The sequence below is a fragment of the Mobula hypostoma genome, chromosome X1 (genome assembly GCF_963921235.1).
Source record: "Mobula hypostoma chromosome X1, sMobHyp1.1, whole genome shotgun sequence".
Classification (NCBI taxonomy): domain Eukaryota; kingdom Metazoa; phylum Chordata; class Chondrichthyes; order Myliobatiformes; family Myliobatidae; genus Mobula; species Mobula hypostoma.
In genome coordinates this window covers 37,339,601-37,474,373 of record NC_086128.1, presented here as the reverse complement: position 1 = coordinate 37,474,373, position 134,773 = coordinate 37,339,601, and the positions used below count along the sequence as shown (strand labels likewise).

The following is a 134,773-nucleotide window of genomic DNA, read 5'->3' as shown; positions in this document are numbered from 1 at the left end:
GTGCTGGTCCGGAGAATGAGAACATAGATAGAAAGTGAAAATTAAAGCGAGGGCAATAATTCATCATTTTCAGTCACAGTGAGAATAGAACGACGTAACATAGGTGATCACCGTTCTGTTAAACTGGAGCTGGCGCATGCTTTTCAGTAAAGGGAAAATAGAGTATCAATTTCAGCTTAATAAAAAATCTCCATTATTTATTTACATTTTATGCTATCTGCATATGGAGAATTGTACCTCGGTGTTTCGCAGAGGAAGAAGAAACTTTGGGTAGTTATACGAACACTATGTCTGCAGATCCTGGAATCCGGAGCGAAAATAACAACTACCAGAGGAACTCGAATAGCATGTGTAGGGGAAAAGAAATTATCAAGTGTTTCAAGCAGAGACCTACATCAGGACTCTTAAGACAGTCTGAGAGCAGTCAATGCGCATCTTACATTTCCTTTTTGGGTAATTATATTTCTTACTTGAATTTTTTTTGAGCGAGACCAGTCGCATACTCGGACAGAATATTCACAGAATACCTCCGCAATGGCCATCCCGAGCTCCCAATTGCAGATCAATGCAGAGAGACAAGAAATTCTGTAAATGCTGGAACTCTTGAGCAACACACATAAAATGCCGGAGGATCTGCTCTGCGGCATCTATGGAGGGAAATGAGCACTCGACGCTTTGGCCAAGACTCCTAAATCAGCTGCTGTTCATTTCCCTCCATCGATGCTGCCCGACCTGTTGAGCTCAGCCAGCATTTTGTGTCTGTTACAGAGCTCTCGCCAATTCCCACAGTGACCTATCTAAATCCCTTTCCCATTCCCACAGTGACCTGTCCAATTCCCTTTCCCATTCCCACAGTGACCTGTCCAATTCCCTTTCCCATTCCCATAGTGACCTGTCCAATTCCCCTTCTCCATTCCCACAGTGACCTGTCCAATTCCCCTTCCAGCTCCGATAGTGACCTGTCCAATTCCCTTGTCCATTCCCACGGTGACCTGTCCAATTCCCCTTCTCCATTCCCACAGTGACCTGTCCAATTCCCCTTCCAGCTCCCATAGTGACCTGTCCAATTCCCTTGTCCATTCCCACAGTGACCTGTCCACCCTTGGTCTTTTCTACTGCAAATACAATCTGGAGGAACAACAATTACAGTATATTCCACTGTGTAATCTACAACCAAATGGCATGAGAATTGAATTTTAGGAGACACCCCTCCCCCTCTCTTTTTTCCCATTTTCCCCCTCTGCACATCCCCCCTTCCCACCATTTATCCTTCTGATTCTTCCATCCTTCCATGGTTGTCCCCCTTCCCACCTCCCCAGCCCTCCTCTTCAATTGTCTTTGTTCCCTTCCCCCTTTTCCATCCACCCACTTTACACATCTTCCCCTCCCCAATCTAGTTCCAACTATAGTTCACATCTCCTTTCTCCCCTAATGGTTCCCATTCCCACCTCGTTTAGTTATGAGAGTCCATCGGGAGTGTTCCTGCTGATCTCCCTCAGGCAGCTGTCTCTCACCTTCACACTTCCCTCCCCCCACCCACTTACTCCATCTGTTGTTTCTCTGTCTGCCTCAATCTATCATTCACCTCGCACTGTCTCCCCACTTACCTCCCCTACCTGTCTTTCATCTTACACCCTCCTCAGTCCACCAATCACTTCAGAGCTCTTTCTTGCCTCTCCCCTTTTCCTCTCCATGCTGGCCGTCTCACCTCTCCACTCTCAGTTCTGATGTAGGGTTTTGAGCCAAAACGTCAACAGTTCCTTTCCTTCCACCAGTGGTGCTCTCTCTACCCGCTGCATTCTTTTGGCAGACAGCAATGGCTCTTTTGATTTCCATTAGAGATGTACAGGAGCCAAGGGGAGAGAGCAACAACTTACAGGGCATTGTTTGGTTGGGCTGATTAGTCCTTTCAGGCCATTTACTCACCGTAATTTTTTTTTAATCCACAGCCAGCAAGACAATGAGCAATGACAGTAACACACACAAAATGATGGAGCAAACTCAGGTGGTCAGGCAGCATCTATGGAGAGGCATGAACAGTTGACATTTCAGGCTGAGACTTTTCATCAGGACTCATCAGCGATGACATTGTTCTAGATGAGAAGCAATGGGGTGGGGTGTATGGTGGAAAGAGGTATAACCTTGAAGAAGTCAGAGAGGGACAAAACTACTGTAGGACCTGTGACTAAAGGTAAGGAAGGTGCTGAGATGAAGGCAAGGAGGGTGACAGGCTGCCAAATGAGACGTTGGACTAAATGTGTCTCCAGATGATGGAGACCAGAATAAGGTGTTCATCAGCAGTGTTTGAGGAGGAGGCAAGTGATGGTACAGTGTTGGAAATAGTTGGTCTTCATGATTACAGTTGTGATGGATCATATGGTCAACCCAACTTCCAGCAGAACAACATGACTGGGACTCCATGAGGACCAGACTAAGCAGGGATCCAAAAGAGGATCAGTGTGGAGATCTTGGAATAACACAACTGAAGAGCAAGTTAAAACAGAAGAGATTCTGCAGATGCTAGAAATCCAGAGAAACACACACAAAATGCTGGAGGAACTCAGCCGTACAGGCAGTGTCTATGGAGGGGAATAAACAGCTGATGTTTCACACTGAGACCCTTCATCAGGAATGGAAAGAAAAGGGGAAGAACTCAGAATAAGAAGGCGGGGAGAAGGGAATGGGTACTTTATTTATTTTATTGAGAAGATACAGTGTGGAACAGGCCCTTCCAGCCCTCCATGCCATGCCACCTCGCAATCCCCCGATTTAACCATGGGACAATTTACAATGACCAATTAACCTACCAACCGTCGTGTCTCTGCACGGCGGCAGGAGACTGGAGCTCCTGGAGGAAACCCACACAGTCACAGGGAGAACATGCAAATCCTTTACAGGCAGAGAGGAGACAGAATGTGGAATGAAAAAGGGGAGAAGGAAGAGGGAGGCAAAATTACTGGAAGTTCAAGAAATCGATATTCATGCCATCAGGTTGGAGGTTACCCAGACGGAATATGAGATGTTACATAGAACATAGAATAGTACAGCACAGTACAGGCCCTTCGGCCCACATGTTGTGCCAACCCTCAAACCCTGCCTCCCATATAACCCCCCACCTTAAATTCCTCCATATACCTGTCTAGTAGTCTCTTAAACTTCACTAGTGTATCTGCCTCCACCACTGACTCAGGCAGTGCATTCCACGCACCAACCACTCTCTGAGTGAAAAACCTTCCTCTAATATCCCCCTTGAACTTCCCACCCCTTACCTTAAAGCCATGTCCTCTTGTATTGAGCAGTGGTGCCCTGGGGAAGAGGCACTGGCTATCCACTCTATCTATTCCTTTTAATATCTTGTATAGCTCTATCATGTCTCCTCTCATCCTCCTTCTCTCCAAAGAATAAAGCCCTAGCTCCCTTAATCTCTGATCATAATGCATACGCTCTAAACCAAGCAGCATCCTGGTAAATCTCCTCTGTACCCTTTCCAATGCTTCCACATCCTTCCTATAGTGAGTTGACCAGAACTGGACACAGTACTCCAAGTGTGGCCTAACCAGAGTTTTATAGAGCTGCATCATTCCATCGCCACTCTTAAACTCTATCCCTCGACTTATGAAAGCTAACACCCCATAAGCTTTCTTAACTACCCTATCTACCTGTGAGGCAACTTTCAGGGATCTGTGGACATGTACCCCGAGATCCTTCTGCTTCTCCACACTACCAAGTATCCTGCCATTTACTTTGTACTCTGCCTTGGAGTTTGTCCTTCCAAAGTGTACCACCTCACACTTCTCTGGGTTGAACTCCATCTGCCCCTTCTCAGCCCACTTCTGCATCCTATCAATGTCTCTCTGCAATCTTTGACAATCCTCTACACTATCTAAAACACCACCAACCTTTGTGTCGTCTGCAAACTTGCCAGCCCACCCTTCCATCCCCACATCCAGGTCGTTAATAAAAATCACGAAAAGTAGAGGTCCCAGAACAGATCCTTGTGGGACACCACTAGTCACAATCCTCCAATCTGAATGTACTCCCTCCACCATGACCCTCTGCCTTCTGCAGGCAAGCCAGTTCTGAATCCACCTGGCCAAACTTCCCTGGATCCCATGCCTTCTGACTTTCTGAATAAGCCTACTATGTGGAACCAACTCTTCCAACCTGAGAACCATAACAGTAGACAAGGCCATGGACCAGCCTGTTGGAATGGAAATGAGAAATAGAATTAAAAAGAGAAATGAAGAGAAAGATGAATGCAATGACATAAAGGGGAATGTAAGTAATTAAGAGTTCAAGAGGATTGTACAATAAGATTTAAGATTCAAGATTTAAAATTCAAAATTTAGGATTCAAATTTATTTGTCATATGTATATCGAAACACACAATGAAGTGTGTTGTTTGTGTTAACAACCAACACATCCTGGTACAGAGGTGTCAGAGGTAGAAAACAGAAAACAGGACTTCTGTCATGTAGGCATGGTTAATCAGTAACTGTTAAAAAGAATGAGAGAATAGCTTCTTCTCTTTTCTGTTACACCAGGAATGATTCAGATATACAGTACACAATGACAGAAAAAAAACACATTGCTGACAACAAGAAATGAAACTGACAATTGTAATTAGACATGCCAAAAAATATGAAAGCCTATAAGAGATGTTCCTGCAATGAAGATAATTACAAATGCGAAGTTGTAAATTAAATCAGTCAGCTTAATCTAGAAGGGAAAAAAAATAAAATGAGAACATTTGTTACTTCTGTAGAGTCTAGTAACAATATATTTCAGATTGACAGGAATTCAGATCTGATTAACTGGTTAGTCTGCAATAACCAGAACCTAAACATTGAAAATATCCAGCAGGTCAGGCAGCAGTTTCGAAGATATGAAGCAGAGTTAACATGTCAGTTTGAATACCTTTCATCTTGACCCCTACATTTGAGAAGTACATTTGTTTGCTTGGAATATTAGGAGTTAGATGATGTTATTTCAGTTAGAATATATAGCAGACAGAATGCAATTTACTACTTAAAACCATGTTCTTTAAAGACACTTCAAAAGCTGGTGGCAGAGCAATTGAACACAGAATGTTTTATTTGTTAATCACTTGCCATGAGTGAAAAGCTAGAAAGGGAGGCGTTGTATTTTTATTGTACCCTAAGGAATCCTCAAAGTACTTTGCAGCCAATTAAATAACTTTGAAACACAGTCAATTTAGGGCAATTTTCTGAAAATGGTCATTGAAACGAGCAATTAGGTAATAAGTTCACTTCTTGGGCTTCTTCCACCCAGTCAGCAAACAGAGGCACTGCACTCTGATTTTCTGACTTCCTAGATGCCACTTGATATGCTGAATGTTTCCAGCATTCTCTATTTTTATTTCAGATTTCTAGTGCTGCATTTCAGATCTCCAGATTGGGAGCAGCTGAATTCCCTGCCCGAGCCCCTGATCACTTTGCTGCCTGCCCTGTGGTAAGATTCTGAAGACAAGAATTTGGGTGCAGCTGTAGCGCTCTCAAGCAACCACCAACATCGCTGACCTGCCTGATCAGGGCCTCTAGGCAGCTAATTGCAGATCAGTTGCCATGGTCTGGGGTCCATGTTCAATGCCAGCTTTCTGTGAGAAGACATATAACACAGAATACAGAAAGGTTGAGCACAGGAACAGGTCCTTCAGTCTGCAGTACCTGCACCGACTATGATACCAATCCAAACTAATCCACTCTGCCTGTTCATGGTTAATATACCTCCATTTTCTGCTTATTTGTGTGCTTCTCTGACTGCCTCTTAAATGTTACTATCATATCAACATCCACCACCTCCCCTGACGCCTCTGTAACACAAAATGTTGCCTTACATATCTCCTTTAAGCTTCACCTATGCTCTTTAGTATTTTTGACATTTTCAACTCTGGGAAAAAGACTCTGACTATCTACCTTAGCTATGCCTCTCATAACTTTATATACTACTGTCACTTTGATAAACTGATGTTTATCAGCTGTCCCATCAGCCTGACACTCCAGAGAAAATAATCCAAGCTTTTGACCGGGTTAGGGAACTGGAGATGCAGCTCGATGACCTTCGTCTGGTCAGGGAGAGTGAGGAGGTGATAGAGAGGAGCTATAGGCAGGTAGTCACCCTGGGACTACAGGAGACAGAGAAGTGGGTAACAGTCAGGAGAGGGAAGGGCAAGAAGCAGGTACTAGAGAGCACCCCAATGGTTGTCCCCCTTAACAATAAGTATTCTTGCTGGAGTACTGTGGGAGGAGACGGCCTACCTGGGGGAAGCAACAGTGGTCGCGCCTCTGGCATGAAGTCTGACCCTGTGGCTCAGAAGGGTAGGGAAAGGAAGAGGAGGGCAGTAGTGATAGGGGACTCAATAGTAAGGGGGTCAGACAGGCGATTCTGTGGACGCAAGAAAGAAATGGATGGTAGTTTGCCTCCCAGGTGCCAGGGTCCGGGATGTTTCTGATCGCGTCCACGATATCTTGAAGTGGGAAGGAGAACGGCCAGAGGTCGTGGTACATATTGGAACCACAACATAGGTAGGAAAAGGGAAGAGGTCCCGAAGACAGACTACAGGGAGTTAGAAAGGAAACTGAGAATCAGAATCAGAATCAGGTTTATTATCACTGGCATGTGACATGAAATTTGTTAACTTAGTAGCAGCAGTTCAATGCAATACATAAGGTCAATGCAATACATAATCTAGCAGAGAGAGAAAATAATAATTTTAAATAAAATAAAACATAATAATAAATAAACAAGTAAACCAATTATGTATATTGAATGGATTATTTAAAAATGTGCAAAAACAGAAATACTGTATATTTTTAAAAAAGTGAGGTCGTGTCCAAAGCTTCGATGTCCATTTAGGAATCGGATGGCAGAGGGGAAGAAGCTGTTCCTGAATCACTGAGTGTGTGCCTTCAGGCTTCTGTATCTCCTACCTGATGGTAACAGTGAGAAAAGGGCATGCCCTGGGTGCTGGAGGTCCTTAATAATGGACACTGCCTTTCTGAGACACCACTCCTTGAAGATGTCCTGGGTACTTTGTAGGCTAGTACACAAGATGGAGCTGACTAGATTTACAACCTTCTGCAGCTTCTTCCAGTCCTGTGCAGTAGCCCCTCCATACCAGACAGTGATTCAGCCTGTCAGAATACTCTCCACAGTACAACTATAGATGTTTTTGAGTGTATTTGTTGACATGCCAAACCTCTGCAAACTCCTAATAAAGTATAGCCGCTGTCTTGCCTTCTTTATAACTACATCGATATGTTGGGACCAGGTTAGATCCTCAGAGATCTTGACACCCAGGAACTTGAAGCTTTCACTCTCTCCACTTCTGATCCCTCTATGAGGATTGGCATGTGTTCCTTCGTCTTACCCTTCCTGAAGTCCACAATCAGCTCTTTTGTCTTACTGACGTTGAGTGCCAGGGTGTTGCTGCGACACCACTCCACTAGTTGGCATATCTCACTCCTGTACGCCCTCTCGTCACCACCTGAGATTCTATCAACAATGGTTGTATCGTCAGCAAATTTATAGATGGTATTTGAGCTATGCCTAGCCACACAGTCATGGGTATAGAGAGAGTAGAGCAGTGGGCTAAGCACACACCCCTGAGGTGCACCAGTGTTGATTGTCAGCGAAAAGGATATGTTATTACCAATCCGCACAGATTGTGGTCTTCCGGTTAGGAAGTCAAGGATCCAATTACAGGGGGAGGTACAGAAGCCCAGGTTCTGCAACTTCTCAGTCAGGATAGTGGGAATGATGGTATTAAATGCTGAGCTATAGTCGATGAACAGCATCCTGACATGGATGTTTGTGTTGTCCAGATGGTCTAAAGCCGTGTGGAGAGCCATTGAGATTGCGTCTGCCGTTGACCTATTGTGGTGATAGGCAAATTGTAATGGGTCCAGGTCCTTGCTGAGGCAGGAGTTCAGTCTAGTCATGACCAACCTCTCAAAGCATTTCATCACTGTAGATGTGAGTGCTACCGGGCAATAGTCATTAAGGCAGCTCACATTATTCTTCTTAGGCACTGGTATAATTGTTGCCTTTTTGAAGCAAGTGGGAACTTCTGCCCGTAGCAGTGAGACGTTGAAAATGTCCTTTAAAAATGTTCCACTAGTTGGCTGGCACAGGTTTTCAGAGCCTTACCAGGTACTCCATCGGGACCTTCCGCCTTGCGAGGGTTCACTCTCTTTAAGGACAGCCTAACATCGACCTCTGAGACAGAGATCACAGGGTCATCAGGTACAGCAGGGATCTTCACAGCTGTAGTTGTGTTCTCCCTTTCAAAGCGGGTGTAGAAGGCATTGAGTTCATGGTAGTGAAGCATCGCTGCCATTCATGCTATTGGGTTTCGCTTTGTAGGAAGTAATGTCTTGCAGTCCCTGCCAGAGTTGCCGTGCATCTGATATCACCTCCAACCTCATTGAAAATTGTCTCTTCACCCTTGAAATAGCCCTCCGCAAATCGTACCTGGTTTTCTGGTACAGACCTGGTTTGCCAGATTTAAATGCCACAGATCCAGCCTTCAGCAGACAATGTACCTCCTGATTCATCCACGGCTTTTGGTTTGGGAATGTACATTAAGTCTTTGTGGGCACACACTCATCCACACAGGTTTTAATGAAGTTGGTAACAACTGCAGCATACTCATCCAGATTCAAAGATGAATCCCTGAATACATCCAGTCCACCGATTCAAAGCAGTCCTGTAGGCGCTCCTGTGTTTCCCTTGTCCATACTTTCTTGGTCCTCACTTACTGGTGCTGCAGTCTTCAGTCTCTGCCTATACTCAGGGAGCAGAAGTACAGCCAGGTGATCAGACTTCCCAAAGTGTGGGCATGGAATAGCACGGTAGGCATTCTTGATGGTGGTGTAACAATGGTTCAGTGTGTTGTTTCCTCTGGTATTGCAAGTGATCTGTTGATGGTAATTGCTTAGTGATCTTTTCAGACTGGCCTGGTTAAAATCCCCCAAAACAATGGTGGAGGCGTTAGGGTGCGCTGTTTTGTGCATGTTGATCCCATTGCTCAGATCATCTAAAGCCTGCTTGACATTAGCCTGAGGTGGACTGTAAACTGCTATCAGAATGACCTCAAAGGTAGTAATCTCGGGATTACTGCCTGTGCCATGCGACAGTGAGTATAGGAATAGAATGAGGTGGAGGATAAATGCGTGGCTGAGGGATTGGAGCAGGGGGCAGGGATTCAGATTTCTGGATCATTGGGACCTCTCCTGGGGCAGGTGTGACCTGTATAAAAAGGACGAGTTGCACTTGAATCCCAGGGGCACCAATATCCTGGTGGGGAGGTTTGCTAAGGCTATTGGGGAGAGTTTAAACTAGTATTGCTAGGGGAGTCGGAACTGAACTGAAGAGATGGAGGAAGAGGCGGTTGGCTCACAAATAGAGAAAGCCTGGAGGCAGTGTGAGAGGGAGGATAGGCAGGTGACAGAGAAAGGACGCGCTCAGACTGGTGGTTTGAGATGTGTCTCTTTTAATGCAAGAGGCATCATGAACAAAGCGGATGAGTTTAGAGCGTGGATCAGCACTTGGAGCTATGATGTTGTGGCCATTACAGAGACTTGGATGGCTCAGGGGCAGGAATGGTTACTTCAAGTGCCAGGGTTTGAATGTTTCAGAAAGGATAGGGAGGGAGGCAAAAGAGGAGTTGGCGTGGCACTGTTGATCAGGGGTAGTGTCACGGCTGCAGAAAAGGAGGAAGTCACAGAGGGGTTGTCTACGGAGTCTCTGTGGGTGGAAGTTAGGAATAGGAAGGGGTCAATAACTCTACTGGGTGTTTTTTATAGACCACCCAATAGTAACAGGGACATTGAGGAGCAGATAGGGAGACAGATTCTGGAAAGGTGTAATAATAACAGGGTTGTTGTGGTGGGAGATTTCCCAAATATTGATTGGCATCTCCCTTGAGTGCGAGGTTTAGATGGGGTGGAGTTTGTTAGGTGTGTTCAGGAAGGTTTTTTTTGACAGGAATAAAACTTATTTGATCAATCTTGTTTTTTTTACACTTGCTTTAGATTAACACTGGTTGCATGACACTCACTTCTTTTTTTTTGTTTTCAGATGTTTTTATTGTGAAGCAACATCAGTTTAACCATAACCTACAATGTCCTAAAGTATAATGCTTCTTTTTTCTTTTCTTTCTTATAACAACATAATGAAAGTCAAATGAATGTATGTATAGTAAAAAAGCAAAAAACAAAGGAAACCTACCACCCCGTCTCCTTTCCCCTCCCCAGCCCTCCCCTCCCCTCACCGCTCCCGTACGTGCTGTTTAGGTCCTACCGCCCCCACACTTAGTTCAGCTGTCGGCTTCTTCTAAATACAACAGTAATGGTTGCCAGATTTTTTCAAGTTCCTTGAGACTGTCCTTGATAATGTATCATCCTCTCTAGATGCAGAGTATCCATTAATGCAGCCGGCCATTGTTTGAGTGATGGAGTTTCCTCCTTTTTCCAGAATATCAGTATGAGTTTCTTTCCATTAAGTATGCTATAGGTCAGGAGTTGTTGCTGGGTAGCCTGGAATTTATTTGACCACCCAGAAGTTCCAAAAATTATTAAAATGGGGTCTGGTATTATCTGAACCTTTAGTACCTTCGATAGGACCTCAAATATTTGCCTCCAATACTCTTGTATCCTGGGGCAAAAAGCATAACTATGTAACAAATTTGCCTCCAAGGACTTGCATTTCTCACACATTGGGGACACCTCTGGGAGTATTTTATGAATCCTCACTTTTGAGTAATGTAGTCTATGTAGGATTTTAAACTGTATTAAACAATGTCTGGCATTGATGGAACAGGATTTAACATACTCCAAAGCCTCATTCCATATAATCTCCTCTATCTCTGTACCCAACACCTCTTCCCACTCTTTTTTAATATTATCCATTGTTGTATGACGCTTGTTTTGTATGTCATCATACAGATAGGCGATGATATGTTCTGTCCTTAAACATGATCTTAAATGATTATCTAATTTATCAGCTTCTGCCCTCTAAAACCAGAAAGATGTGATCTTATATAGTGTCTTAGCTGGAGATACCTGAAAAAATGACTCTTTTGCAATCCGAATTTGTACTGGAGCTGCCAAAGTGATGCAAAAATTCCTTGTATGTATAAGTCTCCAACGCTGCGTATCCCTAATTATCGCCATGCATCAAAGGCCCCATCTGTACATGAGGGGATAAAAGAAGGTTTCGCTGATATAGGTACAAGAAAAGATAATGTTCTGAGTTTCAAAAGCTTCCCCATTTGTCTCCATATCTGTATGGTGCTATGGATAATGGGATTGCCTCTATAACAGGCTTTATTTAACCGAATAGGGGAGATAATGATTGCCCTTATGGAATATGGTAGGCAATCCTCACGCTCCATCTCCAACCATCCGGGAAGTACAACTGTATCATCTATCCAGTATGCTATATAGCTAACGTTAGCAGCCCAGTAATAAAAAATAAAGTTGGGTAGTGCCAGCTCCCCCACTAGTCATATTCTTGCAGAGATGCTCTTTCGTAATTTGATGGGGTTTACAATTCCATTTAAAAGGTGGAATTATCAAATCTAATCCTTTAAAAAAGGTTTTGGTAAGATAGAGGGGCAGGTTCTGAAATAGATAGAGCAGTTGGGGAAGAAAGATCATCTTGACTGCATTTACTCTACCTACTAAAGAAATTGGCAGTGTCTTCCAAAATTCTATTTTCTTTTTAACCTTTTCAATTAGAGGGATAAAATTTGCTTCAAATAGAGAACTATACTTCTTGGTTATTACAATTCCAAAGTAATTAAACTTCTCAAGGGTTATTTTGAATGGAAATTGTTTAAGCCTCTCCTGTTCTTCTACTCAGACCGGGAAAAATTCACTTTTCCCCCAATTAATTTTATACCCCGAGAAAATGCCAAATAAATTGACTATTTCCAGCGAAACTGGAATAGTAATATATGGTTTTGTTACAAACAACAAAACATCATCCACATAAAGGGAAATTTTGTTGATAGTATATTCTGTATTGTACCCATAAATTTCAGGGCCAGTGGTTCCAGGGCCAACATAAACAATAAGGGACTTAATGCACAGCCCTGTCTTGTGCCCCTGTGCAAACTGAATGGTTCTGAGAGGGTCTGATTAGTTAGTATTTTAGCACTAGGGTTACTGTGTTAGCTTAATCCAAGTTATAAATTTGTCTCCCACTCCAAATTTTTTCAAAACCTCATAGAAGTATTGCCATTCCACTTGGTCGAATGCTTTCTCAGCATCTAAACTTAATATTATAAGGTCTTCCTTAGGATGTCTTGGGGAATGCATTATATTAAGAAAGTGCCTGATGTTCTGGAAAGAATTCCATTTAGGGATAAACCCTGTTTGATCTGAGTGTACCAATTTATTTATCTGCTGACTGAGTCTCCTTGCCAGCATTTTAGCCAAAATTTTATGACCCGAATTTAGCAGTGAAATCAGCCTATAAGATCCTACCTCCTCTGGGTGTTTATCCTTCTTCGGAATAAGCGTGATAATGGCCTCGTTCAGGGTTTGGCGTAACCTGCCAGTTTCAAACAACTTTCTATGCATCCTTACCATATAAGGTGTTAATAAGTCACTAAACTTCTTATAAAACTCATTACCTATTCCATCCAAACCTGGACTCTTGCCATTTTTCAGGGGTCTTATTGTTCTTACTATTTCGTCATTTGTAATCTCTGCTTCCAAAGCCCGACACTCCGTCAGATTGAGTGAAGGTAGCCTACAGGTGTCCAGAAATGTAGGCACGCTCCCCGTCGGTACGTCAGATTGAGATGCATATAATTTTTCATAATACTGACGGAATCTTTGATTAATGTCTTTGTGTGACATCAACAGAGCGCCTGAGTCTGATTTAATTTTATGAAATGGCCCGATCACTTTCCAATTTGCGTAGTTGTCTTGCCAGCAATTTGTGCGGTCTCTCACCAAATTCAAAGAAATTCTGTTTTGTAAACGTAAAGGCTCTGCACATCCTTTCTGAGACAATGATAGAGATCTAGAAGATTATAAGGCGAGCAGGAAGGAGTTTAAGAATGAAATTAGGAGAGCCAGAAGGGGCCATGAGAAGGCCTTGGCAGACAGGATTAAGGAAAACCCCAAGGCATTCTACAAGTATGTGAACAACAAGAGGATAAGACACGAGAGAATAGGACCAATCAAGTGTGACAGTGGAAAAGTGTGTATGGAAGCGGAGGAGGTAGCAGAGGTACTTAATGAATACTTTGCTTCAGTATTCACTACGGAAAAGAATCTTGGTGATTGTAGGGATGACTTACAGTGGACTGAAAAGCTTGAGCATGTAGATATTAAGGAAGAGGATGTGCTGGAGCTTTTGGAAAGCATCAAGTTGGATAAGTCACTGGGACAGGACGAGATGTAACCCAGGTTACTGTGGGAAGCAAGGGAGGAAATTGCTGAGCCTCTGGCAATGATCTTTGCATCATCAATGAGGACGGGAGAGGTTCCAGAGGATTGGAGAGTTGTGGATGTTGTTCCCTTATTCAAGAAAGGGAGTAGAGATAGCCCAGGAAATTATAGACCAGTGAGTCTTACTTCAGTGGTTGGTAAGTTGATGGAGAAGATCCTGAGAGGCAGGATTTATGAACATTTGGAGAGGCATAATATGATTAGGAATAATATGCATGGCTTTGTCAAAGGCAGGTTGTGCCATACGAACCTGATTGAATTTTTTGAGGATGTGGCTAAACACATTGATGAAGGTAGAGCCGTAGATGTAGTGTATATGGATTATAGCAAAGCATTTGATAAGGTACCCCATGCAAGGCTTATTGAGAAAGTGAGGAGGCATGGGATCCAAGGGGACATTACTTTGTGGATCCAGAACTGGCTTGCCCACAGAAGGCAAAGAGTGGTTGTAGACGGGTCATATTCTGCATGGAGGTCGGTGACCAGTGGTGTGCCTCGGGGATCTGTTCTGGGACCCATACTCTTTGTGATTTTTATAAATGACCTGGATGAGGAAGTGGAGGGATGGGTTAGTAAATTTGCTGATGACACAAAGGTTGGAGGTGTTGTGGATAATGTGGAGGGCTGTCAGGGGTTACAGCAGGACATCGATAGGATACAAAACTGGGCTGAGAAGTGGCAGGTGGAGATCAATCCAGATAAGTGTGAGGTAGTTCCTTTTGATAGGTCAAATATGATGGCAGAATATAGTATTAATGGCAAGACTCTTGGCAGTGTGGAGGATCAGAGGAAGCTTGGGGTCCAAGTCCATAGGACACTCAAAACTGCTACGCAGGTTGACTCTGTGGTGAAGAAGGCATATGGTGCATTGGCCTTCATCAATTGTGGGATTGAGTTTAAGAGCCCAGAGGTAATGTTGCAGCTATATAGGACCCTGGTCAGACCCCACTTGGAATACTGTGCTCAGTTCTGGTTGCCTCACTACAGAAAGGACGTGGAAACCATAGAAAGGGTGCAGAGGAGATTTACAAAGATGTTGCCTGGATTGGGGAGCATGCCTTATGAGAAAAGGTTGAGTGAACTCGGCCTTTTCTCCTTGGAGCGATGGAGGATGAGAGGTGACCTGATAGAGGTGTACAAGATAATGAGAGGCATTAATCATGTGGATAGTCAGAGTTTTTCCCAGGGCTGAAATGGCTAGCATGAGAGGGCATAGTTTTAAGGTGCTTGGCAGTAGTTACAGAGTAGATGTCAGGGGTAAGTTTATATCGCAGAGTGGAGAGTGTGTGGAATGGGCTGCCGGCGGAGGTGGTGGAGGCGGAAATGATAGGGTCTTTTAAGAGACTCCTGGATAGGTACATGGAGCCTAGAAAAATAGAGGGCTATGGGTAAGCCTAGGTAGTTCTAAAGTAAGGACATGTTTGGCACAGCTTTGTGGGCCAAAGGGCCTGTATTGTGCTGTAGGTTTTCTATGTTTCTATGTTTCTTTGTTTAAACTCTCCTTATAGCTAATACACTCCAATCCAGTTAACATCCTGGTGAACTTTATCTGCACCCCTCCAAAGCCTCCACACCCTTGCTCTAGTATGGCAATCAGAACTTTTCACAATACTCCAAAGTTTTGTACAGCTTCAACATGACTTCCCAACTTTTATTCTGAGCATCCTGACCAATGAAGGCAACCACATTATGTGCCTTTTTTGCCACACTAAGGTTCAAGTAAACTTCTTATCAAATACATGCATGTCACTATGCACTACCCTGAGATTCATTTTCTTACAGGCATTCACAGTGGAACAAAGAAATACAATGGAATCAATGAACAACTACACACAAACAAACACTGGCAAGCAACCAACAAATAACATGAATAAACAAACAAACAGACAGATACTGAGAACACAAGTTGTCGAGTTCTTGGAAGTGAGTCCATAGGTTGTGTTCAACGATCAGTTCAGTGTTGAGGTGAGTGAAGTTTTCCCGCATTGTCACTTTCATGGAACTATGAATTTACACCCCAAGGTCCCTCTGTACTGTACATCAATGGTCCCAAGGGTCCCTCGATTTACTATATACCTTCCTCTTGCATTTGACCTCTTAAAATGCATCACCTCCCACTTGTCCAGATTTAACTCCATCTGTCATTTCTCCACCCAAATATCCAAGTGACTAATATCCTGCTGAATCCTCGACAACCTTCTTGGCTATCAACAACTCCACCATTGTTTGTGCCATCTCTAATTTTACTAACCCGCCTAGGTCTATGTGCTCATGCCCTCTTGCAAAATTTGTTTTGGATGGGGCATAGAACTTCCTTTACTTTAAAAAAAATTATGTATTCCTTTAGTTAAATATAAGGGTCTCAATTGAACAGTAGCACTTTAAATTCTCCCGCACTCCCTCAGTGCTTTACTAATATATTTGCACTCATGTCCTGTTCCAGAAACGTGACCCTCATAAATATTGCATCATGAGGTACAATTCCCTTGGAGAATGACTTAGTTCAGGAATACTGTGGTAGACATTCCACTACTCGCTTCATAAAATTGGTACAATGTGTTTCAATTTAGCAATAAGGTCATCTGTGTACCTCCAAGAGGACCACAACCTTGTCATTGAGTTTGGAGGTTTATGAGCCTCAATGACCCAGAGAAATTAATTTAATTGACTTTATTATTTACATCCTTCATATACATGAGGAGTAAAAATCTTTACGTTACGTCTTATGTTGGCTGGAATCAGGGCCTTGTGCTTTGGCTCTGGGTGGGGTCACCCATGCTAAACAGGTCAAAGGGTAGAGGCCAGAGTAAGAGTGGTCCACCGGTCCTCCAGGTTCAGGGGTTCAGCTCAGGGCTAACAACTCTGACTGGTAAAACAAAATTGTTACGGAAATAGCAATGAAGAATCTGTGTTCAGTTCTGGTCACCTCACTACAGGAAGGATGTGGATACTATAGAGAGAGTGCAGAGGAGATTTACAAGGATGTTGCCTGAATTGGAGAGCATACCTTATATGAATAGGTCGAGTGAACTTGGCCTTTTCTCCTTGGTGCGACGGAGGATGAGAGGTGACCTGATAGAGGTGTGTATAAGATGATGAGAAGCATTGATTGTGTGGATAGCCAGAGGTTTTTTCCCAGGGCTGAAATGGCTAACATGAGGGGGCATAGTTTTAAGGTGCTTGGAAATAGGTTCCAAAGGGATGTCAGGGGTGAGTTTTTCACACAGAGATTAGCGGGTGCGTGGAATGCACTGCCGGCAGCGCTGGTGGAGGTGGATACAATAGGGTCTTTTAAGAGCCTCTTAGACAGGTACATGGAGCTTAGAAAAATAGAGGGCTATGTGGTTGGGAAATTGTAGGCAGTCTCTAGAGTAGGTTACATGGTCAGCACAACCTCGTGGGCCGAAGGGCCTATAATGTGCTGTAGATTTCTATATTCTGTGTTCTATGCTCTATGAATCCTTCTACGTCTGAGTGTGCCAGTATTTCTGAGTCTGCATTCACGACTTGAGTGACTGACAGTAGTGAAAACCGAGGGGAGGCTGCTGACATGATGAAAGAAGCCCTGAACACCACCAGAGATGGAGGACTTTCATCGCTGCCCTAGACGCCAGTGGCGTAATGGGCGGTAAGTAAGTCATCTGTTTAGCTTTCCGGAAGTGGCTTGTCGCTGTAAACATAATTTAAACGTTTGAGGAAAAGCCAATGTTAAATTATTTGTTTTGAGCACATAACATTTTAGTCCAAAAATTCCTTTTCATTTCTTGGCTTTAACTTCTGTGAGAATGTGGAATGGATTCCAGGAGGTAAAACACAGTACCCTGTCCTTCAACCAGAAAGTTATATTGTCACTATAATGCACTTCCTGTGATTAGTGAAATTCCTTGAAAATACTTCTCATTCAAAATGTGACGGAAGAATTCCTGGAATTTTATGAAGTACAATTTCTTACTGTTTTTACGTACAATGGAAAGTTCTTCCAGTGCAGCAATAGATAGAATGAAACAATTTCTGCACTCAATTATAGTTTCATGTTATCCTGGGTACTTGGCCTAATTTCAAAAGTGAGAAGTGAGTTTGTGTGTATAGTGCATGAAGAGAAAGCCATTTGTGTAATTTGATGTGTTACATGCTCTCAATTAAAAACCGGACCCTCAACAAAGCAGTCAATTAGCAAGAGATAATTGGATAGAATGTTTATAACAATGGCAAATATAAAAATGGTTTCAGTTTGTTAATCTTATTCACATTCTACATTTACTTATTTGTAGGTTGATCTAATTAGTTATTGGTCAAACAAAAGAAAACGAGAATTTTTCTATAAAGTTACAGGAAGTTGGCTATAATAGTTTGTGTAAGACGTTGGTGAGAGCTAATTTGGAGTATTGTGTGAATTTTTGGTCACCTACCTACAGGAAACATGTGAGCAAGGTTGAAAGAATGCAGAGAAAATTTACAAGGATGTTGCCAGGTCTGGAGCACCTGAGTTATAATGAAATATTGAATAGGTTAGGACTTTATTCTTTGGAACGTAGAAGATTGAGGGAAAATCTAATGGAGGTATCCAAAATTATGAGGGATAATGCAAGTGAGTTTTTTTCTCTGAGGTTGGGTGGGACTACAAACAGAGGTCATGGGTGCAAGGGTGAAAGATGAAAAGTTTAAGGGGAACATGAGGGGATAATTCTTCACTCAGAGCGTTGTGAGAGTGTGGAATGAGCTGTCTGCACAAGTGGTGCATGTGAGCTTGATTTCAACATTTAAGAGAAGTTTGGATGGGTACATGGATAGTAGGGATATGGTGGGCTAGGGTCCTGGTGCAGGTTGATGGGACTAGATAGTTTAAATGGTTTGGCATGGACTAGATGGGCCAAAGAGCCTGTTTCTGTGCTGTACTTTTCTATGACTCTCTAATATGTGCCATTTTCTAAAATGCATAGTTCATCTCATTTAACTTACAAATTCCAATGAATATTTGTCAGCAGATATTGGTCAATAGATATCCCAAAGGTGATATTGGAAAGAACATGACGAACAGCTATCAATAATTTTGGTGCAGGAGATACAATAAGGGCTCTTAAGGCCATAAACACAAGAGATTCTGTAAATACTGGAAATCCAGTGCAATACACACAAAATGCTGGAAGAACTCAATAGGTTAGGAAGCATCTATGGAAATGAAGAAACAGTCCACATTTTTGGGCTGAGACCCTACGTCAGGAATGGAAAGAAAGGGTGAAGAATCCAGAATAAGAAGGTGGGGGAAGGGAAAGGAGTACAAGCTAGAAGGTGTTAGGTAAAGCCAGGTGGGTGGGAGAGGGGGTGATAAAGTAATAAGCTGGGAGGTGATTGGGGGAAAAGGTAAATGGCTGAAGAAGAATGAGTCTGATGGGAGTAGAGAGTGGACCATAAGAGAAAGGGAAGGAGGAGGGAGTTGATAAGCAGATGAGGTCAAGAGAAGAGTTAAGTAGGGGCTAGAATGGGGAAATGAAGAAGAGGAAATGAGAGGAGATAAAATGATCTGAAATTGGAAAAATCGAAGTTCATGCCTTCAGGTTGGAGGCTACCCAGATGGAATATGAAGTGTTGCTCCTCCAATCTGAGAATAGCCTCATCGTGGCAGCAGAGGAGGCCATGGACTGGCATGTTACAATGGGAATGAGGATTGGAATTAAAATGGTTGGCAACTGGGACCTTATCAACTCTCCCATCCACAGCCACCAAGCTCCCTTACAGAGTAGGTTCCCTTACTCTGCACTGCTTGTTTCTATCTCCTACCCAAGATCCACAAACCTGACTGTCCAGATAGGCCCATTGTTTCTGCCTGTTCCTGCCACACTGAACTTCTGTCTGCATACCTTGATTCCATTTTATCCCCCTTTGTTCAGTCCCTTCCCATCTACATCCACAACACCTCTTGATCTCCTCCACAATGCTCAATTCCCTGACCCTGATCACCTTATTTTAACCATGGCTTCACCTATCACCTTCCAGTTCGTGCTCCTTTCCCTCCCCCCACCTTCTTATTCTGGCTTCTTCCTCCTTCCTTTCCAATCCCAATGAAGGGTCTCAGCCCAAAACATCGACTATGAGTTAATTTCCATAGAGGCTGCCTGACCTGTTGAGTTCCTCCAACATTTTGTGTGTGTGGCTTTTAAAATCACACGTATTGTCAATAGATCCAATCAGATCCTTCAGATTAAAAGTATGAAATTGAAAAGATTAAATTAATGCATTCTAAGGGGGATATTCTAAAATAAATCACTGAATATATTCTATAAGATTCAAGAATTTTTTTTATATATTCAAACTAATAGGGGTATAGATGTTGGCTGACTAACAAATTCTGCTGTCAGATCAGTCCAAAGAGTATTTGGCAAAGAGTTTACAAAAATTATTATTTTGCTCTTTTTGTTCTTTTGTCAGGAATCAGGAGAAAATCATAGACCACAGAAAGGTCTTGGAGTGACTCTGCAGGCAATACTTGCACAGAGTCCCAACATCTGGTGTCATTGTTGAGCAGTTACTTTACATCTGTTTTCACTGCTGAATTTTTTGGAACTGATAGATATGATTGATGTCAAAATGAGAGCAAAATTAGCCCTTGCTGAGACTGTTTAAAATGAATTGAGTTTTTATGCCAGACATTGTATATTCTCAAGTTTTTAGATGTTTGTATTATGACGACATTTCTTGTTTCTACTAGCCTTAGATGGTCTTAAGTTTGGGCTGGAGGGACACTTCAGTTGCCCTGATTTCAGCTATGACTCAGTTGGCTACAGTCTTGTCTTAATTGACTAGATTAAGTATCTAAGAGACTTTAGGATAAAAATCCAGGTTATCATAATGACCTAGGTTGATTGTACTAATGTTCTGAAAGAGAGATTAAACCATTGACTTTGTCATTGAGTGCATGTGATTCCATGGTGCTGTCCCAAAATAGAGGTTAGTTATCCTGGTCTTCTCGTTAATGTTCATCCCACAGTCAAATTAATGAATTATTGGCTCATAAAAACATTGTAACCTGTTGGAACTTGTCCTATACAATGTGGTTGTTATGTTTGCCCAAACATCAACTATTTATCATTAAGTACTTCATTAGCTGTAAGGTACATTGAGATATACTGAAATGTTGAAAGACGCTAGAACAATGCAGACCTATAAGGACCTCTTAGCAAATACAGGCTCTGCCATCTTGATGGCTTTATGGCTTTACACAAGAAGAGGACTTTGAGCTGTGGAATGGTCCTCAAGAATGGAATTCTACCATCGTTAATCAGTCTGGCCTGTTGTGAGTCCATACCCACCACAAGGAATTGTGAATGCTGTACATTTCCCACGGCTTGTTGCTCCGTGTCAAAAGTCTGAAGAACACTGAACATGTTTACATTTGCCTGAGTCAATACACTGCAAGGTGACAGAGTATTGTAGAGGCTAGCATAACACTATTGCAATGGCAGCCACCTGGATCCAATTCTGCCGCTGTCTGTGCGTCCTCCCTGTGACCGTGTGGATTTCCTCCGGGTGCTCCGGTTTCCTCCCACAGTCCAAAGACTGATGGGCTAGTAGGTTAATTGGTCACATGGGTGTAATTGGGCAGTGTGGACTCATTGGGCCGGAAGGGCCTGTTACCGTGCTGTATCTCAAAATGAATAATTAAATTACTAGAATGGCATCACACGTCATTATCGCTTTGGGGATTTTTATTCTTGCTGGAATGACTCATACCATCCAAGGTAATACCTGCAGGATCAGGCTTCTGACATGTTCAGGCACGTTTCTAGGTGACTTAAGGAAGACTTCCTCGAATAGACCCTAGCCCAGCACTGGGAACCCAACTCAGGTAGCTTCCCTTCAAAATACTTAGTGGCTCCAATGTTTTGGTAGTAGACTCCCAGCCCCAGATATGAGATGCTGATCTTCTGTACCTCTTATCAATGATCCAACACTTATGCACCAATGAACCATCCCCATCTAACCTCTCGCCCAACACACACACATCTCCCACTATCGAACACAGGCCCCCATCACTATTGCTCACTGACAATTGAGCCTCTCTCCGCTTCTTATCCCTGACCCACACCCCACCAGGTTACACAATCTCACTTGGTATCCTTCACTTACATTGAAATGGGGCAGACTGTACGAGAAACGCTTTGCCTTTATGTGAAGTCAGTTTAGAGGCAAACTATCCCTTGCTGCTATTGAATTTCTATGGCCAAGACAGTCAGTATACCATGGAGCAACCACTTAACATCAAAGGCAAATAGAGATGGACTTGCCAGCAACAGCTGTATGAAGATAAAAGTAGAAGCTAGGTATGATTAATATATAAATGGCTGAAGTCACTTAGAATCTGCTTAATTGCCTCTTAACTGTCCAGTGTTTGTTCCTATATTCCGTATGCTTTCTACCCACCTTTCTTGTGGACCATACTTTCCCCGTGTTTTCTTTATCTCGGCTTTGCCTGAATGGAGTGTGAGTAAGTTTATATCGGCAAGAATAAACAAGATGATTCTATGGACACACAAATCCTTCATTGTCCTTCTTTGTCAGTTTTCATGTTTTGGAGTAATTAATGGCCCACATAGTAATCAGCATTAAACAACGGATAAACACAAGAGATTCTGCAGATGCTGGCAATCCAGAGTAACCCACACAAAATGCTGGAGGTACTCAGCAGATCAGAAAAGAAATGAAGAGTCGACGTTTCGGGCTGAGTCCTGATGAAGGGTCCTGGCCTGAAACATCAACTCTTTATTCGTTTCCTGACCTGCTGAGTTCTTCCAGAATTTTGCGTGCTACATTAAACAACTGTTATGTTATCATTTAGCTTTCAATTTTTCACATTATTCTTTATTCTTTTAGATTCTATGTCAGAAAATCCATTTAATGTTTCAGTGCTAAAGCCACATTATAATGACATTGGAGTAAATCTGCAATCATGGGGGTTATTTTTTCATCCTAAAGTTGTCCCCATAGTTTGATCAGCATAACTAAATACAGTCATAATCTTAATGATCTTATTATTAATCTTATATTTGTAAGGGTGCCAAAGGTTACTGGGGTAAGGCAGGAGAATGGGGTTGAGAGACATAAAAAAAATCAACCATGATTGAATAACAGAGCATGTTTGATGGGCTGAATGGCCTCATTCAGCTCCTATGTCTTATGGTCTGAATAATAGTACTTAAATTATTTCTAAACTGTGAAGTAGTAACTGTTTTAACCAAGCAGATCTGCCTTCAAGCTTGTCCTTATATCAGAGATAGTAATATGATACCACTGTTCATCATAATTTGTTCACAGGACATTAAAGATAGCACACAAGCTGATAAGAAAATCTCTGGATAGCAACATGCAGGTGGTATGCAGAACGTCAATTTCAGGCACAGCACTGCAGCCACCATCCATTAATTGATAGAGGAATTACCATTCTCTCTGTGACTTGCATCATCTCCACATGGAGCCAGGTTGAAGTTACCCCTTGTGGGTGAAATGTTACAGATTTTCCAATGTACCCTCTGGTGTAACAGAAGAAACAACATGGGAAAGATTTGGAAGATTTATTGTTTTTGAAAAGTGCAAACATGGTGTGATCCTTTAGAATTGTTTAAAATATTGAATGTTTATGACAGGTTAATTAGAAGCAATAACTGAAGATCAAAACAATTGGCATAGCTGGAAATGTTAATCCTGTTTCTCTTTCTATGGATAATGCCTAACCTACTGAGAGTTTCAAGTCTTTTCCCTATTTATTTTAAATAGAAACAAACTGTTTCCAACTGTTGAGATGTCTAGAATAAGGAGCTGTAAATACAACATCTTTGTTTCTAGATGGCACACCGCTATTTATAAGGTGGTGGGTGACAGGGGCTAAGTAGCTCCTGTGATGTTAGGATAAGCAATCCATAGTAACAAATTACATGATTTGCTTAATGGGAATTGGCCATTTTCTGTTCATCTCATATTGCAATTGTCCAATTGAGATCCATCTAGTTAGCATAAGCCCCATGTCAAATGCATGCACTACAATTTAAAATTTGAATATTCTCCCTGTGACCATATGTGTTTCCTTTGGGTGATCCGGTTTACTCCCACCAGTCAAAAATGTAGGGCTGGAAGGTTACTTAGTTATTGTAGATTGCTCCTTGTGTGTCATGAGTGAAATGGCTGCGGAGTATTAGAGTGAAAAATGGGGTAGACCAAATGAGCTTTCTTTCTGTGTGTTATCTATCCATATCTTTATGAAAATGTCACTGTTAGTGCACAAGGCGATCTCCATCTCATTTGGACCATATAGAGAGCTTAAAAAGTGGAAGTATCAGATGCTGACATTTGCGGAATCCTGGCAATTCCTTTTGACTGAAAACCAAGTGACCTGAACCAAGGTTACAATGAAATATGATAGGCTTGATTACTCTGCAACGGGACATCTTGTAGTCTACTGTAATAAGCCAGGGTTGTTTGTAATGTTTTGAAGCTTCGGAAAAAGACTGACCTAAAAATGTATTAATATGATCATAGGCGGCCTTAAGCATCTGGGGGCCCATTTCAAGAGTTAATGTGGGGCCCTACCCCCGCTTCCCAAAAAAATGAAAGAAAAAAAGCAAATATTCAAGTTGGTTTGCATCAATAATGGTATAATTTCGGATTTAAACGTTGATGCATTATATGCACTTTCAGCATAATGGACAGACAGCTCAACATAATCCAAACAATTCTCTTAATTAAAACCTGAAACAATGACATTTTTTGCTTTGGAGTGAGAAGCCTCACCCTTTTCAGCAGCTAGTCTGCATTGAATGGCACTATGTGTTAGGTGTCAGCTGCAATAAGAACAGATTAAACAATTTCCCTCTAATTAAATTAATAACAAAAGCAATGTCATATTTAATGAAAATTCACACTTTATTTATTCAATGAACAGTGTCTGAAAGTCAACTACTGGAAGTTTACAACAAACTGTGTCTCACACTCTTTCAGCACCACGGACAGCTCATGTAAGGCCTGGAGAGCAAACAGGAGGAGAGTGAGAGAGAGAGGGGACGCAAGCGGGAGAGAGAATTTACGATTTGTGGAAACGCCGCCTAATCGCCTATACACATTTTGAGTGAAATACGTGGTTTATTTTATTATTTTAATTATAAACTTTATTTCTGCTAAAAATGTGTTAAAAGACTTGCCACTAGAACCTCACCACCCTCCTGTGCTTTAATGAGCTTATCTTTGTCCAGCGATCTTGTTATTTCATGTTCAAGTGATATGTGAGCAAGAGCTGACAGACGCTCCTGGAGCATGGTTGTCCTCAGATGTGTTTTGATGAGTTTTAGCCTCGAAAAACTTCTCTCTCCACTCGCTACAGTCACAGGCACTGTCAGCAAGAGTCTTAGAGCAATGGTGAGGTTAGGATACAGTTCAACCAGATGATTGCTGTAAATGTAGCTCAGAATCTGCAGGCCAGTGGTTTCTTTTGCAGGCATGGCACTGACAGCAGCCGACACCCCGCGCAAAAAGTCCTCAGCATCCACATCACCAAGTGTCCTCTTCATGTTTACGCAGCTGTCTTTCAGTGTGCGACTTTGGGTGGCTTTTTTCATTTCCTCTGTTCCATAAATGAAGCCAAACAGACTGTAAGATGACTCCATCAGCTTGAAGCACTCACTAATGCCTGTGATGGCAGAGTCCACTAGTGGAAGGAAAACTTCTCTCTTGTACCATTCCTCGGGTACCACTGTCAAGGAAGGATCTGCACTTTGGGGCTCGTACTGGAACTGGCATTTTGGTTTTCTGATTTGAGCAGCAGGAAAGACCATTGGCATCCCTATCTCTTCAGCTATGTCTCTGGTATCTGTTTGGGTGGATGAAAAGCCATTTTCTCTGTATTCCTTGAGAAATTTCAGAACGTATTCCACCTCGCGCTGTAGCACATCGAATCCCATATGCGGGCTCTGGAACAGCTTGCTGACACGATTCACCTCATGTAAAACGTTGTACCAGATGATAACAGTCAGCAGGAATTTCCATGGCATGATCTCCTGTTCTAAGCCTCTGGCTGCAGATGTGGTTTCACTGTCACCTTTCTGTGTGGCATGTTCAGTCAGTGACAGGAGCGCATTGCCAACATCGGGAAGCTGGTAGCACAGGACTCTCACACTTTCCACGCGTCACTCCCATCGTGTGTTGGATATGGCCTCGAGGGTCATCTGTGGCACGTTCTCCTTGAAAAGCTCCCACCTCTGTGTCAATGAGCTGAATAGTGAATATAGATGTTGCAGCACCCCAAAGAAGCTCACAGACTCCACTGTTGATTTTGCACCATCGACAATGACTAGGTTTAGGCTGTGGCTGGCGCATGGCATGAACAGTGCTTTATTGTTAATATCTAGCACCCTCTTCTGCACCCCGCTATTTTTCTCCCCGCATATTGCTCCCGTTATCATATGCCTGCCCCCTGCATTTTGAGATATCTAATCCTAACTTCTCCATATGCATTAAGAAAACATCGGTTAGGCATGCACCTGTTGTGTCAAGCACTGGTAGGAAACCGACAAAATGCTCGCTAACAGTAGCTCCGGCATTTGCTTGGCATGTGACAATGCGCAGTGTCACAGAGAGCTGCTCTATGTGCGCAGCGTCAGTGGTGCAGTCCATTATCACCAAGTAGTAGCGTGATTGTTTTACTCTCTCTGTTATCGCTTCCAGTGTCTTGTCTCCAATAAGTGTGATTAACTCATTTTGTATGGTTTTCCCCATGTAGTGGTCAGCAATCTCTTTTTTCTCTGCTCATCTGACATGTTCGTTCATCGCTGGGTTGAGCTCGGCAAGCAGCTCCACCAGACCTAGAAAGTTCCCATTACTTGGGTCATTTAGGGTGGAATTATGGCCACGGAAAACAAGGTTTCGTTCTGCAAGGTGACAGACTATGGCAATGAACCTCTTCATGACATCATTCCAGTGTTTTTTTCAGCATTTGCATTTCTTGATACGTGCTGTCAATGGCACTGTGTGTTCTTAAGCGTGTTTCCAGCTCGCGCCAGCTATCCATGTCGGCACAGTGCGCATTTGACTTCTCATGATCCTGGAGTGTGAGAGTGAGTCGCTCCCACACTCTGAAACCTCCGCAAGCGAGACTGCGATTTCGTTTGCCAAATAGGGTACAGCAGAAACAGAAGATTGAATCAGATGATTCTGAGTACACTAAACATGACCTACGAATGGTTTCTCCATTTTTCATCTTCATAAGAAATCTGTCCTTGGTAAAACGACGGCGTGATTGGCTCTGTGGAAAGTTAATGTCCTCTAACTGAACGGGACCTCTCCTAACAATGTCGATCCGTTGGTCACCGGTAATATGCGTTGGCCAACGTGCCGGATCGGTCTCTGTGAATGTTAGTGGGGCTTTCTCTCTGTCTGGTGTGCTGGTGGCAGCATCTCCCTCACCTGTCTCAGTTGTAGGACAGTCATCATGCTGTGGTGCTTGTTCACCAAACAAAGTTTGGTCATCATTATCACCATCTGTTTGAGTAGAATTGTTCTTCTCATTTTCATTGCTGTGATTATCAACATCTCCTGTACCGCTTACCCTGTCACTTGGCACTGCAGCCCCATGCTGTGACAATCGTGCAGCAGCAACTGCAGTCGGCGGGCCTTTTACAGATGCTAGACCAAAGAAAGATGTAACTTTTGGGAGACTATTTAGACGTTTTGTTTTGTTGTCTAATATTTTCCGCTTTTCAGCACCACTAGGTTAGGAGCATTTCATTTTCCTCTCATTGAAAAGTAGCCTTCTTTGCTAGGAGCAATGCTTACAAGTGAAGTAAATATTTTAATGTATTTTCTCAGATGTCAGTCAGCAAGCGCCCACTGGTGGTTCGGCTGGCAATAGCAGGAGAATATTGTGGCGTCTTGGAGCTGTGTATTAAATTTTTGCATGTCAGTCGGGGGCCCCTGGGAGGGCGGGGCCCGTTTCAGTTGAAATGGGTGAAACATAGCTAAGGCTGCCAATAAATATGATATGAAAGTGGGACCGCAGTGAACAATGGAATAAGGGTAAGGTCTAGGAGGGAAGGACATGAGTGAAGAAGGTTGGGACACATGATAATAAGCTCAGCTTAAAAGGGAGAGGGAAACTGAGGTAGGTAGTTTGGGAATGAGAGTCAGAGGTGGGGGAGACTGCGAAAAAAGGAAAAGGCAAGGGAAGGTTTCAAGGAAAAGTGTGTAGGTTAGATTGCTTGTACTACGTACTTGAGTGTGTTTGGTCAGAGTGATCATTGTATATTAAAAATGCGTGAACATGTGTGAACCAAAGTTCGACCTCCATGTGACTTGGGCCCCCTTGTCTTTGGACCAAGATTTGGCTCTGTCAACAAGTGATTGGTTTGCAACAGCCGCCTTGTGAGAGATAGAAGAGCCTCAGGACTGACACCACCAGCTTCAAGGACAGTTACTACCCTTCAACCATCAGGCTCTTGAACAAAAGGGAATAACTACACTCATTTAAGGACTCTTTATCTTGTTATTTCACGCTCGTTGTTTATTGCTATTTATTATAAATGCATTTGCGCAGTTTTTGTCCATTGATCCTGTTTACAGTTAGTGTTCTATAGATTTGCTAAGTATGCCCACGCGAAAAGGAACCTTAGGGTTGTATGTGGTGACATGTATGTACTCTGATAATAAATTTTACTTCGAACTTTGAACTTTGTGTTCAAAGAATTCACGTGTGGGCATTTTCCACTCCTCAGAGCCTGGAAACGTCACTCTCGGTTCTGAGGTCCAAAGTTCAGAGTAAATTTATTATCAAAGTACATATATGTCACCATATACGACTCTGAGATTCATTTTCTTGCAGGCATACTCAAAAAATCCATAACGGAATAGCAACCACAACAGGATCAATGAAAGACCACACCAGAGTGCAAAAGGCAACAGAATGTGCAATTACAAAAAGAAAGATGTAATAATAATAAAAAAATAGGGGACTGCCAAAGAACAAGAACTGCAGTGGATTTATAGCAGAACCAGTAGCTTTTTTAGTTGGTGAATTGTGAAACTCTGGAGTCCAGTTAGACATTTAGACTGGCAGGTAAACAAGCAAAGCATAGAAGGATGCAGACTTAATGTGGGCAATGCAGATTACTGTTAATGGGCAAAAATGTCCTCATGAACACGCTGGACCAAAGGACCTGTTGCTGTACTGAACAGCTCCATGACTCTTATAAACCCAAGAATCTTGCCTAACCCTGCAGTGCAGTACTGAAGGAAAGTACCATGCTATTAAAGATACTGCAGGTGAATCAAGGGTCAGGGCTTTATTCAAAAGGATAAAACTGAGGTCATCGATCTAAATATCAAATATTGAAAGGCCTAGGTAGAGTGGATATGGAGAGGATGCTTCCCATAGTGGGGGAAGTCTAGGACTAGATGGCACAGCCTCAGAATACAAGGATGTCCCTTTAGAATAGAGATGTCAAGGAATTTCTTTAGCCAGAGGGTGGTGAACTGTGGAATTCATTGCCACAGCCAACTGTGGAGGCCAAGTCATTTGGTATATTTAAAGTGGAGGTTCATAGGTTATTGATTAGTCAGGGCATCAAAGGTCACGGGTAGAAGGCAGGATAACGGGGTTGAGAGGAATACTAAATCAACCATGATGGAGTGGTGGATCAGACTCAATGGGCCAAATGGTCTAATTCTGCTCCTATATCTTATGTAATTATGACATAAGATGGTCCAATTACCATCACCTCATTAAACAAGAGAGCAGGCTCAAGAGACAAAATGGGTATTCCTGCTCCTGTATGTGCTCATGTTAAACTGAAGCCTCATTACCCTTTCAAAATGAAAATAAAAGATCCTCCACATTATTTCAAAGAAGGGCAGGGGACATATCCCCAATAAACAACTCAATGTTATCCCTCAATATTAACAGTGAGCCTGATCATTTTTTGTGGGATCTTGCTGTGTGTGGATCGGCTGTTGTCTTTCTTGCATTTAAACTAGTGACTACTTTTCCAAATTACTCCATTGTTTCTAAGGTGTTTTGATATGTCATGAAAGGTGACTTAAAGATGCTTTCTTCATTTAAAGGAAGTACAACAGCGCCTCAACTTCCCTAGAAGTTTGCAAAGATTTGGCATGTCATCTAAAACTTTGACAAACTTCTAGAGATGTGTGGTGGAGAGTATCATGGCCTGGTATGGAAATACCAAAGCCCTTGAACGGAAAAGCCTGCAAAAAGTTCTGGATATGGACCAGTCCATCACAGGTAAAGTGCTCCCCACCATTAAGCACACTTACATGGAGCACCATCACAGGAAAACAGCATCCATCATCAAGGACACTGACCATCCAGGCCATGATCTCTTCTCACTGTTGCCATCAAGAAGGAGGTACTAGAGCCTCAGGACCCGCATTACCAGGCTCAGAAATTGTTATTACTCCTCAGCCATCAGGGGGGATAACTTCACTCAACTTCAATCACCCCGTCACTGAACTGTTCCCACTACCTACAGACTCGCTTTCAAGGACTCTTCATCTCATGTTCTCAATATTTATTCTTTCACCTCAAGCTGGGAAAAGCTGAGGTACAGGCAGAGACAACTTCTCAATTGCCAGGAACTTTCGGACTGTTCTAGTGGTATTTAGTATTGTGGCTTTCTGGAGACTCAGATAGATATTGCTGTGTAGGCCTAATTGTTCAATGCTATTGTGTAGTGACTTTACCAGTTGTAGATATCACTATTGGGACAATATGTGCCCTGATCATGTTCCTTAGTCTTTCAATTTCCTCTTTTAATTCAGTATATTCCTGCTGTTTTTCCCTTATTGATTTCTGTATGTTATGTGTGTTTGGAATGGCTTTATTACCTTAAACAGCTGTGATGTGGGAGAGAGGAGAAGATGGCGACGTGACGCAGCGCGCAGCGGCCACTCCGGTGATGAATATCTGTTATCTGTCCAATAGGGTGCCGTGCACAATCCTGATTTGATGGAGACAGACGTGAGAGCATGGAGGAACATCTGGTGAAACTTCTGAGATGCCTGTTTCGCTGCCGCTGCTACTGTGTGATCCAGAATCTCCGGAGGGGAAGGCCCCGAGTCCTCGGCTTTACTTGTTGCTCAGCAGCCGGGGTGGGGTCGAAGCGCTCGGCAGAGATGGCACTCGGTGCTCGGTGTCGGAGGCTCGAATTTTTTGGACGGACTCAGAGTTGGCTGCAGTCGGGTGCTTCCAATGCATCGGCAAGTTTGCAGCGCTTCCATCTGCGTGAGATGATGGGGCTATCGGGATTTGAGACTTTTTTTTTACCGTGCCCATGGTCTGCTCTTGATCAAATTACGATATTGCTTTGCACTGTTGGAACTATATGTTATAATTATGTAGTTTTGTCAGTTTTTAGTCTTGGCTTGTCCTGTGTTTCTGTGATATCTTTCTGGAGGAACATTGTATCATTTTTTAATGCATGCATTTCTAAATGACAACAAACGAAGACTGAGTGTCCTCATAATCTAATGTAATCTAATGTTTCTGCTGCTGGACCATCAAGTCATCAGCCGGGTCCATCCGTCTTCAGACGTTTCATCCCCTAATCTGGAACATCCTCGGGATAGTGGGACAGCAGAAGGTGATCAGTCTTCTACCCCCGACGGTCAGACATCCAGCTACTGTCGTCCCTTTGCAGCCAAAGCCAACTGGATGCTCTCTCTGCTGCTTGGGCCATGGTGTTAACGATTCTCTTCCTGGTTCTCCCGTGTATCCCTATAGCTGCCATCATCTTCCAGCATGACATGGTGGGAAATCCTCTTGCCCCACTTCGACAGGGAAGTTCTATGTCTGCCGGCCTTGCCGTCTGCAGCCCGCCACCAGGTCTTCGTACCTCGCAAGCTTCCCCTCGTGAGCCTCTCGGCATCAGGTCTCCCATGGTACTGTCAGCTCTATCACCATGAGCTTCTTTGCACTCGCTGACAATAGTAGAACGTCTGGTCGAAGTGTGGTCTCTACTATTGGTGGGAACACCAGCTTCTTTCCAAGATCCACCTTCATCTCCCATGCTCAGGATACCGTCTCTACACCTGTTTGTTGCTGCAGCATGTTCCCTGGTCCTGATGAAGTTTGGCTGGCTGGGCTGTCCTTTCTGTGGTCCTTTTCCCTCTCTGTCTCCAAAGTGTGGGCGAGTGCTCTCAAAACCTGGTCCTGTCTCCATCTGTACCGTCCCTGGGAAAGGGCAGCCTGGCATGAAGAAAGGATATGCTCTAGGTTTGGCTGGTTTCTGGTACAGATGGCACGTTGGGTCTTCTGTTATTCCCCAGTTCCACAGGTTTGTTGGAGTTGGTAATACATCATACACAGCCCTCAGTAAGAACTGGAGTTGGAAAGATGTGTATTTCCATATGTCATCCCACGTCAACACTCTCTGTTCTGTTACCCACTTTGTCCAGGTCCCTTGACTCCCCATCTCCACTGCTCGCACATACCTAGCCTCCTCCTCTTTCTTCCTTATCTCCCGCTGGACCAAGTGCTGTCTGTCCTTAGGGTTGGCCTCCCTCCACCTGGTTGTTGACTCACACCCTAGGCCTTGTCTGCCCTTACACACTATTCCGACAATGTCTCTGTGGTGAAATCGGGACTCTGCTTCCTCTACCGCCTCTGCCGCCTTCCATTTGGTCCCTGTCTGTATCTTGACTCCTGCTTCACGGACCTTGTCGTCCTTGGAGTCTTTGAGGGTCATGATGAGGCGTGCTTTCCCTGCCTTAAATTCCTCTACAACTGAGGAGAGGGGCAACCGGAGCTTGGCTGACTTGCTGTATAGCCCTGTTGAAGAGAAGCACTGCAGTACTCCAAACCACCTTCTCAGATACCAGTTTATCCTCCTCTCCATGCCCTCGATCGTTGACAGGGCGATGGTATACAGCATCATTGGCCACATTAGTCTGGGTAGGAGCCCATGTTGGAAGATCCATGCCTTAAACTTTCCTGGTAAACCCGATTTGTTGATCTTTACCAGCCTTTCTGTTGTTTGTTGCTCCAGGCGTCTGCTGTTGTTGACATCCTTCCGGCTGTCATCATACCATTTCCCTAGGCACTTGATGGGCTTTCTTATGACAGATGGGATTTCCTCATCCTGGATCTTCAAGGTGAACTTCTGGGTAAGTTGGCCTTTCTTCACCAAGCACCTTGATTTGGCAGGTTTAAATTTCATTCACGCCCATGTGGCTGTCTTGTCCATTGCCTGGAGTACCCATCTGGCCTGGATATGTGTTGTGGTTTTAATTGTAAGGTCATCCATAAATCCTCTGCTTGGCGGCTATCTGATATTAGAGCTTGTCTCTTTTCCCAGCCTCTATAAGTAGATTCATGGCCATGACGAAGAAGATATAGTGTAGCCAGTCACAATACCCTTCTCTACTCGCTGCCATGATGTTACATAGTCCTGCACGCTGAACCTTAGGTGAATCCCCTCGAAACAGCTTGCCAGGATCTTGGTGACCTTCTCCAGGATATGGTAGTAGTGTTTCAGTGCTGTCTCGATGAGCTTGTGCGGCACTGTACCATAGGCATTGGCTAAATTCAACCACACAACTGTCAGGTTCCCTTTGGTTGCCTTGGCCTCCTTTAACAGCTGGGATATAACACTTGTGTGTTCCAAACATCCCGGGAATCCAGGAATCCCTCCCTTTTGCACTGCCGTATCTATGTATTGGTTTTCTACCATGTATGATGTCATCCTTCTTGCTAGAACAGCGAAGAATATTTTTCCTTTGACGTTGAGGAGGGAAATGGTTCTGAACTGCTTGATCTCAGTTGAGTTTTCCTCTTTTGGCACAAAGCATCCTTCAGCCACTTGCCAGCAAGGTGGTATCTGGCCCTTCCTCCAGATGGCTCTCATCAGCCTCCACATCCTCTTGAGAAGCTTTCGGCACCTCTTGTAGACTTTATATGTGACCCCATTGGGCTCGGGTGCTGAACCTGCCCTCGCCTTCTTGACGGCTTCTCTTACTTCCTTCAGTCTTGGCTCCTTCTCGTCTAGAGGTTTCTGCGGCTGATGCATTGGCTCAGTCCTGCTGTTCTCCCCCAGTGGCAGGTCTCGTCTTTCATCTGAGTGTGTTTCCTGCAGGTATGCCTCCACTTCCTGTCTTGGTTTCCCCAGTTTGCCTGATCTTTCCCCTCCTAACACACTTGCAGAAAAACTATAAGGGTTCCTGATGAAAGCAGCCCTTTTCCTATTCTTCTCACGCTTGTTCTTCCTTATCCTTTCCGCATTCCGAAGTTCTTTAAGCCTCCTTCTCAGGTCTCGTCCCAACTGCCTCAGTCCTTCTCTCTCTTCTACAATGCTTCTTCTGTACCTGTTGGAGAGTGCTCTAATTTCCCGTCTTATGCTGGTTATCTCCCTCTCGTCTGCTAGGCTGGTAAACTCTCTTCTCCTTTAACTTCTCCACCACACCAAATCGGTCTTCTCTGATGGAGTACACCAATCTGCACATATTCTCAAGCTTCTTCTCCTATGAATATCATCTCAAGAAGCCTGTCCATGTCCTCATCGAATTTCTCCCACTCACCACAGTTCATTGGGGGGCCAGTTTATCCTCTCCTTCCTCTCCTCTGGAAGTCTCACAGGGGTTTCCCTCGACCCATAAGTTGATCCCCTCCTGTGTTCCTGGGTTGAAGAAACTCAGTACGATGGGGTTGTTCCCGACTGTGGTCCTCCACCGTCTCACCAGCCACTGCTGTGCGTTCCTCCTGCCTCTCAACAGTCCGACACTTGGATTTCGCTTGGTGGATCCTGAGTCCCCTGAGATTCTTACAGAGTTTGCCACAGTGGCATCTTGGCTGTGTAGACCTAATTGTTCAATGCTATCATGTAGTGACTTTGGGATGTTACCAGTTGTAGATATCACTATTGGGACAATATGTGCCCTGATCATGTTCCTTAGTCTTTCAATTTCCTCTTTTAATTCAGTATATTCCTGCTTTTTTTCACTTATTGATTTTCTGTATGTTATGTGTGTTTGGAGTGGCTGCATCTATTAAGTAAGTTGTTCTTGCTTGTTTATCCTGTAATATTATATCCAGACAGTCATTATGGATTGCTCTATCTGTAATAATGGATTGATCATAATATAATTTGTAGGACTCTGATTCTAAAACTTGATCAGGCTTGTATTTATAGTGAAGTATAGTGTATTTTATGAGTTTGCATCTTAAAGCAAGATTTTGATGAATGATTTTTGCCACTTGATTATGCCTGTGTAAGTGATCAGATTGAGTTAAACTGCTGCAGGATCCTGTGATGTGTTGAATTACTTCTGGTTTCTCTTAACATTTTCTACATTTATTGTCTTGAATTTGTTGGTATCTTATAATGTATTTTTGAAATTTTTGTGTTAAAAAACTGGTCCTGTATTGCCTCAAGTAACCCCTTATGTTTCTGGGAAGAGGTCTCCAATTTTGAGCTTCCTTGTTGACATCTAGTCTGCTCAGATTGCGGGGATATCTTCCATGGAGGGTCATGCTCTTCCACTGGTTAACCTTCTCTTCTGTAGTGATAAATGTCTTTTTTTTTTCTGGGTCATGCTTTCATTTAAGTTCACTAAGTGTGTACTTCCTATCAGAATTGCATATGCTCACATGTAGTGCTGAATCGTGTTTTTGTTGATGAAGAGATATCAATGAAAATTTTTTAACTGAATGTTGAGTAAATTTTTATGTCTGTTATTCCTTTACCTCCTTCTGTCCTAGCTAGTGTTAATTTATGTGCATTCAAGTGTACTAGTGTTTTCTAAAATTTGTCAATTCAATTCCTATCTTCAATTGAAATTGAAATTGAAAATTTCAATTTTCTTTGTAAATTTTCCAGATTGGTTTCAGACCAAGATATTATGCCAGAAGAATATGTTAATATAGGTACAGTGAAGGTGTTTAGTGCCTCTGTTATATGTTTACTATTGAGCCCTGTTTGGAAGGTTTTCTTAAGCCTTGAAGAAAATGATGTTGAACATTTTCCCTTTATCGCACTCTGATCTATTTTCTTTGCTTGTTGATATTTATATGTTTCATATTTGTCTATTGATCGCATTGTATCCTGCTGCTCTATTGCACCTTTCTTTATGTTTAATGTTCTGCACTTATCTGCACTTATTCATGTTTATATCTTTAGAAAATAGTTCTATTATTTGAATTAATTAATTTAGCTTTACCAGTGAAGGAACATATAATTTCAAATTGTCCATGTATAGAAGGTGCGTCAAGGTACAATTAATTTGGTTTTCTCTGATTTTGAGACCCTATTTTTGTCCAATTCAGTACATTTGAGAGCAGGTTTAAAGCTAGACAAAATCACAGTGGGCTTAGAGAATTACCGTGGAAAATGCCTCGGTTTATTTTGATACCGGTGGTTGTTTCTTCTGCTCTTCTGAAAATATATTGTGGTTATCAGACATCCCACCCTGCAAAAACTGATTTCAGGGAGGTAGCACCCCCCCCCACCAGGTCGACCTCCAAGGGTGTATGGTGTGTGTAATACCTTTGTAGCCCCCCAGCCAGCCTCAGGGTTGCTCAGCTCGCTGTCGTCTAGGGAAGCAGCCCTTGGCCCCGCCAAACTGGATAAAAGTTTGTGTGGATGCTGTGTGATGTACCCCCACCCCGCCCAAATAACAGACAATACACCAGATACGATTAAATGAAGCCATTTCAATTATTACATAACAAAGAAGCCATTTTAATTAGACTACACAGTAACATAAAAGTAGAAACCCCTTGCACCTTGTTTCGTGATTTTGTCTAATCTGTAAACCAAGTTGGTTATATGCAGAAAATGTGACATTAAAATATGTACTTATATTATATTATATTATCATGTTTTTTCTATTACAACTTTAAGCAAGTCTCCAGGGAGATTGGCCTCATCACATAGGACATCAATAGAGTAGCTCCTTAGCAGCTGGCCAGCTAGTTTAAATAACGTTAGCTATGCTAATGAACAAATGACACCTGTTAAACTCACCTCAACATGTCTTTTACAGTCTTAACCCACCATGGGCAATAGAAAAGTCACTGTTGCAAACAGTGCAGCGAGCAACACTGTCATTATTTTTGAGGTCGACTGTAAAGCCCGCCCACAGAGAAAACTCATAGGTCTACTTAGCAGGGGTCCCAACCTTTTTTGCACCGCGGACTAGTTTAATATTAACAATATTCTTGCGGACCGGCCAACCCAACGGGGGACGGGGTTATTAATCACGACTGGAATATAGGTGATAAGTCAACTATAAGTCACTTATAAGTGGTTAATACACTCAATTCTGTTTCTAAAAGGGTTTATCTAACGAATTTAATATTAAACACACAGCGCATATTTTCCTCGCATGAATATAGTGATAATTCAATTATAAGTCAATAGCATCATAACATTTTAAGTAATGTTTGGATATTAAACACACAGCGCACATTTTCCTCATATGAACATATAAAATCATTGCAACACACCAATATCGCTGAATCAGTGGGAGCCCTGGGCTTGTTTTCCTGCAACAACACGGTCCCATCGAGGGGTGAAGGGAGACAACGATACTCAAAGGGGGTTCCTTATGTCCAGTCTATTCCGCAATTTAGTTTTCATTATATTCATTGCAGAAAACCCCGCTTCGCAGAGATATGTTGGAAATGGAAGCCACGTTTTCGGTGCTTCCATGGCTATCTCGGGATATTCAGCCTTGACTTTGATCCAGAATGCCAGCAGAGATGTTATGTCAAACATACTTTTCAGCCTGCCGTCATTTGCAAGCTCAAGGAGTTGATCTCCTTCCCGCGCTGACATGGACAACGCGCGCATAGTGACCTCGCGTGCATTCAAGTTCAAAAGTGGGCGTGACAGGGAATGAGGAAAAGTGCAGCTAACTCATATCGTTTCATATCACCAAATCATATTGTTTCCTCGCGGCCCGGTGGTTGGGGACCACTCTTAGCACGAAGGGAGACCAATCAGGATGCTCACTCTCCCTCTCCCTCCCCCTCTCTTTCTCAAAAAAATCAATTCCGGGATATTGTATATAATTTCCGGGCATCAGGGAGCCACTATCAATATGAGGGAGACTCCCGGAGCTTCCGGGAGAGGTGGGATGTCTGTGCTATCGAAGTGAGTGGTGATTAGTTGCAAGATACGTGAGTTACAATTTTATATATAATTTGTAAACAAGCAATAGGATAGCATTTTGATGGATCTTTTGTGATTTCCCCTTTCGGCAACAGATATGTTTTACCTTCTGTCAAAAATTCAGCAACTTTTTCAGGATCTTTATGGAAATTGTTGATATGTATTAATAGGTACAGATGAAGGCAAGTTAATTCTTACCCCAATAATTATGAATATTATCAGTGCCAGTACTTTTCCAGTTATGGGTATTTTTTACAACTTCTTTTAGCATATCCATTGTAAATTCAGGTAATGCATTTTTTCAATCGTGTGTGTGTGTGTTCTTTTCCCTCCCTAATCCAGCTTGCTTCTTGATTGTGCATCACCCTATTTGACCAGATATTGGACCAAAAGTTCATTATCTCTATGTTTGTTGGGAATTCTGTGCTGGGGTTGGTGACATTTTGGTGTGTCGAATTTAGTTTCAATGTCCTGTATAAACCTCTTTCATTGTTTCAGAACAGAAAATTCTGGTTTTTTTTGTCTGGTGCATTTTCTGTCTCTATTTAGTCTGGCTTTGGATGCATCAAGCTTTTGTTTTAGTGTATCTATAAATTCTACAATACTTTGGTTTAGTCGATTGTATTTTGTATGGACCCTATGTTTCTTTAATATTTCCTTATCTTTTCTCTTAACTTTCTTGCTTGGGTTATCCATCTTATATATAGCTTGTAAACAAGTAACAGGAGATAGTTTAATATTTTAACTTTTTTGTATTTGGATATTTGCTTTCTTTTGCATGTTAGTTATTTATCTGTCTTGTCTTTCATTGATTCTTGTATTTACTATGAAATGCAAGAAAACAAATCTCAGGGTCATTTCTGGTGGCATATACAATATGTACTTTGATAATATATTGACTTTGAACTTTGGAAAATAATCTCTAATTATTACTATTGACTCCAATGCCAGTTTAAGTAATGTTAGTATTTTCTGACCGTTAGAAATTCTCAGGGCTCTTAGTTTAATGCCACTTGGCCAGAGGAACTGATATTGATAGAAAATAGCAACTTTGCACTTCTGCTGCAGAGGGTGCTGTAATAAACCAGGCACAGCGCCTGTAAGACTAATATTGCACTGCAGGGAGGACCAGTAAAAGGCAGAGTCTCACTGCTATAGTCCTTACGCTAGTGAATACAGGTCAGTCGACCGAACAAGTGCACAAGATTGAGGAATTTAAATGCAAGGCATGGCTAAAACTATCTATGTTTTGTGAATTTTTTTATACTGTTTAAGCCTACAGCATGTCTGTCCAGCCAAACTAACCATAGGGATGGGAAAGGGGCTTGTTTTGTTTTTGTTGTTATTGTGTTGCTTTGCTGAACGTTGTGGACATGCTGTTGGCGTCAGAATGCGTGGTGACATTTGTGGGCTGCCCCCCCCCCCAGCACATCCTTGGGTGATTTGGTTGTTTACAAAAACAACATATTTCACTGTATGTTTAGGTGTACATGTGATAAAGAAATCTGAATCTGAATATGTAAAGACTGAAATTGTGAGTTTGTGTCAGTTCAGAACAATTCATTGAAACACTGATTTCCTCTTTGCATGGACACAAGTAGACTGGTTTAAAATAAAACCATAAGATATAGAAGCAGAATTAGGCCATTTGGCCCATCAAGTCTGCTCCACCATTCCATCATGGCTGATTTATTATCCCGCTCAACCCCATTCTCCTGCCTTCTCCCTGTAACCTTTGATGCCCTGATTAATCAAGAACCTATCAACCTCTGCTTCAAATATACCCATTGACTTGGCCTCCACAGCAGTCTGTGGCAATGAATTCCACAGATTCACCACCCTCTGGCTAAAGAAATTCCTTCTCATCTCTGTTCAAAATGGACATCCTTCTACTCTGAGGTCATGCCCTCTGGTCCTAGACTCACCCACTATAGGAAACATCCTCTACGGAAAATGTTTTAAAATGAGGCAAAAATAATTAGATCACATTATTTTCTCATTACAGGTCGTCCCCAGGTTAACAATGTGTGACTTATGCACACATCTACATGTAGATGAGCTCCCATAACGTTAAGTTCAAAGGTCCAACATACATACATATATTCCTTCCCACAAATGGGAGCAGGGAGGTACTACTGCAGTTGTACAAGGCCTTGGTGAGACCACACCTGGAGTATTGTGTGCAGTTTTGGTCCCCTAATCTGAGGAAAGACATTCTTGCCATAGAGGGAGTACAAAGAAGGTTCACCAGATTGATTTCTGAGATGGCAGGACTTTCATATGATGAAAGACTGGATCGACTAGGCTTATACTCTCTGGAATTTAGAAGATTGAGGGGGGATCTTATTGAAATGTATAAAATCCTAAAGGGATTGGACAGGCTAGATGCAGGAAGATTGTTCCCGATGTTGGGGAAGTCCAGAACGAGGGGTCACAGTTTAAGGATAAAGGGGAAGCCTTTTAGGACCGAGATGAGGAAAAACTTCTTCACACAGAGAGTGGTGAATCTGTGGAATTCTCTGCCACAGGAAACAGTTGAGGCCAGTTCATTGGCTATATTTAAGAGGGAGTTAGATGTGGCCCTTGTAGCTAAAGGAATCAGGGGGTATGGAGGGAAGGCTGGTACAGGGTTCTGAGTTGGATGATCAGCCATGATCATACTGAATGGCGGTGCAGGCTCGAAGGGCTGAATGGCCTACTCCTGCACCTATTTTCTATGTCTGTATGTAATTAGTTTCTCCACTCTCTCCGATCTGGTTAAATCGGAACGTGTGTGTGTGCTATAAATCTGGAGTTCACTCTACATTGACAATAAAACAGGATATAAAATCATAGGAGTGTTTTTTTTTGACCAAATTTAATGGACAAAATGTTTACCTGCTTGGTTCTGAAGAGCAGTTATAAACTGGGGTTACAGCTGCCATAACGCTGCAATGACAGGAGATCAGAGCCATAAAGAACCTCTCCCCGTGACAAGCACAAAAGAGGTGCCAAGAAAGAAGCGAGGAAAACCAACGGGAAGGTGCTATACGTGACTTCAGTGTGTCTGGCCGAGCCTCTCCCCCGCCACATGATTGTGTACACTGAGTGCTGTGCCAAGCATGGCCCGTACCACCTGCGAAGCATGTGCCCGTCAGGCTGGCAGAGTCACAGCTCGAATCTGTGCAGTAAATAATGTGGAAACGGAGCTGTGACACACTCTGGGAATCCTTTATATCACATCTCCTTGCTGATCCATTGCACACTTACTCCATGGTTTGTTGTGTCTTATGAATGCAAGTTGTTAGGTTACATTTTATAATTCCTGTAGGTGTGTATGGGAAAGGGCAGGAATAAATGCACCAATGAAGCCATTAGACACGCTTCTAACACTACACACAGACCAGAGGTGCCTAGCCTAATGGCTCAGTGGACTCTAATTGACTCAGAAATGATTGCTAGCACAACTTAATATACACAGACAGCTTTAGTGTGTGATTTATGCATAAAGACTTGTGCTAATAAACCCAATTTCTATTTACTTATGTTAATTATTATGCAAATCTGTTTCTCAGCAGAAAGTGGAATTGGATCCAAGGCGGCAGCGATTCTGGATGCTTCTTGGGTGCAATTTCTTGATTTTGTCTGAAGCAGGCACTTTCCACCTATTTTCGTAACAGCTCTATAAAATGTAACTGTCCTATTCCCGACTAATAGCTTGCAATCTATTTATAACCATTCACTAATTTCCTTGCTTTTGCCTGATGATTTAAACGTTAATAGGCTTGAACTTTAAATGCGATAGTAAAAATAAATTAGTTAGGCAATCACATTTGCAGTAAATACAACTTCCCTCTCCGTTTATGTTCAGAGTTGAAATTCAAGTGCTGGAAATCTATGGGTGGAAAGCACATCACTAATGTAGCTGATGTTAGCCATTATATGCATTGGGAGCGTGCAGAGAAGAGCAGCGGGAGTGTATTGGCCCGTTTGCACAAAAGGCCAATTTAAAGAAGCCAACAGTTCATTTATTATTCCAAAAGACAATCAGATTCATATGTTAATCTGCTGGATCAAACATCCTTTTGAATTCTAAACAACCTGATCCTAACCACTGTGCTTCGTCTGAATGATTTAATTTGCTTCTGTGCAGTTGGTTGCTGCTTCTCAAATGGAAATCCTGGCCTATCACCGGTTTTGCTCACATTATGCAGCCGTCCCTCTGCAGGACCAATAAACTCAGTAGTTTAAGGGCAATTCTCAGCAGACATGAAAATTCATGTGCTGGATTATCTCACAGGCGTCGAGTTTGTTTGCTTTGCGCTGTCTGATGCCATCTGCACTGGGAGGTACCATATGGGTGATGATAACAGTAAAAATAAAGCAAACTGATGCCAAAATCATTAAAGCAACCTGGAGTTTGGGACTTCATTGCCTGTTTAAAAGGAGATGCAATTGCGCTGTCAAATCTCGTGCCCCTGGAGACATGATTGCCTCCTCCCTAACTCATTCATATGTCCCTGCAGCTGCTTCATAACCTGATCTTGCTTTAGTTTTCTTTTACTTTACTGAGTTCTGCAGAGAGCTACAAAGGAAGATGGCAAATGGCAAATGGCATTTTTAATCACAACAGAGGCAGGAAGCCCATAGACGAATACTTCTACAAAGTTACAATGACAAATGTAGATGCATCAACACACACACACACACACACACACACACACACACACACACACACACACACATAAATAGAGGACGAGTCCTGTTCTCTGGGTCCTGAGGTGAATAATGGGTCCCATCCTGTCCACCACTTAAAACTACTTATTTTCTCCCTTTCTCAATAGTGACAAAGGATCTTCGATCTGAAACATTTACTCTCTTTCTACAGATGTTACATGGTTAATTGGTAGTGAGTGATGGCCTATATAGTGTGACAACTGAGAAATAAAAATGATATAAATCATGTCGAAGATTCTATTTCCATGCTGATGAATGGATTCTATGGAGATGAAAGATATGATGGTTTACAATGGAATTGATGTATTTACAGTGGAAATGAACTAGAGTGCACTAGTACTGAACTGTTTAATAACACAAACATGTTGTGCAAAGTAAACTGCACTAACCTAGAATAAGGTAAAATAATCGTTTTTGATTTACCTTATTCTACCTCAATGTACTGTGTAATGATTTGGTTTGTATGAACAGTATGCAAGAAAATATATGAAGTCCTGATGAAGGGTCTCGGCCCGAAACGTTGACTGTACTTTTCTCCATTGATGCTGCCTGGCCTGCTGAGTTCCTCTAGCGTATTGTGTGTGTTGCTTGGATTTACAGCATCTGCAGATTTTCTCTTGTTTGGGAGCAAAGAATGTTGGGAATGGTGAGGGTGGAGTGCCATGGGAGGGGTGTGGGACAGGTGGCAGAGAAGGAGTGCCAGGGATCGGGGTGGGGGGGTGGGTGGGTGGTGGCCATGGATGCAGACACACCCAGCCCTGAGACATCAGGCAAGGTGATTTGATTCCAAACACTTCTTGTGCTGCCCACTCCTTCCCCTCTCCCTTCCTCTTTTACCAACCGTGATTCCGCTCTCCCTGCCCCCTTTCTACTGTCAGCCCACAATGGAGACCCATATCAGAATCAGGTTTATCATCACTCACATATGTCATGAAATTTGTTTTTTCTTTTGTGTGGCAGCGGTACAGTGCAGTACATAAAATTACTGCAGAAGTCTTATATATATAGCTATATATATGTGCCTAAGACTTTTGCACAGTACTGAGATACAAGGAAGGCCCAATTATGCTCTGCAAGTAATGCAAATCCATCATCAAAGACCATGTCCTGTTTCTACTACTAGCTGCTACACTACCAAATGGTCCTTGCTCTACTATTTTCCCTTAACAGGAATGTCCTTATGTATCTATTAAAACACATTCTAACCATCATCATTGAGAAGATACTTAACCAACTAGCCATTTAAATCAGGAGTTCCCAACCATGGACCCCTACCATTAAGCAAGGGGCTGTGGACCCCAGGTTGGTAACCCCTGGTTTAAACATACTACGCCTACAAGAGAAGATCAGGATCTGGTTAGGACTCACTTCTACCAGATTCGCAAATCCAGTGGAACGGTCTTCTCTTGTTTGACATACACTCAGTGGCCGCCTTATTCAGTGCCTCCTCTACCTAATAAAGTGGCCACTGAGTCTATGTTCATGGTCTTCTGCTGCTGTAGCCCATCCCCTTCAATGTTGGATGTTTTGTGCATTCAGAGATGCTCTTCTGCACACCATAGTGGTAACGTGTGGTTATTTGAGTTACTGTCGCCTTTCTGTCAGCTTGAACCAGTCTGGCCATTCTCCTTCCACCTCTCTCATTAACAAGGCATTTTCACCCACAGAACTGCCGTTCACTGGATGTTTTTTTTGTTTATTACAACATTCTCTGTAAACTCTAGAGGCTGCTGTGTGTGAAAATCCCAGGAGATCAGCAGTTTCTGAGATACTCAAACTACCCCGTCTGGCACCAACAATCATTCCACGGTCAAAGTCACTTGGATCGTATTTCTCCTCCATTCCAATATTTGGTCTGAACAACAACTGAACCTCTTGACCATGTCTGCATGCTTTTATGCATTGAGTTATGCAATGATTAGCTGATTAGATATTTGCATTAATGAGCATGCGTACCCAGTAAAGTGGCCATCAAATATAGTTCATCTTCAACAGTATTAGATAAACTTGACATCACTTAGAATGAAGCACTATGTTAGATTCACACTCAGTTCTCCAAGCTAAGCAATACCCTGTCCACCACCAGCATACTATATCTCCAGGGTTTCCTACCTACACAATGCACAATAGCCACTTGTTACAGCATTCTGAATAACATCTTCCAAATACACTTTTACTAACTGGAAGTCTAAAGACACAGAGGTATTGGAACACCTCCATCTTCAAATTTTCTTAGAATTTACATACTGTCTCGGTTCAGAAAAATGTCATTTTTTTCTTTATTGCCATTGGATTTAAATATTGGACTCCTTACCCAACAGTTTAAGCTGGCACTACTGAACATGGGTGACAGCTTACTGGTGGACCTCAAAGCCAAAAGTTTGACTAAATGCTCTATTGATAACACTTTTTACACGGAAAATTGTGGTGAATGATCACCGCAAACAATGAAGAGGTGAGCGAAGGCAAGGCTGATTCAAGGCTCGAGGTGTACAGGTACAAGACAGAACCAGAGTGAGATCAAGGCATGTTCCAGAAGATCAAGTCAGACTCAGAATCGAAGATGTAGTTGGAACGAGCAGAGTGGGGAAAAGCCGAAGTAGAGCTGTTTCAGAGCCCGTCCTCCTAAACCGGGAGCGAGGTTTGATCCATCTAAGCACTGCGTCGATTTGGAAAGGTCGAGTACCGGCTTCAGGTTTATGGACTCAATTCATCCTGAATGCTGATGCTTGCTTTACTGTTTGCACGATTTGACTTGATTTGTTTTTTTCTCTCTCTCTACACACATTAGGTGTGGCTCTTTTTTCAAAATAGGGCTATTTCGGGTTTCTTGTTTTGTGGCTGCCTGTGAGCAGAAGAATCTCAAGATATGCATAATTTATACATACTTTGATAATAAAATGTACTTTGAACTTTGAACTTTGAACTTTGAACTTTGAATATATTCCCCATGACCCAGCAGTTCAAGCAGGTACCTTATTTTGGGGGGAAATAGACTTGGACAAGAATTGTTGGCTTTAGAATGGCACCCACATTCCATAAATAAAGAACAGTTAGCCCACAGTTTATTCCCACAGCTAGTTTGTAATTTGTGAATACAACTATCCTTTAACTGTATATGAAAGTTCCATTTAACACAGTCATTGCAGTACACAGAGATTGCAGTATAGATTTTAAATGGTTTGCTTTAAAGATATATCAGATATTTCTTAGTCTTAAAACTTGCCATTTACGAGCACTTAATCAACCTTTCCCTTGACGTAGGCTGGTTGCCATAGCACCAGACAGCTCTACTTCCCTCTGGGATGCTTATCCAGGCAAACTCCAGTTACACGTTGCTATGTGTGATTATTGCTTTCTTTCTTCTCTCGTTTCTTCATCTTCTTAGTTTTCACTGTGCATCCTTTTCCTGCACTGTTGCATGTACACTCTTCCAATTTGAAACTGAGGCCAATGAACAAAATGTTACAGTGCACCTGCAGATCTCTGCATGTCATTTCAACCAACCATTTAACTGATAATGTTCAGGTGTGTGCTGTGAAATGCCTTCTGATCTTTTTATGACTTGGTTCTACAACCATTCTTCATACCATAATTCTACCACCATATATCAAAACATTCTAGCCATGCTGAAAGATTTCTGAATTAGGTCACTGCATCACTTAAACTATCCTAAAATATCAGCACAGTGAACTCAATTAAAGTACATGATCAATTATAATGGTCATTTATGATTTTGTTTAGAACAGCACTGAAGTGGACAGATTTGGAGCATGAGAAGGAAACTGCAGCAGGTTAGATCCAAGGCAGTGGGCAGAAGGAAGGATCACAGACTGGAGACCTAGTAGGCACCTGGAGGGAAGTCAGTGAGAGGGCCATTGAAGGGTGAATGACTTGAAAGAGAGGAGATGGAAAGTGGAGATTTGGACCTCCATGGGACAGAGTGTTGGGAAAATTGAGCCATTATGGTATTTGCTAGTGTGGAAAATTGGGACACTGAGTAATCAGGCAGTAGAATGGAAAGACTCTGAGGAAGATGGTAGGTTAAGATCAATGTTTTGGGAAGTTCAAATCATGAAGTGTAGAAGGTAGGTACCGGAATGATTTAAGTGGAGTCCCAATCTAGTGCTGTTCTAGGAAAACACAATTGTCCTGGTGATGATCATTCAGAAGACAACCTGGGCTAATATTCCCCACAACGTTCCAAATGAAGCACCACACAGGAAAAGATGTCAATTAGCTAACATGATATGTGCAGCAAGTGACTGATCAAAATTTCAGAGTCATATGAAACAACCCCGAAAAGGTCACAACTGCATTTCACTCAGGAAGGATACAGTTTCAACTACAAGGGACTGAGATAAACAATCATATTACTAGGTCGATAATTGCCACATTTTAATTAGTATAATGAACAGGAGATTCTGATTTTAAGCATTTTTTTTTCTATTTCTTCCTCCTAATCACTTAAGCTTTGATTAGGAGACATGCTTTATGATGTTAGTTCTGTTCCAATATCTCATTATCTTGTTTCAAGACCACATTAATCAGTTTTTTTCATCTCCACCGTTGGCAGCCCAGCTCAGACTGGTATAAGTGTGTTAATTGGAAGCACCTGGCTATACCAGAATGTGTGAACGCCTTTCCTGTTTTTCCTGGACTTCTAATAACACAAAGATTAACTGAGCTCTCCTAGATTTCGTGCAGAACGCCTTGCAGGAGGCAGAAAGTGGAGGTGAGGAGGCACGGCCGAGGGAGGCTGTGCCAGCAGATAACCTTAGAATAGTGTCTGAATCTGCTGCTAGACACCGACTAGTGAGAGATTAGGTGTGAGGGAAGCAAAATCAAGACGAGGTGCAATGCCAGGTGGCATTACAGCTCTGTAACAGATCACCAACGAGAGTAATGAAAATTATAGATAAGAAACAGAATCCAACGTAGTTTGTAGAATAATTCATCAGTACCTCACACCCATGTTGTGTACCTTCGCCTGCACCCTTCATCCCATTGGCATCCAGTCTGTCTTTTCCTTTTAAAGCTGGGGGAACTTTAGAGTCTAGAAGATCCACCCTGGTACTTACAGATGCCAACAATTGATCCAATAGTTGGTCCCAAAATTGTAGGCAACAAATGAAATTGCAGATGCTGGAATCTGAAAATAAAATGTTGGATGAACTCAACTTTCAAAGATCCTTGAACCAAATTGGTCTTTTCTCCCCTATAGATACTGCTTGACTGACTGAATTTTCAGTCAAAGTTTCAGCCCAAAACATCAACGATTTATTCATTTCCATAGATGCTGCCTGACCTGCAGAGTTCCTCCAGCATTTTGTGTGTGTGTGTTGCTCCGGGTTGCCAACATCTGCAAAATCTCTTGTGTTTGTGACTGAATTATCTTGTTAGTTTGATTTGTAATTAAATTATAAGCATAGCGTCGGTGCGAAGCCACACCAAATTAATTAACATTCATGTGTTAAAGTTAGCAGATCCAGATTCATGCTTGGTCTGATATGGAGAAGCAAAGGTAACTTGACCAGGCTGCTAGTCACCAATCTGGTTATTGGTCCTTTGCTGAAAACTTCATTTGTGTGCATGTCTCAGGATCTCAAGTTCATGGAATCAGACATTGCACAATTGTGCATGTTTAGCCCTGAAAATGTGTACGTCAGTATTCTTTTGGCAGAGAGGATCCAGGGTCATTGGGAGTAGCCCCAATCAAACCTGCAGAAGGTCCAGAGAATGAAGGCATCCAGGGTTTCAGGGGGAAGAAGGGGTGTTCCATTGGCAGTTGTGGAATAGATTGAGAGACTGGAGAGGGAAGGAGAAGACTTCTGTTAAGTTCTGCTTCTGGAGACAGCCGCTTTCATTGGGGTGGAGTCATGGATTCAGTGTTCAGGTTCTTTTGCTAATCTCCAAGAGTAATTCACGGAAAATAATGACTTTGCTGTAACCAGGAAGTGGAAATTGCATCAGCGAATCAAGTCTGACATGCTTGGCAGCTCCAGTTTAACTTTTCAAAGTGGGGTTTGGAATATTGTGAGAATTTATGGGTCCCGTGAGTAAGGAAAGACGCGCTGAACCCAGAGAGGGTCCAGAAGAAATTCACAAGAATGATCCCAACAATGAAAGGCTTAATGTATGAGGATTTAATGTATTTAATGAGTCTGGGCCTGTACTCAATGGAGTTCAGAAGGATGAGGTGGGGGTGGGGATCTCATTGAAACCTATCAGATACTGAAATAAAGACCTGAATAGAGGGGGATGAGGAAAGGCTGTTTCTGTTGGTATCCCTTGACCCTTCTAATCCTGAGAACAATATCTAACTCCCTCTTGGCTGACTTCAGAAAGTTCCTACATATTGTGCATTTAAAAGTTAATATACTTTAGATTCAGCTCTCTTCATGGAGGGGTGTGGATAAATGGGATTGGCATCCAGGGAAGTATTAACAGTGGACTTTGTATCTAGATACAACAGAAAAGCCTTGCTTTTAATTACTTTTCTTAACAACCAGAGGATATTCCAGAGCTATTTCCAAATAGTGAAGTACATTGGAAATGTAATTACTATTCTGATGAAAAAATCACACCAGAAATTAGAATCAGAATATGATTTATTATCTCTGACATATGACGTGAAATTAGTTGTTTGATGGCAGGAGTACAATACAAAAACATTTTTAAAAATCTATAAATCAGAATCATTAAATAAACAATGCAAAAGAAAGAAATAATAAAATCATGTTCATGGGGTCATGGACCAATCAGAAATTTGGTGGCAGAGGGGAAAAAGTAATTGAGTGTGGGTCTTCAGGCTCCCATACCTCCTCCCTGATGGTAGTAATGAAAAGAGGGCATGCCTTGGATGGTGAATGTCCTTAGTAATGGATTCTGCCCTCTTGAGGCACCGCCTCCTAAAGATAGTTTTGATTTGTTTTGCACATTTGCACGTGGCGAACCACGCAAACAGTAATATAATATCAATCAGATCTTCGGATTCAGTTGGGTGGGGGGTAGGTACTGGCCTTGCCACCAGGGATCATTCAACACATGTGTGCCCCATATTTTTTATTATGCCCACATGTACTACAGAGCAGTAGTCACCCTAAACTAAAGGCCGACAACACTATAAGACTGGTAAAGTAAGGCACTGTTGTTCATTACTGAAGCATTTCAATTTCCTTTTCAGTAAATAATCAGAGTAAACAATTGCAGTGTACTAGACAAGTACCTAGGAAAATCTGAAGGAGAGTTGCAACATATATGTAGAATATGATAGTTATTGGATACCACCACCAATCAGATAGATGTTACTCTTTTCCAATTTAACACAGTTTTATAGTTCAGTATTTCAAAGCTCTGTACAATTTATCTTCTTTATTATTATAAATACTTCATTTAATAACTCTGAGGAGATGGGCAAGAATATTGCGAATTATTTCCAAGTCATACAAGCAACAGTAGTGGTGGAGCCATTTTCATAAACATACTAGTCTAAAAGATAAAATCATAAAATAGTATTTTTTTTCCATTTTTTTACTCAACAGCTGTCAGAAATTTATTATTCACATAGTGATCATGAGCAAACATAATTACAGTTCTACATGCACGAGCAGTAAACACACAAATACTGCAGATGACCTTTCTATAATGTAATAAGTTGCCTCGTTGCTGCATTAATTCACATAAAGTAATAACTTGTTTTTTCCATATTAATTATTTTTGAAGCTAGATTTCTTTATTTTCAAAAACAGCAAAAGTATTGTCTCTAGAGAATACAGAGATGAATAACAACTGATTATGGGAATTAAGAAATTCGATATATGTATAAAAGTGTATTTAATATTATATCAACAGGTAAGGCCTGTTTATTTTTCATACAAAGTTGCCACCACCTCCAATGCAAACAGCGCAAATAGCTTTCTCCAGACATTACTCAGCTTGACAAAGGGCACATGAAATACTTCATAGTGGAGATGAAAGGAAAGCAAGAACTCTACTGTGCTCACAAACCCTGTCAAAATTCCCTGTATCCGATTATTTTAATCAGCATGAGGGAGTATGCATGCAGAGCCTGTATGAGCAGATTGAGGCGGGGGGGGGTGCAGAGTGGTGAAGGTAAGAATTTCCATTTGGCACCTCCAACAAGATAGGGTCCCTTCAAGAGGAGGAGTTCAGGCAGGAGTGTAACGTTCCACTGTAACTTTCACAATCTGGACATACATCGACTTCTCTAACTTCCGCTAATGCCCCACCTCCCCCTCGTACCCCATCCGTTATTTATTTTTATACACACATTCTTTCTCTCTCACTCTCCTTTTTCTCCCTCTGTCCCTCTGACTATACCCCTTGCCCATCTTCTGGTTCCCCCCAGCCTTGTCTTTCTCCCTGGGCCTCCTGTCCCATGATCCTCTCGTATCCCTTTTGCCTATCACCTGTCCAGCTCTTGGCTCCATCCCTCCCCCTCCTGTCTTCTCCTATCGTTTTGGATCTCCCCCTCCCCCTCCAACTTTCAAATCTCTTACTATCTCTTCCTTCAGTTAGTCCTGACGAAGGGTCTCGGCCTGAAACGTCGACTGTACCTCTTCCTAGAGATGCTGCCTGGCCTGCTGCATTCACCAGCAACTTTGATGTGTGTTGCTTGAATTTCCAGCATCTGCAGAATTCCTGTTGTTTGCGTAATTACCTAACAAGTTTTGTGATAAATATTCAGACACCACAGACATTGAGTAAGCATGGACTCAATATTATTGAGGACAAACCAGAGTGGTTAAGGGGACAGAAACATGTAGGCGTTTAATATGCAAAATGTGAAGTGAAGCTCTATGAGCGGACGATTATAGAAAGGCATAGAGCTATAGGTTCTAATGATCATTTAAACACATGCCAGCACAACACAGGTAACTCTCTCCACCACCTGGGAGCAATTTCTTCAGGTGTGAATCTTAACCCTTCCATGTAGTTATATGTAGTTGAGCAAGAATTGCAAACTTAAAATAGCAATGTCCTCCTGTGACAGAAGCATTTAAAGTGGCTGTCCTCACTGAAAGCAACTGCTCCAAGTTGTGGCTTGAATTCACTTCAGTTCTTGTTTGGAATGGTAAATTGAGGATTGAAGCACCAAGTGTCTTTGATGGACGGTGGGATTGAAATGCTAATTGGAATGTATTCCCCATTGCAGGAAGTAAGTCTTACATTATACATCATGGACATTTGGATCTTTTGCAAAATTGGATAGTTACCTTGTTGGCAAATGCCCCAACAATGTCTCAGATAAGGGAGCCCTCTAACTTATGCTCGAGTGTGCATACACCCCCCGCCCAACTCCTTATGATGCACATTCAGTCAAGGTCTATGTGATTTTCAAACATTGTGTGTGATCTCAATCATTGCAGCTGTGAGATTGCACTTTTATTAATGTTTCTGCTGATACTCAGTATCCTTTAACCGTATGAAGAACTGCAGAGATGCTAATCACATTAGATTGTTGCTTCCAATCCATTGAGTAGTCCATTAAAAATGTGCAACACAATGGCATTTCTAGATTAATACATAGTAAATCAGATTATTTTGAAAAGCATAGACACACAAAAGGAACTTAATTTTCATTTAAACAAAAAGATGGGTCAAAAATAGAAAAGATATCCTGTTTTGACAGTAAAAAGCAAAGGGACAATATCAAAATGTTGTAAAGCATTAATTAGCTGGAGGACTGCGGACTGTTCGGAAAGATGTAAAAAGCCCTCGTAAAAGTGCACAGATAGCTAGCCAAGAAGATTGAAATATGTTTGTAAAAAAAAATAGAGAATGCTAGAAACACTCAGCTGGCCATGCAGTCACAATGAAGAGAGAAGTAGAGTCAATGCGATAGGTCAATGATCTTTCGCCAGACTTGGGAAAAGATTATCAACCTGAAACTGTTTTTCCTTCCCCGGATGTAGCCTGATCTGCTAAGTATTTCCAACATTTTTGGTTTCCATTTTCAGCATCTGCTGCTTTTTGCTTTTCAATGAGAGATGCTAGAGAAATAAATCTCGGCAGAGGAAAGCCTGTATTACCTAAGGCCAAGGCATTCTGTCCACCCACATGAGAGGTGTGTCAGAATTCTAGTTTAACATCTCATTGAAGGACAACTGTGCAGCACCCCCTCAGTACTGCATTGAAGTGTCAGCTGGAAAAACATGTTCGGCTCTCCAGGGAGGACCTTGAATGCACAACTATCAGGGGCAAGATGGCTACTGAGTGAACAGCATTTAGTAAGAAGACAGAATAGGCAGGATTTCTGAAGGCAAATCCCATTTGCCAGGTTTGATCTCAGCTTGGGAGAAAGCTGCAGAGAGGCAAAGCATTTGCATAAACTTCTGATGATATATGTCCGCAGTAAAGGCACAGAAGATTTGGGCTTTACTTGAACTCATTCTCAAGTCAAGTCGCTTTTTATTGTCATTTTGACCATAAACTGCTGGTGCAGTGCGCAGTAAAAATGAAACAACGTTCTTCCAGGACCATGGTGCTACATGAAACAACACAAAACTACACTAGACTAAGTGAGACAACACAAGGCTACACTAGACTACGTAAATCAACACAAAAACTATACTAGACTACAGACCTACACAGGACTATATAAAGTGCACTAAACAGTCTGCAACAGCTCACAGGCATCAGTCTAAGACACAAGAGGTTCTGTAAATGCTGGGGATCAAGAACAATATACAAAAATGCTGGAGGAACTCCTTCACAATCTCCATCAGCACGTGCACCACAAGACTGTGTGCTTAACCCCCTGTTCTACTCGCTTTACACTTATGACTGTGTGGCTAAGTACAGCTCCAATGTCATATTCAAGGTTGCTGATGACACCACCACCATCAGCCGAATCAAAGGTGGTGACGAAGGGAGCATGTAGAAGGGAGATTGAAATTCTGGCTGAGTGGTGCCAAACAATAACCTGTCACTCACTCAATGTCAGCAAGACCAAGGAGCTGATTATTGAATTCATGAGGTGGAAATCAGAGGTCAATGACCCAGTTTTCATGGGGGGATCAAAGGTGGAGAGGGTCAGCAACTTTAAATTCCTTGGTGTTATCCATTTCAGAGGAACTGTCCTGGGCCCAGCACGCAAGTGGAACCACGAAGAAAGTAGAGCAGTGCCTATACTTCCTTAGGAGCTTAATGCAAAAATTCAGCATGATATCTAAAAGGTTGACAAATTTCTATAGATGTGTGGTGGAGAGTATATTGACTGGCTGCATCACAGCTTGGTAAGGAAACATCAATGCCCTTGAATGGAAAATCCTACAAAAGGGATTGGATACAGCCCAGTCCATCATGGGTAAAGCCCTCCCCACCATTGAGCACATCTACACGGAGCGTTATCACAAGAAAGCAGCATCCAGGGACCCCCACCACCTAGGCCATGCTCTCTTCTCACTGCTGCCATCAGGAAGAAGGTGCAGGAGCCTCGGGATTCACACCACCAGGTTCAAGGACAGTTATTCCCCTCAACCATCAGACTCTTGAACCAAAGAGGATAACTTCACTCAACTTCATTTGCCCCATCACTGAAATGCTCCCACAACCTATGGACTCACCTTCAAAGACTCTTCATCTCTTGTTCTTTCCCTTTTTCCTTCTTTATTTTTGTATTTGCACAAGTTTACTGTATTTTGCACACTGGTTGCCCACCCCGTTGGTGTGGTCTTTCATTGATTCTATTATAGTTATTGAGTTTGTTGAGTATGCCCACAAGAAAACAAATCTCAGGGTTGTCTGTGGTGTCATATATGTACTTTGATGATAAACTTACGTTGAACTCAACAGGTCAGGCAGCATCTATGGAGGGAAATAAACAGTCAACATTTCGAGCTGAGACCCTTCATCTGAACAGTCAGATCATTGCATCATTGTCTAACTGGCCTCTTGCGCCTGCTTCTTCATTCATGGCTGATTCAACTGTTCTGTACCAGTCCAAAATAGCCCATGATTCCTTTAGTTACAAAGTTCAAAGCTGTGCTGAGGTATTCAATTACTACCTGATACCACTTGAATGCTCCAACCCATGAGAGAAGGAGCGGACTTGTAAACATTAGAATGGACTAGATTGAGTTAAAATCTGATAGTATCTGAGGTGGAAGTTCCTGCTAAAGTTAATTCCCTAGATGCCCACCTCACAAACGGTAACTGATTGCCTTTGCTGAAGAATGCCTGCCACCCCTTAAACAATACTGAGTAAGAGTTCAAAAGCAAAATAGTGCACATGCTGGATAGCTGAAAAAAAAAGTTAGAGAGCATTCAAAATTCTCTGCTGGTTGTGCTGTATGTGTGGGGACGGAAACAGAGATAATGTTTCAGATGAGTTCCCAGCCCGCTGAGTATTTTCAATAAGACCCCGCAAAGGTTTGTCGGGTTACATTTATCCTGGCTATCTGGAGTATCTGTTGTGGCAGATTGGTAGAAACAGTCAAAATTTAATTTACACTGAGATGATCTCAAGTTAACAATCAAACTGGATCTGCAAGGAGCAGCCAATTGACAACATCATGCTGAAAAGAAAATGAAAATCTGACTGGCATTCTTAATAAAGGAAAGCAGGGAGACCCAGATTCAATCCTAAACTCCGGTGCTGTCTGTGTGGAGTTTGCATTTCTCCCTTACCTCCAGTTGTCCAGCTTCCTGCAGCATCCCAATAACTGGTAGGTTAGTTAGTTAGTGTAAATTTCCCCTTGTGCTGTTTCACAATGGAAGAATAGAAGGGAGTAAGGGAAGTAAGAGGAATTGGGTTGATGAGTTGCCAGTGGATTCAATGGACTGATTGGCCTCTTCCTATGTCATCATGAAGAAACAATCCTTTTAATAGTTGTTTTAATCTATGACAATGCCAGAACCCCCTCCCCTTACAGTTATCCCTGGCTATTCAGCAATACTCCTCAAATTTTGTAGCCTAAATGGAACCTCTCAGCCTTGACACCACGGAACAATTTGAGCTGTCACCATTCACACAGAAAAGCAGAAGTCCACAGGTAAATCGGCTTTAATAAAACATATTGATTTTTTTTTCTCTTTAGAGAAATATTATCATATTGGTGAGCATGAACACGATTTAATAAGTCCTCATTTGAACAAGACACAACATGGTCATGTGATCTCACGGAGTGACCAATGGAAATATTTTGATATGGATTGGAATTGGGGAGGAGGGTCGTTCCCTTTAAATAAATACATCAGCTCTGCTTAATTAATTGGGTATTATAATTCGCATTAAAAAATTTTTTTCTTCTTGTAATCAGTACCTTAGTTAGGCTGAAACGCTTATATAGTTGGTTAAAAATATAGAGGTGACGCGCTTTAAAAATCAAACTACTAGTTAAAGATTCAGTGACGTTCCTTGTGCACTTTAAATTTCAGCTCCATGTTGTCATTGCGGTCAATAGTATTGGTTGTACTCCTGCAATCCGGTCGCTGGGCTTGCAACAGGCGAGTTGCTCCGGTGCTCCTCTGACGATCCGTTTGCGTTTAGTGTAGGTTTTTTTTTTGCCTTGTATTTTTTTTTATTAATTAAAGGGGCTTTAGAAAGCAATTAGGGGAAAAATGACTGGGGAAGAAGTCAATGTGGTTAAAGAACAGCAGGAGCTTAATCAGGAAACCAAGGATCAGGAGCCAGAGATTTCCTACAAAACCATTGTGCTGACTGGTACTGGGGGTTATGATAAACTGAAGGTAGAAGTCAAGAAGGGTGCTCCAACTCTCAAATCAGGTGAAATTCTAGTCCGAGTGCAGGCTTGTGGTTTGAATTTTTCCGATTTGCTGATCAGACAGGGTACGTTCAGTAAACACACATCTCTGGGCAGTGAATGCGCTGGTGTTGTTGAAGCGATCGGGGACGATGTGACCGATAGAAAGGTAAGGGATTACTTGCAAATTATTATTTTAATATTCCGAGTAATTTGACAATTAAGTTGTTTGGGGATGGGGGAAGAGCTCAGCTGCGCTGATAGTAAAGCCACCGCCCTCGTCTCGGAGAACAACGGATCGAGGTGACTGCGGATGATTTTCCTTAAACCTAGTTGTTTGCAGCCTGTGTGCCGTTTTACTTCAAAATGAAACGTAGACAAAACTTTCTTTCTCTACCTTCCACCCCCCTCCCTGTATCGTCACCTGATTATGTTCCAATCAGTATATCTGCGCTAAAACCCAGCACGAAGTCTTTTATGTTTGCGTCGACCGTTTGTGTGATTAAAACGTGCCAATGTGTGGTGTTTGCATTTTAAAAAGTACTCCGACCCGAGGAATTGGCTTGTACATGTTTTTTTAAGAAATGGCAATAGATAAACATTACAATACTAAGTGCGCTACTCAAAGAAAGTGGAACGCCAGATGTTTTGAATAAGTTTGGAAATGATTACCACTCCCATTTCCTTTCAGTTGACTACAGGACCTATCCTCTAATTCTAGTCCGTCCCATGTTACTGCAAAGGTTTCAACATAATAGACATTTTACTTTTTTCTCTCTTGTCCCACTTTGTCACTTTTTCTTAGCTGCCTCATTATTGGCATATTTTTAATCTGGATTTTTTTTTGGTCTTTGCTGCAATTTCTTTCCATGCCTGAAGTTGGAATAATTAATTTCTTTTTAGTGTTAATGTGCAATTTCATTAACTGGCAGAGGATTTAAGTGCGAAAGGGGAATTAACATGCTGCCTGCATAGGGAGGTGCCCGAGTCTAGAGCATCTCCTTGACCCCTGGCCACTCCCTACAGTAGTGCGGAGGTTTTTTCTCAGACTACGTTGTTTTCTCTGCCATGAGAAATGTAATTTTTTTTCCTCTAGTTGAATTTGTGTTATTTCCAATAGTTTTCACTGGGCTTGTATGTTGGCCTTTTCCTGCTTGCTGTATGTCTATGGCTATTAATATAATTGGGGCCTTTTTTTATTATGTAGTACATCTGTATGACAAACTGCAGAAACGTGGACAGCTCAAGTTACTGAGCCCAGTGACAGGGGTCCTACATCTTAAAGGGGGTGGGGTTTGCAGCAGAGCGTGGTCCAAGATTTAAGAGGAATCTTCCTTAATTTCAGATTACTGAAATCAGACCATGGAGTGGTGTTGAGGGTAGAATTGTGTCAGGTGATGGGTTTTGGAAGAATGAATTCTTAGGGTTAAGGAACTAGAGGAGGTAAGAAGTGGGGAAAGAACTTTGTATTGGGAAATGAGCAGAGATGGCACTCACTTCCTGAACAAGACATGCTAGGATAAGGTATGTGGCTTTGACTATTAGTATTTTTGGTCCTGGAACCAGTAATTAAAACTTGCTAGCGAAAGAGAAATCTTTTTTTTCCCTTGTTCTTCCAGTAAAAGATGTGGATGGCATAAAATGATGTATACAGAGCTGCTTTCTGGGTAATGAGTGGGCAAAAAAAAGTCTCTACTCATCCCCTGTTGCTCTACATTCTACAAGATCAGTTTGAGTCATCCAAGTTTTTTAAAAACAAGAACTGCTATTGTGTAATGTATGGAGGGATGTTTTTTAATGTTTTGTGCATATTTTGCTTAGACTTTACCATGAGAAGTTGAGACACAATTGATACATTAAGCCTGAGCCATAGAGCAATTTCTACACTTTGGCCTATCACCCTACCCCTTCATGTATCTGAGTTTTGTTTCAGGGCAAAATAATCTGGGTCAGTTTAGAAAATAACTTGGGGAAATTGTCATGGATCTGTCCCCTGACCCGCTTAAACAACTCATCATTGTAGGCTTGTTACTGTGAACAGATGCTGGTATTAGATTTGGAAGAAATCTCCAGACTTGAGTGGTATAGAGTCAGTGTCATTAAAGATGGAGTTGTTTCTGAATGTGCAGTGGGTGCAGCTGCTTGGGGGAGGGGCGCTGTGCGGAAAAGAAAGAGGCTTTTCTGTTTGCATAAACACACATTTGCTGCTTCAGGATACTGAATTGTGGATGAATTTGCGTTTAGGGCAGGGTAGAAGAGAAGATGTTTTAAATTTCCATCTATAGTCCTATCTAAGACATTTGGAAGGACTATTTCATTGGTCACCACAGACTGTTGGTTTATTGCAGTAATGCCTTCAAGGGCTATGCATAAAGCAAACCTGGAATGCTATTATTGTTCCCAGTGGATCTCAATCTGTCAGATTTGAGCTTTGTAGTTTAGTACCATTGATGAACAGTACAATGAATGTGAATTGCATTCTGTTCCCAGGTATAATTTGAACTCTTTACTGGACTCTTTGGGCAGCAAAAAGATGCTGCTACCAATAAACCTAAATTTAATTGCACTCCCTAGGTCAGAACTGAACTCGGACTTAAAACTGGTCAGTTATCAATATCTGCTTGGATGTAGTACATAGGTTGTTGGTTGCTATGACTTCCCGCCCAGTCTCTAATTTTTGCTTCGTGGGTGATCCTTCCAGTACTTGGTCTGAACTGAAGATCGTTAGACTTGGAGTCCTGGAACACTATAGCATAGAATCTGGCCCTTCAGCCCATCTAATTCATGACCTGGTGTTCTACCTAGTCCCATCTACCTGCAGCTGGACCTTAGCCCTGCACACCACCTGTGTACCTGCCTTCTCTAAATGTTATAATTGAACCTGCATCAACTACTTCCACTGGCAGCTCATTCCACACCTGCTAAGCAAACAAGCTTCCTCTTCAGATTCACTTTAATTATTTCACTTTTCAGCCTAAACCTGCAACCTCTAGTTTCAGTCTCACTCAACCTGAGGTGAAAAAGCCTGCAAGCATTCAACCTTTAAATACTTCACCTTTAAGCTATGACCTCTAGTTCAAGACTCGCCCAACCTTGGAATATGGGTGTTGCTCTTCTGTGCTGCTTTGTGGTGAAGCAATTTCCTTTAGATATTACCTCCTGGCTTTCATTTGGAAATGTATTTGAAGGCAAAATAATTCGAGCTATGAGGAAAGAACAATGACCGGATTTGGTAGAAATGGCATAGGAGCATTTGTGCTTTACACATTCTACTTCCATGTGGGAGTGATGGATGGATGTTGCTGTAATATTTTAATAGGCATTTTGCTCATAACCCTTGTGCTGTAAATTTCTGCACTGAGACACTGTACTTTTCACTAGGATGAATCTGGCCATATGCCAAAGATGACAGTCAGGAATTGGAATGGATTGTAATTATGGACTTTACAAATATTCTAATTTCCCCACTAGTTTTTTAAAACATCTAAATGTGCAAGGGATGGTAGCGTCATCTATTTGTTTTAAGCTACCCTCCAACAGCCGCAAAAGAGTACTGTATGGGAAAGGAATTATTCCGTGCTCAATCCTGATAATCACATCAGATATCAAATCACTTAATTGTGCACTTCAAGTTCAATGACATGAATCTGGAAGTGTCTATTAAGGTGACCCGTAGTATTTTTGATTTGGACCCCCTGGAAAGAAATGGAGAATATAATTGAGTTTCTGGCCCATATGCTTAAATGCCATGGATAAGCCAAGGGAGATCTATTGTCTCACTGCCCCTGGCTCAGCACCCCTTCCTCCTCCACACCACATTTTCTCAGTTGGCTGTTTCCCTGGTGTTATGTTTTGTAACTCCAAAACATGGAACGAATTGAAAGAAAAAAGCTGGGAGACATGTGTCTTAATTTTATTTTGTGAGGCACGCACATTTATGATGTTATGGCATATGCCATTCACATACTTTTCATGCATATAACCTGTAATAAATTATTTAAATGAACAATGCATAAACAAATTTTAGAATATTACGCAAATATTACTGAAGTACTAAATGCGCAACCCTTGGATAATTTTTTTTAAGCAGCTGTTCAAGTCTAATTCCTGATTCTAGCCATTTCTTCTTCGAAGGTTGGTGACAAGGTAATTGTGCTGAATGTTGATGGAGGACTTTGGGCAGAGCTGGTGGCAACGAAGGTCATTCATACCTTCTTGATGCCTGATGGGATGAGTTTTCAAGATGCAGCTGCAATCTCTGTCAATTATATCGTTGCATACATGATGATCAATGACTATGCAAATCTGCGTCCAAATCAGAGCATTCTCATCCATATGGCAGCTGGTAAGTTTTTCTTCATCTGACTTTAGGTATATTGGATTAAATGTCATCTGAGTTCTAGAGGCTTGTAGCATGGAAATGGGCCCTTCATTGCACTGGGCCTGAATCATAAACCACCCCAAATTCTACCTCTACTATGCGCTAAAGGTCAGTTACTCTACCAATCTGCACACCTTTGGAATGTGGGAGAAAACCAGAGGGTGCCCCTCCCCATCGGAAATCCACACGGTCAAAAAGAGAATATTCAGAATCTGAGATTACTGAACCAGTGCTCAACTGCTGTGAGGTAGTAGCTCCACTAACTAAACACCACCAATTACCCTTTCTCCAACTTCAAAACAAATTCAGATATCAGTTTTGAGTCTAACTTCGAGTGAAATATCATTAAAGAAAATTCAAGTTGTTGCATTAAGAACGCTATGGCAAATTTGCTGTGACTTGCACTTTGTGTGTCACTTAATAATATGTTTGATTTAATTAAAGGAAAATGTATTCCCCAGCATACCCAATTACCTTAATGTATTGGGTATGTTGCAAAATACATTTTTGTTCAAATGTGTAAGTGAGGTATTGTTGGTACTTGAACCTGATTGGATACAGAAAATGAGTTTCTCTGAAGTTTTTCTAGGTCTCATGTTCCCAAGCTGGGGTGCACAGATCCTTTGCTTAATGGTATTGGTCCATGGCATTTGTTTTCATACATAAAAAGGGTTGGGAGCCCCAGCTCCAGATGGCCTGTGCTATTTGTGACAATCAACATTGCCACACTTCAAGGATGTGTGCTAAGCGAAGTGCTGCTCTATGCTCGTGTCTTGTGTGGATGGGCACAGCTTAAGTTGTCTATAAATTTGCTGGTAACATCACTTTTTAGCAGAATCCCAGATGGCAACAAAATGTATAAGAAGTGAAATTGGGAGTTCTAGTGGTGTTGCAACAAATACCTTGCACTCAATGTCAGTAAGATGAAGGGATTGATTCTGGACATCGGAAAGGGGAAGTCGAGGATGAGAAATTTCAAGTTCCTGGGTGTTGACCTCCAGAGGCCCTATTTTGGGCCCGACACATTGACACAATCACAAAGAAGCTATAACATCAGCAGCTATGCCTCGGAGTTTCAAGTGATTTGGTATGGCAGCAAATTTCCATTGATGTACAGTGGAGAGCATTCTGACTGGTTGCATTACTGCTCAGTATGGAGGCTTCAATGCGCAAGATCACAGGATGCATGTGGTTGTGGACTTGGCCATTTCCATTGTGGGCAAAGCCCTCCTTGCCATCAAGGACCTTTTCAAGATGTGCCTCAGATAGATGGCATGTGCTCTTCCTACCATAGGGAAGGAGGTGCAGGAACCTGAAGACCTGTAATCAACATTTTAGGAATGGTTTCATCCCCTCTGTCAGACTTCTGATCATCATCTCAACTATTTACTTATTTTGTAACTTGTCATTTTTGTTTTGCACTGCTACAAATGAACAAGCTTCATGACACCAGTGACAATAAATCTGCTCATTATGTATTGTGGTTATTGGTCTAGCACTTAATTTTTAAGTAATATCTTCTATATTGAATTTCCTTTCAGACTGTGGCATTTCTATAGCATTTCAAACGTAATTGCTTTCACAAGCCTGATATCACAGCCAGTTTGTGTAATCGGGTGCTTTGGACAGCAATGTGATGTTTTGGTGTAATCTTTACGAAAAGGACTTGGCAAAGATGACTAAGTTTAGCTTTGAATATTGACAATAGTTCTGTTGAAATGTCCTAAGCTTGAATTTGCATTTTTGAAAAATGTCAGCTTGCAATATACGACATGGCGTAATTCAACTAAAATCAGGACAAGGGAGCATATCACTCCTGTCCTAGCTACTCTGCATGAGCTTCCTGTATCTTTTGGACTTGATTTAAATTGTTTTTGAAGTTCTTAATCGTCTTGGACTGGAGCACATCACAGATTTGCTCTTGTTTTATAATTCTGCTTGAGCTCTTGGGTCTTCTACCGTTGGTCTCTGAATTTAAATTTGATCTATTTCACTCAAAACATAACTGGTAGGTCAGCTTTTTTTGAACTACGCTCCTAAACTGGAATTCAGTACCTAAACAATAAGTGATGTAGACTTAGTTGACACTTTTAAATGCTGCCTCAAAACCTACTTATTTAGCCTACATCTCAGTTTAGACACTAGTCTGCACTTCCTCCCATCTTGACATCCTCCCACTTGTGAAGACTCTTGCAATTTGTACATCTCAGCTCTGACTGTCCACACGGGCTGAGAGAGCTTTTCTATTTCCTTGTTTCCTTCCCTCTACCACAGCTAAGATGCCCTTGACTGCCTATTTCCCACACACGCTCTTCCAGCTGGACAAAGGATAGTTCCCCTGGACCTTCCCTTTGCATTCATTACATGATGTTTTGTAATAGGTCTAGAAGGTGGCAGAATATCTTTCATTTCAATATTCTAAAGGGAGCAAGGCCTTCCCCATTTCATGGCCCTCACTTTCACATCCACCAATCAGTCCCCTTCCCACAGTGCTTTCATTTAATCACAGGAAATTAACACCTCCAATATTGTACCTTTTCCACCATCCATGAGTCTAAATGCCCTCTGAAGCAGTAATGCGCTCCAGTGAATTTGTGCCTGTGCCCCAATGTTGGAGAAAATGTATGATTGATTTGCTGAGCACCTTCCTTCAACATGTTTAAGGCCCTATTTTCCATTTGTCTATAAATCTTCAATCTACTCCCCACCTTGGCCTATCTGTCCATGGTCTGTGCTGTTTTGAAACTGAACATGCACACAATGAACAACACTTCATTGTTTCTAGACACACTGCAGTATTTGGGACTAGATCAAAACCAACAACTGTTCATTAACTAGTGTTTTCTTTTTGTAGCTGAAGAGAACTTTGGCTGATAAAATTATCTAAAGCCATCCGGAATACTCTGCCTTTTATGAACACGTATTACAGCCTGCCCATGCTAATAGCACAAGATAGGCCCATCTTCTAGTCGAGCCAAATTTTGCCACTGATCCAAACTGGTTATCCACCATTTGTAGTCCATGGCTCGGTTGAAGTTGTCAATTTACATTTTCCAATTTAATCTGCCTTCCCACATGTCTTTGGGATGGGGAGAAAATGGGAGTATCCAGAGAAAACTGCTAACATGTGTAACATGTAAGCTTCAAATAGATGGTGCCAGAGGTTGAATGGACCTGGGCTACTGAAGGAGGTAGGAGCTCCACTGGCTCTTCCAGCTATCAGTTGACTATACATGGGCTAAGTGCATTTTGGCCTTGCCAACAATTGTACTGCTGCTATATAGAGCCCCATCCCACCCACCCCCTGATCTGGAGCTTGCTCCAAGTCTGAGGTCAATAAGGAGCACAGATGCTTTACTCTCGGTTCTTAATGGTAGCTCAAAGGATGTGGGAGAAATGCCTGGGGTTTAATCCCTGGACAAAGATTGGGGGGTGGAAAATATTGAGTTGAATTTCCCAACTAAGTAGGATGGTTGGCAGTCCTCCTGTAATGTTTCTGGTGAAAATTCCCAAAGGTCACCTTTGGGTGAAGGGTGCATTACAGACTCAGTATAAAAGCCAAAAAAAAAAAATCTCGTGGTTATCCCACCGAATTATGCAGATACTGGAAATCCAGAGTAAGATGAAGGAACTCAGCAGGACAGGCAGCATCTATGGAAAGGAATAAACAAAGCCTTTGGCCCCAGCTTCAACCTCACCTCCCCCCCCCGGCCCGCTATTGGGAAGGGTGAAATTTCTAATTGAGCTCATTCTGTCCCTGGATTCTTGAGCGGGATGGACAGCATCAATAAGATGAGCCTTTACATCCAACCAATGACCAGGCACATGGGTACTATAGGTAAGGAATCTGATTTAGTGTGTTGCCTGGGGGACACTCATTTTTGTTGACACACTTGCCTCTGTCCATGAGATTGCTGGTGTTTGATAATACAGAAGATACTCCGTTGCATTATGAATTGCCCCTTTGTCCTTGGAATGACTGCATTAAGTAAAGAAATTGGGAGATAGAACCAGGTTAAGATATGTGGTGGAGGACGAGTTTGAAATGCATGAATATCAAATGGAAACTGTGACATAATTATTTTACAGCTGCCAAACTATTTTATCTTAAAGAAAAAAAACCACGAATAGTGTGGAGTCTAAATGCTATTCCATCTTGATCTAGATTTGTTTATTCGTCTCTGAAAAGTTGGAAAATTCTTTATCCAGTTCCCCTGGAGGAGCAAGTCATTAAGCAGAGTAGTAATTGGATAGGTGTTTTGTATGTGGAACTGCATAAACCAAGATGACAACTTGAACGAGAAACTGGAGTCTTCAGAACCAATTTAAATTTTGGTGTGGTGATAGTTGTCATGATGAATTAATGGTGCTTTGATTTCAAACACATTCTTGGTCGTAAGCCACTTGTTTTCCCAACTCGATGTTTGCTTCAAGAAACTGTTCAAAGCTGCATAAAAGAATTCCTGTGGAATTAAAGGAGGAGTAACTCAAGTCTAGCAAGTCTTTGCAAAAGCGCAATATTATTGCCAGTGTTTTGGATTGATAGTAGAATGATTAGCATTTGCTTAGCTTTTTTGGAAAACAACATTGGCCTGGGAACTCTTTAGAGATGAGTGGGAAGGGGTGGAATTGGACAGCATTATTAGTACAGTCCTGATTTGGGTTCCCTGTTGACTTCTGGATGGAAAAATTAAACCAAGCCCATCTGCTTTTGAGTGAGCACTGTAGGTCCCAGCCCCAGAGCAGGGGAATTAATTCATAGAGACTCGGTCAAAATTCATCCTTCTCAAGGCATTACTAAGACAGATCTTTTAGTCATTATCATGTTACTGTTGTAGAGAATGTGCAAATGCAAGTGTCCGCAATATTGAATAAACATGGGGAGCACTATTTTTTGCTGTTAAGGGCTTTGAGGCTTTAAAATATTTCTGGCAAAGTACAATGTAACAGCTGCTGGTTATCACTATATCTCCTTGCAAATGCTTAAAAGTAATTAGTTGACATTGGATGGATACACACTTAACTTTCGCTGAGCCTTCTTTTGAAGGAGTTTTGGGTCCAGTGGGGATTGTGAACTGTTCATTCCCTTTTGAATGGGGAATGAGAGAATTGACTTGCCAGTTGTGTGATATTTTCTGAAATCTTTGAGTAGGTTGATCAAAATTTTGCTTAAGAATTTGTTTAAAACCAGATTGCACTGCCCCTGAGAAATGCTGTCTCATTCTGCCCTGCAGAGCTGATGTATGGTTAGAATGACAATAAAGTTTTTTGAATCTTGAATCTAATGTTGCTTATATTTTGCCAGTACTCAAAGTAAATCTGGTACAGCTTTTACATGAATCCTGTTCCAGCAGTGCTATTGAACCCAAGTTGATGGCTGGTCCCCTCCTTCCCTTGCTTTCATGCTCCACTTCTCTCTCCTATAGGCCATAAGACATAGGAGGAGAATTAAGCTAATCAGCCCATCAAGTCTGTTCTGCTATTGAAGCATGGCTGACTTATTATCCATCTTGACTCCATTCTCCTGCCTTCTCCCTGTAACTTATGATGCCCTTACTTATCAAGAACCTATTAACCTCTGCTTTAAATGTACTTGATGACTTGGTCTACACCTTTCCCATGCTGTTGCTTGCAAGGATGACATTCACCCTTCTCAGTTCCTCCACATCTGCTCTTATGATGAAGCCTTCCACTCCAGGGCATCAGAACTGTCCTCCTTTACTCCACCTCCCTCCCCTTGCTGTCAATGGAGTCCTTGCTGCATCCCCAGGCATAGCAGGGATAGAGATTCCCCCTATTGCCCCACCAGCCTATGCATCCAAAGCATTATTTTCTACAACTTCCAGCATCTCCAATGGGATCCCACCACCAGACGCAATCGGCCCCTTCCCTGTTTTCCACAAGGAACATCTGACTCTCTCGTCCACTCATCCTTCCCATGTTACCTTTCCTGACACTTGTTCAGATTCCTATCTTCAGCTTTTTATCACATCCACCAACAACGTCCCAAGTGCTTACATCATTTCCACTTGCCTCCCTCTCTCATCTGTCCATTGCTTCACCCTTCTTCCCATCCGCACCTTTTATATTGGCTATCTCCTCTATTGCAATTCGGGTGAAGGATCTCGACCCAAAACATCAGCACTATTTTCTTTTGTGGATGCTGCCTGATCTGTTGGGTTCTTCCAGCTTGTTTGTGTTGCTGGATGACCTCAGTAGCTCAGGTAGCATCTGTGGAGGGAAAGGACAGTTGCAATTTTCAGGTTGAGACCTTTCTGGACTTTTTTTAAAAATAAAAGGAAGAAGTAACAAGTCACTTGTCTCTCTGGATCGTGAGTACTTGAGCCTCACACAGATCATGTAGGCCAAAATGTCAAAAGTCATATAGCACTACAGCATAGAAATGGGCCACATACATCAAAGTTGCTTGAATTTCCAGCATCTGCAGAATTCCTGTTGTTTGCATAGAAATGGACCCTTTAGTCTGTGCCTACCTGGTCTTCTGCTTAGTCCTGTCTTCCCATCTACCCATCTCCGTACATCTCTCATCCATGCACCTATTCAAACTTCACTTAAATGTTACAATTGACCTTGCAACTGAAACTTCCATTGGCAGCTTGTTCAACACTTGCACCACCCTCTGAATGAAGAAGTTCCCCCTCTGATTTCCCTTGAATATTTCATCTTTCAACCTAAGCCTATAACCTCTAGTTCTAGCCTCACCCAACCTCTGGTAAGAAAGGCCTGCAAGCATTCACCCCGTCTACATGTATGCCTCATAATTTAGCATGCCTCTAAGATCTCCCCTAATTTTCCTGTACTCCAGGGAATAAAATGCTAACCTATTCAACATCTCCCTATACCTGAGATCCACTAGTCCCAGCAACAGCCTTGTAAACTTCCTCTGTACTCTTTCAAACATCACTTTTCTGTACTCCAAATTTGGCCTCTATGTTCTATACAACATCCCAACTCCTGTACTCAGTGCCCTGATTTATGAAAGATGATGTGCCAAAGGCTCTCTTGTGCCCTTTTGGGTACAGATCTTGTGGGTTTCAACTTCCTATAGCTGAGCAGATCCCGCCTAACTGAAATGCTAAACCATTGAAGAAAAAGCATTCTTCAACACTCCCACTTCCACCCTCATCCCACCAACAATATCCTGCTTCCATGAGATTCCAACAATACTTCTCTAGGGTCATTTAGAATATTTACATCTATTATGGAAGAAGTGCAATTAGAGAATTATTGTTTGAATCAGTTCTTGTATACTGCTTGCCTTGTTAAATTGTGCTTTAAAGACATGCTGGGCAAAATCCATTGTACCTTCAGCTTCCATTGGACAGTTCTGACTGCTATCTCCTGACTATTAGCCTGAGTAAAATGTTGGTGTGGGTTTAATAGATGTCTTTTGAACTGTGTTAATCAGTTTTTGATATTGATCATTTTGTATTGCTCACTGTAGGTGGTGTAGGGATTGCTGCAACACAGCTATCGAAGCTAGTTAAAGATGTGACAATTTTTGGTACTGCCTCCACCTCTAAACATGAAACTATCAAAGAAAATGGTGTGACTCACCCAATTGATTACATCACCATGGATTATGCTGAAGAAGTTCGCAAGATTTCCCCCAAAGGTAATGGGGTAGCAAGTGAGATTAATTGTTTAATCTAGAAACTGACCTGTAGACTACTTAGAATGTTAATAGTGCCACCAGCAAAGGCATTAAACAGTAGATGAATGGTTATCTGAACAACAATTGTTTTATTTGCACTTAGTTTTGGTATTCTCATTTTTTGTATGTCACTGGCTTCTATCATCAGCTGAATTTCTGCAAATTTGAGTCAAACTTTTTGGAATATTAGAATTATCACACCATAACTACTGAGATTACAGTGCTTTACTTTCTTCAAAGGTATTGACATTGTCCTGGATCCACTGGGAGGAGCTGACAATGCTAAAGGCTTTGGTTTGCTCAAACCATTGGGAAAACTTATCATATATGGTAAGTTGCATTGCTGTAGTCACTAATCTAAAGTTTAAAGTACATTTGTTATCAAAGTATGTGTATCATGTTCAAACTTTGTCGTCTTGCTGGTAGACACAGAACAAAGAATTCAGTTTGGTGGGGGGGGGGGGAGGAGAGGAAACAAATTGTAAACAGTCGTATGTCCAATATGTGATGCAAGAGGCAATTAACAATTAAAAAAAAAATACAAACAAACCACAGACATGAACCAGAGTCCCCGAAGTTAACTTCACAGCCGTGGACCTGAGTCCAGGAGCCAGATGGCTGCAGGTCACAGCTGTGGAGCCAGGTTCAGCACTGAGATGTGTAAAGCCTAACAGAGTAGTGAGCTGAACACCGGCTCATCCCCTGCCTTCCGTCTTGACACCTTGGTCTGTTTAATCTGGCTCAGCCCTCAACTCGGCCTAACATCGGTTTAATGTCTGCTCACGGGCCCGGGCCCAGCTGCTTCAATCTGGCCTCAAGTCTGCTCCAGCAAAGGCCTCCATGGACGAAGCTACATCCTCAAGAGTCCAGTTCAATAAGTATTTCAGGATAGCGCAAAAACACCAGGTCGTGCATATTGTGTTCTGTAACTCCAAAACATTAAACTAATTGCAAGAAAAAGATGGGAGCCCAAGAGAATGGGTTTTGTCTCTTCTACTTTAAGTGAGTTGTGCACCTATCATGTGGTAGTGTCATGACATGCAATTTGCATATAGCACTGCAAAAGTCTGAGATACACATAGCAAGGTCATTTGATTCTAAACAATTGGTTTATTGATCATTACAGAATGTCTGCTGCTTCCTGCTCCCTCCCCTCTCCCTACTCCCTTCCCACTCTCAGTCCCCAATAGAGACCCATATCAGAATCAGTTTATCATCACTCACATGTAATGAAATTTGTTTTGTTTATATGGTAGCAGTGCAGTACATAACAGTTTTACTGTTCAGAAGTCTTGGGCTCCCTAACTATGTGCCTAAGACTTTTGCACAGTAGGGTAACCCATAATGAATTACTTAAATAATGCTTGATCAGCATATTTACAATATTCACATATTAAATACACAACAATGCAGGTGATTCAAATGCGTACCTTGGTGGCAAATTACAGGCTGCAGATTGCAGTAATTATAGTCCTAGGAAAAATATTGTAGAATTGTTAGTTGTTTCCTGCCTTCGTAAGAATCTTAGGATACCGAATTGATAGAATTACTTTAGCTACGACACATAGCAAGATCTCAGTGTCCCATTGCAGCACACTTTCTGTGGTTCTACAACCCTGACAACTTGAATGTATTGCTTATTCTTATCATTGTAAGAAACAAAAGTGATCATCTCAAGCCATTTCTAGATCGTTCAATGTCATTTCCAGTACACAAGTGTAAAGGAGAATGATTCTCAGATTCATTCAGAGCAGCACAAAAAATGAAGATGACAATAATAAAAAGAAACCGGCAATAAATAAGATGGCTTGTATATATTGTATGTTCATAAAGTGGCGCTAGGCATGGCAGTGTCTATAGATAAGGTGACTGACAGGAAATGATAAAGTAGGGGTGTAGAGGGGTTTGTTACTGGGTGCAGGTGTTGATCAGCCTTGCTGATTGGGGAAAATAACTTTTTTTGAGTCTGGTGTGGAGGATGCTATGTAGCCTCCTCCCTGATGCGAGTGGGACAAGCAGTCGAGGAGCAGGGCGGGTGGGATCCTTCATGATGTTACTGGGCCTTTCTGTGTCTGTGATGTCTGATTGGGTGGTCAAAACTGCCCAGCACATGTAGAGTCTTCCTGTCCATCGTTTCTGTACCCTGTAGTGATGCAGCTTGTCGAGGTGCTCTCTGTGCATATGTGGAGTGGAGGGAGTATACACGTGGATGTGCATAGTCCAGCTTGCTTCAGACTCCTCAGAAAGGGGTGTCCCAGAACATATTCCACACAATGAGAGGTTTGAGATGTACATTCCTGGGGGTTTGAAACTGCTTACAGTTTCCTCTGTACCGCTGATGTGAAAAGGGGTGCGAGTTCTCCTGAAGTCGATAACAATCTCCTTCAAATCTCTGACTAACTCTTCCTTCAGTTAGTCCTGATGAAGGGTCCTGGCCTGAAACGTCGACTGTACCTCTTCCTAGAGATGCCGCCTGGCCTGCTGCGTTCACCAGCAACTTTGTGTGTTGCAGCAATCTCCTTTGTCTTGTTGACATTGAGGAAGGGGTTATTTGCCTGGCAGAAGCTTCGAGCTCTTCCACTTCCCCTCAGGCTGTCTCACTGTTGTTGTTGAGCCCCAATGCTGTTTTATCATCGGAGAGGGAGGAGCAGTCATGTATCCTGACTGAGGTCTGATTAGGAAGTCCAACACCCAGTTGGACAGTACTGTATTTAGACTGAGGAATAAGAGCTCGTTCACTCAGGTCTGTGGGGTGATAGTGTTGTGTCGACTGAAATCCAGAATTGGCATTCTGACACAAATGTTGGGATCTTGGTATTCTCCTGTTATTGTAAGTGGCCAGGTCCCTGGGGCTACAGATTGAAGTTCTTAAGAAGTTTGACTCTTGTTTTATGTGGGGGTGGAGGTCAGAGGAGATGCTTCTGGTTCCTGGAATTGGGCTTGGGACTTGAAGTTTACATTGTTTGGAGTGGTGGAATGTAGTTGAAACTGCAGACAATGAGTTTCCTGAATGTAAATATGAGGAATTCTGCAGATGCTGGAAATTCAAGCAACACACAAAGTTGCTGGTGAACGCAGCAGGCCAGGCAGCATCTCCAGGAAGAGGTACAGTCGACGTTTTGGGCCGAGACCCTTCGTCAGGACTAACTGAAGGAAGAGCTAGTCAGAGATTTGAAAGGGGGAGGGGGAAGATCCAAAATGATAGGAGAAGACAGGAGGGGGAGGGACGGAGCCAAGAGCTGGTCAGGTGATTGGCAAAAGGGATATGAGAGGATCATGGGACAGGAGGCCCAGGGAGAAAGACAAGGGGGGTGGGGAACCCAGAGGATGGGCAAGGGGTATAGTCAGAGGGACAGAGGGAGAAAAAGGAGAGAAGGAATGTGTATATAAATAACGGATGGGGTATGAGGGGGAGGTGGGGCATTAATGGAAGTTGGAGAAGTCAATGTTCATGCCATCAGGTTGGAGGCTACCCAGACAGAATATAAGGTGTTGTTCCTCCAACCTGAGTGTGGCTTCATCTTTACAGTAGAGGAGGCCGTGGATAGACATATCAGAATGGGATGTGGAATTAAAATGTGTGGCCACTGGGAGATCCTGCTTTCTCTGGCGGACAGAGCGTAGGTGTTCAGCAAAATGGTCTCCCAGTCTGCGTCGGGTCTCGCCAATATATAGAAGGCCACATCGGGAGCACCAGACGTAGTATATCATCCCAGCTGACTCACAGGTGAAGTGTCGCCTCACCTGGAAGGACTGTCTGGGGCCCTGAATGGTGGTAAGGGAGGAAGTGTAAGGGCATGTGTAGCACTTGTTCCACTTACAAGGATAAGTGCCAGGAGGGAGATCAGTGGGGAGGGATGGGGGGACGAATGGACAAGGGAGTCGTGTAGGGAGCGATCCCTGTGGGGAAAACTTCTGCTAATGCCTCACCTCCCCCTTGTACCCCCATCTGTTATTTATTTATATACACACATTCCTTCTCTCCCTTTTCTCCCTCTGTCCCTCTGACTATACCCCTTGCCATCCTCTGGGTTTTCACCCCCCCTTCCCTTCTCCCTGGGCCTCCTGTTCCATGATCCTCTTGTATCCCTTTTGCCAATCAACTGTCCAGCTCTTGGCTCCATCCCTCCCTCTCCTGTCTTCTCCTATCATTTTGGATCTCCCCCTCCCACTTTCAAATCTCTTGCTAACTCTTCCTTCAGTTACTCCTGACAAAGGGTCTCGGCCTGAAACGTCGACTGTACCCTTTCCTAGAGATGCTGCCTGGCCTGCTGCGTTCACCAGCAACTTTGTGTGTTTCCTGAATGTATTGGGTTTTCAGTGGGCATAGAACACTTTTTGGTCACTGCATTTACTTGCTATTTCAAGCAAAGTACTATAGTTTATAAATGCTGTGTCTTGTTATTACAGCAAAGCAGTAACTGGGTCACTATTGCCTAATGTCCTTCCTGTAGACTGTATGTACCACATGGGTTTTCTCTGGGTACTGCAGTTTTCTCCCCCAGTCCAAAGGTGTACCAGTTGGTTAATCGGTCATTGTAGACTGTCCCATGATTAGGCTAGGGCTAAATTGAGGGTTGCTGGGTGGTGTAGCTCAAAGGGCCAGAAGGGCGGGTATCTCATAAATAAAACTTCTCATTATAGAATATAGACACCCAGTTTAAAACTATAGACGTAGCATGTGTCTACTTTAATACTGATGTATCTTCCAACAAAGCATCCACAAATTGATACTTTTTAAATTAGATTTTAGATTAGAGAAAGTGTTCATTTCCATAAGTGTTTTACTATTCCTTTCTTGTGTAGATTTGGTACTTCTAGTTTCTAACCTAAATCTGACCTCCCCTCTGAGCAGCTATACGTCTGAGCATGGGACTGGGGGGCGGTTGGGTTAAGGTCTTGTGCTATAAAGGAAACAGCACAGGTCAGGACCCTCTGGGGAAAATAGGAGGCTGAGGGTAGTTTTATAAAGTCATGAGATGTGGATAAGATTCAAAATGCAGATTTATCACATGCACATCAAAATATGCAGTGAAATGCATTTTGTCAACAACCAATGTGTTGTCACACGTTCTGGCACCAACATAGATGAATGGTGCAGTTCTTTCTTTCTTCTCTCTTCCCCCAACATACAGGGGAATCTTGTATGTGTGTGTGTGTATATATATATATGTGTATATAGATTTAAGGTGAGGGGTGGGGGAGTTTTAAAATAGACGAGGGGTAATTTTTTTTTTCAGAAAGATGGTGGATATGAAACAAACAGCCAGAGGAAGTGGCAATGCAATTAGATGAGTACATGAATAGGAAAAGTTTTGAGAAATGTAGATCTAGAACAGGGGTTCCCGACCTGGGGTTTACAGTCCCCCTTGGTTAATGGGAAGCTCTGGTCTAGAAGTAGACTACCTGTTCTCCATAGATGTGCTGTATAACTTTCCCTAAGACAAAGATGCCAGGGGGAATGAGACTTGCCTGATCTACCAATCAGTAAGATCATGGATGATTGTTTGTTTTTTAAACATTGATATTGCTCTCCTGTCTCTAGCCATCCCTCCCCCATATCTCTTGATTCTCTTTGTATCAAAAATTGTCTTGATGACCTGAGCTTCCACAGCTGCCTTGTATAACAGAATTTAAATCTTGTTTCCCTCTAGGTGATGAAATTACTTATCTGTCCTGACTAGCTGCCTTTTTAAGGCAATATCCTCACCTGCTTTTCAACACTCCAGCTGGGAGAAACAATAATTCCATATCTGGGCATGAAGAATTTTGTGGGTTGTAATAGGGTGTCATCTTGCTCTTCTGAACTTCAGATACAAGCCTAGCCTAATCAACCTTTCTCAGACAAGCTGCCCATTCCAGGCATTGCCTCTGAACAGTTTCCCTAAATGAGACCAAGATTGTACAGTGCAGCAGATGTGATCAGTCAAGCTCTACATAAATATAATCTCACTATGTATTCAATTCCCTTCAGAAAAATGTTAGCTACTTCATTTTCTTGTGGCAGCAAGTTCTGCCTATTAAGTCTGTTTTGCAGCAGGCAATTAACCCAAACTGCATGTTTGGGGAAAATGTCATTGATCCTGACTCCAAATTCATTGTTTTGCTGTCCATGTCAATCAGGGTTTCCATCTGAGATGGTCTCATTTGGCTCATATCCCTCTGGTCTAAACACTTCCTATCACAGTAGTCTTAAGAAGTGTCTACTGTACCTGTCTTAACATTTTCTCTGGCAGCTTATTTCATATACTGATCACACTGTAGGGAAAAAGTTGCCCCAGGTGTTCCCATAAAATCTTCAACTTCTCTTCCCTGACCGCCACTACTTTAAACACGTGCCCTCTAGTTCTTTTCCCCAATCCTAGTGTTTGTATCATCAAGTTAACTTCTAATTATTGGAGATGGGAGTGGGGGAGGAACCCTGGATTTCCAGATTGGTCCACTTAATTAAAAGAAGTGAACATTTCTGGTCCGTCTTTATTGTTGTGCACAAGGCCACTAATGTATTTGCTACTATCAGGGCTGTTGAGTACAGTAACAGAATGTAGTCACAATAATAATGAAAAACACTCGGTTTGACTTGGAAGATGGAGTATTCTCATTTGCTGTTGTACTTTGTGATGTAGCCGGTGCCGTAGAGGCCACAGTCTAACTAGAGGTTAGGAGCCATTCATCCTAACTGACATTCTTTCCTCGGCTCTGAATTCACCATTACAAAAGGTCTGTTCCTGTTTGCTTAACACTTGGCTGCCGGAACTGTTTTGTATAACTGAGCAGGATTTCCTAAAGCAGCATATTTTTGAAGGGGAATACAAAAGCCTTGTAGTTGGGCAGGATGTTCACTGTAAAATATCCAAGCTTGAACTTTAAACACGACAGGCTCTCGAAGAGGAGTAAACACAAATGTCTGCATTATTGGTGAGATGTCAAGTGTGGGCCCTGTTAACAAAACTATTGTATGATAAATGCCCACCACACTATTCTCTGCAGCTTCTACCATTCCCAAAGGGATCCTACCACTAAACATTGTTACACCTGCCCGTACACCACCTCCCTCCCCTCCATTCAGGGCTCCAAACTGTCCTTCCAGGTGAGGCACACTTCACCTGTGAATCTGCTCAAGTCATCTATTGTGTCCAGTGCTCCCGATGCCACCGCCTCTACATTGGTGAGACCCCTCACAAATTGGGGGACCACTTAATTGAGCACCTCCACTTCAAACAGGACTTCCTGGTGGCCAAACATTTTAATTCCAATTCCCTTTCCGATGTGTTGGTACATGGCCTGCTGTTGTGCCAAGATGAGGCCACCCTCTGGGTAGAGGAGCAACACCTTGTATTCCATCTGGGTACCCTCCAACTGGATAGCATGAATATTGATCTTTCTGTTAAATCCTTTTCTCTTTTTCTCTCTTCCCCCCCCCCCCCCCATTCCCCACTCTGACCTTTCACTACTTCTCACCTGCCTCTTACTTCCCCTGGTCTCTCCTCTTTCTCTTCACTCACCCCCCCCCCCCAACCTTTCTCCTGTGGTCCACTCTCCTCTATCAGGTTCCTTCCTCTCCAGCCCTTTACTTTTCCCTCCCACCTGGCTTCCCCTTTCACCTTCTAGCTAGTCTCTTCTCCCCACCCCCCCCACCTTTTTATTCTGGCATCCTTTCCCCCTTCCTTGGTCCTGAAGAAGGGTCTTGGCCTGAAACATCGACTGTCTGTAAATTCTGCTTGACCTAAATTCTTCTAGCATTTTGTGTGTGTGTTACTTTGGATTTCTGGTATCTGCAGACTTTCTTGTGTTTATGATAAGAAAAAAAGATTTAGTTTTGGTCTGTCTGTACTATTTTATGATTGGGTAATTTAAAGGTGGATGGCTAAAGCTACTCGAGGTAAAGAGAAGAGAATGTGTGTGGTTATTATCTGTAATGAGGCCCAGTACAAATGCAAACCCAGTTTTTCCTGACCAAGCAAATAGTATGGCACTTTACCAAACCACCAACTAATAAGTTCTCTTGCTGCATCTGGAGTTTCCTCTGCAGTGGTGTGTACAGGATGCCCTTGCTGTTGCTTAAGCCAACATTGACATGGGAGGGGAGTAAATAGAATTGTTCTTTTTTTTAAAAAAAAAGCACTGTAATAGTAACAGGAAAAGCGTGCAGTCTCTGTGCTTGATTCTCCATAATTGCCAAAACCATTAAATCAAATGTTAGTGTGGAGAGAAATATTGTATGCAAACTGATCCAACCACAATACAAAGGAAAAATGTAACTCCTCCAGTTTGAAACTGAGCCAGGAAAATATTTCTCAGACAGCTGTATCTGACACCAAAACGTCTTGTGCAGTGAAATTGGGTTCAGTAGTTTAAGATATAGCAGTGTGCAAAAGTCTTGGGCACATGTGTATAGCTAGTGTGCCCAAGGTGTTTACACAGGTCTGTATTTGTCAACGTGGAGTGGAGAGAGTTTGCAAATCTGGTGGGAACAAATGATGTTGGGAAGGGTGAAGATGGTGTGGGACAGGTGGCAGAGAAGGAGTGTTGGGGCATGAGTGCAGAAACACATCCAGTCCTGAGACACCCGGCAAGGTTTTTTGATTCCAAACAATTGGTTCATTGATCATAACAGAATGTCTCTCTGCTTCCTGCTTTTCCCCTGCCTTCCCCTTTCCCAGCAATGATTCCCCTCTCCCTGCCCCTTCCTACTCTCAGTCCATAATAGAGACCCATATCGGAATCAAGTTTATCATCAGTCATGTCATGAAATTTTGTTTTTGTGGCTGTCGTACATAAAATTGCTGCAGTAGTGTCAAAGTCTTGGACACCTTGGCACACTATATCTTGCATAGTGCCATAGATTTAAAATACCTTTTTAATGTTCAACAAAACAGAGCCATCTTTAAAATGCAGGTGGGAGGGAAAGGAAACTTCTGATGGCCTTAATTTTTCTGTAATTAATTTGAGCTGTGAGGTCACAATGCAAATTTTGCGCTACCACTTTCAAAATGTGCTGTTGCTCAACATGAGTAATGCAATGTACTTTATCCCCGGTCACTTGGCGCATTGCTTTCCATGGCCATCTGTTTTGCATCCAAGTTAGAATGTGACCTGCCTTCACTGAATCCCTGCCCCCTGATTCTATCACATTCTCCAGTTACTGAATCATAACTCTTGAAACCAAAGCAATTTAGTTCATGGTATAAACTGTACAGTCACCTAGTAATCTGATTCATTATCTATTTCTGAGTCCATTTTCCACTGCTTTGACTGTCTGAATTTATTTTTAAGTGTTTCAATTTGTAAGCCAAGTTGTATGCCCCTTCAAAAGAAGGCAAACTGCTGTATTGATCTCTGGAAGTCCTTTGGGTTAAGATATTCCTCAATGCTCTTGGCTATAGCACTTGGTGGTTTGAAACCAGTGATAAGGAAGAAACTGCAAAAATGTTTGCATATTGTGTGTGACTGAGTGCTTTTGCCATGTGCCAATTGCCTGTCTTTGAGACCTTTTTTTTTTAAGAGGTGTAACCAGCCTTGCCAAGTAATCCAATTGAATTTAAGTATCTGAAACTTCAGAGATAACAAGGTACTGACCTTAAAAACCTTCCTTCATTAAACTATCTGCTAAATTCACTTTGCACAGCAAGATTTCACAAACTGCAGAGTTTGTATGAGTGGCTCTTCTGAACTTCACAAGCTGGAAATAATTCAGAGTGCTGAGATATTTGGTGCTGTAAGTGTAAAGCTGGCTTCTTGCCAGAATGGCATTTAAATTCCTTACTAACTCCCATGGAGACAAACTGGAACCTGTAATGGCTCTTGGTTAAAATGCATCAGGCATAAATCGTCTTTTGAATTTTAAACAGATTGAAGTGTTCCGATGGATAACTTAACCTGAGCTAACCTTGTGGCTAGTTCATGACACCCCTGGAATTGTTTAAGCACGGGAAGAAATGCATGCCATGATCAATTGATTCAAAACTGAAGATCCATTTTGTATCCTATCTTAAATTTGATGTATAAAGAATCATTAATTTTTCTAGCATCCTTTGAACTTGAAGCACTATGGCCAAAAGGTTAACTTGGGCCATTGTATCTCATCATCCCTTTTCTTCAATGTGACAGTGAACTGAATTTCAGTCCACTTGTAACACTGGAGTAGATGCTTGAATGGTTTCCTCATTTCTTGGCACACGCCTGCAATCAACACATCTTAAGTTTGGCATTAAACTCTGGTTTTGAGCATGGTGTGAGGTGGTATTTATTTAATCCTCATGGTTTGAAATGTAGGCTAGGTCCAACAATCTAGAGTTCTTCAAATCTCTCCATATTACAAAGACATTGTTAAATTATTCTAGCATTAAATTTGTTGGCTTACCACAGATGTCTGTCTAGCTGACTTTGCATCTTGAGTGCAGGGAAGGGAATCTGCCATCGTTTTACAGTCTGACTCCGATACAGATTTGAATAAGTAACTCTTATAAATGGGTTTATAAGATACTTGGTCATGGAGTCATCATTCTGAACAACTAGCAACTGTTTTAAAAATAAATTAAAATTAAGAATGACCTTCCTAGCAACACAGTGATTGGGTAGTTAAAACTTGGAATAACAACAGTCTATCTTCAAAAGGTGGTTAAAAGTTTCCTTGGAGATGTTGGCAATATCAAATTTTAGATATCTGAATCGTCTATCCTTCCCAGTTAATATTGGCACTGGCATAATCCTTTTCTCCCCAACCCCTATTTTACCCTGATCTATGCTATCTCTCATACTTGCCCTCACACTAGCAAACCACCAGATATTCCTGACTGCTGAGATTGTGACCTCTCCCTCCACTGTTAATAACAAGATAATTTTTAAAAATGCATGAATGCAAAATAAAGATTATAATAGCTAAACATTTCCAGGATTGGAGAAGATATTTTTGCTGGCTGACCAAATCATTGCATTGCTTCACATCTTGAATGTAACTCCCAAGCAAAATATTGAGTGGGGGTCAACAGTACAACCTAAATGTTCAACTCCTGCGGGTCTTTGAATTGTTCATCTCCACGTTGCTCAACAGTACACAGGGTCAATGTTTATTCCCTTGCCTTTCTAAGCTATTTAAAGCCGAATTGATCCCCAGCCCTGGCACTTTGTGCATATGTGGTGGATGTTCCAAGCACAATTACTTGCAAATGAATCCAGTTTTGTGAAAGTGCAGTAATTGTTCCTTGACTCATTAATATGAGGAGAATGGCAAGGCGGAGGAGTAGAATAGTTTCTGGATTGTGGTATTTGTAGCAAGCAGACAAAGGCTGCTACATTGCAGACTGGGAAGAAATGTGGAGTGGTTTCTATTGCAATATTTACAACTGTTTTGTAACTTGCACATGCTCTGCTGGCAGTAACTTTAATTCATAGAGTAATACAATGTGGAAATGTGCCATTCAACCCTCTGTGCAAATGCTGGCCAGTAGGCAGCCTGCCATATTAACCTGATATTCCAGCACTTGGCCCATAACCTTATGTTCCTTTTGCAATTTGGCTGCTCATCTCCACATGATTGCATTTGGGGACTTTGTGTGGGCAGTGTTCTCCAGTTACTCTTCACTCGAGGTGGGGGATAATAAATAATAGAAACCCTGATTCTCTCTTGCCCCTTGCCCTCTTAGTCTAATCTGCTTATGAGATTTTGGTGTGATGGAGGGGAGCTGCTTCATTCTATTTTGCATAGTATGGCATGAGCCAGTTCATCCAGCTTTCAAATAGCAAGTAATATCTTGAAAGGTGGAAGTATCTGGACATCAGCTGCAGACTGAGCAGAGTATTAGATGCCCACCACTTGTAGGAATGAACAATGCAACAAACCTTCATGTTTTGAATTCTAAATTAATTGCATTACTTCCTTTTGAACCAGGTGCTGCAAATCTAGTGACTGCACCGAAGCGCAGTCCGCTGATCGCGGCGAAGGTTTGGTGGCACAAGTTCAACATTGATGCCTTCCAGCTAATGAACAGCAACAAAGCTGTATGTGGCTTTCACCTGGGCCGCACAGACCCCGAGCAGGTTGCAGAAGTTGTTGGCAAGCTGATTTTGCTGTACAATGAAGGGAAAATCAAACCTAAAGTGGACTCTGTATGGTCATTCGAGCAGGTAAGCAAGTTCGTTACTATCTCCCTGGTTTCCTAACGTGGCCACGCCATTGGGGTGGCACAGTAGCATAGTGGTTAGAACAACACTTTACAGTATAGGTGACCAAGCTTCAATTTCCCTCACTGTCTGTGAGGAGTTCGTACAAAGTCCCTGTGACCATGTGGTTATCCCTGGGTGTTCGCTTCTTCCTGCAGTCCAAAGACCTATCAGTTGGTAGGCTAATTGGTTATTGTAAAGTTGTCTTGTGAGTACGCTAGCATTAAATTGGGGATTACAAACAAACTATGCACATACAAAAAGAAGAGGAAAAATAATAATCAACGCACAGCAATAAATATTGAACGAGATGAGTCTTTGAAAGTGAGACCAGTGATGGGTTGAGTGAAGTTATCTCCTCTAGTTCAGGAATCTGGTGGCTGAGTGGTAATATTGGTGCCTGCTTTATGATGGCAGCAAAGAGCATGGCCTTGGATGGTGGGGGTCCTTGATAGGTGTTGCTTTCCTGCAACAGTGCTGTGTAGATGTGCTTAATGGTGGGGAGGACTTTACCTGTGATGGACTGGGCTGTGTCCACCACTTTTTGCAGGAGCTTCCATTCAAGCCCATTGGTGTTTCCATACCAGGCTGTGATGCAACCAGTCAATATACTGTCGCGCATCTGTCGAAGTTATAGATGTCATGCCCAATCTTCACAAACTGCTAAGGAAGTAGGGACACTGCCATGCTTTCTTTGTAACTGCACTTGCGTGCTGGACCCAGGACAAGCTCTCCAAAAGAATGACGCTGGAATTTAAAGTTGCTGACCCTCCCCACTCCCCCCAGCCCAATCTGACTCATGGACCTCTGGTTTCCTTTTGAAGTCAATAATTGTTTCCTTGGCCTTGCTGACATTGAATGAGTTTGTTGTTGTGGCACCACTCAGCCAAATCTTCAATCTCCCTTCTAGACACTGATTCGTCACCACCTTTGATTCGGCCATTGACCGTGATGTTGTCATCAAACTTAAATATGGCTTTGAATCTGTGCTTGGTCTCAATCATAAGTGTAGAGCAGGGGCTAAGCACAGTCTTGTGCTGATGGAGATGTTAATCTGAACTGACTGGGGTCTGCAAGTGAGGCAATTGAGGATCCAGTTGCACAGAGGTATTGAGGCCTCAGACTTGAAGGTTACTGATTAGTTTCGGGGGGATGTTGGTATTGAACGCTGACCTATAGGCAATGAAGAGCATTTTCAGATATTTTTAAAGCTCTGTTCCAAGCCAGCAAGCATTTTGCTTCAAACATTTCATTGAATTGAACATTGGATCACAAAGGTGTGGAACTGGCTGTTTAAAATCCTGCTGTTTCTATTAACAAAAACCTAGTGAAACCAAATGGTTTCATTAGGTTTTTGTTCAAAGGCGCTCTAGTGGCCCTCCTCTAAGCTCTTACAGAAGTATGCATATTGTGTTGAGGACAAAATTGAGGCAGGAGACTTTTTTGTATGCATGATTCATTATACATAAAACATCAGAAGCAGTTTCTCCGCCTAATTGCATGACAAGAATAATTGGACTCCAGCAGATTTGGCAGTTTTTATGGCTATAACCTCCTAGAAACCTGCAGTTTTAAGAAATGTGAAGCATTTAGCTTCCTGTGAAACTTGTGCAGTTAGCAGTACACATTACTACTCATTGGGGATGTGGTAGAGGAGTCTGAAGACCCACTCAACATTTAAAAACAGCTTCCCCTCTGCCATCAGAATTTTTGTATGGTCTAAAAATGCTACCTTGCAATGTGCTTTTGGACTATTTGATTTGCTTTGCACTGTACCACTCACATTTTGTGACATATAATAAACCTGATTCTGACTTTTCTGAGCGTAGAATTTCTATTTATTTTCTGAAGCACATGGGCAGAATAGCCCTTGCTTGCCACCTTAACAACAGAAATCCAATCACTTCATATTGCTAGCATTTTTAACTTGCCCAGATACCATGATGGAATTTGGATAGCTTTGACAGTTTAGTTCCAGCACTTAAGTTCAGTAATTTCACCACTGCTGTTGTATCTTATTTTCTGCTAACTTTTTTTGGAACCAGGTGCAGATTAACATGGAACAGAGATGTTGGCACCGAGTGACAGTTCTACCTGTATACTTTCTGTATTCGGGGAAAGGATGTTTGCTGGCTGAAAATGCAATTTGTACACTTGTCTGCAGATTACAATTTGCTGGCTACAATAACCAGCCTGGTATAACTATTATAAGCTGTATTTTATTTCAATAGGAGGAACTTGAGGGAAATTTCCTTCTATTGTTGGATGCACTCTTTCTCTCTCCTCCCCCACCCCCCTTGTAGGACATGCCTGTGTTGAAGATACTTGAGCATAAATCCAACATTGCAGAACTGAGGAAGAACTGCAGTTCGCGGTGTCTTTTGAGCGATCGAGACCCAGTCATGCATTGCAGATGTAAATGGCTCAGACTCCATTTCAGTCGGCTGGGGTTGTGGAGGGAATACTAAAGGTGGCTTTACAAAGCACTTGTTTATATGTTAGACCTTTACATCTCTGCTATTGTTGACATTGAAGTCCTCCATTTCCTCCTTTGTCCATGTGTCTCCAGTTCTGTTTGCTGCCTTTTAGTTTTTGTAGCAACCATCTCACCCCAGCAGTCTGAGCAGGGAGCTGAGGAGCTCTTGTACTGTGAACTAATGTAAGGTCACAAACCATTTGTCCTCAAAGGAAGCTAGTGTGGGAACAAGTTTGTGGAATAATTTCATGCCGTTTTTGGGAGGTATTCAATTTTCATTGATTTGGTGTCCCACTGAAAACCAAATGGAAGGGTGTTTTGTTTAGTGTGGTATCAAACTTGGTGTTACAGAACAAATAGTTGTCAGTTTTTGCAAAGGCACCTCTTCCTTGGCAGCGAGGAGTTGGGAGGAGCTGTGCATTGACGCCTTGGCACTCAGTAAGCCCTCTAATAAGCCTGTTTACTTCAAGTATGGAACAAATGCTTTGAGTCAGGACAGATGTTTTTAACACTTGGCAGTTGGAAGATGTAGTTTACTGATGTAAAACTCAGTGTGCAAACGATTGCATTTGGTGTTTAAGGTTTGTTTTCACTTGGAAGTTGCTACTAAAGTCCGTAGTTAGCTGACTGACAGGTTTGCAGGAGGGCTGGGGGAAGGTTTATTGATTAAATTGACACTGAGACATGTCCCCACTGTTGGCATTGAATCAATTGGGTATTCGTGTAATCAGGAAGTCACAGCAAGAGGAGATTAAATTGAGTTTTCTTATTTCCTGTGCCCCACCCCATCAGTTAGAAAAAGGAAGATGAGCACTCAGGCCATTTAGCCCATTGAGTCTGCTAGCATTCCATTCTCCTGTCTTCACCCTGTAATGTTTTACACCCTTTCTAATCAACAACCTATCAACCTCTGCTTTAAATATTCCCGTGGCCATTTGTGGTAATGAATTTCACAGATTCATCACCCTTTGGCTAAAGAAATTCCTCCTCATCTCTGTAGTGAAGGGATCTCCTTGTATTCTGAAGCTGTGGCCTCTGGTCCTAGACTCCATGTTGACTCTATCCTGGTCTTTAAATATTTGATAGCTTTCGATTGGGTTCTTCTCCCACCCCCCCCCCCGCCACCACCTCACTTTCTTCTAAACTCCAAGTACAGACCCAGAGCCATCTTGTGTTAACCCTTTCATTCCTGGGATCATTCTTGTGCATCTCCTCTCAACTCTCCTCAATGCCAGTACGTACATTCTTGGATAAGGGGACCAAAATTGCTCTGAATACTCAAAGTGCGGTCTGATCAATGCTTTGTAAAGTCTCAACATTACATCCTTGCTTTGATATTCTAGTTGTCTTAAATTAATGCTAACATTGCATTTGTCTTCACAAGGACTCCCAAGTCCCTTTGCACTCAGATTTCTGAATTTTCACTGTTTAGAAAATAGTCTGACTTTATTCCTTCTACCAAAGTGCATGACAATACACTTGACTGTATTCTGTCTGCCACTTTGCCTATTCACACAACCTGTCCATGTCCTCCAAACTCCCTGCTTCCTTAACACTACCTGCCCCTCCAGCTATCTTAATATTGTCCATAAAATTGACCACAAAACCATCAATTCTGTCAAATTCATTGACATATAACTTTAAAAAGAAAATTCACTGACCCCTGTGGAACACTGGCAGCCAACCAGAATATGCTTCCTTTATTCTTACTCTTTGCATTTTCCTAGTTGGTCAATCTTCAACCTATGCACCAAATTGGCCCTTGGCTGACTATACTGGAAGTTCGACTGCAGTTTGTATGAAATTTCACTTTTTCTATTTTGTGAAAGGAATTGAACTTTGCTCTCGATCAGAGTTACATTCAGTACTTGTGTGTAGTCCAATCAGTATTATAAATGTAGAGCATGACCATCCAACTTTTGTATTCAATGCCCTATCCTATGAAGGCAAACATGTCAAATGTCCTCTTCACCTACCTACCCATATTACGGCTGTTGGGGAACCATGGCCTTGAGCCTGTTGACCGATATTTCTTAATGCCCTACCATTTACGGCTCATGTCCTGTCCCTATTTGACTTCTCAATGCTTGGTATGAAACTCCATCTGCCAGCACTTTACCCAACTTCCAATTTGATCGATGTTCTACTGTATCCTTGGACAACTTGTTATGCACACCACCAGTTTTCATATCATTAGCAAACTTACTAGTCATGCCTCCTATGTTCTCAGAAGTCATTTGTATTACAAAAAGTCCCAGCACCAGAATTCCATTGGAAAAGCATCCTTCCACTTACTGTCTCGTTACTGACCTAACCTTCAAGTTCCATTGGCTGATGTGCTACCATGTGGGACATACTCTAATGTCTTAGTAGTTTTAATTAGTTTCTGGTCATAGCTTTCAAAAATGTTTAGCCACACAATTTCTTCTGCTTAATAAGGCTAATTTGTTTCTGCCCGACTGCTGTAGTCTCCTTGCCTGAGGTTCATGACCTGTTGTGAATATGGTCAGCTTAAAGCATTGGAGGCAATGGAGCAAGTTGGTTTTAAGACTATTTGGATAAACTTTAATAAGCATCAAAATGCTGTGGGTTTGATATTTTGTTCATCACTTCTCAATTTTATGACACAATGAAGTTTCATATTTGGTGTTGACCATTCATCAAATATTATAGCAATTTGAAATGTCAATCTTCTACAACACTGCCTATATACTTCCAGCATTCTGTGCTATAGATCCCAATCATCCCTATTGCTATATCCTTTAAGGTGCTGGACTGTCCCAATGTGTTGCTTATTACACAACATTAACTTCAAGATCAACCTAGCCCTTCACTCCTAATGTAGCCCCCCCCCCCATTTGTCTATCATCCATGCACCTATCTCAGTTCACTAAATGTCTCTATCTGCTTTTACCAGCACCCCATGCATTTCATACATGTGCCACAGAGAGGGAGGGAGAGAAATTTTCTGGTTAGCTGACAAAAATCAGACGTGACAATGATAATTTAATCTTTAGTTAAATGAGAGTCCTGTATTCTTGTGCTATTTGTATTAGATTATTTGACACTTCCTTTTCAGTGCAATGTTGCTTTCTTTGGTATCAATTGTGATTTTAAGAATAACCAAATCAATTTAATCTGTTAAATGGGTGTGGTCCTTAATATAGCACTCATCTTTGCCAATGAGTCTACCCTTAGCAGTTGCATACTAAGTGATCATTTTATGAAGTCTGATAATGAGCTCCCGTTGCACAATTGGGGAATGGGGATGTTTGAGCACAACTGTGTCCATGTCCAGAAGTTTTATTTGACTATCATGTGTGATGCTACACTGGGATAAAATCTAATCCTGCACTTGACAAATTGATTTCACAATTGGTCTCTGGCAACACCAGCATAAGATGTCTTGCTAATGGGTTTGCTGTAATCTGTTCCTCTTAAAGCACTACACTAAACATGTGGCCTCTGCAGAATGTATAATGATGTAATTGTAAATCAGACCGAACTACTTAATCACTACCATTTTATAAGATACTTTTGGAGTGGGTGACAATAGTATTAAGGTTAATAATGTTTGACTTGGTTTCCCAAATTCTGTTGTGTAGGATGCCATCAAGTGGTGACTTCAACCTAGAGACACGAGGCTTCAGAAGCTGGAATTCTGAAGTAACACACAGCTGCAGGAGCTCGGTGGGCCAGGCAGCATCCCATGGAAGCAAGTGAACAAATGCCCTGATGAAGGGTCTCTGCCCAAAACATCAACTGTTCATTTTTCTCCATGGATGCTGCCTGACCCACTTGAGTTTCTCCAGCATTTTGTGTGTTACTGGTGGCTCCAATGTTTCTGAGCAGATAAGCTGATCCATGTGCTTTTTTTTTTAAAAAAAAGTGAATGTTAACTTTTCCAGATCTGGTCATAATTACTATTGTGCTAATAAAAGACTTTCCAGTGCACACCGTAGATATTGTCCAGCGAAAAGATTGCTTTGTACTTTTTAAATGGATATTCAAACTCAATTGTTTTTAATTAGGGGGAGTGCACTTTGGAATTGAATCAAATCGGGTTTATAATGGACATGTCATGACATGCTTTGTGGCAGCAGTGCAGTGTAAGACATTAAAAATTGCAATGGAAACTGCAGGAGAAGAATAGCAAGGTTGTGTTGATGGACCATTCAAAAATCTAATGGCAGAGGAGAAACTGTTCCTAAAACTTTGGCGTCTGCATGCGAGCGTGTGCGTGCGTCAGTGATGTCTTTTTCATGTCTTTTTACAAGGTGCGGAGAGAGACTGTGGCACGCCACTCCTCACAGCCATTTTGCAGCATTTTTCCTAAAACATTTTTGTGTGAGTATCTTCAGGCTTCTGTGCCTTCTCCCTGATGGTAGTAGTGAGAAGAGGGCATGTCCTGGACGGTGAGGGTCCATAGTGATGGATACTGCATCTTGAAGTTGTCCTCCATGCTGGGGAGGCTTGTGCCCATGATGGAGCTGGTTGAGTCTACAACCCTCTGCAGTCTGGTTTTTTTTTTTCCCCTTTTTTTGATCCTGTGCATTGGAGTCTCCATACCAGACAGTGGTCCAGCCAGTCAGAATGCTGTCCATAAAATCCGTAGAGATTTGATATTGTATGTTTTTAAGTGTTTGTAGTATTTATAATGACAGACAGTTTTTAAGGTTGATAAAATGCAAACTTAGAGGTTCAATTTTGCCTTCAAGTAATCCATTGTGCTATTGACTTTTAAGTTGCCATAATGGAGATAGGATTTTGCTGCTTGTTTACCCTTGTATGGTATTGAAGAATTTTGATGGTCCAAAGTGCTCTTTGCATCTGGTAATTTTCTCCATTTCTGCACTGGATTTAATTGAATCAACATTACACTTTGATATCAATGTGGGATTCCTCTGGCAGGATAGGGGGCAAGATGGCATTGTTTTGTACTGCCTTGTTTCAAGTGACCCTAGTCCTTAAGCATCTACTTAGTAGATGGTGGCATTTTGAATTTTTTAAAAATTCTTGTTACTGCTGTAATGTTTTGAGTGCTGTGTGGTCTGGAGGAATGTTGCTACGTTTGGTTGTATATATGTACAGTCAGATGACAAACTTGAACTTGACTTGACCTGCAGTTGTTACTTGAGGACAAACAACTATTTTTAACATGCTTCTCGTGGGTTAAATATTAGCACATCGGTAAAACTTGTTGCCTGGATGGCAAGAATTTTTTTTTCTGCTAAAATGTTCGCTGTAGTCATCTTTAACCAGAATGAATTGGGTTTTGTGTGCCATTTCCTAAGTGTGAATTTTTCTTCCTCTGCAGATTGGTGATGCTATGAAGCATATGCAGGAGCACAAGAACATTGGAAAAATCATTCTGGTCCCTGAAGTCAAGACAACTGATGCCACAACAACTGATGCCACAACTGAAGCCAAAACAACTGAAAATTAAGTGTTTCTATAGGCAGGGGATAACCTCATGAATTAGCTAAAGTTCCTAACATTCATTTCTTTTGACCTGAAGATAGATGTGATAGTTTGGCTAAAGTAGGGAAGTGATTCCTGACTGATTTACTCCTATAACCAGACTTGAGAGTTTGCTTGCTTGTGACACTGTTGTAATGTTAGTATTGTTCCCTTTATATTTTGCTACCCGCCACCCATGAAGTCCTGTCAGAAGCCTGGTAAATGCATAGGAAATTGACTTGCAGTAAACTGCATGTTGTCCTTTTCAGACCACTGCTATGAATTGTCTTTGTGGCCTTCCATGAAGTAACTAACTGATTTATGGTGTCTAACAAGCAGTTGGAGGCAAGGTCTTAGCTGTTTGCTGTGGACAGCATGCTTTGGGTAATGGTAAAAATCCTTCAAACCACTTTTTAATGGCTTCATATGGCTCTCCTCAAATGGTGCACTTGATGTATTATTTACAGCAGCCATCCCTTCCTGCAGTTTAATATGAAACTTTTCCCCAACAAATTTTGTATAGAACCCTAAAACTGGGGAGATACGGACTTCATTCTCAGTTAGTAGTTTGAATCCATGGTTTAAGAATTTCCAAAGGTGCCAATTGAGACAATTGTAGGGTTGTGTAATGTTCACGGCCAGTTGATTTGGCTTGACAGTTAATTGAATAGTAAAATTCTGAGGCATGTTAAGTTTCTGTACTAAAGGTATCATTGAGAAAATGGAAGCCACTCAATTCTAAATGAGCTGCTTTCTCTTTGGGTTTCTACTGAAGCTATTTGAGCTTTGTCAATTATAATTTAAGGCAATATTCTGCTGTTTTTGAAAAATAATAGCTCCAAGTCCTACTCAGAACAAGGTAAAGCTCCCAACTCTTGCACAATGGGGATCTTCTTAAATGATCAAATCATAGAATATCTCCACTTTCCCATATAACCTTGCCAAAGGCAACTTTCCTGTGTGTTGGTCTAATCTGGAATAACATCCAGGTTTAGTCTTTAGTTTGATGCCAAGGGTTTTAATCTGCTTCTGTGTTCAAATGTATGTGCAGTTATAACTAACTTGCCAGGTTTATACTCTAGTTTGGCATGGCTACTGTTTAAAATGGATTCCACTTATTTTCTCTAGCTAGAAAATATTAAACTAACACCCCTTTATCCTTCTCCACCCCCCACCCACGCCTCAGCAGTATAAGGCACACTGAGGGAAGCATGGAGCCATTGACTTGCACCCTCTAATCTAGTTCCATATTTGCCATCTGAGCTTCACTGTCAAAACCTTAAACCTACGAGTCCTAAAAGTGGATCTATTCTGAGATGGTCTGACCACTTCTATCTCTATGCGTTGCCTCCTCATGTAGGAGAAAATGATCTTTTGAAGCCAAATACAAATCTGCTGCAGGCACCCAGGATTAACATTTTTTTTTAAAAGAATTAATAATGTAAGCCAAAGCTGATGCACTGAATTTGATTCACTGAAACCAGTATGAGTTATTCCATATTCAAGTAGCTTTCCAGTTGCAGCAAAATGTTGCATGATTTTATGGGGCTGAAGTGCTGTCCAACTCGTATACACCACCTCGAGCATGAAGTGCTATAGGTTTGCAGTAGTGCTAGCAACTTTACCTTGCTTTTGTGCTTCAAAATGGAGTACCATTTTATTGCTGCACCAGAGCTGATAACTTGTCTTAACTTTTGGGTAAAACATAGATGACATCTGGACATTATAAGCTCCATCTTCTGAATAAAGTTGTAAGATTTTCCACAGCTCCCAGCTGATTTCACTTGAGCATTCCTTAGTTCTACTAAGGACAATTGGGTCTTAGTAACCAGGTCTGATTTTTTGTGCTTTTGTTTGAGATTCAGGTATTCATGTCTTGGGTTTTTTTTCCCCACTAATGGTGCCATATATCTGGGGCAACAAACCCATGTAGTTCTGCCTATCAAATCGTAGTTGCCAGCCAAACCAGAATACAAAACCAGTGCCTTGAATTCTCATTTTGTTAAATTCTTTCTCCTTTCTCCTTGGATATTTCTGCAGATATTAATTCAGATTTCAAGATGAATGTCTGTTTTTAAATATGGAAAGTGATTTTTTTTTTAATAAATTGGTTGTAGTGTTAGCCTCTTCCAGACATGACTTGAGTTTGTGGTACTGGGAAGCCACGTGGCTGTGAATAACACACATGAGAGACAGAGGTGTGGAACAAACGTGCTGCTGTTTATTTTGCTTGTACATCTACCCAGAATGCCCCCTCACATTACGTTCAGTATGTAACAAGGTGCAGACTTGATGTGCTGAATACAATTTGCTTCCCTAAATGCCTTGAACTCTTCAGATGGAGTTGTGGGCCATTGTCACTTGCAAGCTGAGGAAGTCCAAGCTGGCTAAAGGGGGAGGGGGGTGAAAAACAAGTTCATTTTTCAGATGTAGTGCTATTCATGATGGCAGCCTCAGGCTATTTGTGGTGTGCATCTACTACAACTGAGAACATGTAGCCTTCTACAGGTCCTGCAAAATCTGTGACTCCTCTGCAATGGTTCTTCAGGCCATTCCCATGGATGCCAAGGAGCAAGTTGAGAAACATTTCTCACTCGCTGACGATGTGGACATGCTTTGGCCTTTTCATTGGTTACGTCGTGTCCTGGCCACCAGAAGTAGCAGTGTGCAGTTTCTTTCATGTACACTACACCACAATGCCTGCATGTAGTTCATCAAGCTGTGCTTTCTTAACGGTGGAGGAGTGACAACGCAGTGGCCCAATTGTAAACATGCTGCTTGAACAGTGAGCTCCTTCCATCGAGCCTGCTAAGGTTTCAATTCTATGGTTGGCCCTCCTTTCCATGTGAGTTACCATGTCCAGCACTTGTGTAGAACAGAGTCAGTACATGTGTGCTTCTGGATGTGCCACAGTTATCGGAGTTGTAGATGCATCCTTCAAGTAAAAGGCCTCTTTTGGGGATGGCTATGGAGCTGTAACAGCGAAGGGGAGTCTGGATAGTCCATCAGCATTTGGATGCTGCTCAGACCTCCTCTACCTTGTATCATACTGTTGTGCAGATAGTGACAGAGCCCGACATTGCATTCGATTAGCAGCCAGGGAAGGAATGCCCAACATGTGGACCAAAAATTGACGTCACGGAGTGATCTGTCAGTACTGTAAATTGTCGATCAAAGAGGAATTGATGGAATTTGTTAACTCCAAAGACCATTGCGAGTTCTTCCTGCTCAATCTGGGCATAGTGGCTTTCTGCCTTGCTTAATATCCTTGATGTGAAAGCCATTGGACGCTCTTCACCTGCAGGCATGATGTGTGAGGTAACTACCCCCACACCGTAGGGTGATGAGTCACAGACCTACTGTATGGGCAATGACTGGTTGAAGTGTGTGAGTGCTTCAGATTGTGACAAAACTAACTTGACCCTTTCTAGAAGCCTCTTCACGGTGGTCTGTCCCCTGCCAGTGTGTTGATTTATTAGATGTCTATGATGTGCTTTCAGCATGCTAGCTTGGTTAGGAACAAACTTTGCATAGTATGTTAGTAGTCTTAAGAAAGATCTTAATTGACTTGTGTGGTGATGGAGTCTCCACTATTTCCTTCCCCTTTGCCTTGTGAAGCCATGGGCTGTTGATCACACGGCCCAAATATTCAATCGACGGTTCAAAGAACTCGTGCTTTTCCTTCTGGACCCTTAGTCCACATTCCTTGAGTCTTTGTAGTGCAGCATCCAAGTTTTGTAGGTGCTGGAGTTCATTTTTCCCAGTAAGGAGCAAGTCAACCAAATAGCATTGTACCCCTGTCAACCCACTCAGGATCTGGTCCATTGCTCGCTGGAAAAGTGCAGGAGCCCAGGTGATGCCAAACAATCTCTTTTTAGGACAGGAACCACTGGAGTTGCTGATTTACACACTGATTCTAGTACTTAATCTGGACCAGTCTTTTCCAATTCAGTCGGTACCTTTTGGTTTGAGGCTGTCGGGAACAGATCTGGTCTTAAGGCATTTGGATGTTGTGTTGGCAGTGACTCCTTTCATACTGCCCAGTTCTCCGTTGAATGCTTCTGTGTGTTCCTTCAATACCTCTTGTAGACCAGCACTCCCACCAATCAAGTGCACTTTGTGCCAGTTGAGTTTGAGTTGCTCCAACCATGAGTGACCCAGAAACACTGGAAAACTACCTTTAACAATGTACAGTGGATGTTTCTGCTCATTAATCTCCACTGTAATGTACCACTCCCCACACTGGAACAGCCTCACCAGTGAAAGCCTTTAAAGTCAACCTTGCCCCTTCTGGGGTGAGGCTGCAATTTCTCCTCGTAAGCTGCCTCTGACACCAGTGATACTGTAGCACCTGTGTCCACCTGCATCCTCACTGTGGCCCCGTCCAACCGCAGGGTCACCCAAAAGACATTGTGCCCTAAAACAGATAAAATATGCAAAGCCTTTTCAACCACAGAGCGAGAGTCACTCAGTCCATCCTCAGTATGTTCCATCTTGGTTACAAGTTACTCCTTGTTTTTCCAAAAGTCAGTTCTCTTTATTAGTGTTTTTGGTTGACTGTCTTTTTACTTTTACAGGTGTGTTCAATATGTCATTTTCTTTTTTTGCCACAGCTTTGGCAATCTAAATCCTTATCCCAGCATTCTTTGCTGAATGCCCAGTTTTGCCACAATGGCAATATTGTTTGCCAATAGGTGTCAGTAGAAACTTTATGAACTTGGGAAGATGCGCTTAATAGCTGTGCTTCTTTAGCTGCCATCTCCACAGATGTACTGACCTCAATTGCCTTTGTAATGTTAGTCTGTCTTCTGTAAGCAAACACTTCTGTGGTTTGCGTAGTGAGGCAATTCAATCTATCATAAAACATGTCATTCAGTGACTGCCCAAAATCCGTGTTCTGACAATTGCTTCAGCACCACCATAAACTATGAAATAGACTTGCCTTCCTCTGATTCCTTATGAAATCTAAACCTCAGTGATGATCAAAGGTTTAGGTGAATTGTGGCCCTTTAACTATGCCCTCATAAGACTTACTGCCAGGCCTAGTAGGCCACATGAGACTGCATAATAAATTAAAAGCTTTCGCACCCATCAGTCAGAAATGTTGGAACACAAATATCTGAAATTGGATTTGCTGGTGCAGAATATTTAAATCTTTCAGTATATGAACTCCATTACTCTGTCATTTTCATCATACAACCCCATACTTCCAAACATTTTTGGCATTTTCAAACAATCACGTTAACTTTTCTGGAACTAGTCTTATCCATCTTTCTTTCTTTCTCTCTCCCCCTCATTTGTTTTGCTTTAAGTATCCAGTTCCTTCACTTGCCGCACTCCCTGTGGCTGCTTTTTTTTCATGTCTTTTCGCTTAGCCACATTACACTGCCAGAGTTGCACACACTTTTCGTGCCAAAGGGAACAAAACAACAAATATCACACGAGGGCTTGTCACTTTTTGTCTCCAGTTGTTTTTGTGGTACTGGGAAGCTATGTCACCATGAATAACCTACGAGAGACAGAAATCTGTGGAACAAACGTGATGGAGGGTGGCAACCTTTTGTGTGCAGTTCAAATTCTTTTGTGCGCCAGTAGTAAAAGATATCCGCATGCACACATCTTGGAGGGAACATTGAAAGGTGTTTGTCTAAATTGTATTCTGCTTATAATTTGGGCTACACTAATGGTAACCAAACTCTTAATCCAACAGTGCAATGTGGATTTCAAAAATCCATTGTGTTCTATTCATTTTATTTTTTTTTTAAAAAACACAACTAATCTACCTGTGGACTCAGATACTTGTCTCTGTTTGGGAGAGGGGGAAATAAATTTGAAACAACAAATGAAGTCCCTCGGTATCTTTTGTCCCATCTCGCTCTTGGCAGAGATCTTTGAGAACACAAACTTCACTGGGGTTGTCTGTTGTCATTGTGGCCACCTTTTTAGCCCTTCGATGATATGGAATGGAAATTCTGTAGAAAAATGGTTTAAATCCTGAGATTTTCTGTTGTCAAATGTGATCTGCAAGGTCTAAAATCTTGCATAATAACTTGGGACCAAAGAGCTGAAAGAATCTCATTACCCATGTGGACAAACAATCCTTTGCCTTGTGTATAAATACCAAGTTAGAGTTGACGCATGCACGTGAGCCAAAGAGGCATCTTGTTTGCTGCCCCATGGAACAGTTTTGTTGACGATGTAATTGCAGACTTTGCCAGCAAGCTGCAAATCTTCTGATAATCATACTTCAACTAAAATACTTGTATTGTTATTGGCTATTGTACTTCCGATGCAATTCCTGTAAGATTCCTCCATCTTGTGTTACTCCTTAGTGTTGGTTGATTGAGAACCATTCTATTTTTGAAAGGTGTTGCCTTGCACTGTCCAATCTGGAGATTACATTTGGCACTATCTATTTTGCAGATGGTATAATGGTTTTGCTTCTAGCTCTTGCATTTGAGAGAAGTTTGTGGGGAAGAATATTTGTTCTCCCAGGTATGAGAAAAGATGAGCGGCAAGATTTCTGCTTCTGTGCTAGAAACTAGTTGGGCAAGTTTGCAGGTTTCTGCAGTCAGAGCTTCACTTCCCAGTTCCACCCCTGTCTCCAAGAATAATTAACGTGGAATAAAAAATTGAAGCTAGATGGATTTGTGATCTATTCATCTGTCCACCAAGATGGTGTTTGAAAATTCACCTAATACATTTCCTTATTTAAAACTGAGCCTGAGCTACAGCTCTAAACTATTGTCTTCTATCTTGGAAAATGTGCCAATGACTTAAAGCCAAGGGACCAATAGTTTTAGATATGACTGGAATATGATGTGATTTTAATGTATCCAGTTAAGTAGTTGATGTCAAAGGAAAGGATTATGAAGGACATTCCAATGGAACTCTCCATTTTGTCTGGATTTTAAAGAGTGGATTCAGCCTTAACATGGCTTAAAACCTGCCTTTGATTTACAGTTGCAAATCCTTTGTTCACATATACCTAGGGTGCTGAGGGCCTTCAGGTAATTCATTCTAAAACTATGAAGACAATAACTTTGGAAAGAATTTCAGCTGAGCATTTAATGGAAAAGCATTCCTTTTTGAAGTAGGAAGCCTTAAACTAAAAGTAGAGGCATATTTTCTTGAATGAGGCATTTAAGCTCGCATTTGAAGTTGAGTAGGCTTGTTTACATCCAGTCTTTTCCAAATTCATTGCCTATTGAAAGTTTTTTTTGAAGTGAGTTGATCCAATGGTTCAACTAGAGCCGCTAATGAGGACTAAACCTTCGTCCTTGTGACCAGTAATCAAATATTAGAGGTGCTATTTATGTCCTGAGGACCTACTCTGTGTGGTTCTGCTACTGAAATTCTACCAAGAGGCAAGTATCCCTTGGCAATTTGCCAAAATCTTTAAGGAAAACATGTAAATCTATTACTTGGTGCTGTTGGGTATAACGGTCCCAAGAGGCATTCCTCTGCATCTTTTTCCCTCCCCTGCCTTGCAAACTCTGCTTACCAAATAGGGAAAGGAGTAGTGATCTGAGATTCAACCAGCTTCAAATGTTAGCTGTTTAGCATAGTTTTGGCAGTAATATTGTAAATTCAACTGTAAAATTGCAGAAAAAATTTGTGCAATCCTGTTGGCCTGGCCCTTGACTGGCTAGTTGATAGTGCATCTTGAAGTGTTGTTTTCCAGTTTAAAAAAATTGCTGAGAGACAAGCAGTTAGCTCTACACAACAGGATGATTCTGTTGAAAACATTTGCAGTATAATGGTTTTTCCAGAGAATATGCAACAATGATGATGATGTCTGGCTTTAAAATGCACTATTACCTAATGATATTTGCTGGCATGAATTTGAAGGAATTTAATGGTGGATATTAACTTCCATTTTAAATGCTGATTGGATGATAAAACTTGATTAGAAAAAGGGACAAGTTTTATTCCAAATGTTAAACAGTAAACTTGTTCAGGGCTGAGCATCTCGACTGCAGCTTGTAAGAAGAGTTCATTTAGAAATGCTCAAAGGTCTTGCAACTGTAAATTTGTTAAAGGTAAGAATAGTTTTTTTTGGGGGGTGGGGGAACGAACAGGTCAAATGTTAACTGTGCTTGATTTAATCTCATCAAACCTGCTTTTGTACATGTGAGGCAGCTGCTGTTTAGATGGATTCTACAATGAAATGTAATGCTGTTTATGCCAGGTATTACCATATGCCTTAAATGTTTAATAAAATGCATACTGATTACTCTGGATTGCTGTAGTTTTTCTATATGCAAGTGCTGGTCTCTTGTGGTTTCTGATTCCCTGCCTTCTCTATTGCAAATGGATTTAAACTGTATTAAACCTCGTGTGAACACTGCATTGAGTTTACAAAAATCTACAAATTGCTGGGCATATAATATGCAATGGGAATGAAAATTGGCCACAGTCCTTGGCCTGTTCTCAAATCTGTGCAGAAGGGTTCACTTTGACATTGCAACATAACTCACTGTTATCAGTATTGAATTAGTTGCAAACTGCTTTCTAGTACAGTTGCTTTCAAATGAAACTGAATTTGCATGAGTTAGTTTCCAAACTTGAAAGGAATTTGGGTGTGCTATAATTTTACCACTGCTGCTTGACCTTGGAAAAATATTTCCCTACCTTTTTCTAAAAAAATCTATGCTGAACTATTGACCAGGCTGAGGACATCTGGCAAGAAATGGTACTTTTGATCACTGATCTTTTTCATTAGGACTATGGAAATGAGACATTTTGTTGCATAAGTTGTTTTTTTTTTGAGGGGTGTGGGTGGGGGGGGGAGTTGTGTGTGGTAATGGATGGGATGGTACTGAGGGTGGTGATCATCTGCCTGTAAGGAGCAAGTAGACAAATCTTCAAGTGGTTGGAAGGGAGTATGGGGAGGCTGTATGATGAGACAAGCAGAGTTGATGGATTACTGTCAGAAACCAATAATATTCTGGTTTACCCTTCCAGCATGACATTGCAGTCCTGTCCCCATTTAGGTTATCTCGTGATCCAACTACTTCCCATGGAAGCTCTACTGCTTTGCTTCTGACTTGGTCTCCTGTGCATTTGTTTGTTCACTATGTGCTGTGGCATGATGTGGGTGATCCAGGACCATGATTGGTCTAGGCAGAATTTTCAACAGAAGTGCCTTGCCATTGCCTGCTTCCAGGTAGTGTCTTTACAAGATGAGTGACTTGGCCATTACCAATACTCTTCAGTGATTGCCTGCCATCAGCAGTTGCATAACCAGGACTTGTGATATGCACCATCTGATCCCATGGCCTCACCTGAACCGAGCTGGGGCCTACGCAGCTGCTACATCTTGCCCGAGGGTGACCTGTGGGCTAGCAGAGGGAAGGAGCACCTTGCACTTCTAGTAGTGATGTATCTCCACCCTATACATTAGAGAAACTAAATACCATCTCAGCACTGACTTTACAAAAAGTTCAAAGTACATTTATTATTGAAGTATGTATAAATTATGCAACCTTGAAATTTGTCCACTTGCAGTCACAAAACAAACCTGAAAGAACCCTCCCCCTCTCGTCTTCTCCTATTATTTCTGATCTCCCCCTCCCACTTTCAAATCTCTTACTAGCTCTTCCTTCAGTTAGTCCTGATGAAGGGTCTCGGCCCGAAAACTCAACTGTACTACCTTAGATGCTGCCTGGCCTGCAGCATTCTGTGTGTTACCTGAAAGAACCTACTTTTTTTTTTTAACCAGCAAGCACCCAAGATGCAGAGAAGGTGGTGGGGGAGGGGGGGGGGACATTTTGTTGTGGAGCTTGCAGCCTGGAGCAGCTTCACAGCCTCAGCACTGCAGCAAGCGGAGCAAACTTCGTGGAGCAGCCTGACCCTCTCCTCTGGTCCCAACACCCTGTCTTTTCAGTCCACCTGGCCCATATTTAAATTGTCCAAGACTGGGTCGTTCTCCACACTAAGATCCAGGTCTTGTTGCTTCGATACACTCTGAGCCTGGACCCTGCTGTCATGATTTAGCCTGTAGCCTCTTCTCTCGATTTGGGTGGACAAGCTCTTAATAACTCCTCCACCCTGACTTTTCTCTGCTTTGCATGCCCCATCTCAGTCTTGACCACGTCCCAACCTCACTTTGACTACTACTTGACCTCACTCTGACTCTGTCGTGACCCTCAGGTCATCCTCTCCTTTGCTCACCTCTTCATTGTTTACAGTGATTGCTTACCACAATTTTCCAGTGTTATTGATAAGGTATTTAGTTGTTCTGTTTTTTCACTTTATGAACTGCCAGTAAGTTGTTGCCCAACTTCAGTAGTGCCATCTTAAACCGGAAGACTCCATTCACACTGAAAGAGGGATACTGGGCTTCCAGTTGCATATCCCTGTAACTCTAACTTCTGCTTTTAGCCTTGAGCTGACTAATGGGTGGTGCATTTTAGTGGTAGGTATTTTATTTATTTAAAAAAAAAGCTTATTTACTTGGAACATGTGCGTAGTTGGGGAAGAAGATAAAGGAATCGTGGAGTACAAATAAATTGATCAATTCAAATGATCTTCCCTTTAATGGTGGCGCTGGGGAAGATGTTCTAGTTTTGAAGAAAGTTCGAAAGCTTGAAGATAAAGATTTAACTTTATACATGTAATATCAAAGCATACAGTGAAATGTATTGTTTGCATCGATGACCAACAGCCTGAGGATGGGCTGTAAGCACCCATAAGTATTATTATGCTTCCAGTGATTAATCTGAAGCACCTGGATGAACAGTGGAGGTTTGAGTGTGTTACAAGTGACCTATAGACCAAATGCAATGCAGTAATGCTCACTGTAGGCTTTGGAAACTGCACTGGCTTCAGCATTCCACAGAAAATCTACTAATGTCAGGTAATTGGCCATTTTGCTCTTGTATCTCCATTGTTGTTTATTTTGTGTCCTCAGTTTCAAACTTCATTCATGAATTTGCAGCTCCACTACATGCCATTCAATCTTTTTGTCCCCATTGTATCACACCTTCCATTGGATTTTTGTCTTCCCCTTTCCTCTACCACCACACAACTTTTTTTGATGGGAGCGCAAGTGCGATTAGCTGGTACCAGAATTGCAAGGCATCTGATTGCAAAAGATTGATGACTGCTAAGAGGGCCTTGCTTCCACCTATAAGACATATTTATCAGGAGCATCTGCAGGGCCTTTAGCATTGTCAAGGATTCAAGGATCACTCCCATCTATCCCATGATCTCTTTGACTCCTCCTACCATCAGGCATGAGGTATGGTAGCATCAGGACAAGGACTGTTAAGATTTGGGGTGGAGGGGAGAGGAGAGAGGGGAAGCTTCTCCCAAGCAGTGAGACCTGGTTTCAAATCTGGCCAGCCCCTTGTAAGTTTTCCATCCGTGCTGGCTGGAGCCTCGAGCTGGTAACTTGGCCTCATTTTAAATAAAAACAGACAAATGCTAAAGAAACTGCAAGGTTGCTACCCAATGTGTCACAAGGTGCAGAAAGGAACAACAACATGCCAAAATGTTTTTAGTTTGTGGTTGCAATCTGAACTTGTAAAGTAGAATTGAAGTATGCATCTGATTTTGTACTTCTATATAATTTATCCAAACAATGTTTTGTTTATTGAATATTATGATTTGTTAATAAAAAATACAGATTACTGTAAAATAAGTGGTATGTATTAAACATCTGGAAACTATATGTAACATTAAACTAACTCTCAAGAGTATATGATTATTCAAAAGCATCCAAAGCAATATGTCCAAATAAGCAACTGTGAAGTAACAGACCTTAACATTAAGTATTTTGTTTATCATGAATGTACTTTTTTTTAAAAGAGAAAGCACACAATCAGCTTACACAAAGATCTGCAGTAAAACTTGTATAGTGCTAAAACATTCTCAAGCTGGGTGATGTGACATGTGATTTTACTGAAGCCCATGCTCTGCCAGAGCTGCCAAAACTTTCTTCATGTAGAGTGAGTCAGGGTAACCATTCCTGTGAAGAAACAAGAAATAAGTTTTAAGGAATCAGTTTCTAAAATTGCATACATGAATTAAGTGGGCTATGTCATTGTAAATCCTTCAAATCCTTCAAATATTCAATGCTTTCCTCCAACAGGCAATACATATACATGCTGAGCAAAACAAAAAGATTTTAAAGGCCAGTGAGCCATGAGTTCCTTGTGCTTTTTCCATGGCTGTAAGTTATTCTTTAATAAAAGTCAAGTAATTCTAACTAAAATGATTTGGCTAAACAAGCCACAACAGCTGGTTGATCTGTACTTCCATTGGGGCAGGCCCCATCCAGATATTGTGGGAGAGCCTGGCACATTGTCTGCTTGTTGTGAATCTATGGATATAATTATTGTGGATCGTGGAAACTAAGTCAAATGCAGTTCAACTTGAGATATCCAGCCTTTGCATTTTCCCCCAAGGTTTCCAGCACCTGCAGTGTTTTCTTTGTATCCACTGGTGTTTCAGTTCCCCATTTCACTATCAGATATGGCTACCTTGAAGTTCTTTTTTTTTGTCTCAGTTACTTCTATTTGTCTCATTCCATTTTTACCAGAAGATCTGTTTACAAGTGCACCCTTTACAACATCTGGCTCCAAGCAAATTCCATCCACATTCACACATACCTCCCCTGTTTTCAGCATTCCTGCAATCTCTGTTCACTTTACCGCTCAGCAAGCCATCTATTTAACCCTAGTCCAATCATGGGACAGTTTACAATGACCAATTAACCTACTAACTGCTACGTACTTGGACTGTGAGAGGAAATGGGAGCAGCCGGAGGTCACCCACACGGTCACGGAGAGAACATACAAACTCCCCACAGACGGCAGTGGGAATTGAACCTATTCACTCAACCTATTCTCATAAGGCATGCTTCCCAAATCTCCTCTGCACCCTTTCTATGGTTTCTGCATCCTTCCTGTAGTGAGGCAACCAGAATTGACCACAGCACTCCAAGTGGGGTCTGACCAGGGTCCTATATAGCTGCAACATTACCTCTCGGCTCCTAAGTACAATCCCACGAATGCACAGTATGCCGCATTAACCACAGAGTCAACCTACACAGCAGCTTTGAGTGTCCTATGGACTCGGACCCCAAGATCCCCCTGATCCTCCACACTGCCAAGAGTCTTACCATTAATACTATATAATGATAGGAGAAGACAGGAGGGGGAGGGATGGAGCCAAGAGCTGGACAGGTGATTGGCAAAAGGGGTATGAGAGGATCATGGGACAGGAGGCCCAGGGAGAAGGAAAAGGGGGAGAGGAGAAAAAACCCAGAGGATGGGCAAGCTGTCCAGCTCTTGGCTCCATCCCTCCCCCTCCTGTCTTCTCCTATCATTTTGGATCTCCCCCTCCCCCTCCCACTTTCCAATCTCTTACTAGCTCTTCTTTCAGTTAGTCCTGACGAAGGGTCTTGGCCCGAAACATCGACTGTACCTCTTCCTAAAGATGCTGCCTGGCCTGCTGCGTTCACCAGCAACTTTGATGTGTGTTGCTTGAAATTCCAGCGTCTGCAGATTTCCTCGTGTTTACAAACTTCTATAGATGTGCTGTGGAGAGTATATTTATTGGTTGCATCACAGCCTGATATGGAAACACCAATGCCCTTGAACGGAAAAGCCTACAAAAAGTGGTAGATACAGCCCAGTCCATCACGGGTAAAGCCCTTCCCACCATTGAGCACATCTACATAGAGTGCTGTCGCAGGAAAGTAGCATCCGTCATCAGGACCCCTGTCACCCAGGACATGCTCTCATCTTGCTGCTGCCATCAGGAAGAAGGTACAGGAGCCTCACTGTCCTCTCCACCAGGTTCAGGAACAGTCATTACTCCTCAACGATCAGGCTCTTGAACCAAAGGGGATAACTTCACTTGCCCCATCACTGAACTGCTGCCACAACCTATGGACTCACTTTCAAGGACTCTTCATCTCATGTTCTCAATATTTATTGCTGGATTTTTTTTTTCTTTTGTATTTGCAGTTTGTTGTCTTTTGCACATTTGTTGTTTGTCCTCTTGGGTGCGGTCTTTCATTGATTCTGTTGTGTTCTTAGATTTACTGAATATGCTTGTAAGAAAAGAATATCAGGGTTGTATATGGTAACATATGTACTTTGATAATAAGTTTACTTTGAACTTTTTAATTTAGACTTTAAAAATGTTTGAATATATATTTTTAAGTTCAAGGGCATTTTTCATTTATTTGTTTTTTGGGGGGATTTGCACTTTGCGAGCAAGGCTACATATCCCTGTTTGGCCTTGTGTGGTGGTGAAAAACTACCCTGATTCATTCCAATCCTTCCAGTGAAGCAATCCCACAGGAAGAATCCATAAGACCATAATGCACAGGAACAGAATTAGGTCATAACCATCCTTTAGGCACATATCCTGGAGTTTAGTCCTGAGCCTAAATTTAAATTTTGCACACATGCATAATATTCCACCATCAACAGTCCAAACACACATTTGTTTAAAAAATAATTCAATCCAAATGTTTTTTTATATATATTTGTGCCTCATCAAAGCCACTGTCAGTACACGAATTCCTTTTTCAACTTAGACATGAAATCAAAAGCAACTTTGTCATCAAAATAGTCTCAATGCATGTTACTTTCGGAACCCCACGCTTTTGTGTTGTAGTTTTGAATTATTGAAAGGTTTAAGAATAAATGCACTTATTCTGTTCTCAGTAAATCGCTACACCGTGGTCATTGTTAGTGTTGCCATTCCACAGCACCGATTTTTTTTTTGTCTCTGACCAGGACGTGATGAACTGAAGCTTTGCCCTGAATTATCACCTTCTTAGACTACTTCATCACCACAGAGTGGAATTTAATGAGAATGCATTAACCAGCATGTAAAGTGTAATATAGTGTAAACTAGGCCTGATCATGGCTTCTTCTATTGCCCCTAGTGGGTATAATAATTGAATAATCAATCTGAAAGGTAAAAAATAAAATTAACTTACTTCTGTCTACCTCCAGTTACGGCTGTTTTATGAGGAATCGCATTCCATGTCACGTAGGCTGGTCTTGGAGGATCAGCTACTACTTTGAAGATCAGGCCTTTATTAAAGGCTTCCTGTAGCAATTGTAAAACCTTCTTTCCTTCATGAGATTCGGGCAAATAGGCTTTAAACTCCCCTCCTTTGAATGGCTCTCCTGGGTTTGGATCACTTTCCTTTTAAAGAGGGGAAAAAAACAATTAAACATTTTGGTAAGGAGCTGCAGATTTGTTCATTCATTCCTTGCATCCTCCTTCTCCTGCTGCCTGAGAATAGAGGATGATTCATTTCTGCGAGGAACACAGGCAGAACATTCTGTCCTCAGCAAGGGCTTTACCTTTGTCCACCTTCACCTGTACCTCAGTGACGTTGTACCCACCACAACGTCAAACTCTTCCTCGGTCGCCTCTGTCTCAAAGCCCACTTCTTTGGCAAGAATTCCGCACCCAGCGTGGCCGACCCTTTCTCCCGCCTTCAACCCTATTCCTCCTGTTGGACACCCCACTCTGGTTCTCTGCTGGCTCTGGACTTTTTCATCCGAATTTCCGAGGAGAAATCAACCATCCCGACTTCAGCACTCTTCTCTCTTCCTTGAACCCTACCCCCTCTGAAGACACTGCCCTCCACTCTCTGTGCACCAATCCCAACCTCACCATCAAGCCCACAGACAAAGGGGGTGCTGCTGTAATGTGGTGTACTGCTGAGGCGAGGCAGCAACTCTTAGACATACTACCCCACTCCAGATCATTAGAAAACTGTCTCTGACACCATCACTGACCTCATCCACTCTGGAGAACTCCCAACCATTGCCATCAAACTCATAGTTCCCTTACCCCACAATGCTCACTTCTACCTCCCACACAAGATCCACTAACCTGATTACTCAGGTAGGCCTATTGTCTCTGTCTGCTTCTGCCCCACTGAACTTGTGTCTGCATATCTCGACTCCATTCTATCCCCCTTGGTTCAGTCCCTTCCCACATACATCCGTGACACTTCACATGCTCTCAATCTCCTCAAAAACTTTCCATTCCCTGGCCCCGACTGTCTCATTTTCACCATGGATGTCCAGTCTCTATACACTTCTATCCCCCATCAAGAAGGCCTTAAAGCTCTCCACTTCTTTCTCAACAAAAGAACCAAGCAGTTCACCATCACCCTCCTCCGTCTGGCACAACTGGTCATCACCCTCAACAATTTTTCCTTCGGCTCCTCCCACTTTCTCCAGACTGGAGGGGTAGCCGCAAGGGCCCCAGCTATGCCTGTCTCTTTGTTGGCTTTATAGAACAGTCCATGGTCCAAGCTTTCCCTAGTAATACTCCCCAACTCTTCCTGCACTACATTGATGACTGCATTGGTGCTGCTTCATGCTCATCAATTCATCAACTTTCCCTCCAATTTCCACCCTGCCTTTACATTCACTTGGTCCATTTCTGACACCTCCCACCCCTTTCTCAATCTCTCTGTATCTATCTCTGGAGACAAACTGTCAATCGATGTATTCTATAAACCTGTCGATTCCCACAGTTATCTTGACTATACCTCTTCCCACCCTACCTCCTGTAAATATGTTATTCCCTTTACTTAGTCCCTTCGCCTCCACCACATCTGTTCCCAGGATGAAGCATTCCTTTCCAGGACATCAGAGATGTCCTCTTTCTTCAAAGAACACGGTTTCCTTTCCTCCACCATTGATGCTGCTCTTAACCACGTCTCTTCTTTTTCCCAAACATCCGTGCTCACCCCATTTTCCCACCCCTTAACAGTGATAGAGTTGCTCTTGTCCTTACCTACACCCCATGTGCCTCCACATCCAACACATCAACCTCTGCAACTTCTGCCATCTCCAAAGGGAACACACCACTAAACATATCTTTACCATCTGTGCCCCCTCTGCTTTCCACAGATATCATTCCTTCCATGATTCCCTTGTCCATTCATCCCTCCCCACTAACCTCCCTCCTGGCACTTATCCCTGCGAGTGGCCCAAATGCTACACCTGCTCATACACCTCCTCCCTCACTTTCATTCAGGGCCCCAAACGGTCCTCCCAGGTGAAGCAAAAATCTGCTGGGGTCATCTGTTTTGTTCAGTGCTCCCGATGCAGCCTCCTCTACTTTGGTGAGATCCATAGTAAATTGGGGGGCTGTTTCATCAAGCACCTCCTCTCTGTCCGCCAAAACCGGAACTCCTCAGTGGTCAAACATTTAAATTCTAATTCCTATTCACGTTCCAGCAAGATGAGGCCACCCTCAGGGTGGAGGAGCAATACCTTATATTCCACCTGGGTAGCCTCCAACTTGTGGCAAGAAAATAAATTTCTCCTTCCAGTAAAAAAAAATTCCCTCCCCCTCCCCTATTCTATTCCTACTCTGGCCTTTTACCTCTCCTCTTCCACTCACCTATCACTTCCCACTGGGTCCCCTCCTCCTTCCCTTTCTCCTATGGTCCACTATCCTCTCCTATCAGACTCCTTCCTCTCCAGTCCTTTATCTTTCCCACCCTCCTGGCTTCACCTATCACCTTCTAGCTGTCCTTATTCCCCTCCCTCCATCTTCTTATTCTGCCGTCTTCCCCCTTCCTCTTCAGTCCTGAAGAAGGGTCTCAGCATGAAAGATTGACTGTTTATTCATTTCCATAGATATTGCCTGACCTGCTGAGTTTTCTAGCATTTTGTGTGTGTTGCTTAACATGGGGTAGTTGTTGCCACACCAGTCTCTAAATGGTCTGGACAGAATGAAGACTTGGTCCAATATCAAGGAGGTCCAGGACAGTTGGAGACCAAGCTCTGCTACAGAGGGCATTTCAATACTTTCACTGTCCCCAGTGGTCTTTCTCTATTTTGAGCTGTCATGGGTTAGAGATTCCTACCATTCAGGGCCCCAAACAATCCTTCCAGGTGAGACGACACTTCCCCAGTGAGTCTGTTGGGGACACGTACTGTATCCGGTGCTCCCGGTATATCAGTGAGACCCGACATAGATGGGGAGACCATTTCACTGAGCACCTATGCTCCGTCCACCAGAAAAAGCAGGATCTCCCAGTGGCCACCCATTTTAACTCTACTTTCCATTCCCATTCCGACGTGTCAATCCATGGCCTACTCTACTGTCGTGATGAGGCCACACTCAGGTTGGAGGAACAACACCTTATATTCCATCTGGGTAGCCTCCAACCTGATGGCATGAACATCGATTTCTCGAACGTCCGGTAATGCCCCTCCTCCCTTTCTTACCCCATCCCTTGTCCCTCTTTTACCTTATCTCCTTGCCTGCCCATCGCCGCCCTCTGGTGCTCTTCCCTCCTTTTCTTTCTTCCATGGCCTTCTGTCTTCTTCTGTCAGACTCCCCCTTCCCCAGCCCAGTATCTCTTTCACCAATCAACTTCCCAGCTCTTTAATTCATCCCTCCCCTTCCCAGTTTCACCTATCATCCTGTGTTTCTGTCTCCTCTCCTCTACCTTTTAAAGCTACTCATCTTTTTTTTCTCCAATCCTGCTGAAGGGTCTCAGCCCGAAATGTCAACTATACTCTTTTCCATAGACACTGCCTGGCCTGCTGAGTTCCTCCAGCACTTTGTGTGTGTTCCTTGATTTTCTTCAAAGTGGCTTTGACCACATCACCTGGCAATCTTTTTCCATGACAGCTCTGTTTTGGTGTCGAACATGAGAATGATGTGGCCTGCTCCACTGAGCATAACTAGGGCCTCCATAGTGGCCATACTGGCCTTCTAGGGGACATACAGCCTGGTTTGCTTTTCCTTTTAGTGAGATTATGGCACTGGTAAATTTTTTCCTACGCCAGTCGCCTAGGTCTCAGAAACATACAGAGGGCAGAGATGCACTCCTGACATGCACTTTCAGAATGACAATATTCTAACGGAACTCTCCCCCCATCTATCCTCCTCCCTTCCCATCTCTCTTGCTCTCCACCACCTACCCCTACACACACCCCACCTTACCAACCCCTCCCCCTGTCTCAACAGTAAACGTATCTACGCCTTTATAAAGTCACCCTTCAGCCTCCTAATCTACAGGGAAAGAGGACTTTGTCTATCAAGCTCTCCTGATAATTCAAACATCTTTAGACCTCACAAATCTTTTTTGCAGTCTTTCTGGTTTAATGACATCTTTCCTAAAGCTCGACAGCCAGAGCTATACACAGTCCTCCAAATATGGTGTTGCCAACATTTTTGTATGGTTGTCACATGATTTCCAGTTCCTGTGCTCAATATCCTGTACAATTAAGACAAGCATACCAAATGCCTGCTTCACTACCCTGTCTACTTAGGTGACCATTTTCAAGGAACTACAGAATGCATCTATATGCCTAAGTCTCTTTATTCCATAACACTCCCTAGAACCCTCCACTCTGAAAAGCAATCCTCTACCACCACCTTGTCTCCTACCATCAAGCCAATTTTGTATCCATTGCTCCAGGGAAATAGGTCCCAACCTTTAACTATAATTCAAACCCTTCAATCCCAGTAACACTCCTGTAAATTTTCATTTGCACCCTTTCCAGTTTAATGGCATCCTTCCTATTGCTCAGCAACCAGAATTGTTCGCAGCACTGCAAACATGGCCTTACCAACGTCTTGTACATCTGTAAAATGATGTCTCAACTCTTAACCTTCTAGATCAGCCTAACGTGCAGTACCTTGTCAAAGGTCTTGCATGTTTTAACAGATACTGGAACCTTGGCATTTATCAATAGCTATTCATCATAAAATATGACCATAAGATATAGGAGCAGAAGTAGGCCATTCAGCCCATCGAGTCTGCTTTGTCATTCAATCATGGGCTGATCCAATTCTTCCAGTCATCCCCACTCCCCTGCCTTCTCCTCATACTCTTTGATGCCCTGGCTAATCAAGAACCTATCTATCTCTGCCTTAAATGCACCCAATGACTTGGCCTCCACAGCTGCTCGTGGCAACAAATTCCACAGATTTACCACCCTCTGACTAAAGTAATTTCTCTGCATCTCTGTTCTAAATAGACGTCCTTCAATCCTGAAGTCGTGCCCTCTTGTCCTGGACTCCCCTACCATGGGAAATAACTTTGCCACACCTAATCTGTTCAGGCCTTTTAACATTCGGAATGTTTCTATGAGATCCCCCCTCATTCTCCTGAACTCAGGAAATACAGCCCAAGAGCTGCCAGACGTTCCTCATACAGTAACCCTTTCGTTCCTGGTTGATTAATTCAATATTGACAGCAGTGGACAAACTGAGAACAGAATTATGACCTTCAAGTAATACAAGAAGCTTAATCCTTCTTAATTACACCAGGTTACTCACCCCTTGGATACCATCTGGGATGTCATAGGTTATTTGAATGGTCATTTCTCTGAAAAATCCATCCAATCTAATATTCAGAACTGTAATCATCATGGTAGGCATGCCCCGGCTTTCATTTTTATTTGGGACCATATTTTGAACGCTGGCTTGACATTGGCCACAGTCTACCTTTGACAACGCGTCACTTTTCTTGCAGTTGTTACATGCCATGGCTGGTTCACTTAGCTCTTGTGCATCCATTCCTATAGCTGGACTTCTGGGTTGACCTTGCTGAGAATTTCTCATGACCTTGTTTTCTTGAGGCAGTTCCTCATTCCTCTCAGTTTGCTGCTCGACGTATTTTGCTTGCATTTGGTCTTTTGAATCTGTAGCTGACTTGGTGATATGTTGGCCATTGTTCCCCTGATGCAATGATGAGGCCAATATGCCCGTATAATGCACTGGCAATGATTGCATCCCGCTGTCCACCTTACTGTGATGTAAGCTGCTCGCTTTATTGTACCAGTGGCTTTCCTTTGATAGCTTGTTGGATGCAAAATGAAATTTATCTGGTAATGTCTTCCTTGCATTGATTCCTTCCACATCTCCAACCTGCTTGATCATTTTTGGACATTTATAATCAACCTGACCATGAAGCGAGTCAAAACTACTCCCCTCATCAAGAGTTTTTGGTGACCTCTTCTGATTCATAAATTGACTCGGCTCCTGCCTTGAAATTAATACAGGGCTATCCTTTTCATTCAGATACTTTGTCTGCTTATACAAAAGCTGCTCCTCTCCATCTGGCTGAGAATTACAAATGCTGGAGCTCCCTGTTGCCTTCCCCTGACCCATGGTTTCAGTAGGTTCATTATTTGACTGAAACGAAGCTTGTTCTTCTCTTTTTGCCATTGTTTGCAGACTGACACTACCCATGAGGATGCCTGAAGTGTTCAAGTCTTCAGATTTCCTGTCATAAGGAAACTGACCCAATGACGGCAAACTATTTGCAGATTTAGTTAGGTTCTCTTCTGCTGCGTCCTTGGACTTTTCAGCTTCAAGAAATGCATGCTGGTTATAAGCTGATATGGATGTAGTGTCCATCCAGGGTAAGTCTTCCACAGATGCATATTTTAACTCAGGTTTAAAAGATGCTATCACTTTAAAGCAATGCTCATATGTGCCAATAATGTGGAAACCAGTCTGCGAAACAATGAATTTTACCTTGGGGAATTTTCTTTTTAGTTTACTTTTCCAAATCTCCACAGTTTCCTCTGTAATGTTTTCAATGCCCAGATCCCTATGAGAAAGGAGCTGCTGAGTCAAATGCTTCATGGCCCAGGTGTAAACTGACAAAATATCTTCCTTTGCAGCTTTGACATCATCTGTGTTCCGTGCTGTCAATTTCAATTCCGTGGTATCTCCCAACAACTGTTCATTCACCACAACGTTTGTGCTGGTTATAATCTGTCTAATAGTGGATGTATGGATGTCCTTCAGATAAGACCACACATCTGAATCCACTAGAAGCTCTTCAGTGAAGGGCGCAACTTCAGCGGGCTTCTCTTTGAAACTGCTGACAGCTTCAGAAGGCCATTTTGATTTCAAGCATCCAGAGAAACTACTGGATCTTCTCAAAGGTGTTTTACTTGATGGACCTTCTGAATTGTTGGTGGTAGCAATGGAATGAACTGTCTGCATGGTGTCCAGCAGCTCTCCTTGATGAAAGAGAGTTCCAGCTGATGTTTCAAAGTGGCATGGCTTTACAGGGCCTTGGGCCTTGTTGCTTTTGTTAAATTGGAAATGTCGGAGTCCTTTATTTGTACAAAGACTGGAAGAATCTTCACCTCCCTTGAACAAAATATCACAGCCTGTTTTGTCAGGACTTTTCAATAGTTTGGCCTGATCAGTTAACACAGAAAAATCTTTGTTGCTCTTGGCAAGAGATCCTTTTTTGGGTGTAACCAACTGCTCTGTTCCACTGACTAATGATTTATTAGTATTAATAACGATCTCATCGGGAGTAGTATTGTGCTTGGGAACTTGCTGTTGATCCCAATTCCTGGTGTCCGTCGGTAGACTTCTTGCCTTACTGAAGCCAGTCATCAGTTGGTCAGCTGTCTGCTCAGACTTAAGAACCAGATCATCCTTAGCAATGCTGCTTCCTGCAAGATAAGCACTATCAACTTCCCTTTTACTACTGAAGGTTGGAGCTAATTTGTGATCCTTTCTGACATCTGAACCATGTTGATTAAGTGAACCGCTGCCCTTAAATTCTCGCAGAGAGTAAGATGCACTGCTGTTAGTAGTCTGGTGACTTTCAGGGAAGCTGCCTGATGTCACATGCCTTTCTTTCTGTGAAATAACTTTCAATTCCCCTTTCAAATCCTGTAGGTATTTCTTGGCCAATGAACAGTCATTTGAGCTGCCTATTAGGTAAAAATATTTCGGATCTTCACTGAAATTTATTTGGGGGAATTGTGCCTTGAGATTGATATAGATGTTCTGTAGCAGCTTGACATCAGAAGTTAGACTTCCCTTCTCCACCTGTTCCTTGCGAAGCGTGAACTCAAATTCCTGGTAGAGTTGAGAAAGTTCATGATATGCTCGCTGCAGTGATGTTCCGCTGTCCAAACAGCCGGGTGCTAATTGCAAAAGTACTGTGGTGATGCCTTCATTGCTAATATCTATTACCTCCACACAGTATTTGTGCAGGATGTTTTGATACCGGTCTTTATAAAATTTCTGAATATACATGTAAATATCAGAATCCATCAATAAGGTGTAATCCTCTAAAATGCTAGTGCATTCCTCTTTGAATTGTTGCAAATCACTGCCTCTCCTGCTACGAAGTGAACTTTCCAATCTAGACTTAGTTTGAGATTCGAAACTATCCCCCTTGGCATTAGAGGCTGCATTGGATTTCCAGGCATCTTTCCTCACCCTGTTTGAACCACTGAAATCTGCACTTTCCAGGCTGCCCTGCAGTTGGTGCTTAGTTTCATTCGAGTTGGCACTGCTTTGGTCAGAACTTAAAGTGAGCAGGTGATGAATCTTTCCACTGAGCTCCTTGATGGCTGAGAATGTTCCACCCACGGTACATTGTTCTACTTTGGGATCAAAACCAAACTGGATAGCTTTGTGTGTCTTCTGCAAATTTTTCATTAATCTTTTCCCATCAAGGAGTTTTCCATAGTCTATTGTCATAGAAATATGGGGGATGACCTGTTGGCAAATAAAAAATTGACAGCAGTTCTTAAGAGTCCATAACAAATAGTAAATGACTTGAAAACTGAAAGAAATGTTACTTAAATAGCTTAAATCTGATGAAAATGTTAAATTAGAATGTGTTCACCTGATTCTAGATTGCTTAAAGTCATTTCCAGTACATAAGAGTAAAGAACAAAATAATTGTTACTCCAGATTGGATGCAGCACAAAAAAAAATCACAGTAAGATAAAGAACATAATAAATTAAAAAACTTAATAAACATAAGGTAGCTTGTTTATTTATTTATTTATTGATGCCCTCGTGCTGCACTGCCCCGAAACCCCTGACAACTCCGATTTAACCCTAACCTAACCATGGGATCACTTACAATGACCAGTTAACCTACTCGGTATGTATTTGGACTGTGGGAGGTAACCGGAGAACCTGGAGAAAACCCACGCATTCTATGGGGAGGACGTACACAGACTCCTTAGAGGTGACGTTGGAACTGAACTTTGAACTCCGAGGCCCAAGTTGTAATGGCGTCTCGCTAACCGCTACGCTACCATGATGCCATTGATTTGTATGTCCATAAAGTGACGCTAGGTAGAAGAGAGTCTTAACATAAGGTGGCTGACAGGAAATGATAACGTCGTGGTGGCTGGGGGTGTAGAGTGGTAGGTTAGTTGGTGGAGATGTTGATCAGCCTTACTGCTTGGGGAAAGTAACTGGTTTTGAATCTGGTGGTCCTGGCGTGGATGTTGTTGTGCCTCCTCCCTGGTGTGAGTGGGACAAGCAGTCCCTGACCAGGGTGGGTGGGATCCTTCATGATATTGCTAGCCTTTATTCCAGCACCTTTCTAAGTATGAACTTGATGGAGGGTAGGCCCCTCTTCTGACCTATCTTAAGTAAAAAAATGGTACCTTAAAGAAAGGTCAAGGGGAAACCGTACCAAGTTATGAAAAAGCACACAACCGTGGTAATGCTGTATCCAATGTTAACTTCAGAGGGATGTGAGGAGGCTATGATTGTGTAAACATGAATATCTGTAATAAATTCAATGACAGTTTCAATGCACTACACACTCTCCAGTGATGCTGTGGATTGATTGTCAAGACTTCATTTAGGAAAGGCAGGGTTAGAGCTGCTCACAGCATTGGTACAAGTTTATACAGCCCACTTCACATTATAAACACACTGTGCACATATTGAAAGAACTTCAAGATGCATAATGGCATTCTATGTGGTCCCATTAATTCAGCAACAAAAAAAAATTAAGAGATTTAAATCATAATCATCAACAAAATAATCAACATACTTAACCAACATCTGAATTCAAAAAGATTCCCCAACGTCCTCTAGTCAAAAAAAAAGCCCTCAGGTTAATTTCTCAAACCATTGTTCAATGGAAACCAGAAACATGACACTGTAAAAAAAAAATCAAATTTTCACAAAGATTTTCAAATACACTTAGTGGCCACTTTATTAGGCACAGGAGCTACCTAATAAAGTGGCCACTGAGTGTTTTGTATATTTCATATTTCCTATTTATCCTCTAATGGTATAATAAGGATTCGAAGTACATTTATTATCAAAGTATATATGCAGTATACATCCTGAAATTCACCTTCCCAGGGACAGCCATGGAACAAAGAAACACCATGGAACCCATTCAAAGAAAACATTAAACACCCTTGCGCAAACAGCAAAAAATGAACAAAAAACACAGAATATAAAACATCAAACCACAAAGTCATTGACACAGTTTAGGACTGTTCAGTTCAGTTCAACTCAGCACTGCGTTGTTCATTGACTGATGGCAGCAGAGCCAGTCTGCCCCGATCAAAGTTGCACAAAATAGCAATTAAAAAAAGGAGTAACCAGAAGCCAAAACCCCATGAATTACAGAGTTCAATCCACAAACCTTGATCACAAATGTCAATCAAACCTTGCCCAAGACTCATAACTCTGGCACCATTGAGTGAGAGGGAAAGAGAGTCTAGTCACACACAGGCATCTTCCTCCAGGAGCAACAGGCAAGAGGGAGAAAGAGACCGGTCAAACGCAGGCAGATGGCGCTGAACACCTGCTTGCCTTCCACTCTTGTCCTTGTTGATTTCCATCTCCCTCAACTCTTCAGTTGGCGAGATCGGCAAGAAATGCAGTCAATCATGGGCCTGAACCCTGTCTGCAGGCTGCACACTCCATGTGAAATCTCACCGAACTCCCTTGGAGACAGCAAAGAGCCAGATCGCTCAATCAGCCCGAAAACACACCGTCAAAATGTAAGTCACAGGTTCCAATAGTAGCAGAATCCGATTTGAAAGGAGAAGAAGTTTCGTGAACTGTCTGAAGGATGTCGCCATTGGGCACCTTGTTTACTAGTGTCATTCTCAATCCATTAAAAAAAAGGCATTTTCTAAAAACATTTATAACTTTTCGGCTGAACCCTTGCCATCAATGCAACATGAAGCATGGTTCAGAGCCTTATTTTGTACCACACATGCAAAAATCTGAGCCTTAATTTGTCAGTTCACAAGTAGTCATAGTCATGAAATATGTACCAGAAAATATATCTGAAAAGATTTCAATGATTTTTAATTACCTGATCAACTTTGATCTCAGAATTAGCAGATTTCACTTTTAATTTGTGCTGTTTCCCATTAATTTTAAGAATCTGATTTTCAGTTTGAAGAACACGTTGAGCCACTGAGTAAGGAATACAAAAACATACAATTAAGACCATAGATATGCACATTCACTAACACTGTCACACACTTTCTGGGGTATCAATAGGAACTGTCAAGCAGGTAAACCCAGAGCAGCACAATGGTTAACATTGCAGCCTCAGAGGGCTAGAGATCAGAGTTTCATCCTGATATCAAATGCTGTCCGTGTGGAGTTTGTATATTCTCCCTATGACCGTATAGTTTTCCGTTAGGTGCTCTTGTATCCTTCCACGTGCCAAAGATGTGCAGGGTAGTAGGTTAGTTGGTTGCCATTGGTTACCATGAGCATAGGTAAAGGAAGGTAGAGCAGTGGGGTAGAAGTTGATGCAAGAGGGAAAGTAGGGTTGGTGTAGATGGATGTTTGACGCCCAGTGCGCACGTGGTGAGCTGAAGGGCCTGTTCCCATCCTTTATGACTCTACATCTCACTCTCTTCTGTCAAGCCACATCTGGAGGACATTGGAGAACGAAGATGTGCCCAAGCTTCTTCACTCCACTACAAACCATATTCCTAAACCTCTCTCACATATAACTCCATCCTAATAATCACTGAAAAGTATGTGGCGCTGAATGACTTCTTCGTGCATCTATTTTATTGCCTACCCAACTTTGCTACCTCTGCCTTAAAGCTGAGTCCTTCTCTCTAGATAAACTCCTAACCTATCCAGCCTTTTCCTTTAACTCGGGTCCTCAAGTCCTGCCAATGTGCTTGTAAATTTTCTTTGCACTCTTTCAATTCTATTGATAACTTTTCTGTAGGTAGGTGACCAAAACTCTACAGAATACTCCAAAGTAGGCCTCACCAACGTCTTAAACAACTCCTATACTCAATGATCTGATTTATGAAGGCCACTTTCAATCTACTTTTCGAAGGGATACTGCTTTGAGGATAAACTAACACAGTATTATAGATTATAAACACAAAAAAGTCTGCAAATGCTGGAAATCCAAAGAAACACACACAAAATGCTGGAGGAACTTAGCAGGTCAGGCAGCATCTATGGAAATGAGAAAACAGTCGATGTTTTGGGCTGAGATCCTTTTTCAGAATTGGAAAGGAAGGGGGAAGATGCCAGAATGAAAAGGCAGAGGGAGGGGAAGCAGGATAGCTACAAGGTGATAGGCAAAGCCAGGTGAGTAGGAAAGATGAAGGGCTGAAGAGGAAGGAATCTGATAGGACAGGAGAGAGAAAGGGAAGGAGGAATCCCAGGTGGATGTGATATGTGCAGGTGAGAGGAGGTAAGAGAACAGAGTGGAGGGGGGTGGTAAAAATGTTACCAAAATCGACATTCATGCCATCAGGTTAGAGGGTACCCAAACGGAATATAAGGTGTACAATCACAAATAAGAGAAAATCTGCAGATGCTGGAAATCCGAACCACACACACAAAATGCTGAAGGAACTCAGCAGGCCAGGCAGCATCTATGGAAAACAGACCCTTCATCAGAACTGGAAAAAAAAAGACGAGAAGTCAGATTAGAAGGAGGGGAGAGGGGAGGAAGAAGTACAAGGTGATAGGTGAACTTTTCAGCTCTTTACTTCACCCCTCCCCTCTCCCAGTTTCACCTATCACCTACCACCTTGTACTACTTCCTCCTCTCCGCCCACCTTCCTACTCTGACTTTTCATCTTTTGTTTTTCCAATCCTGAAGAAGGGTCTCAGCCCAAAACGTTGACTATTCTCTTTTCCATAGATGCCGTCTGGCCTACTGAGTTCCTCCAGTATTTTGTGTGTGTTAGAATATAAGGTATCGTTCCTCCGCCTTGAGGATGGCCTCATCGTGGAACAAGAGGAGGCCGTGGACCGACATGTCAGAACAGAAATGGGAATCGGAATTAAAATGTTTGACCACCAGGTATAGTAGATTATTTGCTGAGTCATTTGCCCTATTCTCATTCCCACTCATTACTAACGTAGTGTTGTCAATAAATATTGTATTTCTTTTCAATGAATCTTCAGTGCTGATCGCAGTCCAGCCCATCTGAACAAAAATTCTGTATGTTTCTAGTGGCAACAATGGATAGGTGTAGATATTTGAAAATAGGGTACTTGGAGGTTATGCCTGGGAAAAGAGAGAGAAGGTGGGAATGGAATACAGAGTACAGAGAGGGAAAATCTGCAAGACATGAGTGACAGAGTTAAATACTTCAAGTATCACAATCAATATAATGGACCCAAAAGAAAACAAACCTTGCCATCTATATACTACTGAAACTCTCACGCTCTGTCTGTCTATTTGTCTGTTTGCGACCTCCAATTAGCGCAAATAGTGCATTACAGCCGCACTTTTCTCGGCTCAATCGAATTAATATGCGCTAACTTACAGAATGCAGGCAAAGTTCAGGGTTTATATATTCGTATAAAATTGCTCATTCGCCAAAAATCAACCGGCTCGCTTTCACCCGAAACCCAATCGGCCATAATGGAAATCGGGACGCGACAGCCCGACGCATGCGCACGGCCAGCCTCAGCAGCAACACCTACCGGAGCAAAAGGGCAGGGCAGCTCTATTTCAGGACACCCATAAAACCCTTTGCTGCAGGCAAAGGACAGCGGTGACTATATCACGAACATTTAGGAGAGCGCCAACCACATCGTCAAGAATAATCGGCATCCTTTGGTGTTAGTGCTTTGTATCTTCTATCCAGCATTAGGGTAAAATAAGTGGTCAGCCTAATTATGCCGCATGGAAAGGGAAGGGGGACATTATGGTCAAGAGACGACGCCAAACATCGTCGGGAAGCAGCGAGGAGAGGGAGAGAACAAGAATCGGATGAGGCCAGGGCCGCACGACTCCAGGATCAAAGAGTCGGGACAAAAAAAAGATGAGAGAAGAAGAGACAGAGGAGGAGAGGCATGCACCTCTCCAGGATCAGAGACAAACAACAAACAGCAGAAGAGATGAAGAGACAGGGGATGAAAGGGCCGCACGTCTCCAGAATGACAAAAACAGACACAGGAGGAGAGAGGAAGAGACAAAGGAGCTGAGAAATTCACGTCTCCAGGATCAAAGACAAAGAACAAACAGCAGAAGCGATGAAGAGACGGGGGATGAAAGGACTGCACGTCTCCAGAATGACAATGAGAGGCACAAGGGTGGCAGAGCAACACTCACAACACGCTGGAGGAACTCAGCAGGTCAGGCAGCATCCCTGGAAATGAATCAGTCAACGTTCCGGGCTGGAACCCTTCATCAGGAGGTGGGGGGAGAGTGGGAAGGAGAAGGCTGGTAGGTGCCAGGTGAGAAACCAGTAAGGGGAAAGATAAAAGGGTGGGGGAGGGGAAGCAGGGAGGGGATAGGCAGGAAAGGTGAAGAAGGAATAGGGGAAAACACAATGGGTAGTAGGAGGTGGGACCATGAGGGAGGTGATAGGCAGCAGGGGGAGGGGGCAGAGTGAAACAGGGATGGGGAAGGGAGGGGGAGGGAATTACTGGAAGTTGGAGAATTCAATGTTCATGGCTAGGGGCTGGAGACTACCCAGATGGTATATGAGGTTTTGCTCCCCCAACCTGAGTTTAGCCTCATCCTGGCAGTAAAGGAGGCCATGTATGGACATATCTGAATGGGAGTGGGAAGCAGAGTTAAAGTGGGTGGCTACCAGGAGATCCTGTCTGTTGTGGCAGACGGAGCGGAGGTGCTTGATGAAGCGGTCCCCCAGCCTGCATCGGGTTTCACCGATGTAGAGGAGGCCACACCGGGAGCACCGGATGCAATAGATGGCCCCAGTAGACTCATAAGTGTTGCCTCACCTGGAAGGACTGTTTGGGGCCCTGAACGGTGGCAAGAGAGGAGATGTAGGGACAGGTGTAGCACTTACACTTACAGGGATAAGTGCCGGGTGGGAGATCCGTGGGGAGGGACGTGTGGACCAGGGAGTTGCGGAGGGAACGATCCCTGCGGAAAGCGGAGAGGGGTGGAGAGGGAAAGATGTGCTTAGTGGTGGGGTCCTGTAGAAGGTGGCGGAAGTTGCGGAGGATAATGTGCTGGATCCGGAGGCTGGTGGGGTGGTAGGTGAGGACAAGGGGAACTCTGTCCCTGTTGTGGTGACAGGAGGATGGGGTGAAGGCCGAAGTGCGGGAAATGGAGGAGATGCAGGTGAGGGCATCATTGATGACGACAGAAGGGAAATCATGATCCTTAAAGAAAGAGGACATTTGAGATGTCCTGGATGGCAGATAAACCAGAAATGATGTCATCAAAACTGTCCTTCGTTAAACGGAGAGGAGCTATATTTGCTTTGCTACGCGTCGTTCTTCTTTAATAAACTGAGGTTTTCTACTTCAGTTTCCAAAGCAAAGCGATACCAATAGCATTCAGGAAAATTTAATGTTCATTCTGGTCACATCAGACTGCACTACCCTTCTCTCAAAGGGTGCCCCAACAGGTCACCCCGTTGTCTAGTTGTCAACTAAACTGCTTTCCATTTCTCCTTTTGTCTTAAGCTCAAATTAACCTTGTTCACTTCATCATTGTTTGCCTGACATTCTCATGCCTTGTTTTTCCTGGAATTTCTTGCTTTGCATCTTACCTTCTGCCTCTTCAAAGATTATAAGTGCAGATGACAGCAACTCAGTTGGGAACACCACATCGATGATTTCACCTCCTCCATTCTTAGCCCTCAAGAAATGAATCATGAGTTTGTCTTCAAGGCTCCGCTTTGAAATACCCGTGGGGAGATCAGACACCTCTATGGTTCTGTCCATTTTTAAACTGCAACAGAGAAGTTTGTTTAAGCTCAAAAAGCTAACACTGAACGCTGCATTTCCTGTATTAACAGTGGTTGCACTTTAAGGGTAATTGATTGAAAATCACGTAGGACTGCTCACGAGATTTGAAAGATGCAACTTAAATGCAAGATTTTTCCTTCCTTTCTTCATTCACCTTACATTCTGAGTTTCATGCAGCTGAAACTAAGCCTGGAGGTGGGTTTGACATATGTAGAAGTACTGTATGATCACATTAAAATTAATGTTGCCAGTAGGGAAAGATTACAGGCCAACACACACAAAATGCTGGAGGAACTCAGTAGCTCAAGGAAGTGGCTGGGTGCATGAAAGTGTGAAAATTGGAGCCTTTATCAGGAATCTCCTAGGGTCAGGAGAAGTAGGGCAGTGTCAGGAAGTTGGTTGGGTTGAAGGGTTGTCCTTGTTGCCATGGTAAGGCATTGTGCTCTTGCCATTGGTGTGGGTCAAGAGTGAGATTAGTCTATCTTCAAGTTGGGGTGGAGGAGTAGTTCTTAAGCGATCAATGTATAAGGGTTAACCCAGACACATCACAATCCAACATAGTGTGATCATTGATGGGTGCTTCTTGGAGTCTTAAGTTCCCTTTTAATGGGGAATGATATCATCTTGGTGCTGCTGATATGAAGACTACGTCAGGAATGCAAGGATAACCAAGGTCAAAAAATGACCCATTGAACTAATATCTTCAACATACACACAAGAGATTATGCAGGTGCTGGGAACCGTGAGCAACACACACAAAAGGACTGCGCCTAATCAGTGAGGGGGAGCAAGAGAAGAAGCAGTTAGGTCCACGGCTAAAGTTTAAAAAAGCCAGTGCTTCACGGCAGTTTTTTGGAGTTGGACTGTGCTCGATTAGTGAATGGGATTCATTAGAAAGGTCAAATAAAAATAAGGCAGGAGCAAGCGGAGCGGCCATTGTGTGAGTGGTCCAGTGTTAAGAGTGGGAAGGCTTTGGCTCATCAGGCTTGGCAAGGTAAGTATCTGGTAAGTTTTCTTCTTCCTCTTTATTTTTCATTCCTTATCAGTTAGGGCAGAGTTAGTACAGTGAGAATGGCTCCAGGGGTCGTGTTTTGTTCTGTGTGTGAGATGCAGGAATTCTGGGAGATCTCCAGCCTCACGGATAACCACATCTGCACCAGGTGCACTGAGCTGCAGCTCCTCAGAGAATGTACTAAGGAACTGGAGCTGCAGCTCGATGACCTTTGGCTCATATGGGAAACTGAGGTGATAGATAAAAGCTACAGGGAGGTAGACAGTCTAAGGTTGCAGAAGGCAGGTAACTGAGTCTGTCCAGAGAAGGAAGGGAAATGCACACCCTGTGCAGAGCACACCTGTGGTTGTTTCCTTCAATAATAAGAATACCACTTTGGATACTGTTGATGGGGACAACCTACCAGGGGGAGCCACTGTAACCAGATCTCCGGCACTGTGGCTCAGAAGAGAGGTGAAGGGGACTGCAGTAGTGATAGGAGATTCCACAGTTAAATGAATACAGATAAGATTCTGTGGACATGCTAGAGACACCCGGATGGTATGTTGCCTCCCAGGTGCCAGTGTCAAGGATGTCTTGGATCGGGTCCACGGCATTCGAAAGGGGGATAGTGAACAGTCAGAAGTCTTGGTACATATTAACACCAACGATACAGGTAGGAAAGGTGAGTGAGGAGGTCCTGAAGAGAGATTTTTATGGAGCTGGGTAGAAAGCTGGAAAACAGGACCTCCAGGGTAGTTAGTAATCTCTGGATTGCTACCTGTGCCACGCACCACTGAGGGTAAGAATAGGATGATGTAGCAGGTGAATGCATGGCTGAGGAACTGGTGCAGGGGGCAGGGGTTCAGATTTCTGGATCACTGGGATCTCTTCCGGGGAAAGTACGACCGGTACAAAAGGGACGGGTTAAACCTGAACCCGAGGGGGACCAATATCCTTGCGGACAGATTTGCTAGAGCTGTTCAGGAGGGTTTAAACTAACTTGACAGGGAGATGGGAACCAGAGTGATAATGCTGAGGATGAGGTAGTTGGTTTACAAACAGGAGCAGTGTGCAGTGAGACTGCTAGCAAGGAGAGGCTGATGATAGGCTGATGATAGTGCAAAAATTACAGTCAAAAGGATGAGTTGCAATGTAAAAGGAGGACAAAATCAAAAAAGGTGAATATAGGACTGAAGGTGTTATATTTGAATGTGCGCAGTACACAGAATAAGGTGGATGAACTTGTAGCACAGTTCGAGGTTGGCATGTACAACGTTGTGAGCATCAATGAATCATGGCTTAAAGAAGATTACAGCTGGGAGCTTAACGTCCAAGGGTACACACTGAATCAAAAGAACAGGCAGGTAGGCTGTGAGGGTGGTGTGGCTCTACTGATAAAAAATGAAATCAGATAATTAGAAAGAGGTGACATAGGATCTGAATGTGTAGAATCGTCATGGGGAGAGCTAAGAAACTGCAAGGATAAAAAGACCCTGATGGGAGTTATACACAGACCTCCAAACAGTGGTAAAAATATAGTCTACAAATTATAATGGGAGATAGAAAATGCATGTCATGGGGGAATTTCAGTATGCAGGTAGATTGGAAAAATCAGGTTGGTGCTGGATCCCAAGAGGGGGAATTTGTAGAATGCGTATGAGATGGCTTTTTAGAGCAGCTCGTAGTTGAGCCCACTAGAGGATCAGCTATTCTGGATGGGGTGTTGTGTAAAGAACCAAAATTGATTAGAGACCTTAAAGTAAAGGAACCCTTAGGGGACCAGTGATCATCTATAGACTACTAAAACTCTCATGCTCTGTATGTTTGTGACCTCCAATTAGCGCAAACGGTGCATTAGAGCGGCACTTATTTTGGCTAAATCGAATTAAAATGCGCTGACTTACAGAATGCAGGCAAAGTTCAGGGTTATATATTCGTATAAAATTGCTTATTCATCAAAATCAACAGGCTGCCTTTCACCCGAGACCTGATCGGCCATCATGACGATCGGGACGCCACAGCCCGACGCATGCACACGGCCAGCCTCAGCAGCGCCTCACGATGCGCACAGAGCCGCTTCCACCTTACATGGAGACGGCGACGCCACAGCCCGACGCATGCGCACGGCCAACCTCAGCAGCGCCTCACGATGCGCACAGAGCCGCTTCCACCTTACATGGAGACGGCGACGGCACAGCCCGACGCATGCACACAGCCAACCTCAGCAGCACCTCACGATGCGCACAGAGCCGCTTCCACCTCACATGGAGACCGCGACGCCACAGCCCGACGCCTGCGCACGGCCAGCCTCAGCAGCGCCTCACGATTCCCACAGAGCCGCTTCCACCTCACATGGAGACCGCGAACCCACAGACCGACGCATGCGCACGGCCAACCTCAGCAGCACCTCACGATGCGCACAGAGCCGCTTCCACCTTACATGGAGTCCGCGACGCCACAGCCCGACGCATGCACACAGCCAACCTCAGCAGCACCTCACGATGCGCACAGAGCCGCTTCCACCTTACATGGAGTCCGCGACGCCACAGCCCGACGCCTGCGCACGGCCAGCCTCAGCAGCGCCTCACGATTCCCACAGAGCCGCTTCCACCTCACATGGAGACCGCGAACCCACAGACCGACGCATGCGCACGGCCAACCTCAGCAGCGCCTCACGATGCGCACAGAGCCGCTTCCACCTCACATGGAGTCCGCGACGCCACAGCCCGACGCCTGCGCACGGCCAGCCTCAGCAGCGCCTCACGATTCCCAGAGCCGCTTCCACCTTACATGGAGACCGCGAACCCACAGCCCGACGCATGCGCAAGGCCAACCTCAGCAGGACCTCACGATGCGCACAGAGCCGCTTCCACCTTACATGGAGACGGCGACGGCACAGCCCGACGCATGCACACAGCCAACCTCAGCAGCACCTCACGACGCGCACAGAGCCGCTTCCACCTTACATAGAGTCCGCGACGCCACAGCCCGACGCCTGCGCACGGCCAGCCTCAGCAGCGCCTCACGATTCCCACAGAGCCGCTTCCACCTCACATGGAGACCGCGACGCCACAGCCCGACGCATGCGCACAGCCAACCTCAGCAGCACCTCACGATGCGCACAGAGCCGCTTCCACCTTACATGGAGTCCGCGACGCCACAGCCCGACGCCTGCGCACGGCCAGCCTCAGCAGCGCCTCACGATTCCCACAGAGCCGCTTCCACCTCACATGGAGACCGCGAACCCACAGACCGACGCATGCGCACGGCCAACCTCAGCAGCGCCTCACGATGCGCACAGAGCCGCTTCCACCTCACATGGAGTCCGCGACGCCACAGCCCGACGCATGCACACAGCCAACCTCAGCAGCACCTCACGATGCGCACAGAGCCGCTTCCACCTTACATGGAGTCCGCGACGCCACAGCCCGACGCCTGCGCACAGCCAGCCTCAGCAGCGCCTCACGATTCCCAGAGCCGCTTCCACCTCACATGGAGACCGCGAACCCACAGACCGACGCATGCGCAAGGCCAACCTCAGCAGGACCTCACGATGCGCACAGAGCCGCTTCCACCTTACATGGAGACGGCGACGGCACAGCCCGACGCCTGCACACAGCCAACCTCAGCAGCACCTCACGATGCGCACAGAGCCGCTTCCACCTTACATGGAGACGGCGAAGGCACAGCCCGACGCCTGCGCACGGCCAGCCTCAGCAGCGCCTCACGATTCCCACAGAGCCGCTTCCACCTCACATGGAGACCGCGAACCCACAGACCGACGCATGCGCACGGCCAACCTCAGCAGCGCCTCACGATGCGCACAGAGCCGCTTCCACCTCACATGGAGTCCGCGACGCCACAGCCCGACGCATGCACACAGCCAACCTCAGCAGCACCTCACGATGCGCACAGAGCCGCTTCCACCTTACATGGAGTCCGCGACGCCACAGCCCGACGCCTGCGCACGGCCAGCCTCAGCAGCGCCTCACGATTCCCACAGAGCCGCTTCCACCTCACATGGAGACCGCGAACCCACAGATCGACGCATGCGCACGGCCAACCTCAGCAGCGCCTCACGATGCGCACAGAGCCGCTTCCACCTCACATGGAGTCCGCGACGCCACAGCCCGACGCATGCACACAGCCAACCTCAGCAGCACCTCACGATGCGCACAGAGCCGCTTCCACCTTACATGGAGTCCGCGACGCCACAGCCCGACGCCTGCGCACGGCCAGCCTCAGCAGCGCCTCACGATTCCCAGAGCCGCTTCCACCTCACATGGAGACCGCGAACCCACAGACCGACGCATGCGCACGGCCAACCTCAGCAGCGCCTCACGATTCCCACAGAGCCGCTTCCACCTTACATGGAGACAGCGACACCACAGACCGACGCATGCGCACAGCCAGCCTCAGCAGCTTGGAGGCTTTGGTGTTACTGCTTCTTATCTTCCATCAAGCATTAGGGTAAAAATATATGGATAACCTAATTATGCCGCGTGGAAAGAGAAGGGGGACATTACGGTGAAGAGATGATGCCAAACGTCGTCGGGAAGCGGCAAGGAGAGGGAGAGAACAACAATCGGAAGGATCAAAGAGTCAGGACAAAGAAGATGAGAGAAGACGAGACAGAGGAGGAGAGGCATGCACGTCTCCAAAATGACAACAATAGGCACAGACGGAGGAGACAGCAGGAATCCGATCAGGCCAGGGCTGCACGACTCCAGGATCAGAGAGAAAGAACAAATGGTAGAAGAGATGAAGAGACGAAGGATGAAAGGGCTGTGTGTCTCCAGAATGACAAAAACAGGCAGAGAAGGAGGCGAGAGGAAGAGACAGAGGAGAAAAGGAAAGATCAACTGGAGAATATGCGGCACAGAGTAATTATTGCGAGAGTTGCTGAAGATGACAATGGCCAATTTTGACAACAATACCTCGACAGAGAAAGAGCAAGGCAAAATGCACGACTCACATGCCGTCACATTTCTGCTGATGTTGGTTCGATGACGAGAGTATGCCCTCACTGTCGTGCCTTCCTATTCACTGGAGAAACCGCACATTTCTGCTGTATGAAGGGACAGGTCAGGATAGGCAATTTGCAGCCTTTACCTAATGAACTCCTCAATTTGTACAGCAATGATGAACCTATTGCAAACGAGTTCAGCAAGAACATCAGACAATACAATTGCCTCTTCCAAATGACATCCTTTGGTGCCAAGGAAGTCATTCCAACTGGGAATCGATGGAATCTTTCTGTGGTATTCAAGGCCAAATCCATCATTACATCGGACATTTAATTCCAGACCTGACTCAGCAAGCCCGATTCCTTCAAAATTACTTCATGGATACTTAATGTTCATTCTGGTCACATATTTGTCTTGCTATGCGTCTTTCTTCTTTAATAAGTTGAGTTTTTCTTCTTTAATTTACAAATCAAAGAGATAGCAATAGCATTCAGGAAAATTTAATGTTCATTCTGGCCACATCAGACTGCACTACCCTTGTCTCAAAGGGTGCCCCAATGGGTCACCCCGTTGTCTAGTAATATGATAGAATTCACCCTACAATTTGAGAAGGAGAAGCTAAAGTCAGACATATAAATTTTACAGCATAGTAAAAGGAATTAAAGAGGCATGAAAGAGGAGCTGGCCAAAATTGATTGGAGGGAACACTAGCAGGGATGATGGCAAACCGCAATGACTGGAATTTCTGGGAGCAATTCGGAAGGCGCAGGATATATATATATACACACACATCCCAAAGAAGAAGTATTCTTCTTTGGAAGAATGATGCAATCATGGCTGACAAGGGAAGTCAAAACCAACATAAAAGCCAAAGAGAGAGCATATAATAGAGTAAAGATTAGTGGGAAGTTAGAGGATTGGAAAGCTTTTAAAAACCAACAGAAGGAAACTAAAAAAATAAAAAAGGAAAGATGGAACACAAAGGTAAGCTAGCCAAATTAAAGAGGGTACCAAAAGTTTCTGCAGATATATAAAGTGTAAAAGTGAGGCAGGAGTGGATAATGGACCTCTGGAAAACGATGCTGGAGAGGTAGTAATGGGGGAAAAGGAAATCGTGGACAAACTGAATAAGCATTTTACATCAGTCTTCACTGTGGAAGACACTAGTAGTATGCTGGAAGTTCAAGAGTGGCAGGCATGTGTTGAATTGCCATTACTAGTGAGAAGGTGTTTAGGGAATGAAAGGTCTGAAGGTTGATAAGTCACCTGGACCAGATGGTATACACCCCAAGGTTCTGAAAGAGGTGGCTGAAGAGACTGTGGAGGCATTAGTAATGATCTTTCAAGAATCACTAGATTCTGGAATGGTTCTGGAAGACTGGAAAACTTCAAATGTCATTCCACTCTTCCAAGAAGGGAGAGCGGCAGAAGAAAGGAAATTATAGGCCAGTTAATCTGCCCTCAGTGGTTGGGGAGATGTTGGAGTCGATTATTAAGGATGTGGTTTTGGGATACTTGGAGTCACGATAAAATAGGCCGTACTAAGCATGGTTTCTTTAAGGAAAAATCTTGCCTGACAAATCTGTTAGAATTCTTTAAAGGAATAAGAAGCAGGATGACAAAGGAGAATCGGTGAGTGTTGTGTACTTGGATTTTCAGAAGGCCTTTGACAAGGTACCACACATGAGGCTGCTTAACAAATTAAGAGCCCATGGTGTTACAGGAAAAATTCTAGCACTGGCTGATTGGCGGTAGGCAAAGAGTGGGAATAAAGGGAGCCTTTTCTGGCTGCCTGCCAGTGACTAGTGATGTTCCACAAGCGTTGGGATTGCTTCTTTTTATGTTATATGTCAATAATTTAGATGAGGAAGTTGATGGCTTTATGGCCAAGTTTGCGAATGATACGATGATAGGTGGAGGGGCATAGTAGTTTTAAGGAAACAGAAAGGCTACAGAAGGACTTAGATTAGGAGAATGGGCAAAGAAGTTGCAGATGGAATACAGTGTTGGAAAGTATATGGTCATGCACTTTGGTAGAAGGAATAAAAGTGTAGACTATTTTCTAAATGGGGACAGGATTCAAAAATCTGAGCTACAAAGGGATTTGGAAGTCCTCATGCAGAATTCCCTAAAGGTTCATTTGCAGGTTGAGTCAGTGATGAGGAAGGTAAATGCGGTGTTAATTCGAGAGGAATGTAATGCTGAGGCTTTATAAAGCACTGGTGAGGCCTCACTTTGAGTACCGGAGAAGGTTCAAAGGAGGTTCATGAAAATGATTCTGGGACTGAAAGGCCTTATCATATGAGGAGCATTTGATGGCTCTAAGCCTGTACTCACTGAAATTCAGAAGAATGAGGGGGCATCTCACTGAAACCTATCAAATGTTGAAAGGCCTCAGTAGAGTGAATGTGGAGAGGATGTTTCCTATGGTGGGGTAGTCTATAACCAGAGGACACTGACTCAGAATAGTGGGGCGTCCATTTAGAATAGAAATGAAGTGGAATTTTTTTAGAGAGAGGGTGGTGAATCTGTGGAATTCATTGCCACAGGTGGCTGTGGAGGCCAAATCATTGGGTATATTTAAGGTAGGGGGTTGATAGATTCTTGATTAGTCAGGGCATGAAGGGATATAGGGAGAAGGCAGGAGATCACAGCTAAGAAGGAAATGAATCAACCATGATGAAATGGCAGAGCAGAATAATTCTGCTCCTGTAGCTTCTGGTCTTATGGTCTAACATGCTGGAGGAACTCAGCAAGTCAGGAGGCATCTATGGAGAGGAATAAACAGTCAATGTTTTGTGCCGAGACCCTTCATTAGGACTCTCTGAAACATTGATTGTTTATTCCTTTCTGTAGATGCTGCCTGACCTGCTGAGTTACTCCAACATTTTGTGTGTTACTCTGCATTTCTACCATCTGCAGAATCTCTTGTTATTATGTTAAAGATTACAGGCTTCATCAGTCAACTTACAGGATTGCACATAAGAATCACGACAAGCTTGGTATCAGATGCCTGTAAAAACTAAAAGAATTCACATTAATCAGCATACAACAAATTCTTTTCTATACAATATAATTATTCTGTGATGCCTGTAATTTATTATAAATGCAACAGTTACTACAGTGACCCGAGCACAAAAGGTGTTTAACTTGTGCTGGTATTTTTCACGTGGTCAGTTTTACCAATTTTTCTTTGTGCCTGGAACCTCACTGACTTGATCAGTTGAATGCCCCTCAAGAAAATATGAATGAAAAATAGCAAATTTTTGGCTGGTCTGCTGGAGGATAACAGAGTCCTTTTTGACTGTATTGGGTAAATGTTTGATTTTCTAACAGACATGCATGAATCAGGTTGATTGGCATCACATCCTTATGGTCACAGTTACTGTATCTGAGCTTACACATTGCCTTTCTCAAAGACCTCTGTGCAACTTAACATACTCGAAAAACAGGCAGACACTGTGAAGAAATTGGAAATAGAGCAATTTGACAACTCTAACATGCTGCAATGTGATAATGATCCAGGTTTTCCATTGGAATTCAAACCATATTTTTCAAGGATCAGCTTTACTTGTAAAGCTGATGAGGAGAATTCAATCACTTACAAAAGCCTTTGGTGCTTTGCAGAAGCGACTTTGGTCTCGCCATGACGTTAAAATGGCAACCAAGGTCAAAGTGTATAACACAGCTGTTTTACCAGCTCTGCTTTATTCAACTGAAACGATGACATTGTATCGGAAGCACATCAAGAAATTGACCAAGACACAACACAGGCATTTACGCCAAATATTACATATCAAGTGGCAAGAGAGGGTACCAGATGCGGAGGTGCTCAAACGTGCTGGGACAGTCAGCGTAGAAACACTCATTACAGCTTCTCAGCTGCGTTGGACTGGTCACGTCACAAGAATGAGCGATGATCGTTTACCCAAACCTGTTTTCTCTGGTGAGCTACATGAAGGAACGAGGAAGCACGGTGGTCAGAAGCTGTGCTACAAAGACGTGCTCAGGCACCATATGAAGAACACTGACATGAATGTCAACACCTCGGAGAAAGATGCTTTAGACAGCAGAAGTTGGCACTGCATTGTCAAGAAGTCAATCCCAGCTACCGAGGAGAAAAGGCAGAAGAAATATGAAGCAGGTCATGAACGCAGACATTCGGTGCTAGACCAGTCAAATCACAAATGCAACCGATGTGGGAGACAGTGCCGATCCAATGCTGGTCTTGTGACCCATAAACGTGCCTGCAGAGACTAAACTCTCAGCACAGTCAACATCAAAATCGATAGACAGCCGAAGAAAAAGAAGACATTTATATGTATTAGGGGTTTGTTGTGTTGTGTTGGTCAAGGCTTGATGTGCAACTGGAAACAACAACTTTCAACAATTATAAAGAATTATATACAAATAAAATTATTGGTAAATAAGAAATAAAATTATAAAAAGTGGTCTAAAGTGTTTACAGTGCAGAGCAGTGACGGGAGTAATAGATTGGGGGGGGGGAGCTGACTAGAATAATTAATCAGATTAACTGCCTGGGGAAAGGAACTTTTAAGATAGTGTGAAATTTTTGTTTTGATAGTCCTATAGTACTTTCCCGAAGGGAGCATTTGGAAAAAGCAGTTTACTGGGTGGGTAGTGTCCACAATCGTTACCCACTTCTTTGCCCTGGACACATACACTCAGTGACCACTTTATTAGGTACACCTGTACACCTGCTAATTAATGCAAATATTGAATCAACCATTGTGGTTCAGACCAAACATCAGAATGGGGAAGAAATGTGATCTGAGTGACTTTGACCATGAAGTGGTTGTTGGTGCCAGACAGGGCGGTTTGAATATCTCAGAAACTGCTGATCTCCTGGGATTTTCACACACAACAGTCTCGAGATTCTAGGGGTTCCTAACCTGGAGTCCACAGACCCCTTGGTTAATGGTATTGGTCCATGGCATAAAAAAGGTTGGGAACCTCTGCTCTAGAGTTTACAGAGTGTGAAAAAACAAAAACATCCAGTGAGAAGTAGTTCACCTTGTTAATGAAAGAGGTCAGAGGAGAATGGCCAGACTGGTTCAAGCTGACAAGGTGACAGTAACTCAAATAACCACACATTCTAGCAGAAGAGCATCTCTGAATACACAACACATTGAACTTTGAAGCTGATGGGCTGCATCAGCAGAAGACCACAAACATACTGTACAAGTCTGGCAGTGATGGTAGACTGCAGCCAATGACCTTTTCCGCTGACCTGATAGCTCGTTGCAGCTTCATGTAGCACACAAATTTGAGGATTCAAATCAGTTTAACAAATTTCAAAATAAAAAGCTGGTGTCACATCACTCACGGCTCAATGGGAATCTCACCTATCTCTGACATTCATGGAGTCATACATCAACACTGAGAGGTTCTATCTTGGCAGTGACTATATTTCATTAGGTGTTTGAGGAGATTTGGTATGTCACCAAAGACTCTAGCAAATTTCTACAGATGTACCATGACCAGCATTCTGACTGGTTGCATCAGAACCTGGAACAGAGGCTCCAATGCAAAGGTTTGAAAGTGGTTACAGAGGGTTACAGACTCAACCAGATCCATCACAGACAGGCACAACCCTCTCCATCTTCGAGGACATTTTCAAAAGGTGGTGCCTCAAGAAGGCAGCATCCATCATTAAGGACTCACACCATCTGGGACATGCCATCTTTTCATTACCACCATCAGAAGGTGCGCCTGAAGACGTACACTCAACATTTTAGGAACAGCTTATTCTCCTCCACCATCAGATTTCTGAATGGTCCATGAACCCATGAACATTGTAACTGATAGTATTTTTTTAATATACTTCTTGCACTGTACTGTTGCCACAAAACAACAAATTTCATGACATATGATAAATTTCCCAGGGCAGAAAGAGCTAATACAAGGGGCATAATTTTAAGGTGACTGGAGGAAAGTATGGGGGGGGGGGGTATCAAAGGTAACTTCTTTACAGAGTGGCAAGGCATTCCACGCATCCACCACTCTCTGTGTAAAGAACATTTCCCCATACTTCCCTCCAATCACCTGTGACCTGCAACTAACGGATTTCTGAATCAGCTGCACTGATGCCTGGCTTTGTGAACTCCAGTTCTGATTGCTGTTTGCTACTTTTATTGTTTGTATGATTTGTCTTTTTTCTCTCTGCACACTGAGTTTTGATGGTCTTCTTGTTTTAATGGGTTCCATTGGGTTTCTTTGTTTTGTAGCTGCCTGGAATGAGACAAAAGACAAATCTCAAGGTTGTATAAAGTACACTTTGATAATAAATGTACTTTGAACTTTGAAAATTATGCCCTCTTTTGTTACCTTGTTCCCTGGAGTATAGGAGGCTCAAGGGTGACTTTATAGAGGTATATACTGTAAAAGATGAGGGGTGTAGATAAGGTCTTTTTACCAATGTTGGGGAGTCTAAAACTAGATGGCATAGGTCCAAGCTGAGAGCGGAAAGATATAAAAAGGGACCTGAGAAGTAACTTTTTCCACACAGAGGGTGGTAGGTATATGGAACAAACTGCCAGAGGAAGTGGTAACGGCAGATACAATTACTATATTTAAAAGACAATTAGAAGGAGTAATTCAAAGTACATTTATTATCGAAGTATCTGTACTTTATACAACCTTGAGATTTGTCTCATACAGGCAGCCACAAAACAAAGAAACCCAATAAAATCCATTTGAAAAACCGTTAAGCACCCAATGTGGAGAGAGAAAAATACAAATCGTGCAAATAATAAAAGTAAGCAAATAGCGTTCTACACTTAAGTTTAGAGGGATATGGGCTAAACGCAGGCAAATGGGACTATCATGAACAGCCATCTTGACCGGCAAGGATACACTTCTCCGTTTCCGTGCTGTATAATTCTTTATTTCTCACAGGGCCTTAATTTGGCGTCTCCCTTTAAAGCTAAGCTACAACTTCCTTACTGTCGACAAGAGCCTGAGACTAAATTTCTAAGCTCTTAGCTGGGACCCGAACCCACCATGCTGAGGGTCGGAGTTAAGGGCGCCACTCGCCGCCGGGTGCCAACTTGCTATTTTGAACTTTGCACACCCAGATTTAAATCTTCAAACTATGTTATGATGGTATTGAATTTGAAAGCTCTGGCGATTAGCTCAGGCCTCTGGATCCTGAAAGCAACTACATAACCAGCCAAGTGGCGAGGCCACGTTCGTTTAAAGCAGAACCATCTGTGCTGGCGAAATACATCACGATTACAACCAGTCTCAGAGTGAGCCGTTTATCCAAACAAAGTTCGACCCCACCGTAGGATCCCCCGCTTACTCTTGTCGAAGCTTTCGCTTTTGCAAATAGCTTAATGCAGATGTTGCTCTCTTGTTTTCCTTTGTAACCACCCGCAAACCCCACCACCGACCCCTTCCGATGAAGAAAAGCCCCGAGGAGTTTGTGAATATTTTTCAGAACAGAAATGCCTCGGATTCCTACCTCTGCCGACCATCTGACCCCCAGATCCGCGTTGAAAAACAAGAAAAAAAACGCAGCCAGAATGTTAGTATCGAAAGTGAAAGTCTGGTTTCAGCCCTCAATCTGATCCTAGTTGCAAGAACCAGTACTTCCACTGCTCAGTCACACAGAGCTTCGATTTTCTGCTAAATGTGGGATTCATCTTTTAAACCTTAGGGAAGGCACACCAGGCAGGGACACGGCGGTAGCGTGGGGCTGCCAGAATCCTCAATGTTGTCCCGGGAATCTCCTGGAATCTTAAAGGCTTGAGGCAAAATTCATTAGGGCATTGAAGACAATTGTGTTAGATTTTAAAGATTTTAGCGCTGTTGTGGGGTGGGTAAGATTCTAACCGTTAGAAGACTTACACAATGAGACCTCGAGTGCAAGCCCAGTTTTTCAATTAGGAAAGTGTTAGTGAGGTCTTGAGAGGAGAGATACAACTTGGCTCAAACCCGCAGCAGGGAGGGGCATTCTGTCACTAAGGAGTCTGGGACACCCGCCTTAATGAAATGCCACTATCTAAGGAAAAGTTCAAAGTTCAAAATAAATTTATTATCAAAGTACACATGCCACTATAATATACCACTCTGAGATTCATTTTCTTGCGGGCATTCACAGTAGAACAAATAAATACAATAGAGCCAATGAAAAACTACACACAAAGTCTGACAAACAACCAAAGTGCAAAAGAAGGAAAAAAGGAGCAAATAAATGAATAATATTGAGAATGTGGAAGTGAGTACATAGGTTGTGGTGATATACTGTGTCGGGTGCTCCCGATGTGGCCTTCTATATATTGGCGAGACCCGACGCAGGCTGGGAGACCATTTCACTGAACACCTATGCTCTGTCCGCCAGAGAAAGCAGGATCTCCCAGTGGCCACACATTTTAATTCCACGTCCCATTCCCATTCTGATATGTCTATCCACGTCCTCCTCTACTGTCAAGATGAAGCCACACTCAGGTTGGAGGAACAACACCTTATATTCCGTCTGGGTAGTCTCCAACCTGATGGCATGAACACTGACTTCTGAAACTTCCACTAATGCCCCACCTCCCCCTCGTATCCCATCTGTTATTTATTTTTATACACACATTCTTTCTCTCACTCTCCTTTTTCTCCCTCTGTCCCTCTGACTATACCCCTTGCCCATCCTCTGGGTCCCCCCCCCTTGTCTTTCTCCCCGGCCTCCTGTCCCATGATCCTCTCATATCCCCTTTGCCAATCACCTGTCCAGCTCTTGGCTCCATCCCTCCCCCTCCCACTTTCAAATCGCTTACTAGCTCTTCCTTCAGTTAGTCCTGACGAAGGGTCTCGGCCCGAAACGTCGACTGTACCTCTTCCTAGAGATGCTGCCTGGCCTGCTGCGTTCACCAGCAATTTTTATGTGTGTCACATAGTTTGTGGAATCAGTTCAGTGTTGAAGTGAATGCAGTTACCCACTCTGGTCCAGGAGCCTAGTGGTTGAAGAGTAATAACTGTTCCTGAACCTGGTGGCTTGGGACCTCAGGGCCTTGTATCTCCTTTGAAACTTGAAACTGTTCACTCTCTCCACTTCTGATCCCTCTGTGAGGATTGGTATGTGTTCCCTTGTCCTACCCTTCCTGAAGTCCACAATCAGCTCTTTCCTCTTACTGATATTGAGTGCAAGGTTTTTGCTGTGACACCACTCAACTAGTTATATATCTCACTCCTCGCATCAGAGATTCTACCAACAATGGTTGTATCTGCAACATAACTTTTCCATATTTCCAGCATTCTCTGTTTTTATTTCAGTTTTCCAGCATCTGCAGCGCTTTATTTCTCCAGTTTGTATCTTCCAGTTCCAATACTGTTTCTTCTCTTCTTTTTCATTCACCTCCAATTTACATCTCCTCCAGGGCAATTGTTTGCAATGAATATGTTTACACCACTGTCTCTCAGCTGGCAATGGCGCCGTTCATATCCTTCGACCCTGCTTTGTCACAAGCCTTTACATAGAAGAACCCATTACTCTCTTACTGTTCTCCCATTATTGACTCCACATCTTCCTATTCTCAGTAGCTTAAAACATGTCTGATTTCTAAATTTTCTCAATTCTAAGGTTTCTAATCTGAAATATTGATTTTTTTTCCTT

General features: G+C 42.9%; 2 protein-coding genes across 6 annotated transcripts; one reads left to right on the top strand and one right to left on the bottom strand.

Moving 5' to 3' along the window:
• The first annotated feature begins 55,598 nt into the window (after window positions 1–55,598).
• Window positions 55,599–96,476, top strand: vat1 (vesicle amine transport 1). The gene is made up of 6 exons (XM_063037010.1): window positions 55,599–56,254; window positions 60,220–60,430; window positions 67,932–68,102; window positions 68,382–68,471; window positions 80,032–80,267; window positions 88,097–96,476. Exons 1-6 carry the CDS (start codon window positions 55,943–55,945, stop codon window positions 88,223–88,225), a joined length of 1,149 nt encoding a protein of 382 aa, XP_062893080.1. The 5' UTR covers window positions 55,599–55,942; the 3' UTR covers window positions 88,226–96,476.
• A 1,318-nt stretch (window positions 96,477–97,794) lies between these two features.
• Window positions 97,795–132,892, bottom strand: LOC134340222 (uncharacterized). 5 transcript variants are annotated; one of them, XM_063037200.1, is made up of 6 exons: window positions 132,635–132,892; window positions 118,989–119,170; window positions 114,335–114,438; window positions 111,463–111,744; window positions 103,205–103,416; window positions 97,795–100,213 (listed from the first exon to the last, which is right to left on the bottom strand). In XM_063037200.1, the coding sequence occupies exons 2-6, from the start codon at window positions 119,161–119,163 to the stop codon at window positions 100,144–100,146; spliced, it is 843 nt and encodes a 280-aa protein (XP_062893270.1). In that variant the 5' UTR covers window positions 119,164–119,170; window positions 132,635–132,892; the 3' UTR covers window positions 97,795–100,143. The 5 variants fall into 5 exon arrangements, with proteins under 5 accessions (XP_062893270.1, XP_062893269.1, XP_062893266.1 ...); XM_063037196.1 differs by having other exon boundaries at window positions 97,812–100,213; window positions 108,541–111,744; window positions 132,635–132,882; XM_063037197.1 differs by lacking the exon at window positions 132,635–132,892 and adding an exon at window positions 128,120–128,164 and having other exon boundaries at window positions 97,812–100,213; window positions 108,541–111,744.
• Window positions 132,893–134,773: the final 1,881 nt, after the last annotated feature.

Excerpts from the sequence above, each read along its gene's own strand:
- vat1 (XM_063037010.1), top strand. The coding sequence starts at position 55,943 with ATGACTGGGGAAGAAGTCAATGTGGTTAAAGAACAGCAGGAGCTTAAT. Across the intron at positions 60,431-67,931 it reads TCTCATCCATATGGCAGCTG|GTGGTGTAGGGATTGCTGCA; the intron begins GTAAGTTTTTCT and ends TGCTCACTGTAG. Across the intron at positions 68,472-80,031 it reads GGGAAAACTTATCATATATG|GTGCTGCAAATCTAGTGACT; the intron begins GTAAGTTGCATT and ends CTTTTGAACCAG.
- LOC134340222 (XM_063037196.1), bottom strand. The coding sequence starts at position 119,163 with ATGGACAGAACCATAGAGGTGTCTGATCTCCCCACGGGTATTTCAAAG. Across the intron at positions 114,439-118,988 it reads AATCTTTGAAGAGGCAGAAG|TGGCTCAACGTGTTCTTCAA; the intron begins GTAAGATGCAAA and ends TTCCTTACTCAG. Across the intron at positions 100,214-103,204 it reads GTAACTGGAGGTAGACAGAA|GAATGGTTACCCTGACTCAC; the intron begins GTAAGTTAATTT and ends GTTTCTTCACAG.